The 144,179-nt window shown below is 44.8% G+C and overlaps 3 protein-coding genes across 5 annotated transcripts in view; 1 reads left to right on the top strand and 2 right to left on the bottom strand.

The window, feature by feature from the left end:
• galnt1 (UDP-N-acetyl-alpha-D-galactosamine:polypeptide N-acetylgalactosaminyltransferase 1) overlaps positions 1–26,653 on the top strand; it is a 221,260-nt gene extending 194,607 nt beyond the window's left edge. For both annotated transcript variants that reach the window (XM_084337059.1, XM_084337060.1), the window contains exons 7-15: positions 4,850–4,977; positions 5,071–5,150; positions 7,193–7,363; positions 15,105–15,222; positions 17,076–17,256; positions 17,994–18,133; positions 20,110–20,208; positions 23,563–23,697; positions 26,385–26,653. In XM_084337059.1, coding sequence (XP_084193185.1) covers positions 4,850–4,977; positions 5,071–5,150; positions 7,193–7,363; positions 15,105–15,222; positions 17,076–17,256; positions 17,994–18,133; positions 20,110–20,208; positions 23,563–23,697; positions 26,385–26,531 — 1,199 coding nt within the window. In that variant the 3' untranslated portion in view covers positions 26,532–26,653. The remainder of the gene's footprint in view (positions 1–4,849; positions 4,978–5,070; positions 5,151–7,192; positions 7,364–15,104; positions 15,223–17,075; positions 17,257–17,993; positions 18,134–20,109; positions 20,209–23,562; positions 23,698–26,384) is intronic.
• A 25,772-nt stretch (positions 26,654–52,425) lies between these two features.
• tmem245 (transmembrane protein 245) lies at positions 52,426–108,858 on the bottom strand. Of its 2 annotated transcripts, XM_084336906.1 has the most exons (18): positions 108,220–108,858; positions 106,592–106,709; positions 87,963–88,058; positions 84,721–84,828; positions 84,060–84,269; positions 82,742–82,911; positions 81,146–81,169; positions 76,912–77,016; positions 76,697–76,779; positions 74,395–74,485; positions 73,109–73,207; positions 72,799–72,933; positions 72,602–72,724; positions 71,332–71,477; positions 71,128–71,228; positions 62,581–62,755; positions 59,855–60,049; positions 52,426–54,190 (listed from the first exon to the last, which is right to left on the bottom strand). In XM_084336906.1, the coding sequence occupies exons 1-18, from the start codon at positions 108,820–108,822 to the stop codon at positions 54,142–54,144; spliced, it is 2,631 nt and encodes an 876-aa protein (XP_084193032.1). In that variant the 5' UTR covers positions 108,823–108,858; the 3' UTR covers positions 52,426–54,141. The 2 variants fall into 2 exon arrangements, with proteins under 2 accessions (XP_084193032.1, XP_084193033.1); XM_084336907.1 differs by lacking the exon at positions 81,146–81,169.
• A 13,689-nt stretch (positions 108,859–122,547) lies between these two features.
• Positions 122,548–144,179, bottom strand: part of frrs1l (ferric-chelate reductase 1-like) — a gene marked incomplete at both ends in the record, with an annotated part of 35,910 nt that continues 14,278 nt past the window's right edge. The window contains 2 exons of the mRNA XM_084336148.1: positions 122,548–122,720; positions 137,005–137,251. Coding sequence (XP_084192274.1) covers positions 122,548–122,720; positions 137,005–137,251 — 420 coding nt within the window. The remainder of the gene's footprint in view (positions 122,721–137,004; positions 137,252–144,179) is intronic.

Raw genomic sequence — 144,179 nt, forward strand, 5'->3', positions numbered from 1 at the left:
GACCATCAGTAGGGCAGCATGTGGTAGTCTACACCCTCCCCAGACCGTCAGTAGGGCAGCATGTGGTAGTCTACACCCTCCCCAGACCTTCAGTAGGGCAGCATGTGGTAGTCTACACCCTCCCAAGACCGTCAGTAGGGCAGCATGTGGTAGTCTACACCCTCCCCAGACCGTCAGTAGGGCAGCATGTGGTAGTCTACACCCTCCCCAGACCGACAGTAGGGCAGCATGTGGTCGTCTACACCCTCCCCAGACCGACAGTAGGGCAGCATGTGGTAGTCTCCCTCCCCAGACCGACAGTAGGGCAGCATGTGGTAGTCTACACCCTCCCCAGACCTTCAGTAGGGCAGCATGTGGTAGTCTACACCCTCCCAAGACCGTCAGTAGGGCAGCATGTGGTAGTCTACATCCTCCCCAGACCGTCAGTAGGGCAGCATGTGGTAGTCTACACCCTCCCCAGACCATCAGTAGGGCAGCATGTGGTAGTCTACACCCTCCCCAGACCGTCAGTAGGGCAGCATGTGGTAGTCTACACCCTCCCCAGACCGTCAGTAGGGCAGCATGTGGTAGTCTACACCCTCCCCAGACCATCAGTAGGGCAGCATGTGGTAGTCTACACCCTCCCAAGACCGACAGTAGGGCAGCATGTGGTAGTCTACACCCTCCCAAGACCGACAGTAGGGCAGCATGTGGTAGTCTACACCCTCCCAAGACCGTCAGTAGGGCAGCATGTGGTAGTCTACACCCTCCCAAGACCGACAGTAGGGCAGCATGTGGTAGTCTACACCCTCCCCAGACCGTCAGTAGGGCAGCATGTGGTAGTCTACACCCTCCCCAGACCGTCAGTAGGGCAGCATGTGGTAGTCTACACCCTCCCCAGACCGTCAGTAGGGCAGCATGTGGTAGTCTACACCCTCCCAAGACCGACAGTAGGGTAGGGTGCTGGTGGATGACGCCAGCGAGAGAGGTATCACACACACCGATGACTTGCTCATGGAATACAGTCAGATGTTAAGGAAACTGATTACAGAAACAACGATTCTACAAACTAGCCTCCATGTGTTATAACCATAACCGTATTCATAACCGTATCCTTAACCATGACCATCTCCATAACCTTATCCATATCCATAACTGTAACCTCATCCATAATCATAACCATAACCACATATGCATCTGGCAAAATTCTTGTTAGTTTTGCACAACAAGCCTGATGATTGCATACTCAAAGTAATTGTGTTTTACAAAGGTTTTTGGAATGTGTTTACCTGCGTTAATTCGGCATGATTATCCAAAATGGCCGTCCGCTTCCAATGATTCCGAGGCTCTAATCAAAATAAAGGACTTCCCTGGCTTCTTCTACCCCTTTCTCGTTGCGATCAGCCCCTGCATGGGATAGCGTTGGCTCCAGAATTTTATTGGCTACAAAGCTGGTAAATCTTTTTCGCCATCAGCAGTGACTGGTCCGCTCAGGACCCGACCAAAGCGGACGTGGTCACTTGTTCGAATGGCTTGTCAAATGACGCTCGTCGGATTTTTCGTCTTGTAACTCGAAACTGGAAGCACACAATAGGTTGAGTGGGGTGACGATCGAAAGGCGGAAAATTCAACTTTCCAACAATGTATTGGTTGATCGGCGAAAAAGCAGCGCTAGGCCGACAGGTGAGAGCCGTCGATGCTTAAGTGGTTAACCATAACCTTAACCACAACACACCTTACCCAACACACCTTTTTGCCTCAGTATGAGGGCCGGCCAAAATGTCCTCACAACCCAAAATGTCCTGAAAGGTGTGCTGTCTAGAGTCACTCCTCACAAGTATAGCTGTACATGTACAAACACACATAGTTCCATAAGTGCTTCTGCCTCTTGTGGATAGGGCTTAGCCTATATATATATTTTATTTGTGTGTGTGTGTGTGTGTGTGTGTGTGTGTGTGTGTGTGTGTGTGTGTGTGTGTGTGTGTGTGTGTGTGTGTGTGTGTGTGTGTGTGTGTGTGTGTGTGTGTGTGTGTGTGTGTGTGTGTGTGTGTGTGTGTGTGTGTGTGTGTGTGTGTGTGTGTGTGTGTGTGCGCGTGTGTGTGCGTGCACTAGCGCCCACCAACCAGTGCATAGGCTGTGGCTGCCACTCAGCCCTATGCTGTGCTGTTAATCCCTGTTTGGGAGAGATTAGGTCTTTAATACGCCAGCAGCAGGGATTACACTCTCTTATTACCCTCAATCCCCTCCCAATCCAACCCCCCCCCCCCCCACACACACACACACACACACACACATCCTCCCCTAGGACCCCCAGGATGGATTGACAGGGGGGAAGGAGGGAGGATGTGGGCAAAGAGAATAGATAAGGAGCTGTATTTTTGTTTCCCCCTTCATTTCTGAGTGCCTGCATTCACAAAGGAGCAGGAGGGAAGCCAGATACACACAAACAAACACACACCCCCCCCCCCCACTCCCTGCACGCACGCACACACACACACACACACAAACACACACACACTTATCACGTTAAGTCTCTCTTGGCAAGGTGACGGGTTCTCTCGTTCATACATTCTGGACGTGTCCAAATTTATATAATTATTGGACATCTATATTTGATACTTTTTCTGCAATATTTGGAACCAAAATTGACCCTTCCCCTATAATCGCAATCTTTGGAGTGACACCAGAGGATATACCCATTCACATAAAACACTCGAAAATCATTGCTTTTTCTACCCTAATTGCTAGGCGTTTAATACTTATGATGTGGAAGCAGGAGGCCTCTCCCACACATGTCCAATGGACCAGAGATGTAATGGGGTTCCTGCACTTGGAAAAGATGAGATGCACCTTAGGAGGCACTACGGATAGATTCTATAAGACATGGCAACCTTTTTTGACGTATATGGAGAATGAAAGGTTGGGTACACTCCCATAGTGGAATCTATGAGACTATGTTGGGACCTCGGAGCAAGTTGAAGATGTGAATGTGTTTTTGTTTTTGTTTTGTTATGTTTGTATTTTACTTATTTCTGTTAGTTTAGTGTTTGCCTAATGTGAGTCTGAGTTGAATCTGGGAGGGGGGGGTGGGCTGGTGGGAGGGAACTGGTGGGGGGATGGGCTGGTGGCGTATCTACAATTCGTAGCCGCATTTCTGCAGACCCCTCTCTGATTGGTTGAGGCCATTTCTGCAGACCCCTCTCTGATTGGCCGAGCGCGCGCATGCGCATGAGCCGCGACAAGCTCCTCTAGCCAGGAGTCGAAACTCCGTTAAGCTCCAGAGAGAGAGGCTGAAAACCCACAGTTGTTGCCCGACGGATGGGAGCCGAATCCCGGATCCGAGTTTTCTGATGAATAGCCCCAAAACATGGAGCGGTCGCGAACGCAATTTATACGCATGGAAGTATTGATTCCGCCATAACGAATCATAAAATATACCGTTAACTGGAATATGTTGTGTGTGCCTTTACACATATGTTGGATAGGATTATGTAATTGGTTTGTCATTAAAAACCAATAATAATCGCTCGCCGGCTTCGCTGACCAGAGCTCTCTCAGATTCAAAGTTTTAAGTGCAGCCTGGAACATACATGTTTCGGAACCAATGTGTAACTAGACAGTTACAATATAACATTTATATTAATTAACCCAGTTAATGCCTTAAAGGGGAACTCCACTTTTTTTGGAAATTAGCTTATTTAACATCTTCCCTGGAGTTAGACAAGAAGATGCATACCTTTTTTGTCTCTGTGCGTGCATTTTAGCTTTGGGAATAGATGCTCCGTTAGCATAGCTTAGCTTCATCACTGGAAGTGAGGCAGGACAGTAGCCTTACAGTGCCTTACAGTGTATTGCAAGGTCTGACATTGACCAAACTTGATATGCATGACCTTGGTGGGCTCTAGGTCAACTCCTGAAAAGGGGGTCAATGTCAGACCTTGCAATCAAAAGTTAGGGGGCGCACTGAAATTATGGCAAGGGTTATTAGCCCCCTAACTTTTGATTGCAAAGTCTGACATTGACCCCCTTTTCAGGAGTTGACCTAGAGCCCACCAAGGTCATGCATATCAAGTTTGGTCAATGTCAGACCTTGCAATACACTGTAAGGCACTGTAAGGCTACTGTCCTGCCTCACTTCCAGTGATGAAGCTAAGCTATGCTAACGGAGCGTCTATTCCCAAAGCTAAAATGCACGCACAGAGACAAAAAAGGTATGCATCTTCTTGTCTAACTCCAGGGAAGATGTTAAATAAGCTAATTTCCAAAAAAAGTGGAGTTCCCCTTTAAGAGAAAGAGTCTGGTGGTCAATTGCTACGGAAATGTTGTGTCTTACTAATAATAACTAATTCCTTGGTCAATAGAAGTCTCTGTGATACTTTCTGAATATGATTTGGGAACATCAAATGGGCAGGCCGCGAAATAACAACGTTACAATGTACAGTTTCTGACAGCTGGCTGTGTTGTGAAATGTGCATAACGTTATGAATAAACCGCGAAGTCACGCGAAATAACGTTATACGCGAATCTGGTAGTACATTTCCAATCGGAGAGGGGCTTCGCTCAACCAATCAGAGAGGGGTCTGCAGAAATGGAGCTCAACCAATCAGAGAGGGGTCTGCAGAAATGCGGCTACGAATTGTAGAGACGCGGGCTGGTGGGAGGGATGGGCTGGTGGGAGGGAACTGGTGGGAGGGGGTGGGGGGGGAGAAATAACCAAAATGGATTATTCTCTATTTTGACACTGACCATATCATGTATGTATCCATGCTGGTTGAAAATGAAAATAAAATTATCAAAAAAAGAAAAAAATAATCTCTCTTGGCATAAAAGAAGCCCATGTATAAATCCTCTGTGTGTGTGTGTGTGTCAGAGTTCCTGAAGCGTCCGTTGGAGCAGTATGTGAGGAGGCTGGAGGTGCCAGTCAGAGTGGTGAGGATGGAGCAGAGGTCGGGACTCATCCGCGCTCGTCTCAAGGGAGCATCTCTCTCCACTGGACAGGTGTGTGTGTGTGTTGTGTGTGTGTGTGTGTGTGTTTGTGAATGCTCCATTCAGTGTTTCTTTAGCTAGTCTGGTCTTGCTTCTTGTGTTCAGGTCATCACCTTTCTAGATGCTCACTGTGAATGTACAACAGGATGGCTGGAGCCTCTGCTGGCGCGCATCAGACTGGACAAGTAAGACACACACGCACACACACACGCACGCACACACACACACACACACACACACACACACACACACACCCCTGGAGCCTGTTGCTATAGTGAATGCCAAAGTGCGTATGGGTAGAGGGGAGGGCTAGAAAGGGCTAGATACACATGCACACACACACACACACATAATGGGCAAGTGTGGAAACAAATAAATCAATAAATCTCTGCAGAGCCTGGTGGCGGCTAGGTGGTGTAGTGGGCAAGGCACTCGCCACCAGTGTGGAGACGCTAGGATTCGCGTGTTCGAATCCAGCTCTCCACATTGTTTTCAGTTTAGCTGGTCGTCCGCAGTAATACACATTGGCCGTATTACGGGGAGGGAAAACTGAAGGGTGGGGATCGAACGTTGTGAACAAGCGACTCCTACAAGTCGGTTGGTGCGCCTGCGCAGTAGAATCAGGAAGTGTCGGGGGCAGCGTGAGCCTCCCACGCGTTACTCCTCGACACTGAGAGATCGAGCTGCGCAGGTGAAAAGATGCGACTGCTGTTACCTCAAGTACCGGAGGGGACTTGTGCTATGTATGACTTAGTCCACATTGCAGCCGGCTTGTGGGAGGAAAGAAACAGCGTTCGTGACAGGGGAGGGTTGAATTGGATGATACGAAATTGGGATGGGAGAAAATATAGAAAAAATGGGAGAAAAAGTGGATAAAAAAAAAAAAAATCTCTGCAGAGCCTGCAGGGGGCTTGCCCTTGTGTTTTTATTTGATGCTTAATTACGGCTTCACCGTTTACGATTGCTTGGCACCCGCAGACAGGTACACAGACACACACACACACACACACACACACACACACACACACACACACACACACACACACACACACACACACACACACAGAGGGGGGGGGTAAACTACAGGAGGTCACAAAATGGTCCATTGTTTAAATACACTGGTTACTTTGGACTCTAGCCAGACCTGTCTGGTGGGAGAGAGAGCTTAATACTGATTGATGGGCGTAGCTGGGTAGTGTAGAGGTCTAAGCACTCGCCTACCATCGCAGAGACCCAGGGTTCAATTCCCGGCGGCGCTACCTCCGGATCGGTCAGTCGTCCCTACGAACTCGATCGACAGTGTTCGCGGGTTGGAAGCCGGTGGGGGTACGAGTCCTGGTCGTCGCAACAGCGACTCCTGCTGGTCGGTCGGGGCACCTGTTCAGCAGGGAGGGGATCTGGAGGAGATAGTATGAACCTTTGTGTTACGCTCTCCCAGTGAAACTCCTAGCTATCAGGTGAAAAGAAGTGTCTGGTGGCTCGGAGGAGGAGGAGGCTTGTGATAAGTCTACAGTACACCCTCCCCAGACCGACAGTATGGCAGCATGTGGTATAGTCTACACCCTCCCCAGACCGACAGTATGGCAGCATGTGGTATAGTCTACACCCTCCCCAGACTGACAGTAGGGCAGCATGTGGTATAGTCTACACCCTCCCCAGACCGACAGTATGGCAGCATGTGGTATAGTCTACACCCTCCCCAGACTGACAGTAGGGCAGCATGTGGTATAGTCTACACCCTCCCCAGACTGACAGTAGGGCAGCATGTGGTATAGTCTACACCCTCCCCAGACTGACAGTAGGGCAGCATGTGGTATAGTCTACACCCTCCCCAGACTGACAGTAGGGCAGCATGTGGTATAGTCTACACCCTCCCCAGACTGACAGTAGGGCAGCATGTGGTATAGTCTACACCCTCCCCAGACCGACAGTAGGGCAGCATGTGGTATAGTCTACACCCTCCCCAGACCGACAGTATGGCACCATGTGGTATAGTCTACACCCTCCCCAGACTGACAGTAGGGCAGCATGTGGTATAGTCTACACCCTCCCCAGACTGACAGTAGGGCAGCATGTGGTATAGTCTACACCCTCCCCAGACCGACAGTAGGGCAGCAGGAAGGGAATTGGCAAAACGACAAAATTGAGGGATGGCCACCTGAGTTTATGACCAACACAGAACACACTTACAAGTGTGTGTGTGTGTGTACGTGTGCGTGTCTCACAGGAAGACGGTGGTGTGCCCCATCATCGACGTGATCAGCGACGATACGTTTGAGTACATGGCGGGCTCCGACATGACATATGGTGGCTTCAACTGGAAGCTGAACTTCCGCTGGTACCCTGTCCCACAGAGAGAGATGGACCGACGCAAGGGAGACCGCACACTTCCTGTCAGGTTGGTACACACACACACACACACACACACACACACACACACACACACACAGCTGTGGGGCTTACAGTGATATGCTTGTTATTAATTATCCTTCTTATCGATGTTTTCCCACGCGCTGTAGGCTGTAGTTTGCAGTGAGCTTGTTAACATGCACCCTGCGTGTGGGACAGGACAGTCTCAAGAACTGCAGTCTGCTTCCTGTTTGCAAGTGCATGCCCAGTGTACCAGATAGTATAAGTTATAATAAGTTATGTTTACAATTTCATTAAAAAAAGAAATTAACTATAGGGCAAACAACTGCATTAATTTGCATATTTTGTCTTACATTTTTTCTTTTTTTTTGTCATATATTTTCATCATTCAAATTTTGTAAAAAATTCTGTTATAATATTGAATCGTATTGAGATCATGATCCCAATATCGTGTATCGTAACGTATCATGAGCTAAGTTAATCGTCACACCCCTAGACCGTATATTTCACAGCTTGGTTTGTTTCAGAAACATATTCATTTTATTTCAAAATAAACAATGAAAGTGAGCCTTAACACATTCACGGCCAGGGGTCGCTGCTTACCTTCTGGGTAGAACGCCAGCGCTGTAAGTCAATGGGGCGCTTTGTTCAAGTGCTTAAAATATATTTAATATTATAGCTATGGATCTAATACACCCATCAGTGAGTTGCTTCCAGTCAACATGCACAAAACAGATTGTTTTTTAGGGATGCTCGATATTGGCTTTTTTACCGATACCGATATACCGATATTGTCCAACTCTTAATTTCCAATACCGATATCAACCGATACCGATATATGCAGGGCCCCCCCCCCCCCCCCCCCAGGTAATTAACATTACATATCTCTTGTTGTGGAATTAACACAACATTATGCATACTTTTGACAATAAATTAAATCAGAATTTGTTCTTACTTGCTTGCCTGGGTAAATAAAGGTTATAGAAATGTAAAAAAAAATATTAAAAATTATTTTTTATAATTTTTTTTTGAAAACCGATACCGATATTTTCCGATATCACATTTTAATGCCAATATCGGCCGATAACATCGGTAGGCCGATAATATTGGACATCCCTTTTGTTTTTTCATCCGTACATTTCCGTTTTATACCGTTTTTAATATGAGTATAGTTTGGGTGCTTCCGAGTAATTCCAGGAAAAGACGCGTTGTCATTTTTCGCCTGATTATCTAATCATCCTGAAATTATAGATTATCGTTATTATCCTTCCTCATGCAAGCATGAGATGTGGTTTAGACCGGCGCAGCTGTTCACAGGAGTGGATGTAGGGCCTGCATGTGTAAACAGCAGAGGGAAATGGTAACTTTTGGGGCTTCAGATAGTCTTCCAACAGCCTGATATTCTCATAGACAGTTTGTTTATTAACTTTTTTTTAATATATACTGTTCTCGGGTAAAAATGTCTCCCATCTAAAAAATGTATTTAGGGCGACACTAGCTCAGGAGGTAGAGCGGTCGTCTGGTAATCGGATTGGTTACCAGTTAAATTCCTGCTCCTCCTGGGCAGCGTGTCGAAGTGTCCTTGAGCAAGTCACTTAACCCCTAATTGCTCCCAATGAGCAGGTTGGCACCTTGCATGCCGCCGTCGGTGTGTGAATGTGAGTGAATGGGTTAATGTGAGGAACTAAATTGTAAAGCGCTTTGGATAAAAGCTGCCACTGAATATAAATGCACCATTTACCATTTAAAACTACATAGTGCAGCTTTAACGTTGACATTTCAAGACAAAAGCCCCTTGGTTTGTTTTCGCTTGTCCATCATCTACCCTTCCTGCTCCTGTTTCCCACCAGCCCAAGCAGGATTATCCAAGGTCACACACACACACGCACACGCACACACACACACACACACACACACACACACACACACACACACACACATAAACACACATAATATACGTTACATAATATATTGTGTCCCTGTTTTCTGTTACTACTGGGGGTTGTTTGTCATAGTATGCATGACATTATTTCCCCAAGGGTACGTTGTAAGTGCTGTTAAAAACATGGACCATAACGAAAGGTCAGGGCATAATTAAGAAATAGCTTTCACACCAGTGACATGATGATTTACAACAAATATCCCTGTTATTAAGTAGCTCCAGCTCAGCCAGAATAACGTGAAACTTCATTGCACCAGCCCTGGCGATATGGACAGATTCAAATATCACAATATTTTTTACCACTAAAGATGGGAAAAACTCAGAAAATTACTATTCGATAGTCACTGGGAAATATTTGATTACTAAACAAACCCCCCACGTTAACATATGATTGTTTTTACTTAATAGCTAACGTGACATAATCAAACAAGCGAGCTAGCTGGCTGCTCTCATTGCTAACAGCTAACGCTAGCGGACTAAGCTAGCGTATTTCCGTAAACAAAAGCATTCATTGTGAAAGTTACTTCACTGATGCTTCGCATAAATTAGTGACATTTTAGAATGGGAACATCAGCTAAAATGGTTGCCTATCCCTACCGAATACCGCTATCGAGAGAATATTGTAGGGATGACTATTGGTGCTTTCACAAAATCTTTGACACAATGGGATGTTTGACAAATAATTATTAGTAATGTGGATTTAATGACTATGTGGATAGTAAGGCAAATAATAGAATAGCTAGAACAGTCTGGTGAGTTCAGAAAAATAACACCACTTTACTGTAATGCAGCCTTTAAAAGCAGGAAAAGACAAAGAAGAGGCAGTCTCTTGGTTTCTGCCCGACACAAGTAGTAGACAAGTAGTATTTATAGGAGCACAGGCAGGAACGGCCAAGTTGATAATAGCATGGCTCCCTCTTAGTAGCTTCTTCTAATTAACGCCAATACTGAGTAAGGCCGCGGTCAGACTGGTTTTTGGCCACGCCATGTTTCCTTGCATGCTGTGGCAATAGAAGGCTGTACCGGATAATCACTGCTCATTAGCCCAAATCCTCTCAGCTGCTCCCACACTGGTTGAGCATAGGTGTGAGTTCACAGGTCAAATGTGAACTGATTAGAACTTTGATCAAGCATGCGAGGCAGACTTTCTTGTGACACGATTTTGTCTTTGAAAGATTGTGAATGAGAGACAGGAAAGTATTTGTGCAAATGTGACCGTGTGCTAATTCCCCCTGAAAGTTGAAGGCCTGTACCTCATTGGCCGCCGTGGTTGTCAGTCACACTTGTGTGAGAGACTAGAGCAGAGAAACATAGTGGACGGAAAAAATGCAGCACGGTAACAATTAGATATGAGAACAGTTTTTAAAGTGGCACTTCACTGAAAAAAATACGTTTGTATACATCTACAAACGTAGATTTATTTTGCACATAATCTCACACATATCCCATGGCTCTAAATTTACAGTTACAGTTTTGACGGTTATTGAGAGTCAATGAGTTTGAATATGTTCAACAGTGATGATATCAGAGGACTCTGAATCCTTGTGTTGTGTTTGCTCAATGAAATTATGTAAATGAAAAAAATAGTAATCGCAATCCTTATCTCCATTCTTTCACTTACATCATTTCATTGAACCGTAATTAATACAAGGATTCATTGTCTTCCGATGACGTCACAAATTTTGTGACTACCGTCTGTGGCACAGAAGGACCTGAGTACGGCTCAATACAAAACAACTGCTAAGAGGATGCATACCAGAAAAAGACTTTAGTCTTGTTTACATCGGGGTCCCCCATTTTCAATTCATCAGGACATTTATGACATACAAGACATACAGATATACAGAACTGTGTAGTAAAAAGAGATCATAAAAAATATATACATCCGAAGGGGAAGAAACTGTACATTGGGGGGGAGGAGGATTTGGACATTTACAGGGGCAAGTTTCTAATTGCAGCCACCCGTAGGTGTTCTTTGAGAGTGGTTTTGAAGGAGGGTAGGGATTCACATTCCTTCACGGTTGTGGGTAGGGAGTTCCACATTATTGTGGCATAATTGCAAAACGTGTTTAGTCCCTTGTTTGAGCCGAATCTGGGTTGAACATGATTTGTGGAACTTCCTCTGGTGTTGTGGGCGTGGTATTCACTGACCTTTGGGAAGTATTTCGACATGTACATGGGTAGTGTATCTTGTAGACCAGGCCCATAATCATTGCAAGTTGCTGTACTATGTCGTCTATTCTAAGCCATCCTAGGTTGTCAAAATGTGCAGGGTTAAGGTGGGTTTTAAGGCCAAGTAGTAGTCTGACCAGTTTGTTTTGTGATGTTTGTAGCCTTGTTTTTAGGGCCTTTGAGGTGCTTTGGTACCATGAGGTGCAAGCATAGTCGTAGTACCCTTGTATGAGTCCTCCTGTTAGAGTCTTCAAGGTATTCTTGGTTACCAGAGAGGAGATCCGGTACAAGAATCTTGTTCGTTGGGGCGGCTAGGTGGTGCAGTGGGCAAGGCGCTCACCACCAATGCAGGAGACGCTGGGTTCGAGCCCAGCTCTCCGCATTGCTATCAGCTTGGCTGGTCGTTCATACTAATACTATTGGCAGTATTAGGGCATGGGAAGCTGATGGGTGGGGATCGGGCGTTGTGGACAGCGACTCCTACAGGTCGGTTGGTGCGCCTGCGCAGCAGAATCGGGAAGCGACGGGGGCGGCGTGCCCTCCAAACGCAGACCCCCGACGCTGAGAGATCGCGCTGTGCAGGTGAAAAGATGCGACTGCTGCTTCCTCGAGTACCGGAGGGGACACGTGATGTAAGGCTTAGTCCACATTGCAGCCGGCTTGTGGGAGGCATGGCCTAACAACGTTCGAGACAGGGGAGGGTAGAATTGGATGATACGAAATTGGGATGGGAGAAAAATAGAAAATGGGAGAAAAAAGTAGATACAAAAAAAGAATCTTGTTCGTTGGTTGACTTTTTTTTTATTACATTGGATGCCATTTTGTCACAGGAAATATTTGCCTATAGGATTGAACCCAGGTATGTAATTTCATCTTTCCTTGTTGTAACAATATTGTCACCCACTGTAACAGAGAAGCTGTTGGCCTTGCTGAGTTTGCGATTGGATCCAAAGATAATGGATTCTGTTTTACCCAGGTGTAATGATAGTTTGTTATCAGCGAGCCAGGTGCAGATTCTGCCAAGTTCAGCGCTGAGGGCTTTTTCAACCTGTAACTTGTCCCTGTCAGAGACCAGCAGGGCTGAGTCGTCTGCAAACACGAACAAGTTGCAGTCACAAGCTGATGACATGTCATTTGCATAAATTAGGAACAGTAAAGGTCCTAGTATGCTTCCTTGTGGAACACCACAGCTCCTTGACACACACACACAAAGGAGCAGGAGGGAAGCCAGATACAAACAAACACCCCCCCCCCACTCCCTACACACACACACACACACACACACACACACACACACTGGAGAGAGATAGAGAGCCACACACTGGAGAGAGAGACACACACACTGGAGAGAGAGAGAGAGAGAGAGAGAGACACACACACACACACACACACACACACACACACACGAGAGAGAGAGAGAGAGAGAGAGAGAGAGAGAGACGCACACACTGACTGACTGCTCCGCATTTCAATGAGCACACACACGTGTCTCTCCCTCCCGAACAGAAGGGAACATAAAATACATTCACTTTAAACACTTTTAAAACATTACACTATATTTCTTTACTGTGGTAGTGAAAGGTTAACCTTCTGTATGTAGTGTGGTAGTGAAAGGGTTAACCTTCTGTAGTGTGGTAGTGAAAGGTTAACCTTCTGTATGTAGTGTGGTAGTGAAAGGGTTAACCTTCTGTAGTGTGGTAGTGAAAGGGTTACCCTTCTGTAGTGTGGTAGTGAAAGGGTTACTTTTCTGTAGTGTGGTAGTGAAAGGGTTCATTCGTTTTCTATCAGTTGTTTCTGTCTTAGTTGACAAAGATGTTTTTAGTCAATCATTCAATTGTTTTCATGCCACATGAAACCAAAGCTTCCTGTAAAATGGTAAACACATCATAACAATAATATTTATTAAGCACCAGATCTACAGAGGTCCTTCTGTGTACTTGCTGTCATTTTCAGAAAGGCAATACTGTTTGCCAGTAAGAAGAAGAGTTGTTAGAAAACCCCATGACTGTCGAATAAACATTCTCGAGCACAGATTCTAGTTTCTAAGCCAAGTAATAGGGTGCTTGGGGATGCAATCACACGCGCGCGCACACACACACACACACACACACACACACACACACACACACACACACACACACACACACACACACACACACACACACACACACACACCTACTAGACTGATGGTAGTAATAAGACTCCTTGTTAACTCACGACACCCGTCCCAGGCCCATTAACAGCAGATCTATAGACAACAGAGAGGTGTGATGAAGAGGAAGAGGCCGTTTGAGCTCTCACTCTGAAGCGTAATGAGCATTGGCACCTTAACGGCAGCTCCTTGGATCTGAGTGGGGGGGGGGGGGGGCACAAATTAGTCGCGGTTAAGTAGGGACGCAGCGAACGATTAGCCAAACCACCGGCCACCCAACGACCTGCGTAGTGAAACAACGGATGGACAACACTGTGCCGCAGCCGGACACTCTGCCAGAGGCTGAACCGGTTGAACCGCACAGGGGGTTCTGTTTGTTTTGCAGTGGACATCAGAAGGCCTCGCCGCATCGTCTTGTTGTTGTGCCGGTGTTCTTTAACTTCTTTTCATACATTTTATGTTGAAAATGTAATCCTTTGAATGCTCCACGCGAGTAAATCTATTATTGATATGACTCGACGTCGCTTGTTTTCCCCGTTCCGGTCCCACAGTTGCTGTAATTGTTATATAATGTGTCGTGATGGAACAGCGTCTCTGGTGTGTTATCATGCGGTTACTTAGTCTCGGTCGTTGATGTTTTTCTGTTCTCTCGGGTCACTTGTTTTCCTCCTCTCTCTCGGCAGGACCGCTCGACGCGTGGGCGATTAGCCACTAATGTGTGCAACTCTGATATGTTTTCAAATGATCCCAGCCGTCGTGCGCTCGCGTGCGTTTCGAGGCGCTGCGTCGCCCGTCGCCATGAGGAGTTACGGCGGTCAGAGTCATAAAAACACTGTGGAGGAAAACAAGCTGGATCTGCCCCAGGAGGAAATGTTTCTGTGGGAAAAACACTCTCTCTCTCTGTAGGGGAGAGAGAGGGGGGGGGGGGAGAAGTAGAGAGAGAGAGAAAGAGAGGGGGGGGGAAGGAGAGAGAGAGAGAGGGAGGGAGGGAGGAGAGGAGAGAGAGAGGGGGAGAGAGGGAGAGAGAGAGATCCTCTGGCCATTAAAACACTGGGACTCGCAAAACAACACCAGAGAGAAAGCGAGCGGCGGATAGCTGGTTGGTAAAAACAGAAAAACAGGAAAGAACCAAAAGAGAGAGAGAGAGAGAGATTGATTGATTGATTGATTGATTGATTGAAAACTTTATTAACAGATTGCAGAATGGGTACAATACAGTACAGCTCAATACACACAATTGTTAAGGGGATGCAGACCAGAGAAAGACTTTCGTCTTGACGCTGTGCTGTTCTGAAACTGAAGATTTTTCAAGATAGTGCCTGAGCTATGAAACCAGGACCTTACTGTACTAACTCTCTCTCTCTCTCTCTCTCTCTCTCTCTCTCTCTCTCTCTCTCTCTCTCTCTCTCTCTCTCTCTCTCTCTGTCTCTGTCTCTGTCTCTGTCTCTCTCTCTCTCTCTCTCTCTCTTTGTCTTTATCCCCCTCCCTCTCTCTCTCCCCCAGGACTCCTACCATGGCAGGCGGGTTGTTCTCCATAGACAGAGACTATTTCCAGGAGATCGGCACATATGATGCTGGTATGGACATCTGGGGAGGAGAGAACTTGGAGATTTCCTTCAGAGTGAGTACACGTGCACATGCACACACACGCACATGCACACGCACTCACACACACACACACCCACACACACACACACACATTCACTCAGTGCTATTTCTGGTGTGGGAGCACCTGACAGCTACTGTCTGACATCTGACATAGAGCGTAGTCCACATTTGTCAAACTCAAGGCCCGTGGGCCAAATACGGCCCTGAATTGGCTTATCAATTCATTTTGGCCTCCTGTGGCCTGTGATACAAATCAAACGCACCTCTGTCTCACCGCGTGGCAATACAAAATGTCTCTCCTTTTCAAGCAAACACACAGAGCGCTGTGTGTGTAGAAGTGCACCAACCCTGCTTTTGTGAACCATTGGAGGATTTGATTTACTTTGGCTTTTAAAAGCTCCTCCGTTTTCACTCGACTTAAGCCGTAGTGTTCGGTTGCATCCGATTTCACTTTATCAAGTGAATTACTGCTAATTCATCATCTACCCTGAAATCAAACTGCGGAAATTAGTGAAACCTACGGTAGAAAGAGATGCTGAGGTGAGAGATGTTTTGTGCGTGTGTGTGTGTGTGTTGGGTGAATAATTAATTTAAACCTAATATCCTGATATGTATGATTAGCAACTTCTTCATTATTCTAATTGATTTCACATGCCTACTCTGAAATCAAAGCCGTGGAAATAATTGGTTTTGTGCAAGACCAGTGAAAGCGAAGTGAGAAATGTTTTGTGTGTGTGTGTGTGTGTGTGTGTGTTCTACTTCCTTCTCCAATAGTCCAGTTTAGCCTAGAATTGCTAATCTTACAAACTCTTGTGGGTGAATTATTAATTGAAACATAATATATGTAATTTAATCTATCTATTAATCTATAATAAGCCAATTATCCATAAATGACGCCTCCTTACCCACCTTTTAGACAGCCCTCCTTGTATTCATCGAGGCACCAGAGAATGAACAGAAGTGCATTTACAACAACATATTGTGCTGGTCTGCACAAATCGAAAGGATAAACAAAACAACCAATTAAGCTAGTGAGCTATTATGTGTTCAGCCCGCAAAATGATCTGTATTTTTCATTTTTGGCAGTGACTACATTCATTTGTTTCATCATCTAAAGATACAAAGAAACACTGCACCCCTTCTACCACACACACACACACACACACACACACACACACACACACACACACACACACACACACACACACACACACACACACACACACACACACACAGGATATATTTAGATTCTAATTCTCTATTGCTTATATTTATTCTAAGTTAACGTATAATATAACTGATAGGGCACACAGACCCTCATCTGCACCTTTGATTACACTGTTTACTTTCTCTTATTCTTATATTCAGAGTTAATTAGATTGTTTATGTTTACACTGTTTATTCATACATTTTCCTCATATTTTTTTTAAATGGTAAATGGATGGACTGCATTTATATACCAACTTTTATCCAAAAAGTGTCATCTGGTAATCCGGAGGTTCGATTCCCACTCCTCCCCGGGCCGCATGTTGAATTGTCCTTGAGCAAGACACTTAACCCCTAACTTCTCCCGATATGCAGGTTGGCACCTTGCATGGTTGCCTCTGCTGTCGGTGTGTGAATATGTGAGTGAATGGGTAAAATGTGAGGAATAAATTGTAACGCGCTTTGGATAAAAGCTGCTATATAAATGCACCATTTATCTTACACACACACACACACACACACACACACACACACACACACACACACACACACACACACACACACACACACACACACACACACACAGGGTACCAACTGTTTGCATATAACGATAACGTACCTCTCCAACAGTGCTCAGTGTGTTTGTGTAACACTCTGCAGATCTGGCAGTGTGGAGGGACTCTGGAGATAGTGACGTGTTCTCACGTGGGTCACGTGTTCAGAAAGGCCACGCCCTACACCTTCCCCGGGGGGACAGGGCAGATCATCAACAAGAACAACCGTCGCCTGGCCGAGGTCTGGATGGACGAGTTCAAGAACTTCTTCTACATCATCTCTCCCGGTGAGAGTGTGTGTGTGTGTGTGTGTGTGTGTGTGTGTGTGTGTGTGTGTGTGTGTGTGTGTGTGTGTGTGTGTGTGTGTGTGTGTGTGTGTGTGTGTGTGTGTGTGTGTGTGTGTGTGTGTGTGTGTGTGTGTGTGTGTGTGTGTGTGTGTGTGTGTGTGTGTGTGTGTGTGTGTGTGTGTGTGTGTGTGTGTGTGTGTGTGTGTGTGTGTGTGTGTGTGTGTGTGTGTGTGTGTGTGTGTGTGTGTGTGTGTGTGTGTGTGTGTGTGTGTGTGTGTGTGTGTGTGTGTGTGTGCGTGCGCGCGCGTGCACTGAAACAGAAAGTGAGATAGTGTGTGTGTAGGGGGCCAGGTGCGATCCATCCATTAGCTGTGTAACAGTGTGTTGCCGTGGTGACTGAGCGAACGGCAGGGGGGTGGGGGGTAATTTCATGCTACAAAGCCTCTATTAACCTTGCCATTTCAGCAGAGACACACACACACAGGCTAGAAGAGACATGACTAAGGGCAAACTTTAACCTGTTTATGACTCAAATGAAAGAAGAGTGTTCTTTTATTATGGCAATTATACATGATCAATTATTTTTATGTTTTTGTTTTAACACCCTGACCTGTGTGCGTGTCTGTCTGTGTGTCCGTGTGTGTCCGTGTGTGTGAGTGTGTCTCTGTCTGCCTCTCTGTCTGTCTGTTTGTCTGGCTGCCTGCCTGCCTGTCTGCCTGCCTGTCTGTGTGTTCCAGGTGTGACCAAGGTGGACTACGGTGACATCACGTCTCGTTCCTCTCTGAGACAGAAGCTGCAGTGTAAACCCTTCAGCTGGTACCTGGAGAACGTCTACCCAGACTCCCAGATCCCCAGACACTACTACTCTCTAGGAGAGGTACACACACACACACGCACACACACACGCACACACACACGCACACGCACACACACACAGACTTAAATACTACTCACTGGCAGATGTACAGACAGGTACATCCCAGATTCACAGCTGCAAGGCTCTTACTCTGAAAACTCTTCTCTCTGATTCAGTGTTTGTGGTTTGATTTGGTGATGGTTACTGTGGTTAGGACTAGGGTTGTCAGAAAGAATTTGAATATTCAAATTCCATATTTATTTTCCAAAATATTAAATTTGAATACCAAACTGACAGTTGAATGTAAAACAAACAACTTTTTTTTTTATCTGAAGTGAACTTGAAAACACATCCCCATTTTTTCATGCATTTCCTTGCGGCCCATACAGACGCATTTAGCTAAGGGACGTGTAACGTTATGTTAATGTGAGCATATTATGCAACTAGCACGTTAAAATGCATCAATTGAGAGCCCTAGTAAAAATTAGATCATTCATTTCACCACATAACTTGATAAAAACATTGATTTAATGACATGTCAAAATGGGTTTATAAGGTGATTAAACGTGGAACGTTCATATCTTCAAATTTAATAGGCCATACTCGCTACTGAATGCATATTTGTGTTGCAAAAGTGTTTTCTCAACTTTGGTCAAGTACAAAGGCCAAAATTTTCCCATGTAAGGCTTGTTTGTTCCCACCAGACATGATTCAAATAGCTCCCCTCTGTGAATGAAGATCAAGACCAAAGCCCAAGATGAACTGGCAGTACATGTCCCTCCCTCTCAGAGAGCGCTGTCAACATGCTGTTACCTCTCCTGACCTCCTATGTCAGTTAGCCTTCTCTTAAGTAGAGAGAGAGAGAGAGAGAGAGAGAGAGAGAGAGAGAGAGAGAGAGAGATTGTGGTGATAGATTGTGGAAAGCGTGTTGTGCAAGTCCTGTTCCACACAATATGTCTCTCTCTCTCTGCTCTCAAAAGCAGGTGCAAGTTGTTATTTTTAAATGTTGTCACAGCCTATGCCTGTGTTTTCAACTCTGCTAAATGAGAATTCCATTTTTTAATCCATTAAAAATGTAAAAGGGCCTACCTATTTGTAATATTTAATTGAACGTCTATCTTCTTTTCGTTGAAAATATATTTTAGTTTTAATTGGTGTTTTCTCATTATTTGCTCACAAGGACGAGGTTTTATCAGTTAGTTGAAGGGAATTGAATTCTGAAAATGTTGTTTATCAGTTTATTTAAATACACATTTACAAACAAATAATGTATGGTGTATTGTTTACACCATGTAGCTTAATCTTTGGCGCATTGTAAACAATCTATTGTGTTCTTTGTTCATGGGAAGAGTGTACAGTGGGGGAATTCAGGGGTGCTTTGGTAAAAAAAAAAAAAAAAAAAAAGCTTTGAGAGCCACTGGTCTAAACTTTAGTGCATATTAAACAAAGTGAGATCTTAAGTATTTGAAGGAATATCGTTTGATATCAAACCTTTACATTATCACAAAGTCCATATGCCCCCTCAGGCCATATTCTGACTGCTCTAACTGAGGGCTTCACCCGTTTGATGAGTGTACTTGAGGAACAGGAACAAAGAAAGGTGGTCAGATTAATGCTGTATATAATATATATATTTATTCTTACTGTATCATCTATCCACCTGCCTGTACATACCTGCATATAATCATTTTACATATCTGTAGATACTAGATCTATATCTGTATATATCCTACTCTTCCTAGTTATGCTGCTGGCCAGTATGACTATGACTATACATGTACTGTCTTTATACCTGTATCACTGTACATATTAACACTACAACTCTGTACATACATCTGATTAGCGCTATTACTCAGTACTAATTTACATTGTATATTACTATTGCATCGTTACATTTGCACTCTGGTTGGTTGCCAAACTTATTTTCGTTGTACTGTACTTGTACTTCTGATATCGCTCAGCCTCAACCGTGGTGTCTCTGTGTGTTCCTGTGTCAGATCCGTAATGTGGAGACCAACCAGTGTCTGGACAACATGGCCCGCAAGGAGAACGAGAAGGTCGGCATCTTCAACTGCCATGGCATGGGAGGCAACCAGGTAACGGCCACGAGGAGGGATGAGCAGAGGGAGCATGGGAGGAAGGACTTGTGAGGGAATTTAATAGATTGAGACCGTCAGGCTGGTTCACCCTCGTTAAAACCCAGCGCATGGTCTGTGGCGCTCAAGAAAGTGACACCACCTTTTTGCCAAGAGGTTTTGTAGTGGTCGAAGGGGGCGACAGTGGCTCAGGAGGTAGAATGGTCGTCTGGTAATCGTAAGGTTCCCGGTTCGATTCCCGCTCCTCCCGGGCAGCGTGTCAAAGTGTCCTTGAGGAAGACACGCCCTAACTGCTCCCGATGAGCAGGTTTGCACCTTGCAAGGTTGCCTCCACCATCGGTGTGAGTGAATGGGTCAAATGTGAGGAACAAGTTGTAAAGCGCTTTGGATAAAAGCTGGTATATACAGTATATATATATATATTTTTTTTATCCTCTCTTTCTCAGATTTTTCTCTGTTTTCTCCCCATCCCAATTTAGTCGTTGTGCCAATTCCCCCCCTCCCCTACCTGGTTGTTGTGCGCATGTTCTCCTACTGGTCGGTACAAGGGAACCCTGAAGTCATCTGCACGCTTCCTCCGACACGTGCAGCGACAGCCAGTGACCCTTTTTTCACCTGGCAGCGAGGACTCTCATTGGTGAAGTGTAACGCGTGGGAGGTCACGCTGCCTTCATCAAGTCCTGCCTCCGCTGAGCAAGCGCCCAGACCTGACCTGTAGGCATCGCTGTCCACAACGCCAGTTTCCCACCCATGACTTGCCCTTTCCCTAACCCAGCAGTATATATATATTTTTTAACCTTTATTTAGCCAGATAAAATTAAGAACGGGTTTCTTATTTACAATGTCGATCTGTTCCAAGAGGCCCCAACAGGAGTACAAATATACATATATACATATATACATACATATATATATATATATACACATACACATATACTCCAATAACAAAATAAAAACACAGTGCGTGCGTGCAGTGAAGGAAGAGCTGTACATTTAAGGGTGTTTTGAAAGGCGTTCCAGTCATAAGCTGCTGCAAAGTGAAAGGAGTTTCGGCTGAAGGTGGTCTTGGATCTTGGGATGTTTAATTTGATGAGTTTGCTTGATCTTGTGCCGTAAGTGCTATGAGAAAGGTATAAATGCAGTCCATTTGAAGGAATAATCTACCCTAATATGGAATTCACATAATTATTCATATAATACTATACAGCTAAATTGAATATGATTTTTTTATTTGAATTTTTTACATATATAACAATAGAAAATAAAAATAAAACACAAAAGAAGACATTGAAAGGAGAACAACCCAAAGAAAACAGGCTACTGTATTTGATAGACTATATAAATATAAGCAAACACAAAACATTAAATTAATGTAACTTACTGTACATCTTTAATGGTCACATACAGGAATGTGGGAGATGTAGCTCCTCTCATGTAATCTATAAACGGACTTTGAAATTAATTTCTCAGAGTTTGAGATGTTGCGTCACTTCTCTCAGCCACTGAGTCCGGCTCGGTTGGTTGATTGATGGATTGAAAACTTTATTAACAGATTGCAGAATGGATACAATACAGTACAGCTCAATACACACAATTGTTAAGGGGATGCAGACCAGAGAAAGACTTTCGTCTTGTTTACATCAGCGTCCCCCATTTTCAATTCATCATAACATATATGACATACACGACATACAGATAGACAGTACTGCTACATCTATACATTTATGACATACCAGATTTACAAATACAGTACTGTTTGTGATACAAAAAGTGTCTAAAAAAGAGAGTATATACATTTGACGTAGAAACTAAGGAAATGCATTGAAGCGCGGTTTGCTGGAGTTTCTTTGGATTAGACAGGAGCACTCTAAAACTATACTCATATTCACCACGGTATAAAACGGAAATGTATGTATGAAAAAAGTATCTGTTTTTTGCATCTTGACCCGAAGAAACTCATTGATAATCAACGTGTTTATTAGATCTATAGCTATAATATTTAATATAGTTTTTAGCCCTGCAAACACCGCCATGTATCCCTATTCTTTAAAGCGCTGGCCTTCTTACCACAAGGTAAACGGCGACCTCTAGGCGCTGATTGAGCTAATGGGGATCCTTTAACTCATTCTGCGCCAATCACGGAAAAAGTCGGGTTAACTCGCCAACCGTTCAGCGCCAATCACGAGGAAAGTCAGGTTTTAATTGTTATTTCTTTTATTTGTTATATCCATTCATTTTCATCCATCCAGCCTGATGTTATCAGTGGGAATGGGTCTGAGCTCGCAAAAGGGCAAATACTGCCGCCTACGCCTTCCAGCTGGTATTGCACTCCATTGGGAATGGTGTAGTTTATTTTCTGGGACGATCCGAGCCGTGCGGTTTAAATACTTAGGCGAGGTAGGCCTCAACAACGATGGCATGGAACAGTAACCCTGCCCGCCCGGTCATTACGGTAATGTGAGACGGACCTCCACGAGCAGTATTTGGAATGGCGATCAGATAATTGGATTCTTTCTTTTGCATTACATCAGATACAAGGTAAGAACACTATATAAATGTGATCGTTGATCTGATATTTATTTCTACCCCGATCGATGCTGTCTCTGTGTGTGTGTGTGGCTGTGTGCCGTTGGGTGCAGGGGGGGGGGGGGGGGGGGGCTCTTTTCATTCTTGCACGAGGAAGGATAATAATGATGATCTAGCGTTGATTTCAGGAAGATTCGATAATCAGGCTATTATCGCGTCTTTCTCTGGAATTACTCAGAAGCACCCAAACTATATTCATATTCAAAACGGTATAAAACGGAAATGTACCAATGAAAAAACAATCTGTTTCGTGGATGTTGACTGGAAGCAACTCACTGATAATCGATGGGTGTATAAGACCCATAGCTATAATTTAAGATATATTTTAAGCATTCGCAAATCTCGCAGTCCCCCCATTGATTAAAGCGGTGGCGTTCTAGCGCATTAAGCGATGGCGCAGAATGAGTTAATAAACATAAACAAACAAAGCTGTCATAGGCTCTGGCTGAATTACCATTTTGAAAACATCACACAGTGCTTTGAAGATTGAACTCCAATAAGTGGACAGATTAGGTTAATGTTCCAAAGCGTAATCCCCACATGTGACGGACACAGTCTTTCACCGGCATCTCTAGCACACTCACTTTGTCCTAATTTTTAGAGAGTTTGATTTTTGAAAAATGCAGGAGATTTTCTGAGCCAGAGCTGTAAGCCCTACATTTACCCCACATTCGCTAATTATCATTTTGCTGCTGAACTAATGTCTGTATTATTGACTGTGTGTGTGTGTGTACACGTGTGTGTACACGTGTGTGTACGTGTGTGCAGGTGTTCTCGTACACGGCCAATAAGGAGATCAGGACAGATGACCTCTGTCTAGATGTGTCCAAGCTCAACGGTCCGGTCATGATGCTCAAGTGTCACCACCTGAAGGGCAACCAGCTGTGGGACTACGACCCTGTGGTGAGTAGAGGACTGTATGTACAATATGTTACTAGAGTACGACCCTGTGGTGAATAGAGGACTGTATGTACAATATGTTACTAGAGTACGACCCTGTGGTGAGTAGAGGACTGTATGTACAATATGTTACTAGAGTACGACCCTGTGGTGAGTAGAGGACTGTATGTACAATATGTTACTAGAGTACGACCCTGTGGTGAGTAGAGGACTGTATGTACAATATGTTACTAGAGTACGACCCTGTGGTGAATAGAGGACTGGATGTACAATATGTTACTAGAGTACGACCCTGTGGTGAGTAGAGGACTGTATGTACAATATGTTACTAGAGTACGACCCTGTGGTGAGTAGAGGACTGTATGTACAATATGTTACTAGAGTACGACCCTGTGGTGAGTAGAGGACTGTATGTACAATATGTTACTAGAGTACGACCCTGTGGTGAGTAGAGGACTGTATGTACAATATGTTACTAGAGTACGACCCTGTGGTGAGTAGAGGACTGTATGTACAATATGTTACTAGAGTACGACCCTGTGGTGAGTAGAGGACTGTATGTACAATATGTTACTAGAGTACGACCCTGTGGTGAGTAGAGGACTGTATGTACAATATGTTACTAGAGTACGACCCTGTGGTGAATAGAGGACTGTATGTACAATATGTTACTAGAGTACGACCCTGTGGTGAATAGAGGACTGTATGTACAATATGTTACTAGAGTACGACCCTGTGGTGAGTAGAGGACTGTATGTACAATATGTTACTAGAGTACGACCCTGTGGTGAGTAGAGGACTGTATGTACAATATGTTACTAGAGTACGACCCTGTGGTGAGTAGAGGACTGTATGTACAATATGTTACTAGAGTACGACCCTGTGGTGAATAGAGGACTGTATGTACAATATGTTACTAGAGTACGACCCTGTGGTGAATAGAGGACTGGAATGGAAAGGATGAGGCTGTATGTTTGTTGCTAAACTACATGTTTTTCTGCAATCCAGGCCAGTATGTTTATATACACAGTAGTCGAAGTATTGGGACAGCAAGCTAAAGTTTTTTTTTTTTTTTTTTTTTTTTTACATGGATGTTATTAAAGACCCATAATCTTCTACAGTGTGAAATAGTTTTCACTAGCAATGTTTGGTCAATACTAGTGTGGGAATCTTTAGAAATCTCACAATTTGATTTGATTTGATCCTTGGGGTCACAATTCGATTTTAAATTGATTCTCTATTCATCACGATGGTGTTTGCAATTAGATAGATTAGATTCTAGATTGTTATTGACATTCGCATTACAAAGCTTGTATATTGTTTTTCTGTTGGGCTAATCTTGGCAATCCGTAGGATTTAATCAGCTAACGATTTTTTATTCTAAGGTCATGAGAATGTTGATCATCACAAGACTGAAAACTGGGTGGGAAATATATATATATATCGGTATACATGATACATGTATACGTAATTTATGAATTGATTTCCAATCATACAGGATGGAACTTTTTTCCAGTTACCAGGGTAAAACAGGGTATTGGAGAATTTCACAGAAATCAAAAGCAAAATCAACTTTTAAAATGAAAGCAAAGTGACAGAATAAAAATGGAATATATCCCAATAGTTTTTTCCAATGACCCCAAACTAATGGTTTGCTCTACTGTTCAGTAAAAGTAACGTATTGGATCGGGACTCAGCCGGTACCTAAACAGCCAGTACCGGACTGAGAGCTGGTGTTGGCAGTGAAAAGGTGCTATTAGTTTATCACCACTGTTAAAACACGAGGCAAACGGAACAGGCCGTCTTTATTGGCGTCCATGTTAAAGACCAAGCTCACTCTCTATCGCTTCTTCTACAACCTCCACTGAGAGGAAACGGCTAAACGGATGTGAACCCCCACAGTTTGCGTCGCCGTGGTTCCATGCCAGGCCCTGGCAGGAGGTTGTGTTGTAGCCGTGTGCCAGAGACTGGAATGCTGCTGGTATTTCATCCACCCACCGTCACCGCCAATGTGCCCTTGAGCAAGGCACTGAACCCCCAAAACTGTTTCATAGGTGTAGATGGATATGCTATCTAAAAGGGATATTATATACACACAAAAATACATGTTTCAATTGCCTTGTGTAAATTGAGAATAAAGTCTCAATTCAAGGTCATTCATTTAATATAAATTCTCTGCTCATTTTATGCCTATGTCTATTTTGTGTCTACATCACTGCTGTGAGGCACGTTGGGCTGCAATTCTTGTATAAAAGGTGCTATACAAATAAAGTTTATTATTATTATTATTATTATTATTATTATTATTATTATTATTATTCATTCATTCATACAGTAATCCACTCACCCTTAGCCACTCTTCCCCTACTGGTGGCTCACAGACATGACACCTTGTGTAAGACCAGTTCACTCTATGCGGGAATACTTTGCATTTATGACACCATGTGTCCTTTTTCCTGTGTGTGTGTGTGTGTGTGTGTGTGTGTGTGTGTGTGTGTGTGTGTGTGTGTGTGTGTGTGTGTGTGTGTGTGTGTGTGTGTGTGTGTGTGTGTGTGTGTGTGTGTGTGTGTGTGTGTGTGTGTGTGTGTGTGTGTGTGTGTGTGTGTGTGTGTGTGTGTGTGTGTGTGTGTGTGTGTGTGTGTGTGTGTGTGTGTGTGTGTGTGTGTGTGTGTGCGCGTGCGCATGTGCAGAAGCTGACCCTGATCCACGTCAACAGTAACCAGTGTCTGGACAAGGCCAACGAGGAAGACAGCCAGGTGCCCAGCGTCAGAGACTGCTCACACGCCCGCTCCCAGCAGTGGCTGCTCCGCAACGTCACACTGCCCGAGATCTTCTGACCGCCGTCCGCACGCACACACACACACAACGCACGCACGCACACGCACACACACGGTGGGCCGGCGCGAGCGGCGGAAGGGAGGGAGGGAGGAGGAGAGAGGAACGGACGTCACACGCGGAAGGATGGAGGGATAGGGGAGGAGGAGGAGGAGGAGGAGGAGGACGGTACCGGAAGGCCGAAAGCTCCTGCTCTGCTTTGCTCCGTCCTGCTGGTGTGGATGGAGGAGGAGGAGGAGGAGGAAGAGGAAGAAAGAAAGAAAGAAAGAAAGAGAGAGAGACTCACGCTACAGAGACAGTGACTGTTTTTAAAAAGGAGAGAGACTTGCTCCTGTGTGTGGATGTAAAGACTATCGGTGGCCTAGGTTCTGTGTTCACAGCTTCCCTGGACCCCCCCAACTCATCACTTAAGTTTACTGACTGCCTCTTATGAGAGAATGTGTGTGTGTGAGAGAGAGAGAATGTGTGTGAGAGAGCAGTGTTAATTTTGTCAACAAAAATGTAGACTAAATATGGTCGTCAACAAAGCTTTTCCCCCTAACGACAACGAGACGATGCGTCACGTTAATGGAGATCATGTGACACTAACGTGACGAAATTATTCATGCAATGTCGTTGACTAATAATGACGACACAAAATGTAGTTTGCAAAATAAAATTTTGCTTTATTATTCAACGTCAAGACTGTTTACTTGCTAGCTAACAGGAGCTCGTATTACCTCCGAGAGAATTCTCACATGCAGTCGCCGTGTTTACATTCCACCAAGCATGTGACGTCATCCATTCTACCGTTGCTGGGATACAGACAACACATCCCAATGCATTCATACTCATAAACAGGGATTTTAATCACGTCAACATAACCAGGACCCTTAAAAACTTCACACACTTTGTTTTTAACATGTACTAAATAATTGTATGTTATGTATTAACTGTTTTTAAATTGCTGTTGATGCTGTGATGGACACCTGAATCTCCCCTCTGGGATAAATAAAGGTTTTCAATCAATCAATAAGTCTAACCAGCTAGCACTAACGTTAGCTTTTTTTGTTTAGAAAAAACTCACGCCAACTTATGAAGCTGTAACTGTGAGTGGCAAGACTAAACAATATTTATTTTTTATTTTTTAAGACTAAATCGAGACTAAACAAAGACTAAAATGCTCAGACCTGTCATTGACTAAAACTGACTAAACGAAAATAAATAAAGGTGACTAAATATGATCACAACGAAAAAGGAGCATTTGACACATGACTAAGACTAAAACTAAAATTTAAATAGCTGACAAAATTAACACTGAGAGAGAATGTGTGCGAGAGAGAGAGAGAGAATGTGTGAGAGAATGTGTGTTTGGGCATGTTCTGGGTTAAATGTATGTGAAGGGACAATTCCTTTATGATTTTCTTTTTTTTCTTTAATTTAATTTTGTATTGGATTTTGAAAAATGAACTCATGAAAAGTGAATTCATATGAAGAAGGGTGCGTGTGTGCGAGCACGCGAGCGTGTGTGTGTGTGTGTGTGCCCCTCCTATGGTTTTGAAGCAGCGCATGTCTCCCTCTAGTGTCGCTCCCTGGTATCTCAGCCTCCAGACATGAACACTCTTCAGCCACCAGGACACACAGAGGGGAAGTTAGCCCCTTTCGCGACTGTGATGCACGCCAAGGTTTGGCCAGTGAATCCACAGTCACTTGCTCCTCAATAGGAAACCAAGCTATGTTGACCATGAAGGACTGGTTCTGGCAGAACCGTTCATTATACAAGTATCACAGAGAAATTTCAAAGGTACTCACAGTTGCACAAGGGTTTCGGACAAAAATACGGGATGGTTTGAAAGCTCGCCGTTGCTAATAAACATTTTAAATAATTGTTGTGGCTTTGTGACATGCCGGAGCGCTGTGATTGCTGGGCGCACCAGGCATGCCGCATGTCACAAAGCAGAAGAAGAGAAGAAGCCAATCACAGCGCTCCGGCATGTCACAAAGCGGAACATCTGTGATGTTTACACTTTTATAAAAATTATTTTAAATGTTTATTAGCAACGCCGAGCTTTCAAACCATCCCGTATTTTTGTCCGAAACCCTCGTGCAACTGTGAGTACCTTTGAAATGTCTCTGTGATACTTGTATAACGAACGGTTCGGCCAGAACCAGTCCTTCATGGTCAACATAGCTTGGTTTCCTATTGAGGAGCAAGTGACTGGATTCACTGGCCAAACCTTGTTGGCGCGCATCACAGTCACGAAAGGGGCTAAGGGGAAGTGAAACCGGGACACGTCTGTCCTCAGCGGAGACCGAGACGAGAGACAGAGATATACCCTAACGATATTTGTGATAATCTTGACATTTCTACGTTGGGTTTTTCCTACCTGGCTCTCTTTGTTGCTACACTCCTGTGAGAGTTGCCACAGAGCAGTGACTCTTAGTTTATCTGTCTGTTTCTGTTGTCTTTTAAAAGTGTTGAAGATATAGCTAACACAGATACACACACACACACATCAAACTAATGTAGAACCCTCAACCATGAAGAACTCTTCCGTAAGGCGATCGCGCGCACACACCCACACCCACAGACAAAATGTATACATATAGGAAAGACAGCTGAACTACGCTGTCACTTTAATCCATTTAGTCATATCTTCATCTTGTGTGACCTCTTGACAATGCACTCCAAGGGCTTCTTCCTCCAATGGAGTGTGCGTGTGCATGTGTGCGCGTGCGAGAGAGCGTGAGTGTGTGTGCGCTGACTCCCTGCTGACCCAATAGCAACTCCCCGAGCATAAGGCTCCCTCCACTCTCCTGGCTATTCTTATTCTGTACTGCGGCGAACTAGAATAGACTCCACGCCAGATCGGATGACTTCCACCCAACCCCCCTCCCGTAGTAGCGCAGGCCGGCTGACATCACCACGCAGCCCTCTGGAGACACGTGTATGACCAGACGGATGAGAACGTCGTCGTTGGGTGTATCAAAAGGGACTTTCTGGTTTTAACTGAGGTTGAGGAAGAGACTGGGAGAGATTGTGGGTGTCTGTGTGTTGGGGGGGGGGGGGGGTGGTGATGTGATGTGAGGAAGACGAGCTGAGCAGCAGCAGCAGACGCATCACGACCACATATCGCACTTCATACGCAGACGCGCTGCATTTCGCCTCGTATTCACATCTCAAGAGAGCAGGACGGCAGAACAAGACTCACGGAGCTCCTACGGCATATCATTCTGTCCTTATTCCTCTTTTACACTTTCTTAATCATGTTTTTCTTTATTCTTTTAAACTTTGTATCCATCGCTCATCTCCTTGGTCTGAGTCAGAGCAGGAGGGGTGGTTTCATAAAGGTTTGAACCATGTCGGTCTCCTCCAGTGGAGGGGGGGTTTACACATCGTTCTTCTGACATTTCATCCGTTCATCTTTTCCCGGTGGACATGGTTACAGGAGGAGGTGGTCAACAGATTTCATGTTTGAGTGAATGACTGTGATGAAGGTGTATGTTTCTTGACTGTGAGAGAAAGAGAGAGAGAGAGTGTTTATCATTGGCTCTGTTTGGGGGCGGGATTAGAATGGTTGATTGACATTATGTCCAGGCTTCCATACTGAGCTGATCCAAATGTTGTAGAAAATAAAAAATGAAAACGTTTACAGAATACAACAGTGACAACCTTGACCGTTGCCTTGTTGTTTTGTTTGTACACGCACACAAAGTCCATCGAAAAGGACTTTGCAAACAACTTGAAAGCAACAAGGTCACATCTACATAAAATTTTTATTATTTCATACCTATGGTTAAAGGTGCTGTAAGTGGTATTTTTGTTGGTTAAAATAAGTGTTAAATAGCTCCACATTAGATTAGATTAAAATCTATTGTCATTATACAGCACAAGTACAGTACAATGAAAAGAAGTTTGGCATCCAACCATGAGTGTGAATGTGCCAGTAAAGTACAACAGCAATATACAATGTACAGGTGATTAAACTGGGTACAGAATATACAAATTAGTACAACTGAGTAGTGCTAATCAGATGTATGTACAGAGTTGTAATATAATATGTACAGTGATTCAGGTATAAAGACAGTATGGTAGTAGTCATACTGGCCAGCAGCGTAACTAATAAAGAGTAGGATATGTACAGATATACTGTACAAAATAGCAAAGTACTATGTGCAGGTAAGTACAGACAGGTGTCGATAGGTATGTATGCTGTGAGAATAAATATATATGGTATATACAGCATTATTATACATGCTATCATACAGAGCTATGTGTTATATGCAGTTGTACAAGCAAGTATATAAATGGTGCATTTACAATTTGTTCCTCACATTTTACCCATTCACACCGACGGCGGAGGCAACCATGCAAGGTGTCAACCTGCTCATCGGGAGCAGTTAGGGGTTAATGGTATTGCTCAAGGACACTTCAATATGCTGCCCGGGAGGAGCAGGAATCGAACCGGGAAGGTCTGGATTACCAGACGACTGCTCTACCTCCCTGTCGCCCTATAAGTATATAGAGGGGTTATATGCAGGTATAATCGGACAAATATATATATATATATGGAGTAAATATGTGGTATATACAGCACTGTTGTACATGCTATCATACAGAGTATATAGTTAGACAGTGAAAGTAGTAGGTAGGCATACAGTAGGCAAACAGTTGGAACAGGAGTAAATGACCCCTAATCAAATATGGATGAAGATGATATGGTGAATTTTAGCACATCAAATAGTAAAAGCTGTCTTCAGATGTCTGATAGGAGTTATGGTTCGAGAGGCTATTAGGCCTGTCGTACAGTATCAGTGATTAGAGATGCCACAGTTCACATTGAGGAGAGAGGGGAGTAGCTGAATAACTGCTCAGCAGACCGGGAGGAATGGAACAATTCAATTACACTTACTGTAACTGAGGGGTACAATTCCCTGACTGTATTGATAAGTATGGTATCATTAAACCACTACCGTCTTATGTACTTTAATTACTGGCCATACAGTACATGATATATAAATATGATGAACACTTCCCACAATGAATCGGTTCCACACAAAGTTGTATTTAAGTATTTATTGCAGCAAAAGGTACATAATATACTTCTCTATTTTACTTTGGATGCTCTTATAAGGCAAAGGAATGTGCGTAGGCAAATCAATAATGAATGTCCATTCTCTGGTTACGCAGGAGGTAATTATACAACCTGAATCTTAGGGAATTATATCTATGGTACACTAGTAATATATAGCGGGAGATACTGGAAGGGTCCCCCCGGTTGTAAGCCAGCAGGGGTAGAGGATCTGTCGGTAGTAGAGTCTGGGTCAACGATGATAAGGAGACTCCGAGTACGGGAGACGGTGCAATAAGATCTTGATCCACAGACGAATACAGCTGTTCTCCGTAGCCTGTAGATCCACAGGGAAGAAAGCTAGCCTGCCTCAGGCTCTCTGAGGCGCAGACTTGACGTGGCTCCTCACAGGGTAAATCCCACACACGTGTAGGCGTCGGCGATTCTCCGCTCCATTAATCACAGGACCAAAAGCAAATATAATCCAGCCGCAAAGGGCTATGTAGTCGTCGGGTAGATTAATCCAGTGTACATGTCCACACGGTTCTCGTCTAGGGCTCCTCGGGTGAAAGCGCCATGAAAGCAGCCCAGCCTGGATAAGCTCTCTAGCTGATACGAGGAAGCGTTGGTGATGCTGGTCACTGTAGAACTTTAGCCGCACGATACACTATACACAAATAGACTATTACTGACTTAATAGAAATATGTCGCACTCGACGGTATAGCGCCAAACTCTGACAATTCAGTTATTAATTCGCATGCGGTCTCAATGCTCTTATTTGGGGCCAAACAGGCTATACTTCACCGCACGGAGTATCGTGGGTGAGGCTTCAACTTATTGGGTAACATACTTCTGTATTCACCTGCGCCATATTTATATGCACGGCGAACAATCTAGTGCCAACCTCATTTCTGTCTCGTATTCTTGGGCAAGGCCGGGCATGTACAGACATGTCTTGACGGTGGCTTTGAACCTGACTCTGGAGGCATGGCCTTGGCGCCTGTGGACCGCTGTCCAATAGGAGAATGAAATATTATGGTCTGTACTAGGCTAAAGGGATATTCCGTGTATATGTACAAGGAATATACAAGGGATATCAAACGATATACAAATATTATGCAATATATATCAATCAATAAATATATATATTCGGTTTAATCTGATCCTTTGTAACACTTACAGAGGTGTGTAGTGGGCAGATAGCTCAGATTTTACAATCGCAATTACATTAGTCTTGTATTATAGCTAGGATCCCTATTACTGGTCAGATTATTTTACATTGACTCATTCACTGGTGAGTCATTGACATCTTATCAAAAATATTTTTTACCACCAATTACTTTTATCAACTCTTTAGACTATTGTATTGCATTTCAGAGCTTGCAAATGAGGCAGACTCAAGTCTAATTCCTTATTATTCACCTAGAATAATGCAGTTTTATGACAATACTGAGTCATTCATGTGTGGAAATGATACAATTCTAGATTGTCAGCTCGCGCCCATATCTTACATTGTAACCTCTAGAGCAGTGCAGCAGGGCAGATGTATCTGGGGAGAGGCTCGTCTTTCAGGAAATGTTGACTGCCTCTCAACTCTATCTGTGCATGACAAGGCAGTGTACAGGTAGTAAACAGTACTGTACAGTATGTATATGTCTGGAAAATAAAATGTTACATCCAAGATTAGATTAATCAAGATACAGCATTATCTTACATTTTTTTTTATCTCTGCTTCATTGGGGTGATATTAAAAATAAGAACCAAACTTGAAACTTGTTGAAAATGTTAGCCCTCTGTACAACACCCTTATCTTCCAAAGGAGGACAGTTTCCTTCTGAAGCACAACTTAAGAAATGTCTCATCCTTCCAGTCGGGACCATTTGTCACATTTGTCACATTGTTAAGGGGATGCAGACCAGAGAAAGACTTTCATCTTGTTTACATCAGGGTCCCCCATTTTCAATTCATCATAACATATATGACATACATGACATACAGATAGACAGTACTGCTACATCTATACATTTATGACATATCAGATTTGCAAATACAGTACTGTTTGTGATACAAAAGTGTCCAGAAAAAGAGTGTATATACATTTGGCGTAGAAACTGTATATTGGAGGAGGTTGGGTGGGTGGGGTGGGGTGTACATTGGAGGTGGGGGGGGGGGGGGTTGGGTAGGGGACACACACATTTTACACTGTACATTGGAATACTGACAAAGCCTTACTTGGTCATTTACTGTACAACTAGGTTAGGACATTTGTAGGGGCCAGTTTCGAATTGCAGTCTCACGTAGGTGTTTTTTTAGAGTGTTTTTGAAAGTGGGTAGTGATTCACATTCCTTTACAGCTTTAGGTAGGGCATTCCACATTGATGTGGCATAATTGCGAAATGTGTTTAGTCCCTTGTTTGAGCCGAATCTGGGTTTTACATGATTTGTGGAGCTCCCTCTGGTGTTGTGATCGTGGTATTCACTGACCTTTGGGAAGTATTTTGACATGTACATGGGTACCTTGGTCGCGTAGTGTATCTTGTAGACCAGGCCCATTGCAAGTTGTTGTACTCTGTCGTCTACTCTAAGCCATCCTAGGTTGTCAAAGTGGGCAGGGGTGAGGTGGGTTCTAGGAGTCAGGTCAAGCAGTAGTCTGACTAGCTTGTTTTGAGATGTTTGTAATTTGTTTTTTAGTGCCTTTGAGGTGCTTTGGTACCATGAGGTGCAAGCATAGTCGTAGTACCCTTGAATGAGTGCTCCTGCTAGAGTCTTCAGGGTATTCTTGTTTACCAGAGAGGAGATCCGGTACAAGAATCGCGTTCGTTGGTTGACTTTTTATTACATTGGATGCCATTTTGTCACAGGAAAGATTAGCCTCTAGGATGGAACCCAGGTAGGTAATTTCATCTTTCCTTGTGATAATATTGTCACCCACTGTAACCGAGAAGCCGTCGGTCTTGCTGAGTTTGTTATTTGAACCGAAGAGAATGGACTCTGTTTTGCCCATGTGTAATGATAGTTTGTTGTCGGCGAGCCATATGCAGATTTTGCCTAGTTCCGAGCTGAGGGCTTTTTCAACCTGTAACTTGTTCTTGTCAGAGACCAGCAGGGCTGAGTCGTCCGCAAACAGGAACAAGTTGCAGTCACAAGCTGACGACATGTCATTTGCATAAATTAGGAATAGTAGCGGTCCTAGTATGCTTCCTTGTGGAACACCACAGCTCACTGTGAGGGGGGGGGGATAGGGTACCGTTTACCTCCACCATCTGTTCCCTCCCCTCCAGGTAGGATTGTATCCAGCTCACTGATAAACTATCAAAACCAATTGCTTTTAGCTTGTCAATCAGAATGGTGTGATTGACAGTGTCGAAGGCCTTTTGTAGGTCCAGCATGACCATGCCGCAGTATTTGCCCGCGTCCACCTCTTGTTTGATGTGGTCGTTCAAGTAGAGAAGGCATGTGTCAGTGGAGTGGGATGTTCTGAAGCCAGATTGGAATTCGTAGATTAGATTTTTTTCCGCGAGGTACTTTTCGATCTGTTCGTATACTATTTTTTCCATGACTTTCGAGATGGATGTAATGATAGAAACAGGGCGGTAGTTGTCCGGGTCTAATTTGCTGCCCTTTTTGTGCAGAGGTGTTACTCTCGCAATTTTGAAGTCCTTGGGGACGTGCTCTGTTTTATGGAGAGGTTTATTATGTGTGTGATGACTGGGGTGATGGCTGCTGCTGAGTCTCTGAGGAATTTGGAGGGGATGTTGTCATGGCCAGTGGCCTTGTTTGGTTGGAGGGCGCTCAGTTTTTTGAGTACCTCATCTGTAGTTACCATTTCCAGTTTGAAATCGTCTTTGTGGACGCCTAGGTTCTTGTAGTATGCTACTATGTGTTCTACCCCATACTGCCCTGAGTGGGAGGGTAGTTTGTTTACCAGTGTTGTGGCTATGTTTGTGAAGAAAGTGTTTAAGTAATTGGCTACATCCAGCTTGTCTGTGATGAGCGTCAAGTCAAGTCAAGTCAAGAGTTTTAATTGTCACGGCATACAAGTATACAATGAAATGCGGGTGGTCTTGCGTGTTGTCCGTCTTTAAGTTTATGTTTGAGAACCTGGTTCCCATGAGCACTGCACCACTGAATGTGCCAACCTGCTCACCCGGGGGCAATTAGGGGATAAGTGTTTTGCTCAAGGACACTTCGACACGCTGCCCGGGAGGAGCGGACATTTAACCGGGAACCTTCAAATTACCAGACGTCCGCTCTACCACCTGGGCTACAGGAATGGTGAGTGGGTTTTCACAGCAAGAGAAACACATTAAACCTTTTGTTTGTTTGTTGTTTTGTATATATCTATATAATGTTGTTGTAGTATCATGAAGTAATGTGACCCTGGTTATTTGGACTCATATGATCACAAATTGAGAAGAGAGAACGGAGAACAGCACACTTTATTTCTGACAGAATACGAGAGAGATGGATTCAAATCTAATTTATTTGTAAGGATTCAGAGGCAAGTGGTAAAGAGTACACATTACAGGAGAGTATGTCAGTGTGGTGAGAGTACATGTTACAGGAGAGTATGTCAGTGTGGTAAGAGTACTCGTTACAGGAGAGTATGTCAGTGTGGTAAGAGTACTCGTTACAGGAGAGTATGTCAGTGTGGTGAGAGTACATGTTACAAGAGAGTATGTCAGTGTGGTGAGAGTACATGTTACAGGAGAGTATGTCAGTGTGGTGAGAGTACATGTTACAAGAGAGTATGTCAGTGTGGTGAGAGTACGAGTATACAGTAGAGTATGTCAGTGTGGTGAGAGTACATGTTACAAGAGAGTATGTCAGTGTGGTGAGAGTACATGTTACAGGAGAGTATGTCAGTGTGGTGAGAGTACATGTTACAAGAGAGTATGTCAGTGTGGTGAGAGTACGAGTATACAGTAGAGTATGTCAGTGTGGTGAGAGTACGAGTATACAGTAGAGTATGTCAGTGTGGTGAGAGTACATGTTACAAGAGAGTATGTCAGTGTGGTGAGAGTACATGTTACAGGAGAGTATGTCAGTGTGGTGAGAGTACATGTTACAGGAGAGTATGTCAGTGTGGTGAGAGTACGAGTATACAGTAGAGTATGTCAGTGTGGTGAGAGTACGAGTATACAGGAGAGTATGTCAGTGTAGTGAGAGTATGAGTATACAGGAGAGTATGTCAGTGTGGTGAGAGTACGAGTATACAGGAGAGTATGTCAGTGTGGTGAGAGTATATAGAGTATGTCAGTGTTGGAACAAGAAACAAACAAAAGAAAAGCTCTATAATGTGTGAGGGAATGTGTTTAGGTATCGGTTCAACCCCCATCGCTGTATTCGCTGAGGCAGCAGCACTCGACACAGAGCAGAGATACGCCACAGCGCTCAGACACAGTGCTTTCTGTTTGACTTGAACAGAAGTGTGATTGAAGATCACATTCCTTTCAAATGAATAAGGGTGCCTGTGATTGTACCTGGCTGTGTGTGTGTGTGTGTGTGTGTGTGTGTTCTCACACGTTCAATTTCAGAAATTACATCTCATTTATCTCTACAGTGAGGGGACAATAATCCTGAAAATTAGTACCGGCAAGCAAGAAGGAAGTGGCTGTGTTGCTGCCTCAAGGGAAAGGATCTGAGAGGTAAGTTAGAATGTGTGTGTGTGTGTGTGCGCAATGCATGCGTGTGTGTGTGTGTGTGTGTGTGTGTGTGTGTGTGTGTGTGTGTGTGTGTGTGTGTGTGTGTGTGTGTGTGTGTGTGCATAACAGGAATCTGAAATGTGTTATGTGAATAATATATATATACTTCACTGATTCTTGAGAGTCGGGACAAAACACTTTTTAAATATTATATTTTGAGAATGCACACTATATTAATTAGAGTTATATATTCATGTAGAGAAAGGTCTGAGCTATTTAACCATGTAAAGGTGCGGGCTCTACATAGAAAAACATTTTCAACAAATTCACATGTTTCCCTTTGAAACTTGATTTGGGTTAACTCCGTCAGACACAAAAAAGTATATAATTCTAATTATTCCAGTCCAACAAGAATCTAAAGTTATGAAGTATGTTGTAATAGTGTTTAGTTACTCTGGTATGCAATCAAATATAATATATAAACCTCAGGTGTAATTTCACACTATTCTGAAAACCCAGATTTAGAAATATTTGCATTTTCAAACTTTGTTTTTAATTTTGATATGATAAAAAAAAGATCATTAAGTAAATAAGACAAGAGGATGAAGATCTGATGCTCCCTTATTACCTAAACAACATAAACTGAAGAAGGAATTTGTATTTTCCCCAAAATTAACAAAAACAAACATCTGACGGTGTTGACAAAGATCTGACAGTGTTGACGAGAATTGTATATGCATCTCTGATAAATGAACACATGCATTTTTTAAACAGATGGAAGTGACAATGATAAGAACTAATAACTCCTTGTCTTATACTGAACATTTTGTTAACGCAATTGTAATAACAACAAACTTTACATACACTGTTTCCAACTATTACAAAATGCACTGTTTTCATCTACCTCTTCTACACCACTTCCTGATCTCCACTTTCTCACCCTGCACTTCTCCTCTTCGTTTCCTTCTGCATTTCCGATTAGTTTCACTATGATGTCTTGAACTGGGCAGAAACAGAACATTTTCTGTTGGACCATAGGGATGCAGAAATTCCACTTTAACATCTTGTTGATCAGTATCCACATCGATGATCTTGGCTATCCACCAGTGGTCATCATATTAGGGCGGGCCATACTTTTGTGCAAACATGAATTTTAGAGAAATCTTAACATGGGGGTGTCTAAAATATGCGTTTCTTGTGGGGAATTCAAATATAGGATAATTTTTCGGATATGATAACTCTAACCTACATCATTTTGGATTTCAAAATGGCAGATTTGACCATTTTTCACCCCCTTCGCAGGGCCGGACTGGGGGAATTATTCCGGCCAGGAAATATAGTGCGAAATATAGCCCAAGTCAGGCCACTTTTTAAGCAGGGGGTCCCCCACCAGGAAGATTTTTGTTACAAAGACTTAATTCCCTGCATGCTGGTGCAGGACTTTTAAAATATTTACCCTTTAACACTATGATCGCCGGGAACGAGTTTTCACGTCATTCCGAGCCATGCTCATTCTGCCGAAGACGCCGTAACTCGTCTTTGATGTCAATATTTCAAAAATCTGTCATCGAAATCATATTTCCTTTCCGAAGCCCTGAGACACACTGCTGATCTCCTCTCAACTCTCTAGCGGTTCAAGAGCGCCATCTGGTGGCCGATCGGCAGATCGGCAACCGGATATTAACCTTTGAACTGGTAGTGCTCATCCATATGTGGTCCGGCCACTCGCTATAGCTCCCGCGACTCCATCTTGAAACACTGGATAATAGATTGCTCGCCCTAACTCAATAAACAACGTTATTTGGACGTATATACTATTATACAACCTGGAAATGGATCGGGCATTTCTACATCCCATAATAGAAAAAAATCTGTTCCACGCTCATCTGCCAGCGGCGCGAGGAAGCCACGGTAAGATTCAGCGTTATTTTCTAACGTTTTCTATACTAACTGATCTGATGAACATATGACCCACTCTGGATGAATCATCTAACGCTGCCCACGGAATTATAAACGATCCCCCGCCCATCCGGTCATCATCAGATGATGCGTAGAAACTTCTAGAAGTACGTGCAGTTGAAATGTTTTATCTCGCACAGATTCCTACCAAACTGTATTTGATCATCAATATAATGCATTTGGGGCTATAAATCACGTTCTGAAGAAAGCTGCAGAAAACGATAAAAACATACTTATACTTTAGACCATATTTTAGTATGAATATGTGAATGAAAAAGTTTAACGTTGCTACACCCTGAACAATACATATAGGACATTGAATGGGCCATAATAATGGCAATTTAGCAATAGAATTTAAAAAGTTATAGCCCTGCAAAGAAGGGGAACTTCTCCATAGACAAATAGAGCTGGCGAGGGATGGTAAATTATGAATTTAACCCATGGCGATTAAAGTGTTAAATGCCATTGTTTGTGATGGCATCACAAATTATTGTTAAAAAAACAAACATTTTTATATTTTCAATATATCAAATGCAAAGTGGATTTTTCTGGGGGGGATTATTACAGGCTAATAATTGTTATAATCATCATGTGTCAATGGTTAGCAACAACACTGATTTTGATGGATCTTTACTTAGTTTTTGTAATGTCAGACTTAACAACAACTCTTATCAGAAAAGTGAGAGTATTTCATTTTTAATCTGACATTACAAGAAAAATGAAAAATAAAAATGGTTATGATCAGGACTGAAGTTGAATAAAAGATTTATGGAAAAAAAAGTGACATTGATGATGCATGCTATGTTAGCTATGTTAGCTAGCTAGCATGTTTATTTTTATCACTGACTAACCTGGTGGTCCCGTGGTGCAAGAAAACATTTGGTCAATGTTGCCACATTTAGCGGCATCTCCTGCAAGGGCCTTTCTTTTTTTTCTCTCTCCCTCTCTGCTCCATGCTTCCTCTTTTTTTCACTGTTGAACTGTTGAAACATTTAATTTCCAGTAATTTCCATCTGACTGTTCTGTGAAATACAAGCAGTCAGCAGTATGTATTTTTCTCTCTTTCCCTCTCTGCTCGACCCTTCCTCTTTTTCCACTGTCCATCTTCAAGCGCAGGTTATGCTTGACATTTTTTGTCTTTCGCTCTGTCTCTCCCTGTCATTTTGCAGAAGTGCCATCTGCCATTCCATTCGCCATCTCCACTGTCAAACAGTTGTATGGCCTGGTCCCGCCTCCACCAATCACATGCGGCTCCCTTTGTGTGTGTGTGACAGACAGACAGAGCTCCCGATGGCCTTCGCCATACATGGATGCCAACATGAATCTGAAGGAAATCCTAACATGCAAGGTGTCTAAATTATGTGTTTATTAATGGGGAATTTAAATTAGTACATTTTTGGGATAGGATAACTCTAACCTACATCATTTTGTATTGCAAAATTTCCAAATGTAGGCCTACCCATCCCCTTTCGAAGATTTTAAAAGATATGGGAAATCATTTATAATGACAAAGCCATCATTAGCACTATCCATCACACATCGTCACACGTGCAGAGCAGGAAGAAATCCTGGACAGTCTGTTATATCCTGTATGAATGTTGGCCTTTTCTGAGGATGCTCCCTTTCTCTCATTAACTTATAGGTTAACCCAAAGTCTTTGTTGAAAAAGACGATACATTTTAAGAATCGTGCCTGATGACACACTCAGTGCTGGTTTTTGGCGCCTTTGTTTGTCTTCAGCTCTCTTCTGAGGATGTGGTGGAATAGCAGGGCCTTTTGGATTGTCTGATTCCTTACTTTGCTTCCTGATAGCATATTCTTTGTTTCCGTGCCTGGAGAGTCCAGTGGTGATGTATTTGTAGCCTTTTTTCAGCACATTATTGTTTTTCTCAGGTTGTTTTGTTGCTTTGTTACATTTGTAATCTTCTCTTTCAAAGTTTGTATTTCTCTTGAATGCCTTTTTCGTGTTTTACTTTGTTTCTGTTCCTGTCTGAGAGACTCTCTGCGCTGTCTGGCACCTTTTCTGGAGCTCTCTCCAATATTTTCTCCGATACCTCTGTGCCCTGTCTCCCATCTTGTCTATTTCTATTACTTTTTTGTCTTGAACCCTCTTTTTCCACCTTTGTCTTTCCTGCTCTTGCATGACATGTTTGCTCTCTTCATCACTGTGTAATTTTTCTCTTCTCTTTCATTGGTACTCTATTTCTTCTCCTTTGCTCCTCAACTGACAATTTTTGTCTAGCCATGCTTGCCTATAATACAAAAGTCATGAAAATGTATTAGAATAAGACTATAAAATCAGGTGTCTATTTACTAAACATGATTGATTGATTGACGTTAAATCTTAAAGCTGCAGTGCATAGTTTCTACAACTAGATGTTGCAAACATCTTCACACTGGCTTGTGCAGACAAAATCCATGTTCAGTGGAAGCAGTGGGAGCAAATTCAAGAAGACAGTCATTCCAATATTCCTAGGGTATATTACAACTGATAAGATTGTGACAACTGACTAGCAAAAAAGTATCCTGTTGATCACTCCATACCATAATGTATTACACTATGGATGGAAAGTCAGAGAAAGGATGATGCAGCAATCTAGACATGCATGGACCAGTCCTATATTAAGAATTATTATAAAGATATTAAGATGAAATATCCACAGTTTACACCGTGCACCTTTGCTCTGATGATCTAAGTAAACAGTATAAGAACAAGAATAACTGTTTTCTTCTGTCTTGTATCCCTTCTGGGATATGAAAGGGCAACATGGAACTCCTTCCCTGCTCTATAAGAGGCAAGAGTGTAGATGTTTGGTAGTGAAAACTACACACTGCACCATATTTTACATCAATCAATCAACGTAGACAAGTGATATATTTATATTTATTTATTAACACATGTGCTGGGAAAGTAAGACAATTATTCAATAAGCAGACCACAGCCTGCCCATGCTCTAAAAGTCAGAAGTGTATTGTAATGCATGCTATTATATGCACACTTCTGTGCAGATAAAACTCTGAAATAACATTTAAATCCTTTACCATGTTCAAAAATAGTATAATAATAGCATATTATGAGGTTATTGATGGATTTGTCAACTCCGTCAGCTTACACGTCAACTCCGTCAGACACAAAATCTGATGGAGTTGACATCTGACGGAGTTGACAAAAGGGCACACATTTTCCCTCCAAGCCTGTATTGTGCACTGCAGCTAGCTAGTTTTTTGGCAGTTGCTAGCTGTCTTAATAATCTCACTGAAACACTTGAATTCAATCCACTATTGTTTTTTAAAAGTATAATAACGGAGAGACGGTGTTGACATGTTCCAGCTGTGACCATCGGAATATTGACATTGTTTGTCTAAAATATCAAAAAGTGTAAAACTTACCAGACCATGTGTGGTAGTGTTGCATTCACCACATTGAGGGGAAGGAAAAGGGGTCCTCAGGGATAGAGCTGGCCATGCTATTGCCTGATTTAATTAGGTTTATGAAAAGGTCTGACAGAGTTGACATAAACTGAGGACACAACTTTGATAGGTAGATTTATATGGAAAATATTATTTGAGTTTCACGACATGCATTGTTTTATACATGTATAACCCTTATCTTTGATTTGATTTGATATGTATGTTTCCACAAGTGGAGAGGTCTTTCAAGCTTTTTGGGGCTGGTCAATAATGTGACCCCTTGCTGAGGACAAGATAATTAACATGGGAGCTTCTAACCACATATTATACATTTAAACAAATAATCCCCAAAAAACAAATATATGTGCTAAAACATAACATCAGTATACACAATACCTTTAGATGTAACTTTGTGAGTATGTCAATCATTATGAATTTCTTTCTTTTTTATATAAATTAGACTTTTCTATGTAGGACACGTTTTGTCCCAACTCTCATGAATCAGTGACTTATTATTATGTACATTACAATGTTACTGCTCCTTTGCACTCTGTTTCGTTGTACTCTGTACTTCCAAGTTCAAGTTCTTTATTTCAAGCTCAGACTCAACAGTGCACAATTAAGAAACAAGAATGAATACAAGAATGGTAACAATAAGTAGTAGTAGTAAGATAACATAAAATATAAAATGAGGTAAGATAAAATAGTCAATTATTTGCAGAAAGTGTCTTGCGTATAGTGTATGTGCATGTTAAGGTGCAGTGCAGGGTGCGTGTGTGTGTTTGTGTCTGTGTCCAATAACTTGTACCCTGTGCGATCACAGATGTCTAGGAGTTGTGCTTCTGTTTTGTAGAAGGAAACAGGAGCCTTCCTCGTGGAAGGATCTGAATCTCCTGTACCCAGCTGTGTGAACGGACAGTCAATGGAAAAGCCAGATGAGTTGAAAGAGAGGGCCTCTTCTGAAGGGTAGTACATACTTTTTATAGAACACAATACGTTGTCCCAGAGTGAAGATGAACAGCCACTGTAGGCTTTGAAGTATAAGTATGTTGACTACACTTAAGTATCTTTTAACTACTGACAACTCAATAGAACGGATATCTCCTGTTTGTATTGGAAAAATACAAACAGCTTGTGACAAATAACAGCTCTCAGATTGATGTGTCTGTTTTGTTGAAGATTTATATAACTTGTATTTTAGTTTTGTTGAAGGCAACCTATCCATACAGAGAGATCAGTTTCTCCTGTACCCAGCTGTGTGTCTATGAAGAGCGATGACTCAATGACTAAGCCGATCAATTTTAAAGAGGCAGCATCATCTAATGATGATCGGTAAGATTATTTTATAAGTGAACATAAAGATTATCAAAAGCAAGTTGAATACATATTTGAGTTTTTAGTTTCCTGTGTGCCAACGGAAGCTGAAGTCTAGGCTGAGAAGGATGCTGGAAAATGTATTTGAGGGAATTGGCGTGCAGGGGAACCACATCGCCCTTCACAAGATCTACACGGAGCTGTACATCGTTGAACGCGGAAGTGGAGAGGTCAACCGCGAGCATGAAGTGAAACAGATCAAGACGGCGACCAGAAGGCCAGCGACACAAGAGATACCAAAATCCAGTGCAATGACATCTTCCTGCCTCTGCCTGGGCGCGGCGGATCAAAATGGTGATGACGAAGGACGCGGGCATTGGAAAAACCTTCACGGTGAACAAGTTCACCTTGGACTGGGCCAAAGACAAAACCCACCGGACCATCCAGCTAGTCTTCTCGCTTCCTCTTCGACGGTCTGGATGAGTGCCGGCTTCCTCTGGACTTTCAGAAGAACCAGAGATGCCACGACGTCACGAAACCGGTTCCACTGGATGTGCTCTTGATGAACCTCATCAAGGGGAATCTGCTCCCCTCCGCTCTCATCTGGATAATCATCCCGACCCAGCGGCGGCCGGTCAGATCCCCCCGGAGTACGTCCACTGCATGACGGAGGTCCTTGGCGCCAATGACCCGCAGAAAGAGGAGTACTTCATGAAGAGAATCAGCAACGAGAAACTGGCCGACAGAATCGTCAAACACATGAAGTCAATGAGAAGCCTCTACACATCATATGATGTGCCACATCCCGGTCTTCAGCTGGATATCTGCCACTCTGCTCCAGCGCATCCTGGAGAGGGAGGATAGCGAGGACATGCCCAGGATCTACAACGTGCGGATGAAAAGGAAGTTTGCCATGGAAGAGGGAAAGAAACCTGTAACGGACGCCGGCTTGAAATCGGACAAGGGGATGATTCTGAAGTTGGGGAAGTTGGCCTTTGAGCATCTGTAGAATGGAAACCTGATCTTCTATGAGGAGGACTTAACACAGGCATGCGTTGTTCATGGGACTGGGTAGCACGGTGTGTAACCTCACGCGCTATTTGCATATCAATAGCGCCGGTCGTCAGGTGTGTTAAATACGTTCTCAGACACATTCACACCTAACTTGTTGTGAAGACGTGTTACATTCCATTCGTAGAGGCGAATTAGGCACTGTCTTTAGTCTGTGCCCGAGCGAGGGGACATTAAATGCGCATTCGCGGGAGCGCGCGCACGCGCCGGGAGCGCGCGTGCACGTGGTGCGTGTCACCCCAGATGATTTCAATAACGCACCACTGCTTAACAGCATGTGACATTGATGTCAAAGAGGCCTCTGTGTACTCGGGACTGTGCACCCAGATCTTTAGGAAGGAGCTGGAGCTGCTGAACATTTACTGTTTCATACACCTCAGAATACAGGAGTTCCTCACCGCACTGTATGGCCTGCACATCTTCAACAGCGAAGAAGTCAACCTCCTGGAGGGACAGAGAACCAGAAGACATCAGATGTCAAAAGGCAGAGCAGCAGCAGCTGTCCTCTACAAGAGCGCAGTGGACAGGACCTTGGAATGTCTGAATGGGCATAACCCAAAACTAAAGTTCCGATAATGACAAGTAATGATTTTGTAATAATGAATAGAAACGTGTGCTTTCTCAGGTACTGTAAAGCATGTACCATAATAAGTGCTACCCAGCCGAAGTGCATGAATAATACTTGTTTGGTATAATTCTGTGGTAATTGACCTAATCTATGTGCTCTGTACCTTGGCCTTGGCTCTCGGCTCAAAGTCCTCTAGCCTGATGGAGTTGGACCTGAGCGACAATGACCTGCAGGATACAGGCGTGAAGCAACTGTCCCTGGGTCTTGGCTATCCGGATTGTGAGCTTAGAGTTTCAGTTTAACCTTCATTAATCCCATTGGGGAAATTAATTCTCTGCATTTTGACCCATCCTAAGTATTTTAGGAGCAGTGGGGCAGCCACACAGTGCCGCGCCCCCGGGGTCAAGGGCAATGGCAGGATGTACCTAGCATGCATGTCTTTTTATGGTGGGGGAGGAAACTGGAGTACCCAGAGGAAACCCACAAGAACACGGGGAGAACATGCAAACTCCACACAGAAAGGCCCCCTGCTGGGATTTGAACCCAGGACCTTCTTGTTGTGAGGCAACAGTGTCCCTGATGCAACAGAGCCTTTTGATGTCCCTGTCCTCTGATGCGTTTTTGTTAATTTCTACCATTTAGAATTTGACGTCTTTCTGGGTGAAGTGTTCTTACCTTGTTGTCTTTAGTTTGTCACTCTGCAGAGTCACATGGGAAGGCTATGGTTTCCTGGCCTCGGCTTTGAGCTCAAACCCCTCTCACCTGAGAGAGCTGGACCTGACCTACAATCCCCCGGGGGAGATAGGAAAGAAGCTTCTCTCTGCTGTGCTGAATGACCCACATTGTAAACTCAAAACACTCAGGTAATTCACAAATAACAAGCTTAACAAAGCTGTGAAGCTCATGATATCATGTACTATGGAGATACAGTGCCGTTCATTCCATTCCTGTCTTGTGTTCCTCTTGTTTCGTACAGCTTGGACCCTGACGGAGAGTGCTATCTTAAGTCGGGTCTGAAGAAGTTCCGTACAAAAACCCATAGTGTATTTCCTAAAAGGACAAACACCATTAATAGACTATTGTAAGAAATGAGAGTAATGAGTGACAACCGAGCGTCTCTCCCTCCAGATACCTGTGAGCTCACATGAGCTATGAATACAATCCACCCGATACTCTCCATGACGGAGGGGAACAGAAAGGCAGTGCACCAGCGAGGGGCCGACAGGAACAGCTACCCAGAACACCCCGAGAGATTTAACCACTGGACTCAGGTGGTGTGCAGGGAGCCCCAAGGTGGCCAGTGTTACTGGGAGGCATAGTGGGAGGGCTACGGGGCGTACGTGGGGATGGCCTATAGAGGACTCTGCAGAAAGGGCGGGAACCAAGAGTGTGTGATTGGCTACATGATAAGTCCTGGAGCCTCCACTGCAACAGTGAATCGCTGGGCGCTTATCACAACGTGAAGAGCACCTCGATACCTCTGCCCGTTCCCAATTCCAGAAGGATAGGAGTGTATCTGGACAGGGAGGGTGGCACTCTGTCCTTCTACAGTGTTTCCTCCCACTCGCTGAGCCACCGGCACACGTTCAAAGCCCGCTTTACGGAGCCTCTCTATGCTGTGTTATGGCCTTGGGCTGACCCGGCTATTACCCTGTCAGGTGCAGAGCAGACCCCTCGGAAAGAGGCCACGAGTCCTTAGAAAGTAGACGTGTGGAGGAGGCCACAGAGAGTAGGCATGTGGAGGAGGCCACAGAGGCCACAGAGAGTAGGCACGTGGAGGAGGCCAGAGGCATCAGAGAGTAGACGTGTGGAGGAGGCCACAGAGGCATCAGAGAGTAGGCACGTGGAGGAGGCCAGAGGCATCAGAGAGTAGACGTGTGGAGGAGGCCAGAGGCATCAGAGAGTAGGCACGTGGAGGAGGCCACAGAGGCATCAGAGAGTAGGCACGTGGAGGAGGCCACAGAGAGTAGGCATGTGGAGGAGGCCAGAGGCATCAGAGAGTAGGCACGTGGAGGAGGCCAGAGGCATCAGAGAGTAGGCACGTGGAGGAGGCCAGAGGCATCAGAGAGTAGGCACGTGGAGGAGGCCACAGAGGCATCAGAGAGTAGGCACGTGGAGGAGGCCAGAGGCATCAGAGAGTAGGCACGTGGAGGAGGCCAGAGGCATCAGAGAGTAGGCATGTGGAGGAGGCCAGAGGCATCAGAGAGTAGACGTGTGGAGGAGGCCAGAGGCATCAGAGAGTAGACGTGTGGAGGAGGCCAGAGGCATCAGAGAGTAGGCATGTGGAGGAGGCCAGAGGCATCAGAGAGTAGGCACGTGGAGGAGGCCAGAGGCATCAGAGAGTAGGCATGTGGAGGAGGCCACAGAGGCATCAGAGAGTAGGCACGTGGAGGAGGCCACAGAGGCATCAGAGAGTAGGCACGTGGAGGAGGCCAGAGGCATCAGAGAGTAGGCATGTGGAGGAGGCCAGAGGCATCAGAGAGTAGACGTGTGGAGGAGGCCACAGAGGCATCAGAGAGTAGACGTGTGGAGGAGGCCAGAGGCATCAGAGAGTAGGCACGTGGAGGAGGCCAGAGGCATCAGAGAGTAGGCATGTGGAGGAGGCCAGAGGCATCAGAGAGTAGGCATGTGGAGGAGGCCACAGAGGCATCAGAGAGTAGGCACGTGGAGGAGGCCAGAGGCATCAGAGAGTAGGCACGTGGAGGAGGCCACAGAGGCATCAGAGAGTAGGCACGTGGAGGAGGCCACAGAGGCATCAGAGAGTAGACGTGTGGAGGAGGCCACAGAGGCATCAGAGAGTAGGCACGTGGAGGAGGCCAGAGGCATCAGAGAGTAGGCATGTGGAGGAGGCCACAGAGGCGTCAGAGAGTAGGCACGTGGAGGAGGCCAGAGGCATCAGAGAGTAGGCATGTGGAGGAGGCCACAGAGGCGTCAGAGAGTAGGCACGTGGAGGAGGCCACAGAGGCATCAGAGAGTAGGCACGTGGAGGAGGCCACAGAGGCATCAGAGAGTAGGCACGTGGAGGAGGCCACAGAGGCATCAGAGAGTAGGCATGTGGAGGAGGCCACAGAGGCATCAGAGAGTAGGCATGTGGAGGAGGCCAGAGGCATCAGAGAGTAGGCATGTGGAGGAGGCCAGAGGCATCAGAGAGTAGGCATGTGGAGGAGGCCAGAGGCATCAGAGAGTAGGCATGTGGAGGAGGCCACAGAGGCGTCAGAGAGTAGACGTGTGGAGGAGGCCAGAGGCATCAGAGAGTAGGCATGTGGAGGAGGCCACAGAGGCATCAGAGAGTAGGCATGTGGAGGAGGCCACAGAGGCATCAGAGAGTAGGCATGTGGAGGAGGCCAGAGGCATCAGAGAGTAGGCACGTGGAGGAGGCCACAGAGGCGTCAGAGAGTAGACGTGTGGAGGAGGCCACAGAGGCATCAGAGAGTAGGCACGTGGAGGAGGCCACAGAGGCATCAGAGAGTAGGCATGTGGAGGAGGCCAGAGGCATCAGAGAGTAGGCACGTGGAGGAGGCCAGAGGCATCAGAGAGTAGGCATGTGGAGGAGGCCAGAGGCATCAGAGAGTAGGCATGTGGAGGAGGCCAGAGGCATCAGAGAGTAGGCATGTGGAGGAGGCCAGAGGCATCAGAGAGTAGACGTGTGGAGGAGGCCACAGAGGCATCAGAGAGTAGACGTGTGGAGGAGGCCACAGAGGCATCAGAGAGTAGGCATGTGGAGGAGGCCACAGAGGCATCAGAGAGTAGACGTGTGGAGGAGGCCACAGAGGCATCAGAGAGTAGGCACGTGGAGGAGGCCAGAGGCATCAGAGAGTAGGCATGTGGAGGAGGCCAGAGGCATCAGAGAGTAGGCACGTGGAGGAGGCCACAGAGGCATCAGAGAGTAGGCATGTGGAGGAGGCCAGAGGCATCAGAGAGTAGACGTGTGGAGGAGGCCACAGAGGCATCAGAGAGTAGGCATGTGGAGGAGGCCACAGAGGCATCAGAGAGTAGGCATGTGGAGGAGGCCACAGAGGCATCAGAGAGTAGGCACGTGGAGGAGGCCAGAGGCATCAGAGAGTAGACACGTGGAGGAGGCCACAGAGGCATCAGAGAGTAGACGTGTGGAGGAGGCCACAGAGGCATCAGAGAGTAGGCACGTGGAGGCCACAGAGGCATCAGGAAGTAGGCATGTGGAGGAGGCCAGAGGCATCAGAGAGTAGACGTGTGGAGGCCACAGAGGCATCAGGAAGTAGATATGTGGAGGAGGCCACTGATGTTGCGATACTCCTGTGGGTATAAAGACCCTCATCTGCACCTATGTGTGTATACTGGTTGCTTTTATTCATAGTTTATATTCAGATAGAATTTGTATTGCCTATATACATTTGTATTGCCTATATCTATTGTCTTTCTATTACCCTGCCCATACCTGTACCTCCCCTCCTCTGTGCTGCTGCCTATATTTCCCCAAGGGGATCAATAAAGGAATATCTTATCTTGATACAAAGATGAATCAGACAACAGATAAATCAGATTCTTTCAATTGTATTTGGCGTGTATCTGTGGCTATGTTCTGATCCAAATCTTATCCTATCATTATCCTAGTGATTATTCTGCGGATAAACCAAAGTTCTTTTGAACGGCTCTTGGAAAGGAGCAGGCTAAGTAAACTCCTAATTGTGACGCGTTCAAAAGAAAACCAATGGCGACGTCCAGATGCGTTTATTGATTAAACAAAATACAGTAACAAACAATTATATTTAAATATTCACTGCGTTTAGTGAAGAACACCTCGGCTGCGCCTCGATGTTCCAGAACGCAGTGTCGGTCAATTATTTTGCGACAATGACCAAGTAGCTATACATTATCCCTTACATATCGTATACATAGTTTTATCTTTTCTTATTTAAACACAATTGTTTGTTTTATCTTTTCTTATTTAAATATAATTGTTTGTTACTGTATTTTGTTTATCGTTTAGCGCCATATCGTATACATTATCCCGCTTATTACATGGCTAACTTACTAACAATATACCCAATTCATTTTACACCATCGACAAGACGAGATCAAATGCAGACGCAGTTGTTCTGTGGCTCCTCTGTCATCGCCGGCAGCCGGCAGGTGTGTGGTCTGATTGCACTGATGTAGTGCAGCTGTGCATATGCTGAGCTTAGCTTTCGTGACTGCGATCAAAATGCTTGATTGTGATTGGTCAATAGCGCTATGTTGCCCCTAACAGCGGTCATTATTGCGTGTTGCCCATGACAGCGGTCAATTATCGAGAAATAATTGACCGCAGGGGCAACCGAGCGCTATTGACCAATCACAATCAAGCATTTTGGCAAATGTTAAAACGCCATGTAATAACGACTGATAACATAGATAACTGTCAACAGAAAATAGCCCTCTGTTCCTCCGCTCCGCTGTACAGGTGACCAGGTAAAATAAAGTGACACCACACCCAGGTGGTAATTACCAAAATGCATGCGAGTAATCAAAACAAATAAACACAGACTAAATACATTTTGGCAACAGTGGTTTGGGAAGTAGAGCAGTCGTCTGGTAGTCCGGAGGTTCCCTGTTCGATTCCCGCTCCACCCGGGCAGCGTGTTGAAGTGTCCTTGAGCAAGCCACTTAACCCCTAACTGCTCCCGACCTGGTTGCCTCCGACGTCGGTGTGTGAATGTGTGACTGAGTGAATGGGTAAAAATGTGAGGAACAAGCGCTATATAAAATGCAGCCATTTACAATAATTGTTCTTTGTTGTCTTTGTACAACCCTGGACACTCACATTTAATCTCAACGAGCCTGTTCTGGTTAAATAAAAAAAAAGAACGGGGCGCCCCAGTGGCGAACCACGGCCGACCCAGGTTCGACTCCCGAACCCGTAGTTATTTGCCGAATGTCTTCCCCCCACTCTGTCTCCCATTCCTCCTCTGTCTCTCTCTGCTGGACTGCCCAGTAGCAATAAAGCGATAAAAAGACAAAAAAAATAATCTAAAAAATGTACGCGACTCCCCAGGCTGAGTGTCTCGTTCATCCTCGCCTTCTAAATCATCAGAGAAACTGGCACGGGATGTAATCCATTTTAGTAAAGAGGGCTCGTTAACAGAGAGGTGGAGCACCCATCTCTCGATGAGCGGTCGAGGGCCAATGACGGAGGAGTCAGTCTGGGGGGGTGGAGGTCAGGGGTAGTGATATCCAGCTCTCTGTCTGGGGGGTGGAGGTCAGGGGTAGTGATACCCAGCTCTCTGTCTGGGGGGTGGAGGTCAGGGGTAGTGATATCCAGCTCTCTGTCTGGGGGGTGGAGGTCAGGGGTAGTGATATCCAGCTCTCTGTCTGGGGGGTGGAGGTCAGGGGTAGTGATATCCAGCTCTCTGTCTGGGGGGTGGAGGTCAGGGGTAGTGATACCCAGCTCTGTCTGGGGGGTGGAGGTCAGGGGTAGTGATATCCAGCTCTCTGTCTGGGGGGTGGAGGTCAGGGGTAGTGATACCCAGCTCTCTGTCTGGGGGGTGGAGGTCAGGGGTAGTGATACCCAGCTCTGTCTGGGGGGTGGAGGTCAGGGGTAGTGATATCCAGCTCTCTGTCTGGGGGGTGGAGGTCAGGGGTAGTGATATCCAGCTCTCTGTCTGGGGGGTGGAGGTCAGGGGTAGTGATATCCAGCTCTCTGTCTGGGGGGTGGAGGTCAGGGGTAGTGATATCCAGCTCTGTCTGGGGGGTGAAGGTCAGGGGTAGTGATATCCAGCTCTGTCTGGGGGGTGAAGGTCAGGGGTTAAGCGATATCCAGCTCTTCAGAGTGGAGCCGAGGCCAGTTATAAAAACATCCTTGGGTTGAAAAGCAGATTCATCGTGGGCGAAACACTCAAGGGACGACGTTAACTGTTCAAATGGTCAAGTGTTTTATTAGCTTTCAGTAAAAAAAAAACACAGGAATGGTACATCACAGAGTAAGGGTTATATTAGTGACACGGTGAAATAACTACCAAACCACAGACCTCCCAGCCCAGGATATGTCACGCACTCCCACACAAACACACACATGTAGCTAACGCAGTAGCCATTTAAGATGAACGTGTGTTTACTTATGGATGAATCATCTGTACAGAGTGTCTATTAAAGCTTCAAGCAATGTAAACAGCTTCGTGTTGTCAGCTCTGGAAAGTGCTTCAGCTGACCATCACTTTTGTAGCTCGTGAGTAAATAAAGAAAAATATGAGGGAAGTGAGGCTCGCAGGCGTGTTATGTAGTGGGATTTACTCGCGTGACGAGGGAATGGGGACCTACCGGTGTGTTTGAACGAAAAGAGCTTGTCACACCAAACTGTGTCAAGCGAGCCTCTGAGAATACGAGGGAAGTGCTCATCTACGGGTCTGTGACACACGCAGACGATATGTTGGAACAAATGCAAAAGTTAAAGGTGAAAACTAATAATTTCCTGACGAGTAGGAATTACGCTGGCATTTGTGGGTGGGGCTAAAAAGGTCAAGGGTCACCCGTGGTCCACACGGGTTACCCAATGGCTGCCTCGCTGACACATCATGTGATTATACACATGGGTCATCAACAGAGCATTTCCACCATCTGTCCTGCAGAGCACCTCACGTCTCACGCTAGAAAATAAACGCAGGTAAGCAGGGTGGACCGGCCCTTAGGGTTGGGTTTACCACCTTTGACCCCTGCCCTGTTTTCACCCACAATGCCAGAGCCATTTTCACCATCTTGACTGTATCTCCATAGCAACAGGGATCGCAGGATATGACGGCGCCGCCACACGTCAAAAGCATGTAACCATAATAAACATCGATAATTATAATTAAACCGTTTTCAACCGTCCATATATAAAAGAAGAAAAAAAAAGAGGCAAAGCCTGGTCCATGAAAGCTATGGAGTGGAGGCATTTGAATTGAAAACAGTTCCACAATCGAGATGAATCGGGCGTATTTACGCTAAGACCGAGGAAGAGACCGCCCTTTGTTAACTAGGTCTCGTAAGGTTTGAAGACTCGCGAGAAAGTAGAGTTTTTTTTTGCACGATATAGCAAACTGGAGCCTCCAGTAGAGGAGCACAGATACTGCACTACAACAACCAGGATGTTTATACAGTCAGGCAGGGTGCGCAGGTTAGACATGAGGGGCACTATAGCAAAAAACATATCCTCTTCAAATCCCAGTGGTTCTACTGCTCACCACCAAACCAGGCGGGCAAACACAATAAACATGGTCGTTTGCTAACATCAAAACATTAGTAGAGGCACCGAAATCTGAAAGCAGATATGATTAATTAAGCCGTTCCGAAAAACAACAACTGTAAAGCCCAATATAGCCCTTGGTCCTGCGTGTCATGGAACTGATTGCACGCTCTCTCTGGTTTTGTCCGTCTGGCCAGAGCAGCTTTGCGTCTCGTTGCTGGAGAGCAGACTCTGGCAAACGCTAGGCAAGTCGGCGTGGTGCCAGACCCACTCTGGTTACACAGCCACCTCATGGTCTGGCCAGCCCTGCAGAGGGGGCCGGTATGAAGGAAGGTGCTTCACAGAGGAAATCAGCTGGGGAAATCAGCCGTTGGGCAGCCAGCAAGGCAGGCCATGGAGACCCCCCCCCCTCAGTCTCAATCACTGGTCCTCTTGAGGACAGAAGGAGTAGAGTCCGCGAACATCCTGTGAGAGAGAGACATACAGGATAACATGAGAGAGAGACACAGGATAACATGAGAGAGAGAGCCATACAGGAGAACATGAGAGAGAGAGAGCGACATACAGGAGAACATGAGAGAGAGACATACAGGAGAACATGAGAGAGAGAGACATACAGGAGAACATGAGAGAGAGAGAGAGACATACAGGAGAACATGAGAGAGAGAGAGAGACATACAGGAGAACATGAGAGAGAGACATACAGGAGAACATGAGAGAGAGAGGAGAACATGAGAGAGAGAGACAGGAGAACATGAGAGAGAGAGAGAGACAGGAGAACTCCTTTGTCAACATTGTTTTCGATACATGTAATGAATGTGTTGTGATTGATTGATTGAATTGATTGAAATTGTATTAACAGATTGCAGAATAGGTACAATACAGTACGGCTCAATACACACAATTGTTAAGGGGATGCAGACCAGAGAAAGACTTTCGTCTCGTTTACATCAGGGTCCCCCATTTTCAATTCATCATAACATATATGACACACACGACATACAGATAGACAGTACTGCTACATCTAGACAGTTATGACATAACAGATCTACAAATACAGTAGTCTAAAAAAGAGAGTATATACATTTGAGGGGGAAGAAACTGTAGGAGGAGGTTGGGTAGGTGGGGTGGGGGTTGGGTAGGCGGGGTGGGGGAACTGTACATTAACACGGCTGTGTAAATGCACTTTAAAAATAACTCTCGACTCTCTATGTGTCTGTGTGTCTACATACTGCACTCACCTGCTGGGGGCCAGGGGCCAGGTGGTCTGTGTGTGTCTACATACTGCACTCACCTGCTGGGGGCCAGGTGGTCTGTGTGTGTCTACATACTGCACTCACCTGCTGGGGGCCAGGTGGTCTGTGTGTGTCTACATACTGCACTCACCTGCTGGGGGCCAGGTGGTCTGTGTGTGTCTACATACTGCACTCACCTGCTGGGGGCCAGGGGGTCTGTGTGTGTCTACTACATACTGCACTCACCTGCTGGGGGCCAGGTGGTCTGTGTGTGTCTACTACATACTGCACTCACCTGCTGGGGGCCAGGGGCCAGGTGGTCTGTGTGTGTCTACATACTGCACTCACCTGCTGGGGGCCAGGGGCCAGGTGGTCTGTGTGTGTCTACATACTGCACTCACCTGCTGGGGGCCAGGTGGTCTGTGTGTGTCTACATACTGCACTCACCTGCTGGGGGCCAGGTGGTCTGTGTGTGTCTACATACTGCACTCACCTGCTGGGGGCCAGGTGGTCTGTGTGTGTCTACATACTGCACTCACCTGCTGGGGGCCAGGTGGTCTGTGTGTGTCTACAGACTGCACTCACCTGCTGGGGGCCAGGGTGTCTGTGTGTCTACATACTGCACTCACCTGCTGGGGGCCAGGGGGTCTGTGTGTGTCTACATACTGCACTCACCTGCTGGGGGCCAGGGGGTCTGTGTGTGTCTACATACTGCACTCACCTGCTGGGGGCCAGGGGGTCTGTGTGCGTCTACATACTGCACTCACCTGCTGGGGGCCAGGGGCCAGGTGGTCTGTGTGTGTCTACATACTGCACTCACCTGCTGGGGGCCAGGTGGTCTGTGTGTGTCTACATACTGCACTCACCTGCTGGGGGCCAGGTGGTCTGTGTGTGTCTACATACTGCACTCACCTGCTGGGGGCCAGGTGGTCTGTGTGTGTCTACAGACTGCACTCACCTGCTGGGGGCCAGGGTGTCTGTGTGTCTACATACTGCACTCACCTGCTGGGGGCCAGGGGGTCTGTGTGTGTCTACATACTGCACTCACCTGCTGGGGGCCAGGGGGTCTGTGTGTGTCTACATACTGCACTCACCTGCTGGGGGCCAGGGGCCAGGTGGTCTGTGTGTGTCTACATTAGGGATGTGCATCTCCTCACTGAGGCCGATGCGATGTGCATCTCGATACGGTGCCAACGATACGATACATTAACGATACATTTGAAGCACCGGGCGATGCGATATGATTCACCCCCTGTTGAGATACGATACGATTCGATTCAACATAATGCGATTCGGGGTGATACGATGCGATTCAACACGATGCAAAATAATAATAATAATAAATAATACAATTTTATGGTATGACAGAGGATTTGGTTGTATTCCTTATGCAGCTTATATTATTATTAAAAATAAAATAATCTACTGTAAGACAATTTATATAATTAAAAACTCTTGGGTGCCTAAGAAGACTTTTGCATAAACTGTCTTTTGACAGTGAGAGAGAGTGAGAGTGAGAGTGAGAGTGAGAGTGAGAGTGAGAGTGAGAGTGAGAGTGAGAGTGAGAGTGAGAGTGAGAGTGAGAGAGAGAGAGAGAGAGAGAGAGAGAGAGAGAGAGAGACCCTCCCCGTCTGATGGGGGGGGGGGGTCGGCTGCTGATGGAGGCGCAGTGTTCAGGGTAACAGAGCATGAGGTGAGGCGGACCTTTAAAAAAGTGAATATCAGGAAGGCAGCAGGTCCAGACGGCATCCCCGGCCGCGTCCTAAAAGTCTGTGCCGACCAACTGGCCCCAGTATTCACTGACATATTTAACCTGTCCTTAGAACAGGCTGTCATCCCCACCTGCCTGAAGAAGTCCACTATTATCCCTGTACCCAAAAAATCCAAGCCTGCTTGCCTCAACGACTACCGCCCTGTAGCTCTCACCTCCATAGCCATGAAGTGCTTCGAGAAGCTAGTAAAGGGCTACATCTGCTCCTCCCTCCCCATCAACATGGACCTCCTGCAATTTGCATACCGCCCCAACAGGTCCACGGAGGACGCCATATCCCATGTGCTGCACACAGCAGCATCACACCTGGACAAGAGGCAGGGGAACTATGTGAGAATGCTATTCATCGACTACAGCTCGGCATTCAATACCATAGTCCCCTCCATACTCATAGCCAAGCTCAGGGACCTGGGCTTGGGCTATGACCTCTGCCAGTGGGTCTTGGACTTCCTGACTGGCAGACCCCAGGTGGTGAGAGCAGGCAACTGCACCTCCTCATCCATCACCCTCAACATAGGGGCCCCCCAGGGCTGTGTTCTGAGTCCCCTCCTCTACTCCCTGTACACACACGACTGTGTGGCTCAGCGGAGTAGCAATACAATCGTCAAATTTGCTGACGACACAGTGGTGGTGGGCCTGATCTCTGCCAACGACGAGAGGGCCTACCTGGAAGAGGTCAAGGTCCTGGCGGGATGGTGCCAGGAAAACAGCCTCTCCCTGAACGTCAGCAAAACAAAGGAGATGATTGTGGACTTCAGGAGGTCGGGGGTCAAGGACTACAGCCCCCTCAGCATCGACGGGGCACCGGTTGAGAGAGTCAACAGCTTTAAGTACCTCGGAGCCTACATATCCGAGGACTTGACATGGACCACACACATTAACAGTGTTGTGAAGAAGGCACGACAACGCCTCTACTTCCTCAGGCGCCTAAGGAAGTTCCAAGTCAGCCAGAAGATCCTTAAGAACTTCTACTCATGTACAATAGAGAGCATCTTGACCGGCAACATCACCTCCTGGTTTGGGAATAGCACTGCACAAGACCAAAGCAGACTACAAAGAGTGACACGTTCAGCCGAACGCACAATTGGAGGGGGGCTCCCCACCCTCCAGAACATTTACTACAAGCGTTGCAAGGGCAAGGCTAAGAGAATCATTAAAGACTCCAGTCACCCGAACAACTGCCTCTTTGAACTGCTGCGGTCAGGCAAGCGATACAGGAGTCTCAAGGCGAGCACAGAAAGACTCAGAAGAAGCTTCTATCCCCAGGCCATCAGGCTGCTAAACGAACAATGAATGAACACTACACAACAACAACCACCAAACGCACATAGCACACACATCCACACGCACACACTCACTTTAAACAAACACACTGTAGCACCCACTCCACACACTTATAGCACACACCCACTTTAAACAAACACACTGTAGCACCCACTCCCCACACTTTATATTTATGGATGAAGGATTGCACTACAACTCGTACACCTTACTGTAAATTGTACCTAAAATTGTACCTCATCCCATTTCTGCTTTGCACTAGATAATACTGTACATTAGTACACTGCATAGTATTGTGTATTGTATATTATATGGTAACTCAGAACATTGTACATATGTCTATACCGAACACTGTGACCTCATTTTCTTCTTCTAAATTCATGCTATATTATGTTATTATGTTATTTGATACTATCTTGTCTAGCACAGTCTCTGGAGCGTAACAGTAAGAAGCATTTTGTATGAAAGTATTCTGTACTTCTGTATGACAACTATTAAAGAACTTGAACTTGAGCGGCCGTCGACAGTTGATGATGTCACACACTAGACTAGGTCACTAGGATGCGACCGTAGCATTATGTCAACAACACGGAGGCAGCCGGCTAGCCTGGATGGATTGCATGAAGCGATATAATTAAGAAATGAATAACCAATAAATGTGAAGTTATCTTTGAACCCCTGTTGTCAAGCGTCTTCAATATACCCCCCCCCCCTCCTCACTAATGTTACTGTGTTGCAGAGTCACTTTAGTTAGACACTAGTTTAGCGTTAGCTGAACGGCTAACTGGCGTTAGCCAGAGGCTACTAGCGTTAGCATGTTGAGCAATTCTATTCATGTCTCCTCGACTTCCACTGTTTGTTGATAACTGTGACGCGGCTCTCGCCTTATGTAGTAGCAAAGCAATAGTATCTGCTGTGTGTGTGTGTGTGCAGTCACAGTGCACTGCTGATAAGTGGATGAGAGGAAATTATATCAATGCATCGGTTTTTGACCGATGCAAAGACGCTACAACAAGATGCATCGCGAGTTCAGCCTGACATTTTGCCGACGCGGACTTATTCCACCGGTGCACTTGCATCGTGAACGTGTATGCCGGCGCACCGATGCAAATCGATGAATCGTCACATCACTGGTCTACATACTGCACTCACCTGCTGGGGGCCAGGGGGTCTGTGTGTGTCTACATACTGCACTCACCTGCTGGGGGCCAGGTGGTCTGTGTGTGTCTACATACTGCACTCACCTGCTGGGGGCCAGGGGGTCTGTGTGTGTCTACATACTGCACTCACCTGCTGGGGGCCAGGGGGTCTGTGTGTGTCTACATACTGCACTCACCTGCTGGGGGCCAGGTGGTCTGTGTGTGTCTACATACTGCACTCACCTGCTGGGGGCCAGGTGGTCTGTGTGCGTCTACATACTGCACTCACCTGCTGGGGGCCAGGGGGTCTGTGTGTGTCTACATACTGCACTCACCTGCTGGGGGCCAGGTGGTCTGTGTGTGTCTACATACTGCACTCACCTGCTGGGGGCCAGGTGGTCTGTGTGTGTCTACATACTGCACTCACCTGCTGGGGGCCAGGTGGTCTGTGTGTGTCTACATACTGCACTCACCTGCTGGGGGCCAGGGGGTCTGTGTGTGTCTACATACTGCACTCACCTGCTGGGGGCCAGGTGGTCTGTGTGTGTCTACATACTGCACTCACCTGCTGGGGGCCAGGGGGTCTGTGTGTGTCTACATACTGCACTCACCTGCTGGGGGCCAGGTGGTCTGTGTGCGTCTACATACTGCACTCACCTGCTGGGGGCCAGGTGGTCTGTGTGTGTCTACATACTGCACTCACCTGCTGGGGGTGGTGGGCCAGTTGGCCTGGACAGGTGTGGGCACAGTAGAGCTGGGGCTCATCAGCATGGCACTGTAGATGTTGGCCGCGACCACCAGGATACACAGCAGGATGGGTCCGATGATGGCCCCCTCCAAGCCCAGGTAGTACGCTCCACCTGCCACCGCTAGACCAGTCAGGTAGGGGTGACCACCACTGGGAGGGGGGGCGGGACATAACATATCATTACAGGGTAACTTTACAGAAACAATAAAAACAATCGCACAAAAACATTTTATTTATTTGAATCAGGAACAAGTCTTTCCAATATTTGAACAATTAAGGGTACATAATACAGTAGTGCTATATCCACCACAAGACCAGGCCACCAAGAGAAGCTGCCCAGGAGACAAGACTGACCTCTGCTGTTTAAAAGCTAGATCAGGACATGTGAACATCTTGCACTAAACTGCATTAGCAATTGCCACTATAACAGACGAGATGTTTGAAAAAATAAATAAAAACCACATAAAATAGTTTGCACCTGTGGAAGAGCCAATCCAGAGAGTCAGCTTAGTGAGACAAGTGACCACACCTGGATTCATTTAATTGGTTTTTGTTTCAGTGTGTGAACTGAGCTGGTCGAAGGAGGAAGAACTGGGTCTTGGTTGTGAGTATTTATGTGTGTTTTATGTGTGAGACACACATATCACACACAAGCTGTGAGACACACACAAGCTGTGAGACACACACACATAACACACAAGCTGTTAAACACAACAGTGGCACACATCCTTAACACATTGAGTGCCAGCAGGGGGCGCACGATTTATCGCTTTAATGCCAGCCTTTTGGGACTGATTTTCCGATATTTCATGATTTTCTGAGCTATTTTTATATTCTATATTATGGCTATGTTTCTAATACGCCCGTCGCTTATCAATGACTTGCTTGCAGTCAACATGTACGAAACCGATTGTTTTTTTTCATCTGTACATTTCCATTTTATACCGTTTTGAAAAACGGATGTTTTTGAAAATTTCTAGAAAAAAAATTAAGATTCTGCGGAAATAGCCATTTACTGGAATACACACAACACGTTGTCATTTTCTGGCTGATTTATGAATAGTTTTCAAATAAACGCTAGATTATCAATAGTATATGTGTACTTATGCACGCTAGAGAAGCAGGCTGAAAAATCGATTATCTATGACCTGGTCAGCGCTAACGTCATATACACACATAGGGGCAGTGGTGCAGTCGTAATATGGGAACTGGTAACACGCCACGCCACGTGCACGCGGGTACGTGCATGCGCACAGAACTGATTTATACACACACACACACACACACACACACACACACACACAAGCGCATATACGCAAGTGCAATCTTTCTATCATACAAGCTCTTCTTGCTCTCTATTTGTGTGAATGTGCGCGTGGAAAGCTGGCGCGCAGCACAGACGCTTGATTCAATATCATAAGCAGGTAGACCCCCATCACGAATTCCGAGCCACATTAGTATTCACCTCCACTGCCTGTGTCACACAGAATGAAGGGGGAGATGCATTCAGATAGCCAACACCCAGACACTTAGTCTACCTGCGCTTTTTGTTATGTAAAACGGTGGCCGGGTACTTAGTCACAACGAATGGATACAGAGCATTTTTGTGTGCGCGTACACGCGAGTACACATCCGTGCGCGATCGCGCGTACTTCTGCCTCAGTGATCTGGTAACACGGCGTGTAACCGCGTGTGACCACGACTGCACCACTGCATAGGGGACACGTTGTGGAATATGTGAAAAAAAACATCCGATTACCCCAACACTGGTCAAATAGATTCCTTACCTCACATCAGATGTTCTGCAAAAAGATTATTCCAATTTCTGATCGCCATTCCAAATATCGATCGCGTTTATTGATCCAACGATCCAACCTCGAAACACATATTCCACGCTGCTCTGAGGGTCCCCAATGAATGCAATCGTCTCGGGTTACATGCCTGAGAAGTAAAATGTGGAATCCGGGTTTTTCCCCCCCATGCATTTCCATTGAGTCCAATCCAATGGGTGTATTACCATCTGGGAGACGATAGGGGGCGGTATTTTCCCTTTGAGGTCAGAGCCAGTCCCAATGATAACGTGAGGCTGGATTGATGAAACATTTATGGATATCGCTAAAATAAAAGCAATAACGATTAAATAACGAGATTTCTCATCGTTGGCACTCAAAGTGTTAAGGCTCAAAGCTCCAATTTTCGCGCCGCTCACTTGGTGTCACACAAAAGGCTGCTCGCAGTTTTGGTTGACATCGACCTGCATTTTAACTGAACACTCGCTCCGTGCCAAGAGAGAGTAGGGCAGGATCATGGTTAAATGGGTAGGATTGGTCCGGTAAAACGTTGGCAGGTAGATGATGCAAAATCTTTGTTTTACTATCGCTAATCGTTATCGTTATTTCATCATCTGAAGAAACTTGAGAAGTTTGAATGGCTTTTCCACAAGTGTGTAAAACTGCCTATTTTATTTAGAAATCTTGGAAATGGAGATAACCTAGACTCTTTATTTTGACATCGGATGACAACGCCATGACAGAATTGTAAACAGCGCGAAAGAAAATTGGGAAATGTAGTAAACTGGCGCGAATCGTGTAGGAAATTGGTACGCGGAAGTGCGCTCGACTATGAAGGCTCAAACAACTGCGGACATGCCGCGCGGAGTCCGACTATGTGAGGGCCTTTACCCGGAGATGTCGGAATAGATGGCCGTGTCCACGAAGTAGGTTGGCAGCAGGTGGCAGACCAGCAGCAGCAGAGCCTGGACCCCATCTCCCTGAACCAGCCACAGGTCACACACAGCGGGCACCGCTGCCCAGTACGTCCCTAAGAACGGCACCGCGCCCAGGATGGCAGCCAGCGCTACAGAGGGGGCGAGAGACAATGAGAGAGAGTGAGAGACAAAGAGTGGGAGACAGTGAGAGACAATGAGAGTTAGAGACAGTGAGAGAGCGAGAGAGACAGTGAGAGACAACGATAGAGAGTGAGAGACAGTGAGAGCGAGACAGTGAATGAATGAAAACTTTATTTAACAGATTGCAGAATGGGTACAATACAGTACGGCTCAATACACACAATTGTTAAGGGGATGCAGACCAGAGAAAGACTTTCGTCTTGTTTACATCAGGGTCCCCCATTTTCAATTCATAGTGACATTTATGACAACCACAACATGCATGACATTTATGGCATCAAGTCAAGTCAAGTCAAGAGTTTTATTTGTCACGGCATACGGATATACAATGAAATGCGGGTGGTCTTGCCCGCAACGATGTGCAATTGGTACAACATATAACATATAATAGAATCCAATACAAAAAAAATTTGCAATAAATTTGTGCAATAACAGGTAGTAGGTAACAATACATTTGTGCAATGACAGGTAACAGTTGACAGTTAACAGTAGTAGTAATAGTAGTGCAATACACTGTTACTGTTGCTAATCCTAATTTAAAGTGGCCTTTCCTTTGGCAATAAGTGAGGGTGCGTGCGGCCTGAGTGTGTGCCCGCTCATGCTAAAGTGTTACAGTGGTACTCAATGTTCATTGTTCAGGACTCTGATGGCCTGGGGGAAGAAGCTGAGCCTAAGCCGCTCTGTCCTAGTAGCTGGGGTTCGCAGGCGTCTGCCTGACCTCAGCAGCTGGAACAGGCTGTTATTGGGGTGGTGAGGGTCTTTCATTATCCTGCAGGCTCTGGATTTGCACCTCTTGTTGTATAGAACCTGCAGGGGAGGTAGTGCAATACCCGTGGTACGCTCGGCTGAGCGCACCACTCTCTGTAGGGCCTTCTTGTCTTGTGCCGTGCTGTTTCCATACCAGGCAGTGATGTTTCCGGTCAAGATGCTCTCTACAGCTCCTGAGTAGAAGGACTGGAGTATCTTCCCCGATACTCTGAACTTCCTTAACTGTCTCAGGTGGTAGAGGCGCTGTTTCGCGCTCATAGGGACATACAGGTATTTAGTACTGTTACATTTGTGACTGTGGTGGCAGAATGCCATATATGTATACCAACATATAGGGCGTTTCACATTGATGTGGCATAATTGCTAAACGTGTTTAGTCCCTTGTTTGAGCCGAATCTGGGTTTAACATGATTTGTGGAGCTCCCTCTGGTGTTGTGGTCGTGGTATTTATTCACTGACCTTTGGGAAGTATTTTGACATGTACATGGGTACCTTGGTCGTATAATGTATCTTGTAGACCAGGCCCATTGCAAGTTGCTGTACCCTGTCATCTACTCTAAGCCATCCTAGGTTGTCAAAGTGGGCAGGGGTGAGGTGGGTTCTAGGGGTAAGGTCAAGTAGAAGTCTGACCAGTTTGTTTTGTGATGTTTGTAATCTTGTTTTTAGCGCCTTTGAGGTGCTTTGGTACCATGCAAGCATAGTTGTAGTACCCTTGAATGAGTGCTCCTGCCAGAGTCTTCAGGGTATTCTTGTTTACCAGAGAGGAGATCCGGTACAAGAATCTAGTTTGTTGGTTGACTTTTTTTATTACCTTGGATGCCATTTTGTCACAGGAAAGATTTTCCTCTAGGATGGAACCTAGGTATGTAATTTCATCTTTCCTTGTGACAATATTGTTGCCCACTGTAACTGAGAAGCCATCGGTCTTGCTGAGTTTGTTATTTGATCAGAAGAGAATGGACTCTGTTTTACCCAGGTGTAGTGATAGTTTGTTATCAGCGAGCCAGGTGCAGATTCTGCCGAGTTCAGAGCTGAGGGTTTTTTCAACCTGTAACTTGTTCTTGTCAGAGACCAGCAGGGCTGAGTCGTCCGCGAACAAGAACAGTGAGAGAAACAGTGAGAGAGACACGGTAAGAGAGACAGTGAGAGCGAGAGATAAGACAGTGAGAGCGAGACAGTGAGAGCCAGTGAGAGAGAGACACAGTAAGAGAGACAGTGAGAGAGAGATAGACAGTGAGAGAGAGACAGTGAGAGTAGTTCAGAGAGTGAGGGGGAATAAAGACCATGATGTCATTCCTGGGTCATGTAGTTAATTAATTAAATCTGTATTTAATCTCGAAAGATCATTGAGAGCAAGCTCTCATTTACAACAATGTTGAGAATATAGAGCACATAATAAATACAACTAAAACAAGAACAGTCAATCGATTAAACATAAAGCAACTGCAGACGGGGGTGAAATGGTTGGTAATTAAAGGATTTAAACTGACCAAAGGAGACTAATGTATTAATAATAATAATAATAATGGATTGGATTTATATAGCGCTCTTCTCTGACTCAGAGCACTTCACAGAGTCCATTATTCGTTCATACACAGTCATACCGGTGGTGGTAAGCTACAATTGCAGCCAGAACTGCCCTGAGGCAGACTCACGGAAGCGTGGCGAATAATCATCGCCTACGGCCCCTCCGACCACCACCAACATTCATTCACATGCATACACATTCATACGAGGCAAGTAGGTTAAGTGTCTTGCCCAAGGACACAACGGCAATGGGATGGACATGGGCTTGAGCGGGATTCAACCACCAACCCTTCGATCATTGGACGCCCCGCTCTACCCCTGAGCCAAAGCCGCCCCACAATTTAACGTATTGAGCCTTAAAGTATAGTAACAGCATGGGCTGCGTGGTTGAACACAACACACAGACATAGATCCAGCTTTCCCATGATTAGTAGAAAGTAGGGCTGGGCGATATGGCCTAAAAATAAAACCCCAGATTTGATTTTTTTTTATCCGATTTACTATTTTAATAAAAAAAAATCTCTTGAAAACTAGAAAGGCCAAGGAAATCATTCAAATAACTTTGTTTTTATTTGACACAAAAAATTTATCAAACCAAGATGAATGTCCCTATTGGGACTGAAGAGCGAACCTAACTTTCACCAATCTTCACTTAAACAAAAAAAATATATAATATATATAATATAAAAGGTTACTCTTTATCAAACAAAGATGAATGTCCCTATTGGGATTAATAGTGCAATAACTTGCTTTTTCACCAAACTTCACTTAAAACAAATAAAAGGTGCCTCTTGATCATCAAACAAGAATGAATTTCCCTATTGGGATTAATAAAGTGCAAATCTAACTTTCACCAAACATCACTTTTTGTAAAAGAAGGTGACTTATATATATATATATATATTTTTTTTTTAAATCGTCCTAAATCATTCATTCGAATTAATCGATAATATCGATTAATCGCCCAGCCCTAGTAGAAAGAGGATTGTTGAAGCCATTTTCTTATACATTTTGGACTATGGTGATGTTCAACTCTTAACACATTAATTGCCAAACCCGAGATAAGTCGGGTTAACTCGACATGCGTTGGCTGCCAGACCAGAGATATCTTGGGTTTTGGTTGTTTATTCTTTTATTCGATATTTTTATTAATTATTCATCCAGGGACCTTGGTGTTACCATAGGGAATGAGTCTGAGATCGCCAAAGTGCAATACCGGCCGCATCCAGCTAGATGCGTATCGCATCCAGCTAGATGCGTATCAAGGTATCGAGCACCCTTTGTAACCTTGTATCTTGGCCTGTGTAACGGCCAAATGTCTCCGGGCTCACTTTTCTTTGTCGGGCGAGCGGAGAGGTTATAACGATCTGATTGAGAAGCGTCAAATGCTCCCAATGCATGATGGATTATGTTGGCAACACGATGGACACCAATACTTGGAATCGCGATCAGATAATTGGAATATTCTTTTTGGGGTACATCCTAGTGAAGGTAAAGACTATATGATATCAATCCTGTGTTGATCCAACCATGTCTTCACCTCAATCGCAACGTGTAACGTTACTCCACAACGTATGCCATTGGTGACGATCAAAGCATAAAAAAAAACTACGTTTATAGTAGAATTGACGTATAAGGCTATACGGCTATTACTCAGCCTTTCGGGAATTACCCCAGACCACGCTAAAACTATACTTATATTCACCACGGTATAACACGGGAACGTATGGATGAAAACATTTATTCTTTTTCACATATTGATCGATAGGTGATGGCAAATGGGCCATAGTATTGTATCCATAGCTATAATATAGAATATAGTTATAGCTCTACAAACAAGGTGACGCACTCCTATCTTTTAAAGCGTGGCATTGCTATGACGGGCCCCGTCTAATAGCTGGCAGTCAATGAGTTAAACTCTGGACTCTATCATTCTGACAGATATGATACCCACCAGCGTGTCCTTTATGGAAAGGTTGGATGGCCTTCTCTGGTTGAAAGGTGCAGCTATCATTGGTATTTGTTCATTTTGAAAACTCTTATTGGTAAACCTCCCCCTTACATTTAGTATTTATTGGTTTAAAATACAGAGACAGTGCATATTAAGGAACATTTGACTGTAAATATGCCAGTTTAGCTAGGTTGGCTAATTTTCAACTGTAGTCTCTGGGGCAGGTGACATGAGCACTACAATAATTAAGACATAGTACAATAATTAAAACACAGTAGGAATCAGTATAGGTTACAATACACTAAAATACATACAAATAAATACATTAAAATACATTACAATACATCACAACCCCTTAGTTAAAATGGTTGCACACTTGACCATCTCTCAACCATGATTTTAAGTTAGTTTTAAATGAAATGTAACTTTGATACTCCCTGAGCCGTGTTGGCAGACTGTTCCAGGTGTGGGCTGCTCTCACGGAAAAGGCTGCCTGACTAAAAGCAGACCTCCTGTTTGGGACTCAGTCCCCTCGGACTACAGACCTGGGCCCTCATTCATCAACGTGTTCTACGCACAGATCTGTGCGTAACCCGTGCGTACGATCATTTCTAAGCAAAGAGTGGGATTCATCAATTTGAACTTGAACTTGACTTCGTGCGTACATCTACGCACAGGTCAGACCTGGCGTACCTAGCTCCCAGTGGTAGAATATATTATTACAACAAGGAAATGAGCTTCTGTGCATAATAACACTGGATGTTCTGTATGAACCGTAGTTCATTATAGTTCATTGTAAGATAGCAACAGTAGTGTAATTATGGTCAAAACCCTATAAATAGCATTTGGAATAATAGATTTTTCTATCAGAATGAATGCAGCATGGTTTATATAGCGTTATCGGAATATACGGGGTGTAGGCTACTGACTGACTGCGCTCCGCGTAGCTTGATTGATTGATTGATTGATTGAAAAGTTTATTAACAGATTGCAGAATGGGTACAGTACAGTACAGCTCAGTACATACAATTGTTAATTGGGGATGCAGACCAACTTTCGTCCTGTTTACATCAGGGTCCCCCATTTTCAATTCATCATAAATCATAAAGCTCAACTCGTTATTATTTTGCGCACAGACCGCCGAAACACGGGAACGTTTTGATTATATTTAAAAGGCTTTACGTTAAACGAAACAAGTGGAATTTCGAAGCTGTAAGCAGAATAAGTCATATGAATATAGTGTTCTTCCCCCTTTTTACTGTACAAGAAAGAATAGAAAACGCACTGCAATGACACCATGCAGATAGTGGACAGACTATATGATGGGATTCAAGTTCGCGTTTTTGTTGCTCATAGGCATGCTGTCAGAGTATGATATCTTAATCAAACATTCTAGAACATTTGTCGTCACAGATCATGTCCTAATGGAACATAGGCTATGGCATGGATCGTGATATTGTGTGGACTGTTATTATTACTGTACGGCGGTACCACCCATTGTGACAGCAGCCTTGAGTCCCGCACACAAACATGATGGAATTCAAGTTCATGTATTGAAAGGCAGGATACATCATACATGCAGTGAGATTCATTGTTCTTGTATATGCTCTCGTATTATATTGTTTATATAGGCTACCCAATACTGACATCAAAATAGATTGTAGTATGCCTCTAGAAATCATATGCAGCAGGTAGAAAATTGACGGGAGATCCATCGCGATTTGGAATAGAATTGAGGAGAACTTTAATCCGTGGGTATTAATCAAACAACACGGGAAAATGCAGTCATATTCCAGCGCGGTCTTTATTAGCCGACAACAAAATAGATGCCTCTAAAAATCATATAGCCAATCGAACACAACTAATAAAGGCATTCATATTACAGCACGGTTATAATGACACACAACCAACGCCAAACAGTGGTCAACGAACGGTCTTTATTAGTATTTTGAGCTGTCCAGGCAGAATTGCAGCAATGGTCTTAGGGAGCCGTTGATATCTGACATCACCGTTTACAAGTCCGCCTTTTATTTATCCCATAAATCATAATACGCGATAGTGTCTTCTTGGTTCGACAGCAGTGAATTCTCCGTGGAGTTTCTCGGAGTCCCGCTCGGGTCGGTCCATTATTTCACATCCCATGGGGGGTGTTTCCTCATTTTCATGACCATATATGGATAATCATGCACGAGCATTGACGGTAGAACAAAGTGGTATTCATCAACACGGCAGGGCATAGAGCCTGCGTACGCACGTGTGATGAATGCCGACTTCCCTGTGCGTACGCTAGTTCTACATTCCGTGCTTACGTGTGGAAGTAGGTCAAGTTCTACGTCCACGTTGATGCATGAGGGCCCAGGTATATCTGTCAGCAGATGCTTTCTGTTTTATGAAAGTACAGAGGGGGGGGGGAGGAGCCAAGCCATGTAGGATTTTATAGGTAAGGCAGGAATCTTTGAATTTGACGAGATTGTCCCAGCTCAGTAGGTTCTGGTTTGCTATGCTATGACAATGGTGGTGGCTGTTTGTTTTCCTGTCCAGAACTTTCACAGTCTGATGGTAAACTACCTGTACAGATCGTAGTCGTGTACAGGAGGCTTGTGTCCAGCTAGTCAGACAGTATGTTAAATGTGACATAATAATGGCATTAAAATACAGTGCTGCTGCTTTTGTTGATTTTTGCTGATGTGACGGAAGTTTGATAAGTGAAACTTTGCGTTGTTTACTACCGATTTGATTTGTTTTTTAAATGTAAGATTGGAGTAAATTTGTATCCCAAGGTATCTATATTCGGATACAACTGTCAACCTTTCTCCTCTGACATAGACATCAGGTGAGACAGTATTGATCAGTCTCTTTGTAAAAAAACATGCGAACAGTTTTTTTTGGTGTTTAACACTTTCATTGCCAGCCATGCGGTGCGCCTTACCCCCCTTGAATGCCACCACCCACTTCAATGATAGCGCTCTCATATTTGCAAACGCATAAACTATGTCTTAAATTATGGCTATGTGTCTAATCTGGCCATCGCTTATCAATGACTTGTTTGCAGTCAACATTGTCGAAACGGATTTTTTTTTCTTTTTAATAATCGGTTAATTTTCGTTTTATACCATTTTGAAAAACGCTTGTTTTTTTAGTTTCAGGAAAATATAAAGATTCTGTGATAATCGCCCTTTACTGGAATACACAAAACATTGTCATTTTTCGGCCTATTTTATGAATAGTTTTCAAATCAACGCTAGATTATCGATAGTATGTGTGTACGTATGCCCGCTATAGAAGCGAGCTGAAAAATCGATTCTCTCATTTCCTGATCAGCACACACACACACACACATAGGGCACACGTTGATATCTGTGAAAAAAGGTAAAATAGATTCCTTACCTCAGATCAGATGTTCTCCAAAAAGATTATTCCAATTCCTGATCGCCATTCCAAATATCGATCGCGTTTATTGATCCAACACTGGGTACTGGAAATATGTATTCCACGCTGTTCTGATGGTCCACAATGAATCCGATCCTCTCGGGTGACTTGCCCGAGAAGTAAAATGAGGAAGCAGGATTTTTTCTTTTTACCATGTGTTTCATTCAATCCATTCCAAAGGGGTGCAGTACAACAGGGAGAGACGATAGGGGACGGTATTTTCCCAATGGAGCTCAGAGAGTTTGCAGCACTAACGTGAGACTAGATTGATGAAATATGAATTCAAATTCAAATCGCTAATAAAAAAAAAGCGAGATCTCTCGTCGTTGGCAATGAACGGTCGGCATGAACAAACACGATATCTCGTCGTTGGCATTGAAAGTGTTAAATGCAGACATGAGTTAGTCAACCATTCAGTGACCGATGTCATTACCACTGTTAAACTTGTTTGCAGCTTGGTTTCTGCATGGACATAAATGACTATCATCTGCATACATCTGGATGTCAGACTTATTGCATACAGCTGGAAGATCATTAATGTATAACATCACAACACTGTTGGAGTGGAATCTTGGAACCTATTCTACAACCTGTTCAAATGAAATGAAAACACACACACACACACACACACACACACACACTCACCAGAAGGAATGAAGACGATGTTGATACCAAAAATGGTGTGTGTGAGCCAGGTGTAGAGACCATAGAAGGCAGCCATCTTCAGAGAGGCATCAAACACACCTCTTCAATGGAAACACACACAAAAACATTCTTTTAATCTATAATTCTGTTTGTAATTCTCTTTTGATATGATGAAACTGTGTGTGTGTTTTTGTGTGTGTGTACCTGATGGCCTCCTCTACGGACTGGCCTATGATATTGGAGGAAGGTCCTGGCTGGGAGAGAGGGGTGAGGCTGATGACCCATTTGACGGGTTTGTAATATTCTCCACTGGAGCTCAGCAGGTAGAATAGAGTCGTCAGGAAGATCACCTGCACAGGAGATGACACTAGTATCACCATCAGTAGTAACACCCAAGCACCACTTCTTACTGCATACCTTCTTTACAGCTAAACCCTGGATAGTAGGTCCTTACTACCTCTCCATAGCTCCACCCTGGAGAGTAGGTCCTTACTACCTCTTCATAGCTCCACCCTGGAGTGTAGGTCCTTACTACCTCTTCATAGCTCCACCCTGGATAGTAGGTCCTTACTACCTCTTCATAGCTCCACCCTGGAGAGTAGGTCCTTACTACCTCTTCATAGCTCCACCCTGGATAGTAGGTCCTTACTACCTCTTCATAGCTCCACCCTGGATAGTAGGTCCTTACTACCTCTTCATAGCTCCACCCTGGAGAGTAGGTCCCTACTACTGTACATCTTCATAGCTCCACCCTGGAGTAGGTCCCTACTACTGTACATCTTCATAGCTCCACCCTGGATAGTAGGTCCTTACTACATCTTCATAGCTCCACCCTGGAGAGTAGGTCCTTACTACCTCTTCATAGCTCCACCCTGGATAGTAGGTCCTTACTACCTCTTCATATCTCCACCCTGGATAGTAGGTCCCTACTACATCTTTATAGCTCCACCCTGGAGAGTAGGTCCTTACTACCTCTTCATATCTCCACCCTGGATAGTAGGTCCCTACTACATCTTTATAGCTCCACCCTGGAGAGTAGGTCCTTACTACCTCTTCATAGCTCCACCCTGGATAGTAGGTCCCTACTACATCTTCATAGCTCCACCCTGGAGAGTAGGTCCTTACTACCTTTTCATAGCTCCACCCTGGATAGTAGGTCCTTACTACCTCTCCATAGCTCCACCCTGGATAGTAGGTCCCTACTACCTCTTCATAGCTCCACCCTGGAGAGTAAGTTCTTCAAACAAGTAGGTCCTTCGAAGTTCGAACCAGTGACTCTTCAAATCACAAGCCCAAGTCTCTAACCTTAAGGCCACTGCTGCCATTTTGTTTTGTTGTTTTGTTCTCTTTTTCAACCATCATGAGGCACAAGGAATGGTCTTGCAACCGGTTATTTAGAAAGACATGTTTTCCATTGCAATATACAGACGTTTGAAGCTACTTTACTAATGCAGGACAGACGCAGGTTTCTCACCAGACTCAGGACAAAGTTCAGCAGGGCTGTGCCGCTGTGGAACAACACCGTGACCAGGGTGGTCGTCGTGGAGATTAGCAGGCCAACATTCCGACTCATCACCACCCACAGAGACTCCACAATCTAGAACAAGAACACAAGATAGTCAGATATACAGAAAGTCAACAACAACAACAACACGCCACACACACACTTACCGATATCAGGGTTTCAATGTTCTCCTGTAGGAAGGAAGCAAGGTCCTGCCAGTCCAGGATGTCCCCAAGCCAGCTCTTAGGTCCGTGACCTGGCATCTTATTATGACCTCGGTGGCGCCCAGAGTGAGTCACGTTCTGGAACAGACACACACCACACACGTTATGGACCGTGTTGGTGACTCGGTATGAAAGACCAAGATTGCGTCAAAATGTGTTAACAGCTACTGAGGGGTGACATTGTGAGGACACTAGTCTAGTCCAACACCCCACCCCCCCAGTGGTCTGATGGACTAACCCAACACTGTGTTACCTTGACAAACCAGGAATGGTACATTCTATCCCAGAGTTCCAGGACCTGCTTCTCGATGACGGCTGTGTGGTTCCCCTTGTCTCCCAACATCTTATGTAGCTGCACACACACACACAACCACACACAGTGATGTAAGTGGTGTTTCTTTGTTAAAACAAGTGATCTACAGTACATGTTGAAATAGCTCTACTACATTCTGACAGCCATCACTGACTGAGTGTGTGGTCAATAACATGAGTCTCCCAGTCCCTCCGCAGTAAACACAAAATACATGTTCTGGTATCCTGTTCCCACTTTATCCAATCAGGAGAGAGAACTCCACACAATAGTCAGACAAAGAAAATAATTTAAAACAAGTTTTACACAATATTATGCGCTTGAAACAAGTAAAATTATCTACCAGAGCAGTACGAAAATCTGGCAAGATTTCTTGAAACAAGTAAAAATATATAGGGTTCTGTCCCTCATGTTACCGAGTCTGACCAGACCCTATATCAGTGATGGCTGTCAGAATGTGAGCTATTAAACACTTCACACTAACAAGAAAATCCCACGTACAGCATATTTAATTCCACTCCTAAAGCTCATCTACTGATTTCTGTACACACTTTTCATAACAACATGCGTGGGAGTCGCCTGCTCACCCTGTGTGTTATCCATTCTCGCCCTGTGTGTTATTCAAGATTCAAGATAGTTTAATAAACTGACAGTGTGTTTTATCCATTCTCGCCCTCTTCACCCTGTGTTTTATCCATTCTCGCCCTCTTCACCCTGTATGTTATCCATTCTCGCCCTCACCCTGTGTGTTATCCATTCTCGCCCTCACCCTGTGTGTTATCCATTCTCGCCCTCACCCTGTGTGTTATCCATTCTCGCCCTCATCCTGTGTGTTATCCATTCTGGCTCTCACCCTGTGTGTTATCCATTCTCGCCCTCACCCTGTGTTATCCATTCTCACCCTGTGTTATCCATTCTCGCCCTCACCCTGTGTTATCCATTCTCGCCTTCACCCTGTGTTATCCATTCTCACCCTGTGTTATCCATTCTCGCCCTCACCCTGTGTTATCCATTCTCTCCCTCACCCTGTGTATTATCCATTCTCGCCCTCACCCTGTGTTTTATCCATTCTCAACCTCACCATGTGTGTTATCCATTCTCGCGGTGTGTTATCCATTCTCACCCTGTGTTTTATCCATTCTCGCTGTGTGTTATCCATTCTCGTTGTGTGTTATCCATTCTCGCTGTGTGTTTTATCCATTCTCGCTGTGTGTTTTATCCATTCTCACCTTGTGTGTTATCCATTCTCGACCGTGCTCGTAGACGTTAGTAGCCGCTGAGTTCAGGGCCTTCTGTACCACACGCGCCTCTGGGAGCCAACTGGAGGACGGAGGGAGGGAGGGATGGAGAGAGAGAAAGTGGGGGAGAGGTCCGGTTGTTAACCCTTTGGGTGCCGCTAACGTAGATCTACATTTCTGTGGCCCAGCGCTTGAGTGCCGGCCACGTCACAGAAACGTAGATCTACGTTTTTGCTTCGGTATTTATTTTATTCGCTATTGCCATTCATAATTCAGCGGGGCACCTAGTGCATGCTGTACTGAATGTGTCTGAGCTGGCAGACAGTCTTATACCGCCCTCGGCCGCTATTGCACTCCATTAGAAACTATGTAGTTTGTTTTCTCTACCGAGCTGCGGTGTGGGGGCGGGTCCTAAACACTCCGGCAAAACACACGCTTGTAGGGATGGCTTGGACAACTGACCCCGCCCGCCCGTTCATGTGCAATGCTCAATAACGTCGGAGACAGGATCGCTGTGGATAACTGGAATGGCGATCAGATCATTTATAATTTTTTTTGCATTACATCAGAGACCAGGTAAGGACTCTATATATCCAATCTTGCGTTGATCTAATATTTTGTTCTCCCGCGGTTGAAGCTGTCTGTGTGGCTGTGTACCGTTGGTGGCGGTGGAGGGGGGGGGGGGGGGGGGGGCGCCGCGCTCCAGGGCCCATTTCATGTATGCACGAGGAGACATAATAATGATAATCTAGCGTTGATTTCAGGAAGATTAGATAATCAGGCGAAAAATTACAATGTGTTGATAAGTGGATTTCACTCAAATGCAATTTTCGCATCTTTTCCTGGGATTACTATGAATCACCCAAATTATACTCATATTCAAAACGGTATAAAACGGATGAAAAAACAATGTTTTTTGCATGTTGACCAGAAGCAACTTACTGACAATAGACGGCGTTATTAGATCCATATCATTAGCTATAATATAAAATATAGTTTTTAGCAGTGCAAACACGCAATTCTATCCATTGAATAGAATGCTGGCACTGAAGGCCCACAGTGCCCCCTGCTGCCTGGCAATCAAAGTGTTAAGAGACTTTGAGACATGACAAAGTCCAAACACTGCATATTAGAGAGACAGAACAGGAGAGAGACAGAAATCGGGATAGACAATATATCGATATTTATCATTTATTGCCTATTTTGTGTTATGGTATCATGGGATCTATTTTGATGTTGTGAATCATGATACAAAATGATGTTGTCCATATTATTATAGGAAATATAATACGAATATATATTAGGGATGTCCGATATTATCGGCCTACCGATATTGGCATTAAAATGCGATATCGAAGATTATCTGTATCGAAAAAAAGAAGAAAAAAAAGAATTAAATTTATTTATTTCACCTTTATTTACCCAGGCAAGCAAGTAAGAACAAATTATGATTTTATTTATTGTCAAACGTATGCATAATGTTGTGTTAATTCCATGACAAGATATATGTAATGTTAATTACCTGAAATTATTCCGTTTTTTTGGGGGGGAAACCCTGCATATATCGGTATCGGTTGATATCGGTATCGGAAATTAAGAGTTGGACAATATCGGTATATCGGTAAAAAAGCCAATATCGAGCATCCCTAATATATATATATTATAAGAAGTAACTACTCCGATTTCTCACAAAAATATTTCTGAAATATTACAGAAGCTTTACCGATACTGATACTGTATGACTTCCCACTGCTCTGCAGTCCAGCTTCAACACCAGATGGATTACTACATTAGTCCCCATGAAACAGCTAGCAAGTCATTTGATTCCACATTATTTATGCGTTTCCTGTAAAAACAGGAAGCTAGGGAGGGACTTGTCGTGGATATTGATTGGGATTTGCAGTAGCCAATAGTGCTGAATGTGCATTACGGTCAACCCATAAGCTAGCGAGCTAATGTTAGCAACATAGGCTAACAATGTTACGCAACATTAGTAAGGTTAGCTAGCAAGCTAACATTGAACATTAACATTACATTTGTTAAATTTAGTTAAAGAGGCTGATTGCTAGCTTAGTAACAATGTGCTGTAAATGTCATTCTAGAAAGCATTTCATTGGACGCAAAATTAGTATACGATTACGCCCCTGTGTGCTGGATGACTCATCAACATTTTTTTCATCTATTTGGATTTCATGGGGCCTTTTCCACACCAGAATGGCCCAGTCTGTTCCATTATTGCCCACAAGAGAGACTATGTGTATTTCTCCTTCTGTGAGGGTCTATATCGTCGTACTTAGCCCACTCTGGATGGTTGGACACGGTCTCGTTGATGAGGTTACTGGTGACGTCGATGATGTGAGCGCTCTCATGATGAACCTAAAAACACAGCGGGACAAAAACGTAATTCTGTTAACCCCCGACAAAATCACCCCCGCCGAAACTACAGCGATATTCAGCGCTGCAGGTCCGACCTGACAACTACGGCAGACGCGGAGGGACAAACGGTACCATGACGGTGAGCAGTATAGCCATGAGCAGAGTTCCAGTGACCAGCAGGAAGATGATGAAGATACTGATGAGCTTGTCCAGGGAACGCTCCAACCACACGATCATCTGTGCAGAGACACGGGGAGGAAGAGAGAGGGGAGATGTGGAGTGGGAGGGGGAGAGAAAGAGAGAGGAGAGAGAGATAGTGAGGGAGAGAGAGTCAGAGGGGGGTGGAGAGGGAGAGAGAGAGATGGGGAAGAGAGATGGGAGAGAGAGAGATGGGAGAGAGGGGGGGACAGAGAGAGTGGGAGAGCAGGAGAGAGAGGGAGAGCAGAAGAAAGAGAGAGGGAGAGCAGAAGAAAGAGAGAGGGAGAGCAGGAGAGGAAGAAGGAGGGAAGGGTGCAAAGAGAGAAGCAAGTCAGTGCTATTCAGACAGTGTTGTAGTCATACAGTAGTGGCTGTACACATGGAGAAACCTGTGTCCTTCCATTCTGGAGGCCTGTACGTTAATGCCAAGCAAGCAGTGCAAAAATGCTTCCGCATTCGTCACCGCACGCTAGTGCGGTAAAGCGCCCTTCTTTTCAGACAAATGCTACCGTGCGTGCACCGGCGGCGGCGTGCTCGCTCAGGTGCGTGCGTGCGCCGGCGTGCTCGCGCGAGGTGCCCGCGCATGCGACACGAGCGGAGCTCAATATATATAAGTCACCGCCCCTTATTCAGTATCCAACAAATAGCTCAATTGGCTAGGACACATGGCTGTGGATCCTATGGCTTGTTTGCTGGCGAGTTCGAATCCCATCGAAAATATTTTTTAACGTGATTTTTTTTTAACGTGTATTCTTTCGCCGATTAAGGTTAGGCATTGTTTCGGAGTTGGTTAAGGTTAGAACGGTTAAGTTTAGGCGCTGTTAAGGAGCTGGTTAAGGTTAGAGTTTGTCAAAGAGAATGGCAATATAATTTCTATGGTTAAGGTTAAGGTTAGGCATTGTTTCGGAGTTGGTTAAGGTTAGAACGGTTAAGTTTAGGCGCTGTTAAGGAGCTGGTTAAGGTTAGAGTTTGTCAAAGAGAATGGCAATAGACAGCCTATTTCCGCGAAAATGAAAGGCGCATTACTGCATGCCACTACGGTAAATTTTTGCACTGCTTGCTTGGCATAAAGCTACACGCATTCTGGAGAGGCCAACTGCCATTTTGGATCTAAACCGGAGTCTGTAACCACCATCTATGACCCTGAGGACAAGTACTTTAAGGTATTCTGCCTAATGGAGTAATATCCGTAGTATATGCATACATACCGTATTATACATACATACTGTACACGCACACACACACACACACTAAGCATGAAAATATCAGTGTTTCCCCTAGGATGGCAACATAAACGTGTGAGCCTGCAGGGATGTTGCGATGTGTCTGCCGGCACCAGAAGGGCTCTCAAGGCCAGAGTGCATACAGTACATACAGTACATACAGTATTTGTGCACGGTAATGACTGAGCAGGGGAAATGTCTGTCTAGCTTACGTGTGAGATTTAGGAAAATACACTTTTATTGAACACAAGTATAATCTTTTAAAACAATTATTGAACACTAAAATATATTAGATAACGCAAATACCCTACAACAGTCCAAAAGGTCAGTGCCTCCAATCCATGCAACCCCCCCCCCCCCCCCACAAAGTTGTTGAGATTGACAGCTGTCGCTCATCACGGTAGCCCCGCCTCCAGGAATGAGAGATAAACAAAACATGTGGAATACTTTCCGAGGATACTTTTACCGAAACGTAATGCATAATGTTGTTCATTTCACAGATATGTGTTATATGCATTTTCCTGTAACATGATTGCGTTTGCTGTGACGTTACAGTGCGCTACTGAAGTTGACGAATGATGATCCTGAATCCGTGATCAATACCGCTTGCTTGTTGACATCTCACTTACCCAGGCCGGTGCTTGTGTTGTTAAAATCGTCACGCTGACTTTATCAGGTCAAAGGTTTCTCGTTTATATGCTTTACTCACAAGTGTGTGAACTGACCTGGATATGAAGCGTCCGTACCGCAAAATAATATACTGTAGATCTAAAGAGATAAGATGGAGCATAAAGGACGTTGCTGAAGGTTACGCTTGGTTTAGAACGTTTCGGGTTTATGGCAGCGACGTTTCCATGAAAGAGCTTCACGTTTCACTACGACCAAACGACTCAGCAGCAGCCGTCATACCTCCACCCAGTGTACCTCCGTTGCATCTAGGGGAAACACTGAACATGCATACAGTATCAAACCCAGGGGCTGTGTGTGTGTGTGTGTGGGTGCGTCTGTGTATGTGTGACTGTTCCGTCTACTACAATATCTTTGTCTTTTTGAGTGTCAGTCTTTTAAAGGAACACGCCAACATTTTGGGAAATGTGCTTATCGTCTTCTCCAGAGAGAGAAAAGAAGATATATACCAGTGTCCCCTCTGTGCGTTCAGTAGAAAGCTATCTGGCTGCACGTTAGCTTAGCTTAGCACAATGAATGGAAGCGGACATGGCCGGTTAGCCTAGGCATTGTCCAACTAACACCTCTCCCGAAGGCTAACCAGTACTGTCTGCTTCCATTCATTGTGCTAAGCTAGGCTAACGTGCAGCCAGATAGCTTCCTACTGAACGCACAGAGAGGAAACTGGTATCTATCTTCTTGTCTCTCTCTGGAGAAGACGGTAAGCTAATTTCCCAAAATGTTGGTGTGTTCCTTTAACATTTCAAACTCAGATGTACAACTTCCTCTTACTGTATCGCCATGTGGTGCGAATTCTCAACACAGCACCCAGGTTTCTCAATGTCCCCAAAGCCTTGTTTCAACTGTGGACATTCAACAGCTCCGTCAGTGTTAGGCTTTTTCTGTATGTGTGTGTGTGTGTGTGTGTGTGTGTGTGTGTGCAGGCGCGCGAGCACGCACGCACCTGCGGTGAGGTCACAGAAGCGATGTGTTAAAATCAAGTTACTGGCGTCAATGACGAGGTTCTGTTAAGTAGTTAAACTCTTATATACATGAGGCGGTTTCTTAACGGTTACACACACTGTAGTGATGGAGCCATATAGCAGGAGGCCGTGATATTCATACTGTATCTATGAAACAGGAGAACAATAAGAGTAACAGAATTCAAAACACAAGCAATGGACTGCTGTGTTAAAAGAACACGCCAACATTTTGGGAAACTAGCTTACAGTCTTCTCCAGAGAGAGACAAGAAGGTAGATACCAGTTTCCTCTCTGTGCGTTCAGTAGAAAGATATCTGGCTGCATGTTAGCCTAGCTTAGCACAATGAATGGAAGTGGACATTGTCCAACTAACACCTCTCCCGAAGGCTAACCGGCACTGTCTGCTTCCAAGTCAAATGAATCTACCCAGAATATTACTTCAATTCAAAAGGCTCCTAGTAACCTCTTTAGAAACGTCTCCTCAACTCTCAAGATTAAGGAGTGGGACGACACTTGGCAGGCAGACAGACCCCCCCCCCTTTAGTCCCTCCCATCCCAGGGACATCTTTCAGAATTAGACCAAGACAGTGGTTCCCCTACAACACATCAAGCGGTCACAGCTCAGTGAACTACAAGGCTACAAATCCCTGCGGCTATTAAGACGACGGATAGATCGAAAATCTAAACCTTAATCTCTGTATAAACACGAAGGCAGCAGCAGCGCAGCAGCGCAGCAGCGCAGCAGCGCAGCAGCGCCCCCCCCCCCGCAGCTAGTGATGAATATAAACCGTTGCGCTGGCTCTGGGCCACTACGTCAGTGTAGCATTAAGGGAGGCACTGCAACCCCCCCCCCCCCCCCCCCCCCCGCTAGTCCCCTGCCAAGTCTGCCCCGCCCCCCATCTAACGGCACATCTGCCGTCCTGCGGCATGCAGTTTCAAGCACGCTGAAGCCAAACAGCCACATCAGGTCACAGAGGGCGAAGCTATGGAAGGGGATTAGGAGCCAAGGTGCCAATGAGCCCCCCCCCCCCCGGCGTAGCTTCAGAAATAGAGCAGCAGAAGGAGGAAGTGCGAGGAGGAGGAGGAGGAGGGGAGGGTCAGTGAGAGGACAGACAACGAGACAGGATGGAGGATGATAGTGGATGGATAAAGCGTCAGTCCAAGCTACTAAGTGTGTGCTTACTGCCACACACACACACACACACACACACACACACACACACACACACACACACACACACACTCTCTCTCTCTCTCTTTCAGTCACTCTCTCTCTATTTTGCTCTAGTTCATTACCTGCTTGTTAAGCCAATGCCAGAGCTTTTGGGAGAAGACAAAGAGACATTGGGGACATTATTATTGGACAGATCTGTGCACAAATCATCACATGTACCCAAGCAACAAAGAACAAGACCTCTGATTGGGTACAAGCTGGGAGGGAACCAGGAAGTAGTGCAGTGGGGCAAGCTGAATGCTCTGCATATAGAGTTCTGATTGGTTTGGACAGGGTAGGCTATAGAGTTTGGATTGGATAGGAGACACACAATTTGGATTGGATAGGAGATACACAATTTGGATTGGATAGGATATAGAGTTTGGATTGGATAGGAGATACACAATTTGGATTGGATAGGAGATACACAATTTGGATTGGATAGGATATAGAGTTTGTATTGGATAGGATATAGTTTGCATTGGATAGGATATACAGTATGGATTGGATAGGAGATACACAATTTGTATTGGATAGGATATAGTTTGTATTGGATAGGATATAGAGTTTGGATTGGATAGGATATACAGTATGGATTGGATAGGATATAGAGTTTGGATTTGATATGATAGAGTTTGGATTGGATAGGATATAGTGTTTGGATTGGATAGGATATAGAGTTTGGGTTGGATAGGATATACAGTTTGGATTGGATAGGATAATACAGTTTGGATTGAATAGGATATACAGTTTGGATTGGATAGGAAATACACAATTTGGATTGGATAGGAGATACTGTTTGGATTGGATAGGAGATTGTTTGGATTGGATATGATACAGTTTGGATTTGAGATACAGTTTGGATTGGATATGAGATACAGTTTGGATTGGAGATACAGTTTGGATTGGGTATGATATACAGTTTGGATTGGATATGACATACAGTCTGGATTGGATAGGAGACACAATTTGGATTAGATAGGAGATACACAATTTGGATTGGATATGAGATACAGTTTGGATTGGATATGACCTACAGTTTGGATTGGATAGGAGATACATAATTTGGATTGGATATGATATAGAGTTTGGATTGGATATGAGATAACAGTTTGGATTGGATATGACAGTTTGGATTGGATAGGAGATACACAATTTGGATTGGATATAGAGTTTGGGTTAGATAGGAGATACAGTTTGAATTGGATAGGAGATACACAGGGGGTCAATCGGTGTGGTTATAAATGAGATCTAACACGTGTGCTGGAAGCAGGAGGAACGGTGCCTTCATCTCAAGAACACCACACAGAAACAAAGTCCAAGCGTGTGAGTATGACGGCTGTCGTGCCATTAGTGTTGTCATTAAGTAGAAAAACGTTAAGACTATGAGATAATTCAAACCAAGCCCTCAGATCACTCATGGTGAGGTGACCCCCAAACACACCTCAAGTCCCTCTGGAAAGACCTCACATTCACTGGCCAGAATGTAGAGCAGATTGAGAACCACTTTCAGGGACGTCATAATGAACAGTGAAGAGTGTACCTACAAAGATGTGCCTGTGTTTGAGACAAAGTGTGTGTGTGTGAGTGTGAATGTGAGTGTGAGTGTGTGTAGACATGTTTCAAAGCAAAGAGTGTCTAGATGAGCGTCATGAAGGGGGGCGGGTCTGAGGAATTACCTTGGTATCGATTCGGTGCATGAACTGAACAAGGCCTCTGATTGGTCCAGGTAGCAGGGCCTCCTGTCGCTCGTGCCCAAACCTCTCTAGCACCGCCCACCATGAGGCGATGGTGCGCTCAGCAAAGCCTTTCAGGCCAAAGTGGACTATCAGCTTCTTCAGCGCCCACACTGTGAAGAAATACACACAAGTTAAGTTCTTTTGTGTGTAGAAAAGAGAAGAGAAGAGATTTCTTTATTGATCCCCTTGGGGAAAGTCCAGGAGAGGAGAGAAGAGAAGAGAAGAGAAGAGAAGAGAAGAGAAGAGAAGAGAAGAGAAGATAAAAGAAAAGAATAGAGTGGACCACCATGAGTGGACTTTTACTGTTTGTTTGTGTGTGCAAGTGTGTTAGACTTAGAGCTGACCCGAACTTCTGCAGTTTTTTTTTTAACGGACCTCCGAACCATCTCCTTTAATAATGCAAACCAAAAAAAGAGAGCGAGAGAGAACCACTCACACGAAACCTCACTGATACCAGCTTGGTAACGTTAGTTTAGGTCATCGAACTGTCACATGTGCTCCTAAATAATTTGTCCGGTTCAGTACTGTCGATAGTGTGTTGTGTCTGTGTGTTCGTGCGTGACTTTCGTGACTTTCAAATGATTGTAAACACAACATAGTACTGTGATATTCTGATATATCACATTCTGATATATATTTCTGTGCAAAAAAAAGAAGTGTAAAATTAAAAATGTGTATAAAAAAAGAAGCAGAGGTTCGAACCCATTAATTAAGATTCTAGCTAATGTAACGAACGAAGGTCCGAACCTTAGAACGTTTGGGCTCTAGTGCCCTAGTGTGTGTGTGTGTGTGTGTGTTAGGGGTGTAACAATGCATCGATCCTAAGGTGACGACTGCATCGATTTGAAAATGTTAGAATCAATTAGTTTTTTTGTATTATCTTTTCTAAAAATATATATTTAGGTAGATTTTTTATTGACCTATAGTCCATTCATGCTGAGTGAATCAGTTGCCCCAGCCACATTTGTGTATTCAAAAATTTTGGGGGAATTAACTGATCGCATCAAATCGAATTGTGGTCAAATGAAGAGATTTCATGATGCATTGAATCGTTGCCTGAAGAATCGCAATCGAATCGGAGTGGGGTCAAATATTTACACCCCTAGTGTGTGTGTGTGTGTGTGAGAGTGTGTCTGTGCGAGTGTGTCCGTGTGTGTGTGTATGTGTCTGTGTGCGTGTCTGTGTGCGTGTCTGTGTGAGTGTGTCCGTGTGTGTCTGTGTGTGTGTGTGTCTGTCTGTGTGCGTGTGTGTGTATTACCGGCCACAGGGATAGGCAGAAGTTGCAGGATCCACAGGTTGAGCCACACCTGGACCAGAACTATGGCCCAGGCCAGCAGGACAAAGTAGATGTCGCTGGCCCTCTGTGCTGCCTTCTCCCTCTGGAACAGACCCCCCGGCGTGGAGCGGTAGCCCCGAGAGAAGCCCGGGATGGGGGGGAAAGGCCTTGGGGCCGCTGGCTCCACGCCATCTTGTAAAGAGAGAGAGAGAATCTGAATCAGAAATGTCTTTATTGCCAAGTAGTTTGCACTTGCAAGGAATTTGATTTGGTCGTTTGGTGCGACATTAACAGACAGACACTTAAGGTAGAATAAAATAAAGGGTAGAATAAAATTAAATGGAATATAAACTAAGTTAAAATATAATATAATATGATTATAAAAAAAAATAAAAAAAAAATAGGCCAGGGCTGTACAATTGTGCATGATGTAGTCGGGTATATACACGAATTAGAATCAAAATTAAAATACAGTGGGGTGGAATATTTAACAGGGCTGTGAAATTGAGAAGTAATGTGCAAAAGGTACAGGTGCATGACGGAGCTCGATCCCGGCGGAGCTCGTCGGGTCAATGGTGTTAGTTATAGTCATAGTGTACTCTAGTCTTTTCTGGAGGACAGAAGTCAACAGAAGAAGTCTCACCTCTGGTAGAAGGATTGCCTCCTTCGTTTTTCATGCGCAGGTTGCTACAGGAGATGGCCATGTAGATGGTATTAGCGGCGAACGACAACACCTGCCCCGACAGCTCTCCTTGGGGAGAGAAAGAAGAGAAGATACACCGTATTTGATCTATTTATATACATACAAATTTGCACTACCTCTTCTACCTACCGTAATTTTTGCATTTAGTTTTTTTGCATTTTGTACATTTTTGTTTTGTATATTGTATATTTTGCATAGTGTTTGGTCTTTATTCTTTTACTCTTTTACTGTATGAAACACAATCTCAGGAGGCTCATACAGAACCAAGCATTTCACTTATGTACATGTACCAATATATGTGACAAATAAAACAAAACTTGAACTACACTATCTACACACACTACCTCTCTCTCTCACTCGCTCTCTACACATCGGTACACACATCATGCACACACACACACAGCTGTCTACATCATTATCCACATATCTCTGTAATTCATATTACGTACATCAATGTTCCACTTGTTTTGTTTACTCTCCTGTATAAATACTTTGTTAGCTCACAATTCATTTATTTCGAGATCTATCCTTAACACTTTGAGTGCCAACGACGCTATATGTCGTTAGTTCATGCCGACCGTTGAATGCCAGCCATGACATATAGCGTTTGTCGTTTTTTTTATTAGCGATTTGAATTCATATTTCATCAATCTAGTCTCACGTTAGTGCTGCAACCTCTCTCTGAGCTCCATTGGGAAAATACCGCCCCCTATCGTCTCTCCCTGTTGTACTGCACCCCATTGGATTAGACTGATGGGGGGGGAAATCCAGTTTCCTCATTTTACTTATCCGGCAAGCCATCCGAAGAGATCCAAGTCTTCGCCGACCCTCAGAACAGCGTGGAATCGGTATTTCCAGTACCCAGCGCTGAATCAATAAACGCGATCGATATTTGGAATGGCGATCAGGAATTGGAATAATCTTTTTGGAGAACATCTGATCTGAGGTAAGGAATCTATTTTACCAGTCTTAGGATAATCAGACCTGTTTTCACAGAGATATCAGCGTGTGCCATATGTGTGTGCGCGCACTGATCAGGAAATGAGAATAGATTTTTCAGCTAGCTTCTCTAGCATGCATAAGTACACATATACTATTGATAATCATAGCGTTTATTTGAAAACGATTCATAAATAGGCCGAAAAATGACAACGTTTTTTGTGTATCCCAGAATATTCCAGTAAAAGCCGTTTATCACAGAATCTTTATATTTTCCTGAAACTTAAGAAAACGAGGGTTTTTCAAAATGGTATAAAACGGAAATGAACCGATTAAAAAACAATCCGTTTCGACAATGTTGACTGCAAACAAGTCATTGATAAGCAACGGCCAGATTAGACACATAGCCATAATTTAAGACATAGTTTATGCGTTCACAACGCTATTATTGAAGTGGGTGCTGGCATTCAACCATGTTTTGAGACGGGGACCCGTGGCAACCAAAGTTTAATCAAAGGCTCTGTTGTCCGCCTCTGTGAATAATATCTGGTCGAATTCTTCCACATCACATGGTGCGTGTGCACGCGCTTGTGTTGAGTCACCACACAGTATACATCTGTGACGCCACTCATCATCACACTGACTGAGATTAAGTATTTCCATGCTCCATAATAAAGCCTTCATGCTCCCTGTGGATCCCCTCAAATCTCTCGAATAGTTTTCTAAAATCGGTCAATAAGTATTTTATTTGAATTAATTTCTACCAATGTCCATTGAAAACCTTGAAATACTCTGGATGAAGTTACACCTTTTGAACACATGAGGGCGATACTACACAGGTCCGCTCCTCTGGTGATCAGCTCTCTGGTATGGGTTTACAACATGGAAATGCCAGAGTGAACCTTGTATTGTAGTTGATATACCTATTAGGGATGGGCGTGAGTAATCCATTACTCGTAGCTATGAGAAAAATCGGATTTTTTTCCCCAAAATTGTAGTGATTGTAATGGTACATAATTCACCCACGGAACTATTGTTAGGAACATTCTAGAACATTAGGACCGCCTGAACATTCTGGAACGTTTGTGATGATGTCATGGCAGTACATTCTAGAACCTTAGTTATGCCCGATCATTCTGGAACGTTCTACACTACAAAATTATAAATTTGTATGAAATCTTTTTTTTTCTTCTTTTTTTTTTTAACATCTTTTCACGTGTATGTGTAAGATTATAACCGTTTGTTGGTTTCCTTAAACATATATACGTGAATGAACAAAAATAACGAAACTAATTAAAAAATTCAAATATATATATTTTTTTTAAACTGTTTTTTCCCCTTTTCGAGTAATACACGATCAATCGAGTATAGCATGCGATCAATCGATCTGGATTTTTCTTTAAAATGCCCTTCCCTAATACCTACAGTATGCACTAAAAACTTTAGTTTTTCATCAAATCTCTTAGTTACATCAACATTGTTATGTCAGAACAGTATTTGCAGGTTAAGTATTTAATGTTCACTGTTGCCCATCTTCTCATCGACCAGGAAACGCTGACGTGAAAACTCGTATTGGACACAACCCTGTGAAGTTGAAGGACATGTGCAGAGGAACAGGCTTCGCCCCCCAGTGCACGGGTGTTGGCATCTCTTTGGTGCGGATACACTAGGAAGCAAGCGTTCTGAGAATGTGGTAAACAGGATTAATTGGCAGCAGGCCAGCATGAGTTCCAGGGACACATACATCTAGAGTTGTAGCAGGGCGTGGGCCGGGGCGTAAAGGTTGCGAGTGTCTCGTGATTTCAGCTCTTCTCCCGAAATCTACGTTCTAATTGTGCGAGTTTACCATCAGGAAGTTCCACTCGAACAGCAGACAAAGTGGTAAATACCAGTGGTAAACTAGCCATTGGGAATATGATGTTGACGTGCTGGGGATTCTTAGAAATCACCCAAACCACCTGCACCAAAAAAAGAAAGGATGAATAATCTGGCTGAATCTTGCATCCGATTGTGGTCCCGACTGAACGACCTAACTAGCGCACCCGAACACTATCACCTTGTATATACCATTTGGTCACATAATACATTTCCGACATTACGAGGACCTGGCGAATCCACCTTAACCCCCCCCCCCCCCCCCCCCGACTATGTAGTTGCCGTTGTTGGTATTAAAGGGTTCTTATTGGTTTCTGTGTGTGTGTGTGTGCGTGCGTGCGTGTGTATGCGTGCGTGAGTGTCCTCACCTTTCCCAGGGTCGGGCGGCTTCTCTTTAGAGCCCACGATGAGCAGAGCAACCACCACCACGAATATAGGCACCTTCCACGAGCCAGTCAGGGACACTAGACAGGATGAGAACATTTATGAAGCTCAGTTTCAAGTGGAATATAGCATTTGGCATAGGTGTGCGGATATCTTCTCCTCATGTTACCACCACCATTCTTCGAAGACTTACCACGCCAACCACATGGCACCTTCTACCCGCCCCGCCCGTACCCTTCAGCCCATTCTGGAGGTCTTCCAAGATTCCGATTCACTCTCAGCCTCTCAGTCACATTTAACATTCCAGACTTGAAGGTTAACACCAACTAGTTGCTATAAATACTAGACTTGGCTCATCTGAAAGTACAACTCATCTTAGATACTACGTGTGTCCGTGTGTCAACTAGTGGTGGGGGAAAATATTGATACAGTATAGTATTGCGATACTTTGCGTGGCGATACTGTATCGATACAAGGACGCCAAGTATCGATATTAAAATATATATATATATTTTTTTACAAGTACATGTTGTAGTGCTGAGAGACGGGAGTCTGAGGCGATGTCCTGAAGTCGAAGGTAACTCCTTTAATATTCATCAGCACAACTACAAGATACAATACATTACTAGAAAGCTAAACAGAATGTTCCTGCCACCGCTTAAATAGGAACGCTAGCGGTTCTAGAAGGTTTTACTATGACATCATCACCAACGTTCCAGAATGATCGGGCAGAACTAAGGTTCTAGAATGTTCTGCCATGACATCATCACAAACGTTCCAGAATGTTCCTAACAATAGTTCCGTGGGTGAATTATGTACCATTACAATCACTACACAAGCCCCCCCAGAATTCACCCATAGTCAAAATCCCCCCGGTGGGGGGGGAACAACTGCCCGGCGCATGCGGAAAACCGGGGGGGGGCGGGAAGGGAGGAGCGGCGCAAGTGCTCTCGCCCTCCCCGGGGGCACTGACATCGGTGAGGTCGCCGGTGACTCCGTGCGAGGCAGATCCCGGAGTAACGGAGGACGGCCTCTGCGGGGGGGGTAGGGCCAACTCTACGGTTTGGGAAACGTCCACGTGTGCGGGCTTGATCCTGTCTACTGACACGGTCTCCTTCCTACCGCCCATGTCGATCATCAGGTCCTTGTCACCGTGCTGCAGGACCCTAAATGGGCCATCGTAAGGGGGGCGTAGGTAGGGTTGGGCACCGAAAACCGGTTCTAATGGGAACCGGTTCCTAACTTCCGGTTCTGGAACCGGAAGTAACATATTTGAATTTCGATTCTAAATTTCGATTTTTTTTTTTTTTTACTTTTTTTTTTTTTTTACTTTAATACCCTAGTTACAGTACAGCAACCAAATTAAACTGTATCAAGTCAACTGAAAATGTGAATAGTATGATTTTCTTTTTGAAAAAAAAAATTAAAATAAAAAATCTCCTTCGAAATAAGCTGTGACCTGTTTTGACCTGCACCTCAAAGAATCGGAATCGAGAATCGTTTAGAACAGGAATCGATATGGAGAATCGGAATCGGAACCGGAATCGTTCAAATCCAAACGATGCCCAACCCTAGGCGTAGGGACCCCCGGTGCGCGTCGTGGCAAACAAAAACGTACTCCGCCTTGTGCAGGCCGCACGGCATCCGGGAAACAGGGGTACCATGCTGCGACGTGGGGATCGGGGCGAAGGTCTGCGCGGCTTCCCGCAGGGAGGCGCGTTGGCTGACCACGGACCAGGCGGTCGACGTGTCCGGAATAAAATCCCCTGGGACGCGCAATGTCTGGCCATATACCAGTTCCGCGGAAGAGGACTGCAGGTCTTCCTTGGGGGCACTCCTAAGCCCGAGCATGACCCACGGCAGTTTGTCCACCCAATTGCTGTCCGTCAGGCCTGCGCGCAGCTTCGAATGCCGCCAGCGGGGCCTTAGTATGTCGGTGCACTTTAGCCTGTTGGCAGGCCACACATGCGTCGACCCAGGTCGTCACGTCTTTCTTGAGCCCTCACCACACGAATTTATGTGTTAATTTTTATTTATTTTTTTAAATAAACTTAATTTTTTAGCGTTTATCGCTTTTCTGGTCAAGCATGACCGACAGTTGTAGAGTGAAATGGGAGGGAGAACAGGGGAAGACATTCGGCAAATGACGGCGGGTCCGGGAATCGAACTCGGAGTCAACCAGAACCGTGACGCAGCACGGCTCCTCCCGACGCAGAAATAGCGCCGAGATACGCGGTGAGCTACTGGAGCCCCCCTAATTTCTGTGTTAATTTCAATTTAACAGTCATTTAATTTCAAACCCCCCAGTTGCTGAAGGGCTCTGGGGCTGCGTAACTTAATTTCTTTTTGTATAAGGAAGTTGCATTGTTCATTTCAATACCTGTAATAGTACAGTAGTCCACACACACGTGTGCATTCAGTTAAGTTGGAATATGACTGTAATACAAAAAGTTCAGTTTGTCAGGTACATGCAACACAGATTAGTGTTGACATCTGTCTGCTTGAGAAAATCCCATTTGCTGCAAAATTATTGAAGTGAGATGAACAGACTGAAAACTTTATTTTATTAGATAAAACATGTTGACAGTTTTACTTTGCAGTTGAAAAAAGGTAATAAATCACAATATAGATATCGCAATACTCAGCATATCGCAATATATTTTGAATCGCAATACTATCGTGACTTAAGTATCGTGATAATATCGTATCGTGAGGCCTCTGGTGATTCCCACTAGTGCACTGCAACCTTGCCCAGGCCCGACGGGGCCCTACCCAGCCCGGCGGGTTCGGGCTGGGTAGGGCTTTTTTTTAAATAAATAATTCGGGCTCGGCCGGGCCCGGGCACCGCAGTTTTTTTTTTTAATTTTTTTCATATAACTAGGGTTATAGGATAACCTTCGTTTTCCTTAAGTTTCGTTTTCTCTTTCGCGCAAGCTGTCATCAGAGAAACATTTGGATGTAATTACCGCAGCGCGCAGGGAGAACTCAGGGGACAACTCGATTGGTTGTGTTGGAATATAGCCAGTTGGCGAACTTTTTATTTGTTCTTGGATGTATGTAGCCGGTTGGCGAAGTTTTGTTAACGTTGTTCAACGCGTTGCTGACGTCAACAGCGAAGTGGTGAGTGATGTTTATTATTTGCTGGGTCGCTGCTGCCCTGTTTTGTTGTGCTTTTCATTATGTTGCTCTGCTCGAAATCTGATTTCTGTTTGTTTGTATAGTGACTGAGTAGGCTATTGTGTTGTGTGTGTGTGTGTGTGTGTGTGTCAAAGAAGATTCTATAGCCTTCAATACGTTTTACGAGGCTGCCGTGTGAGTCAGTCTAATAAGCGAGCACTGGGACGGCATTCTAATGAGAGCGAAACAGGCTATGTAAATGCTTCTTAGTTTTCAGCGTGATATGCGTTATTTAGGCAGACCTATTGGACATTTTCGTTTTTGTTTATTTATTAAGTTCATATAAAACAGGGTTTCATTCATATGATCAAAGTATTATACACTGAGCCTTCGGCCATGATCTTAACGGGAAAGTTCTGTTCGCCACTCTTCTCTGTCTCGCGTTCTTCTAGACAGGGTTGTCCTCTTAGTCCCAGACTCTTCGCTTTATCCCTCGAACCCCTAGCTCAATACATAAGACAATCCCAAATTATGTCTCCTATTTCAATTCAGGGCACACATCATCATATTAGCTTATACGCAGATGATGTACTCCTGTTTATGCAAAATCCCTCCATCTCTCTACCTCATCTGCTCGGCGTGATAGATGAATTCGGCAGCCTGTCCGGCTTTAAGATCAACTGGCCAAAATCTGCTTTTCTTCCACTTAATGAGCCTGCGAAGGCTACCATCTTACCGGCAAACATGCTTATGGTGGAGCACTTTAAATGTCTCGGGATTGAAATATTCCCCACTATAGGCCAGACGGTAAGGTATAATTACTCCAGCTTGGGTGACAGGATTACGAATGACTTTAACAGATGGTCCAAATAAAAAAATTCATTACAGGCCCGTGCGTCAATAATTAAAATGAATATTTTACCCAGAATTAACTTTATCAGCTCCATGCTCCCGTTACCTCCTCCTGTTGGTTACTGGCAGAAATTGCACTCTGCCTCGTATAAATTCGTTTGGAACAATAAACGCCCGCGCTTGAAGAGATCAACTGCCCAAAGGAGTAAACTCGATGGGGGCTTAGCATTTCCAGACTTTAAATATTATTTTCAGGCTTTCTCTCTGAGACCTTTGATCACTTGGTTTGATGCTCAAGCAGCTGTATCTTGGCGACCATTGGAGGAGAAGTTGGTGTCCCCATATAGACTTCAGGATATTGTGTATACCAACATATCAATTAAACAATGTAAATTAAGATTTGGCCCTTTAATCACACATGTGATCCAAACTTGGCGTGACACTCAGAAAGTGGGTACAAACCGCCATCAATGGCACACGCATTCCCCTCTATTTAATAACAATCTTCTCCTTATTGAACAACAACCTATTAGGTACCCTAGATGGGAAAAGAAAGGTATCCACACATTGGGGGATATCTTTGATAACTCTGGCCTCCGATCTTTCCAGGATATATCCAACGGATATGATCTCCCCGGAACCTCCTTTTTCTTTTATTTACAAATAAGAGCAGCTCTGAAGGCTCATGGCGTGCCATGGGATGCTCCACTAGTGCATCACCGCTTTCACAAGTTCTTTTATGACAAGGAGACATCGAGAGGCTTTGTCTCTGACTTTTATCGCCATTTACTCATGACCTCGTATAAAGAGCTCCCCCTGGATACGATTTGGAGAAAGGATGTTCTGGAGTTGGATGTAGATTTTGATTGGGATGCAGTCTGGGAAAATGTTCGGTTATCCTCACACAACCCAGATCACCAACAGATTCATCTGAATTTTATTCACAGGACTTATTTAACCCCTAGACGATTGAATTCAATGGGTCTCAGACCTGACTCTCTGTGTACCTTGTGTCCAAGTGGCGCCACAGGTACATTTATGCATATGTACTGGGAATGCCCTCCTGTTGTGATTTTTTGGGAAAATGTTACATATCAGCTCGCAGACATTTTCTCTCTAACCATACCTGTATCTCCTTCTGTACTATTACTGAATGATCTCTCTAAATTACCGACCTCTATACAGGTGAAAAAACTAATTTTGGCCGGCCTCACAGCCGCAAAAAAATTGATTGCCTCACGTTGGTTTCATCCAGATAGACTCTGTCCAAAGGTATGGTTTCTCACCTACCTTGACGTGATCTATTTGGAGATATCCACGGCACGTGTTATAGGGGTTAGGGAATCTGATATCGTAATTTGGTTGGCTACAGTGGCAAAGTTGAGGGAACGCATATAAGTTTGGAAATGTTTGTTTTGATTCTTGTTTTTTTTTTTTTTTTGCTGAGTGATGTATTGTGATGTATTATGAGTGTGACTCATGTTGAGGTCCTGGGGTGAGCGGGGGGGGGGGGGAAGAGAACGAGCGAGTGTCCATGTTAGGATGATCACTGTACAGTTGTATCAGTAGTTGTCTTGTCATGTGGTGTTGAGTAAGTCTTTTTATGTATTGTTGTTGTTGTATTGTGATATGTTTTGTTTCATGTTGGAAAAAAGAAGAAAATAAAAATATTTGATCAAAAAAAAAAAAAAACAGTGTTTCGAATATTTAAAACAAATACAAAAAATATATATTTTAATAATAATAATTTTTTTTCGGGTTTTCACGCGGGCTAGGGCCAGGGGTGCAGTCGTAATATGGGCGAAGGCCAAACGCCTGCGCACACGCATACATGTTCCCTCTGTTGCGCACAAAACAGATGATACACCTTGTCTCATCCTTCCAGTGAAGTCGGGAGATCAAGCAACCCCCCACCACACCTACAGGGCTTGTATTTGGTTGTCGGTATCCTATTATTATGCAAAGTCTAGGTGATAAGTGGCGCGACGAGTAATTTTATCACCTAGACTTTGCATAATAATAGGATGCGCGCACTTCGGCCTCAGTGACGAAGGCCAAACGCCGTTTGACCGCGTTTGCCCAGCACTGCACCCCTGGCTAGGGCTTAAAATATTATTTACAGTCGGGCTTATTTTCGGGCAGGGCCTGAAGTTCACAGGCTCGGGCAGGGCACGGGCTTCATTTCAAGGCCTTTGCAGACCACTAATTCCCACCCCTAGTGTCAACTCTTCCACAAACTGAAACCACAGCAGTGCAACAATTCTATTGACTTTTTCAGAGCAAAGGTCAACAACATTCACTCTGCTCTCCATGTCCCCCTCTGCCTTCCCCACAGCTAGGGCTGTACCGAATGTCATTTTTCTAACATTCGAAGCTTTGATTGAAGTATTCAAACGAAGCTTTGAATGTCTATAAAAAAATAGTACTTCATAATTTTTTTTAAAACTAAATCCTCAATTTGAATAAAGTGATTAATCTGATTAAATTAGTATTTTTCTTTTATTAAATCAACTTTCTTTAATGAATATAACTCATCAGTTTCGTCAACATAAATAATCCAATAAGGGCACGGTTGGTATGAAAGTAATGGTGACGTCTTATAGTATAATATTATAATATTAGTGTAGCCTAATCTTTAACTGCAACTGTGAAGAAAACCCCCATTGGTTTAAACAGATTGAATAGACACATAAAAAATATATAACACTTTTTTTTATTAAAAATTACAAATTCGAATGTTAATTTAGAATTCGAATGTCAACATTATGATCGAAGCTTCGAAGCATTCGGTACAGCCCTACCCACAGCTCTGGTAAAATTGTACATCCCAGCTCTTAGTCCACTTATTACCCGAGTTATAAACCACTCCCTCCAAGCTAGTCATGTTCCACCTGCTCTAGATACTGCCGTCATCAGACCCCTTCTCAAGAAGCTAACTCTGGACCCCAGAGGTTCTAGTGAATTACAGACCCATTTATAACCTTCCATTCCTGTCCAAGGCGGTGGAAAGAAGTGGTTGCTGCTCAGCTCCAGGACCATCTCAAGTACAACAGCCCACAGCACAGAAACAGCCCACAGCACAGAAACAGCCCACAGCACAGAAACAGCCCACAGCACAGAAACAGCCCACAGCACAGAAACACACTGCTCACAAATGACCTACTGATGGCAGCTGTGGAGGAATTTACCATGAGTAAGGATGTACTCAAGTCAAATACAGACTTAGTTAACACTCAAACAGAGTATCAGGTACAAACTAGGTCAAGAGTTATTGCTGGATGACTCCAGGAGTGACACAGGCCTAGTATAAGAGCTTGAATCCAGTAAAACGTAGGTCTTTATAGTAGAGAGGAGAGGGGTTGTCTCCAGGTCAAAGGGGTTGATTGGGTTGGGGAAGTGAAGGAGGGAGCAGGGGTGTGGTCTGGTCTGCCCAGGTGGGAGTGAGAAGGGGGAGGGGTGACGGGATGGTGGGCTAGGAGGGGGTAGACGTGAGGGGGAATGGTAGACAATGGGAAACGTGTATTTAAGGAAAGAGCCGGACGGCCTTCCACCACACGGCCGGTGCTGGCTCCCCCCCTCTCCTGGTCCTCCTTGACCTGAACTAGTGCAGCGTCTGACACCGTCGACCATGACATCCTTCTCGACTGCCTCCACAACATCATAGGACTCTCCAGTTCTGCCCTGAACTGGTTTCAGTCGTATCTGTCTGGTCTCTCTGGGAGATTACAAATCCCAGACACAACTTGTCACCTGTGGTGTCCCTCAAGGGTCAGTTCTCTGCCCCATTCTGTTCACCCTCTACATGCTCCCCCTCAGCCATTTTATCAGCCGGCATGGGAGGTAAAGGTCACCGCTATGCTGACGACACACAACTGTACCTAAAAACCAGACCAACCCCTCTCTGCAGCTTCATCATTATTATCCATCTGCTTTGAAGAGATACGTCAAGAGGGATGGAGAGGAGAGGGGCTGAATATGGGCTGTTTGGTCAGATGCAGGGGACAGTGAGTTATTAATAGTAGTGATTTTGTCTGCAAAGATGTATGGAATGAATTGCATTGTTCAGGTGAAGAGGTGGAGAGGGCATCGGTACAGGGCTTGAGGACGTTGTTCACAGTGGATAAGAGGACATGGGGGTTACGGCTGGAGTCATTGATAATGGTGGAGAAATAGGCAAACGTGACGGCAGTGAGGGGATCTTTTTAAGCGGAGAGGTGGCGTTTGTAGGCTTCTTGGTGGACAGTGAGTGATGTTTTCTTGGTAAGTCGTTCCAGTTGGCGCTCAGTCTGTTTCATTGTACGGAGCACAGGTGTGAACCAGGGTGGAGGGGTGTTGATGGAGACGTTTTATTTTTTATTTTGAGAGGGGCCAGTATGTTGAGGGAGGCAGGCAGGGTAGTGTTGAGCTTGGTGGCGAGATCATCAGGTGAGGTGACGGCTGGTTCCGGGGGGAGAGCATTGGAGAGCAGATTTGGAGAGAGTTGGAGGGGATCGATAAGATGTTGTATTTCAGAATGTTATTTCTCTGAGGAGGTGTGCATGTGGGGTTGAGGATGAAATAGTGAGTGGAATAGAGGAAATGGGGATGAATGGATGTTGAGTACTGGTAAAGCAGACCAGACCAGGTCAGGGATATGACATTTGACATGGGTGAGGGAAAGTGACATGCTGGGTGAGGTTGAAGTTGAGTCAAGTAAAGTGATGAATTCAGAGCATGATATGTTCATTGAGCAACAGGCTTTAAATGCAAGGAATTCAAAAGATAAAGACTGTGGGGAGAGTGAGCCTGAAATTCCTGTTGATTAAATCAACAAGACTGCCTACACCACGAGAAGGACAGGGTTTGGAGCCACAGCCAGGGGGATGCTTGATGTTGTATGGTTGTTGTATAGTATAGTTGTTGTATGGTTGTTGTTGTTGTACAGTTGTTGTGTGGTTATTGTATAGTTGTTGTATGTTTGTTGTATAGTTGTGTGGTTGTTGTATAGTTGTGTGCTTGTTGTACAGCTGTTGTACAGCTGTTGTATGATTGTTGTGTGGTTATTGTATAGTTGTGTGGTTGTTGTTGTATGGTTGTTGTTGTGTGGTTGTTGTATGGTTGTTGTGTTATAGTTGTTGTATGGTTTGGTCTATAGTTGTATAGTTTCCATCCATACGTTCCCGTGTTATACCGCGTTGAATACAAGTATGGTTTTAGAGCAGTCTGGGGTAATTCCTGGGGTTATAGCCTTATACGTCAATTCTACTATAAATGTTGCCGTTTCTTGCCTGTACACGCTACTATTCCCAAATCAAATCTATGTCATAGGTATTATGTTTCATCATGAATGCATGAAAGGGGGGGTCGTTTCTAATTATTTGATAGCCAGTAACGGCATTCGTATTGACCACTAAAAACGCTTATCAGCTCGATCGGTATAAAAGCATTGCACGATCAAGCAAAAATTTACGTCAGATAGTCCTTACCTGTGATCGGGAGTATTCCAAAAATAATATTCCAATTGTTTGATCGCCATCTGGTACATCCGATGTCCATTTGGTCCACGGCATAACCCACCACAACATATGGATCGGGGATATTTGACGCGCTTCAATGGAACCGGGAGAACCGCTCCACTCGCCCAACAAAGAAAAGTGAGCCCGGAGACATTTGGCTGTTACACAGGCCAAGATACAAGGTTACAAAGGGTGCTCGCTACCGCCGTCTAGCTGGATGCGGCCGTAATTGCACTTTGGCGATCTCTATGGTAACACCAAGGTCCCTGGATGAATAAAAATATCGAATAAAGGAATAAACAACCAAAACCCGAGAAATGTCGGGTCTGGCGCCCAACGCATGGACGAGTTAACACGACTTATCTAGGGTTTGGCCTCCATTGAGTTAATGAAAAGGGCATTAGAATATTATTTTATTCTTGAGAGTTCAGGACATTTGGACAGGTTCTTATCTTTAGTCCGGACAGGTTCTTATCCCAATCTACCCTTCAGAATACCACCATAGTTGGCTTCATTCACACTTGGAACATATTGTACAGCTTATGTTATTGGTTTAGACTAGAGGGCTTTTTAAGAGGCCATGTCAGGGTTCTAGACCAGACAAGTAAACCCCTTCATTCCTCCTCCTCCTCTCTCTCTGCATGCTCCCTCCCACCTCAGCAAAGGTGAGAGAAGAACCCAGATCCTTTACTTGAGTAAAAGTAGAAATACTGGTACACTCGTAAAAATTTAAGTTCCCTATTTATTTACCATTATACTCAAATAAAGTATTTAAGTACTTAATGGGGACATTGTTTATCGTTTCAACAATTGTATACAGCTTCCTTGAACTTGTGGAACATTTCAACACTTGTGACGAAGGCCGGGAGGTTGCGACCCCCTCTGCGTGCCCCCCTGTCTCCGGAGGTCTCGTAGTGGTGACCGGAGTGCCGGATGTCCCGCGATGACGTCGGGGAGTTTGCGACCCTCTCTGCGCCGCCCCCTATCTCCCTGTCTCCGGCTGTCCCTGAGCAACGACCGGAGTGTTAAATGTCCCTTGACTAAGACGGGGAGGACGTGACCCTCTTTGCGCCGCCCCTGTGCCTCAAATAGATTCGCCATCAGCTCTATCTTTAATCCTTCAAAATGTTCAGTTGCTATCGCTATTCTCCACTTGCACAAATTGAAAGTAGGCACTTCCGGCTGACTTCCGGTTGCCAATAGTACTTCCTGTCCCATCCAAATACATTGGTTTTAGCTACTTTTCTCCCCTTATTTAAACAACTTTGTCGGCACAGAGAGGCAATGAAACGTTTGTATTATTATAGTATAGAATGTATTTAATAAGCAAACGTTTGTCAGCAGGGTTTTTGGGCTGTATTTCATGTAAAAACGTTTACTGTTAGTTTCCTTGCTCAGCCAGCATTAGCCTTCATTAGCTAACAGAAGCTAGTGGTTAAACAGGCCGGATTAGCTTTGAGCTAACTATCTTTCCCGACCCATGTATTCCCATTCTAAACATAACGTCAGTTTACAAAACATGACCCGTCTATATAACGTTGAGGAACAAATTATAAGTGTGTGGGTGTGTGTTTTGGTGAACATTGGACTGCAAACAGAAAATGCATCACAGTTAGACAGTAGCTACTGTTAGCTGCCCTCCGGATTAGCTTTGAGCTAACTATCTTTCCCGACCCATGTATTCCCATTCTAAACATAACGTCAGTTTACAAAACATGACCTGTCTATATAACGTTGAGGAACGTTATCTCCCGGGACGAGTAGCCACGTTAGTTAGCCAACAACCAGCCAGGCAGCGCCGTTATCTCCCGGGACGAGTAGCCACGTTAGTTAGCCAGCAACCTGCTCTCACCATGTCTCCCTCCCCAGCCCCCTGCTCTCATCCAGTCCCCTGCTCTCACCATGTCTCCCTCCCCAGCCCCCTGCTCTCATCCCGGCCCCTGCTCTCACCATGTCTCCCTCCCCAGTCCCCTGCTCTCATCCCTGCTGGCTAACTAACGTGGCTACTCATCCCGGGAGATAAAGACTGTGGGGAGAGTGAGCCTGAAATTCCTGTTGATTAAATCAACAAGACTGCCTACACCACGAGAAGGACAGGGTTTGGAGCCACAGCCAGGGGGATGCTTGATGTTGTATGGTTGTTGTATAGTATAGTTGTTGTATGGTTGTTGTTGTTGTACAGTTGTTGTGTGGTTATTGTATAGTTGTTGTATGTTTGTTGTATAGTTGTGTGGTTGTTGTATAGTTGTGTGCTTGTTGTACAGCTGTTGTACAGCTGTTGTATGATTGTTGTGTGGTTATTGTATAGTTGTGTGGTTGTTGTTGTATGGTTGTTGTTGTGTGGTTGTTGTATGGTTGTTGTGTTATAGTTGTTGTATGGTTTGGTCTATAGTTGTATAGTTTCCATCCATACGTTCCCGTGTTATACCGCGTTGAATACAAGTATGGTTTTAGAGCAGTCTGGGGTAATTCCTGGGGTTATAGCCTTATACGTCAATTCTACTATAAATGTTGCCGTTTCTTGCCTGTACACGCTACTATTCCCAAATCAAATCTATGTCATAGGTATTATGTTTCATCATGAATGCATGAAAGGGGGGGTCGTTTCTAATTATTTGATCGCCAGTAACGGCATTCGTATTGACCACTAAAAACGCTTATCAGCTCGATCGGTATAAAAGCATTGCACGATCAAGCAAAAATTTACATCAGATAGTCCTTACCTGTGATCGGGAGTATTCCAAAAATAATATTCCAATTGTTTGATCGCCATCTGGTACATCCGATGTCCATTTGGTCCACGGCATAACCCACCACAACATATGGATCGGGGATATTTGACGCGCTTCAATGGAACCGGGAGAACCGCTCCACTCGCCCAACAAAGAAAAGTGAGCCCGGAGACATTTGGCTGTTACACAGGCCAAGATACAAGGTTACAAAGGGTGCTCGCTACCGCCGTCTAGCTGGATGCGGCCGTAATTGCACTTTGGCGATCTCTATGGTAACACCAAGGTCCCTGGATGAATAAAAATATCGAATAAAGGAATAAACAACCAAAACCCGAGAAATGTCGGGTCTGGCGCCCAACGCATGGACGAGTTAACACGACTTATCTAGGGTTTGGCCTCCATTGAGTTAATGAAAAGGGCATTAGAATATTATTTTATTCTTGAGAGTTCAGGACATTTGGACAGGTTCTTATCTTTAGTCCGGACAGGTTCTTATCCCAATCTACCCTTCAGAATACCACCATAGTTGGCTTCATTCACACTTGGAACATATTGTACAGCTTATGTTATTGGTTTAGACTAGAGGGCTTTTTAAGAGGCCATGTCAGGGTTCTAGACCAGACAAGTAAACCCCTTCATTCCTCCTCCTCCTCTCTCTCTGCATGCTCCCTCCCACCTCAGCAAAGGTGAGAGAAGAACCCAGATCCTTTACTTGAGTAAAAGTAGAAATACTGGTACACTCGTAAAAATTTAAGTTCCCTATTTATTTACCATTATACTCAAATAAAGTATTTAAGTACTTAATGGGGACATTGTTTATCGTTTCAACAATTGTATACAGCTTCCTTGAACTTGTGGAACATTTCAACACTTGTGACGAAGGCCGGGAGGTTGCGACCCCCTCTGCGTGCCCCCCTGTCTCCGGAGGTCTCGTAGTGGTGACCGGAGTGCCGGATGTCCCGCGATGACGTCGGGGAGTTTGCGACCCTCTCTGCGCCGCCCCCTATCTCCCTGTCTCCGGCTGTCCCTGAGCAACGACCGGAGTGTTAAATGTCCCTTGACTAAGACGGGGAGGACGTGACCCTCTTTGCGCCGCCCCTGTGCCTCAAATAGATTCGCCATCAGCTCTATCTTTAATCCTTCAAAATGTTCAGTTGCTATCGCTATTCTCCACTTGCACAAATTGAAAGTAGGCACTTCCGGCTGACTTCCGGTTGCCAATAGTACTTCCTGTCCCATCCAAATACATTGGTTTTAGCTACTTTTCTCCCCTTATTTAAACAACTTTGTCGGCACAGAGAGGCAATGAAACGTTTGTATTATTATAGTATAGAATGTATTTAATAAGCAAACGTTTGTCAGCAGGGTTTTTGGGCTGTATTTCATGTAAAAACGTTTACTGTTAGTTTCCTTGCTCAGCCAGCATTAGCCTTCATTAGCTAACAGAAGCTAGTGGTTAAACAGGCCGGATTAGCTTTGAGCTAACTATCTTTCCCGACCCATGTATTCCCATTCTAAACATAACGTCAGTTTACAAAACATGACCTGTCTATATAACGTTGAGGAACAAATTATAAGTGTGTGGGTGTGTGTTTTGGTGAACATTGGACTGCAAACAGAAAATGCATCACAGTTAGACAGTAGCTACTGTTAGCTGCCCTCCGGATTAGCTTTGAGCTAACTATCTTTCCCGACCCATGTATTCCCATTCTAAACATAACGTCAGTTTACAAAACATGACCTGTCTATATAACGTTGAGGAACGTTATCTCCCGGGACGAGTAGCCACGTTAGTTAGCCAACAACCAGCCAGGCAGCGCCGTTATCTCCCGGGACGAGTAGCCACGTTAGTTAGCCAGCAACCTGCTCTCACCATGTCTCCCTCCCCAGCCCCCTGCTCTCATCCAGTCCCCTGCTCTCACCATGTCTCCCTCCCCAGCCCCCTGCTCTCATCCCGGCCCCTGCTCTCACCATGTCTCCCTCCCCAGTCCCCTGCTCTCATCCCTGCTGGCTAACTAACGTGGCTACTCATCCCGGGAGATAACGTTCCTCAACGTTATATAGACAGGTCATGTTTTGTAAACTGACGTTATGTTTAGAATGGGAATACATGGGTCGGGAAAGATAGTTAGCTCAAAGCTAATCCGGAGGGCAGCTAACAGTAGCTACTGTCTAACTGTGATGCATTTTCTGTTTGCAGTCCAATGTTCACCAAAACACACACCCACACACTTATAATTTGTTCCTCAACGTTATATAGACAGGTCATGTTTTGTAAACTGACGTTATGTTTAGAATGGGAATATATGGGTCGGGAAAGATAGTTAGCTCAAAGCTAATCCGGCCTGTTTAACCACTAGCTTCTGTTAGCTAATGAAGGCTAATGCTGGCTGAGCAAGGAAACTAACAGTAAACGTTTTTACATGAAATACAGCCCAAAAACCCTGCTGACAAACGTTTGCTTATTAAATACATTCTATACTATAATAATACAAACGTTTCATTGCCTCTCTGTGCCGACAAAGTTGTTTAAATAAGGGGAGAAAAGTAGCTAAAACCAATGTATTTGGATGGGACAGGAAGTACTATTGGCAACCGGAAGTCAGCCGGAAGTGCCTACTTTCAATTTGTGCAAGTGGAGAATTAGCTCTATCTTTAATTTTTCAAAATGTACAGTTGCTATTGCATGCACTCATCTGTGTTCCACTACACACATGAGTGCATGCTTACTAACTGTCCGTCTGCAACAATCACCAACATCTAAGAAGGGAGATCCCCCCTTGAATGGCCCTTCTAAGGTTTCTCTCCTCCACACTGCCTGTGGAGCTTTTTTTCCCCTATTGTTAGGTTTTAGTGAGTTTTTCCTTACCTTCGCGTGGGGTATGTCTGGGAGTGCTTGCATTCTTTCATTTATTTGTATTCATCTAAAAATGTTTGGACCTTATGGTGTTCTTGTTCTGTTCTTGACTTATTGTTATGTTTTCTTCTTGACTTGTTTAAAGAAGATCTGTACGGCCCATGGGGACATTAACGTGTGTTGTCGGGCCCTATAAATAAATTTGATTTGATTTGACCAAGTCTTCTTTGCAAATAAACTACTATAATAAACTACTTTAAATGTAATTTTAATGATTTGTTTCCAGCATCTCTTTCTTGCCTTGTATTGAACATGTCTTTTTGGGTGGATTTTGTGCTTTTTTACTATTCTATTCTATTCTATTCTATTATTATTATTATTTCATTCCCTGCCTGGCTACCCCACTTTTACAAACTGGCAGTACATTAGGTAGGCAGTGTTGGCTGCTAAAAGCACAGCTACAACTATTCATTGCTTGTATCACCAAGGGCAATAATTGTGAACAGCTTGTTTAGGCTTGTTAACCTGCAGACAGCCCGGTGTAGCCAGATGGCAAGGTATACCCATGTCACCCCCCCCCCGTGCCTAAATAACACTTCAGACTGACAAATCCACATACAAAGACTAGGCAAAACCCATTTTCTATGTTCCTGTTAAGTCAATTTGGAAATACCCCGATAGAATAAATGGTGCATTTATATAGCCATTTTATCCAAAGCGCTTTACAATTTGTTCCTCACGTTTTACCCATTCACTCACACACCGACGGCGGAGGCAACCATAGGCAGCCCGGGAGGAGTGGGAATCGAACCAGGAACCTCCGGAATTACCGACTGTTCTACCTCCCAAGCCACTGTCGCCCCTGTCGAGAGAATAGTACTCACTGGTAAAAGCGAAAAGTCCTCCATTCAAAATTATACTCAAATAAAGTATTTAAGTAGTTAATATTAAATGTACTATGTACTAAAGTATCTTTAAGTATTAAATACAAGTATTTGTTCGACATCATGTCCTCATATTTCTTGTACAAAGAGGCGGTCCGTGTTTGGTAACAGAGGTGAATCCCCTGTTGGTTAAGCTAAGGTGTGTTCGGTTGCCCTGGTGTTTCTCTTAAAGTTGACCGACTAAGTTAAAAAGTACATCATATGTCATTCAAAGTAGTGGACTCTTACAGGTGTACTGTATAATCTAAATATGGTGGAGTAAATAATAGGATTTGAAAAAGTAGTCCCCTAAAACAGACAAGAAAAGTACAAATACATCACAATTATACAATACTTCCAGCCTGTCTCTTGACTGAATCTGAATTAACTGACTGAATCTAAATAAAAATGTCTTCTACTATTATGTACTACTTGTCTATTAGGGGTGGGAATTGCCAGAGACCTCACGATACGATACTAACACGATACTTGCGTCACGATACGATAGTATCGCAATACTAAATATATCGCGATACGCTGAGTATTGCAATTTTTTTTTTTTTTTTTTAACCAAATTTTATTTATTACCTTTTTTCAACTGCAAAGTAAAACTTTGTCAACATGTTTTATCTAATAAAATAAAGTTAAGTCTGTTCATCTCAATTCAATCATTTTTATTGCAGAACATGGTATTTTCTCAAGCAGACAGATGTAAACACTGTAATCTGTGTTGCATGTACCTGACAAACTGAAGTACTGAACTGTTTGTATTACAGTCATATTCCAACTTAACTGAATGCACGTGTGTGTGTGTGGACTACTGTACTATTACAGGTATTGAAATGATCAATGCAACTTCCTTATTTAAAAAAAAAAACAATACAGTATCGCCATGCTAAGTATCGCGATACTACTACTTATCGATTTCCCCCCCCACCCATATTGTCTATACTACTACCTACTATGCTAATATGTTTATACTACTATGCAGATTATACAAAGCACTCAAGTTCGGCACTGCTAGATGAACAATACCACTTAGCCTAAGCCGCCAGAGCAGTGGCGTCGTTTCAGTAAAAGGCAAGGTATGGCGAGGAGGGAGGGGGGGGGGGATTCCCCCCCCCCCCTTTGGTGGATTTTTTTTGTCAAATCAGTTGTGCAATAGTCACCTTTGGTGAGTTGTTTCTATACAATTCAGTTATATGACATTTAGGTATGACACAGGACTACACAAGCATTTTTAGTATAGAAATGTGTCAACAGACTAAAGCAGGGAACCACAATATTTTGCATACGAATTATGCAGAATGTAATATCATAACTGTCTATTACTTTTCTTGCAATTGAGCCAATTTTCCTTGAGTACGGTTTTGAGGTGCGTGTTCAACAGAATGTAGTATCAAAAACACATTCACAAAAACGATGGGTTATTGAATGCTGAACTGCACTGTTATAATCACTAAGCCATTGTAAGACCTTACCTGTGTCCCTGTATCACTTGTTTCTGCTGCCCTTTGATTAAAAAACGTTCCTATGTCCATTTTCCTTTTTTTTGGGCATATTTCAGTTAGTCACAGTAAAAGTCACCTAGTAAAAGTGAGATCATTGACAATATCAAAACATGCTAGGGATGTACCGAATAGTTCGAAGCTTCGTTCATAATGTTGACATTCGAATTCTAAATCAACATAATATATATATATATATAATTAATTTTTAAATCTTTATTTGCCAAGGTACCTTGCCATACCAGAACGACGCCCCTGCGCCAGAGGTGTACCCCTCCTGCTGACTTGTTGTACACAATTTGTAAGTCGTTTTGGATAAAAAAAACATTTGACATTTTGTCATTTAGCTGACACTTTTATCCAAGTTCTGTACAACAAGTCAGCAGGAAGGGTACAACTCTGGCAGCTAAGGGTAAGTAAGATTGTTCGTCAAACAGTGTCAAACTTGAATGCTACAGTCTTGAGTGCATAGTAGTATAGATATAGTAGGTAGTAATATAGGCAAGGTACAGTAGAGCAGAGTGCATAAAAGACAGTATGAAAATGTGTTCTTTTTCTCTCTCTCATCATTTCAGATATTGATCAAGGAAGTGTGTTTTTAGTCGACAATGGAAAATTGGACGGGGTTTCGTCTGTCCTGACCATGGTGGGAAGTTCGTTCCACCATTGTGGAGCGAGGACAGATAATAGCCTGCTTCTCTTTGATGACACCCCGGAGCTCGGATAGGAGTGGGTCTGAGGCGGCAGAGCGTAGGGGTCTTGAGGGAACCGCTCCCGCCTACCTCGGGTCAATGGTCTAACTACACACCCTCAAGACCCCTACGCTCTGCATCTTCTGGCCGTCTCAGACCCACTCCTATCCGAGCTCCAGGAGGGTCATCAAGGAGAAGCCGCCTATTCTCGGTCCTTGCGGAACGAACTACCCACCAGTTAGGACAGCCGAATCCCGTCCAATCTTTCACCGTCGACTAAAGACGCACTTCTTCAACCATTATCTGAAATGAAAAAATTTAAAATAATAATTCTAACCCTAACTAACCTTACTGTCATGCACTTGTCCTAATATACTAACCTACACTGTAGCACTCAACACTTTGATGAACATTGTTACTCAGCTGTCCCTCCTCACCCAGGTAGAAGAGGAAAACAGTCCAGACAGGAACAGACAGGGCCCTCAGGTACTGCTCCGTGCTGGGGCCCCACTTGAAGGCTACTGCCAGCACATAGCCCATCAACACTGTACACACCTGGGGAGAGGGAGGTGCGGAGGAGAGAGAGGGGGGGGAGGGAGTACGGAGAAAGAAGGAAAGCATTAAAAAGAGAGAGAGGGTGGGATTGACAGTGCTCTATTAATTTATGTATTCTTTATTTAAAAGGGTGCTGTGTTTTTTTCTTTGTTCAAATAAGTGGTCTACATGTTAAAATAATAGCTCTACATGCCAATTCCCAATCCCCTTCCTGGTCGTTGCGCACTCTACCCCCTACCGTCGGTCTGGGAGGGAGGAGACTATTACATGCTTCCTCCAACACATGTGTAGCCAGCCCACCGCTTCTTTTCACCTGGCAGCGCGGACTCTCACTGGGAGAGTGTAACATGTGGAAGGTCACACTAACTCTCCTAGATCCTTCCCTTGCTGTGCAGGCGCCCCGACTGAACTGTAGGAGTCGCTGTTTACAACAACCAGGACCCACCCACGACAAAGCCGGAGGCACCACAGCCGGATTCGATGCCACTGGCTCTGTGGTGGTAGACAGACACTTAGTCCGCTGCGCTACCCGGCCGCCCTATATATTTTGTGTTTACTGCAGAGCGGAGGGACTGGGAGATCCGTTACCGACCAGAAACTCTATTATGTGATGGATGTCGGAATGTAGAGCTATTTAACACTTATTTTAACAGAAAATACTACTTACAACACCTTTAAGCCTCAGAGTGACATTGAGATTGTGTTGCGATTATAGTAAATAAGAAAACGAAACAAAACGGCGAGTGAAAGAAATAACAGAAAAGAAAAAAGCTGGATCTGTTACTAGGGCTGAAGGGGGGAGGGTCATACGTTGTCTTACAGACCATTGAAGGCCTAATACATATGAACAGAATATCTGCATCAAGCACAACATAATGCTGCTTGGTGCTAAAGCCAAGGAAATGTGATGCTCTGTCTGGAATCAGCCCCTTTCAGCAGCACGGCCTGCTCCTTACAATGACTTCTATGTAACGTAACACAAGCTCTTCTTCTGTGCTATTCATAGCCATGCGTCACGCTTCGCTGGACTTCTGCATTTATGAGGGAAATGTGATTAGCTGCTACTCGGAGCGTGACACCTAGACCACCTGGGATCCCTGTGGCCGATCGGAATTATGCAGCATTGACATAATATATTATCGAATTTACTGAAGCAGAGGCTGCAGGGAATTAGATCAGCTGATTCACAAACTGAGTAATTATAATAATAATAATAATAATAAGTATTATTATTCGCGGAATGAGGAAAAATCGGATACATATCTCGATTGAGGTAAACAGAATCGTTAAAAAGGCCTTTTGTTTCTGTTAGTCCATTATCTAACAGGCAAGCTCATTTACTGTATGGGTTTCAGGAGGTCATCGGATCAGTTCAATCCTATTAAGGCTGACCCGCCTTAAGTGTTCGCCTGGCCAACCCTGTACCGGGTCAATTGCACAAATAAGCCTTCGTCATCTCATTGTGGCAGCAGGGGGGGGCGTGCCCAGCTGTCACTGTCCTCTCACTCACCCAGACAGTGTGGAAGCAATCCAGCACGCTCCCAATGACGCCACAGATGTAACCCAGTAACACCTGCATGCCGATGACGCTCCAGAACAGGTAGAGAAAGTAGAGCAGAGGCGCCCCTGCCCCGACCACCAGGAGCAACAACAGCCTGTCCAAGACCAGCTTCCCCAGCGCCTCCACCCCGTGGTTCACGCACCACACGGGGACTAGGAGAGTTCCCACAACTATGGGAGTCCCAGTGTCCTGGAGACCGTTGAGCCAAGAGCGGCCGAGGCGGGCTAGGGAGTACTTAAACGGATGCAGGAAAGTGCCGCACAACACAGCCCAAAGCAGCGGGCGGAGGAAGGCCTCCAGGATAAAGTAAACTAAAACAGTTGCGCCGCAACAGATAGCCACAAAGATCATAGCCCCGGTGTTGTAGAAGGCCTGTTTGATGTTCTTGTCAAATTTGAGGGACGAAGGCTGGCTAAGCAGTTGGCTCATCATGCCCACGGCCGGCTGCACGGTCTCGGAGAAGGAGACGTAGTGAGGCCGCGCGGTCGGAGGGCTCTCCGGCGGAGAGGCAGTGGCTTCCTCCACCGGCCCGGAGTCCTCCTCGTCTGCCATCTTCGCCGAATCCGTCTCCGTCCGTCCGGTGTGAGACGATCCCAATACCAGCAGCGCGTGCTGGCTGGAAAATATGTGACGTAACGCCGACAACGCAGTTGCAATGCATGCCGGGTAGTGTAGTTGTTCGTGCGTCATTGCTCGGCCGAGAAAATGCCGATCGATTTGGGATTATTGGTCTCTCCGTGTTCAGGAGACAGGCATAAAAGACTATTAGATCATGTCTCCAGCAGCCCCACAGCCGTAGCTACAACAACCACGTAATTGTCAAGGTTCTCATCCACATTCATTCATTTTCTCCCCCGCTCTCTCCTCCATGTAACGCGGAAGTGCAGTGGTCTAAATGAGCTCAAAATACCGGAAGTGTTGCGGTGGTCTATTATTATTATAAAAAAATGTAATAATTTAATTTACTCTCCAATCGTTTTTTTATCGCTAGTCTTTTTTTCCTCTGCCGAGACGGTACACAAAAACAAACAAGTTAATTATATTAAATACTCATTGTCCTATGGCTGTTTTCAGCTTTTGTTATTCAACTGACAGCGCCATTTGTGATTGATTGATTGATTGATTGATTGAAAACTTTATTAACAGATTGCAGAATTCTCGAAGACATTCTGACGTCACGAGACCGCCGCCATCTTGGTATTGGGGAAACAAACGGATTTCTACCATCAGAGCCTGGGTACACTGCTGTCCCATGTTGGAGGAGACTGGTACACAATGAATGAATGAATGAATGAATGAATGATGAATGAAAACTTTATTTAACAGATTGCAGAATGGGTACAATACAGTACGGCTCAATACATACAATTGTATATGCAGACCTGAGAAAGACGTTTGTCTTGTTTCCATCAGGGTCCCCCATTTTCAATTCATATAGACATTTATGACATACACAACATACATGACATTTATGGCATAGGGACATATAGGTATTTAGTACTGCACACACACACACACACACACACACACACACACACACACACTGAGAAAGACACACCACACACATACTGAGAAAGACACACCAAACACACACACACACACACATACACACACACAAACAAACAAACAAACAAACAAACAAACAAACATACACACACACACACACACACACACTGAGAAAGACACACCACACACACATACACTGAGAAATACACACCACACACACACTAAGAAAGACACACCACACACACACTGAGAAAGACACACCACACACACACACACACACATACTGAGAAAGATACACGCACACACTGAGAAAGACACACACCACACACACACACACACTGAGAAAGAGACACCACATACACACAGAGGCTAATCTTTCCTGTGACAAAATGGCATCCAATGTAATAAAAAAAGTCAACCAACAAACTCGATTCTTGTACCGGATCTCCTCTCTGGTAAGCAAGAATACCCTGAAGACTCTGGCAGGAGCACTCATTCAAGGGTACTACGACTATGCTTGCAAGTTGCACCTCATGGTACCAAAGCACCTCAAAGGCGCTAAAAACAAAATTACAAACATCTCAAAACAAACTGGTCAGGCTACTGCTTGACCTTACTCCTAGAACCCACCTCACCCCTGCCCACTTTGACAACCTAGGATGGCTTAGAGTAGACGACAGAGTACAGCAACTTGCAATGGGCCTGGTCTACAAGATACACTACACGACCAAGGTACCCATGTACATGTCAAAATACTTCCCAAAGGTCAGTGAATACCACGATCACAACACCAGAGGGAGCTCCACAAATCATGTTAAACCCAGATTCGGCTCAAACAAGGGACTAAACACGTTTCGCAATTATGCCACATCAATGTGGAACGCCCTACCCAAAGCTGTAAAGGAATGTGAATCACTACCCACTTTCAAAACCACTCTCAAAGAACACCTACGGGAGACTGCAATTCGAAACTGGCCCCTGTAAATGTCCTAACCCAACCCCCTCCAATGTACAGTAAATGACCAAGTATGGTCTTGTCAATATTCCAAATACCCAATGTACAGTTTTGCTTGTAAAGTTGTACAGTCTTGCAGCACAGCCGTGTACCAGCCTAGTTCAAATATGCCACTGGATTCACTTATGATCAATTCAATAATCTATGTACTGTGTTTAATATACCTAGCAGTGAAACAGCACAGCAAACTACTGTAGCTGGTACTGTAGCTACTACTGTAGCTGGTACTGTAGAGGTACTGTAGCTACTACTTAAGTAAAAGTAGAGAACTATTTGATATTGAATGTACTGTAGTGCTGAGAGGCGGGAGTCTGAGGCGATGTCCTGAAGTCGTTCAAGTCGAAGGTAACTCCTTTAATATTCATCAGCACAACTACAAGATACGAAACAGAATGCTTAAATAGGAATGTTAGAGGTTCTAGAAGGTGCTACTATGACATCATCACCAACGTTACAGAATGATCGGGAAGAACTGAGGTTCTAGAATGTTCTGCCATGACATCATCACACACGTTCCAGAATGTTGTATGCTAAATCTTTTTTGGGGGGAGGCTCAGATAAATGTAGTTGAGTAAAATGTACAATATTTACTTTGAAATGTAGTGGAGTGAAAGTACAAAGTTCCCTATAATGAAAATACTCAAGTAAAGTACAAGATACAAGAACATTTATTTAAGTGCAGCCCTGACAGGAGGCTGAAGTCCTTGCTATCATGGCCGACTTGTGAGGCTAATAGTGTTTGAAGAGTTTCATTCCAAAATAAGGCTTTAAATGAGTAATGCAGTCAGTAGAGTGCAGACTGCATCCAAGGCATAACAATCTCTCCATTTTGCTGTTACTTTCACATTTTACTGGGTAGATGACGGAAACAACAGTTGCTGATATTGCAAATGTCAACAGACCAGGCTATTAATCCATAATGGAGGTACTAGAAGAAAGGTTACAGGGTAACCAAAATCAACATGTTTCTCCTTCCAAGGGTCATCAATAATCACAGCAAATGTTGTGACTATGACTAACGGGTCAGGAGATTGACAATGTAGAGGATGTGCATCCAGCGATAACATTTTAATTCGATTTGTGAACTATGGGTCTGGGGTTTGCACAAAATCAATTTTAAGCCTCATCACAGCATTCATTTGGCTACAAGAATATAATGTTAAATTACCATAGATGTATCACAACAACACATGATATTGTTCGCTATTCCAGCACTGTTTGTATTTTATATCGTACATCCATTTGTGTAACTGTAAATCCATGTATATTTATTGTATATATTAAAAATAGTGGCTATTTATGTACACTTTAGTTGTGGGTTTTCTTTTCTAATCAGAGTGATCTATCTTGAGAATGTGTTGTATATGCATTTATTTATATTTATATTAAATATAACTTATACTTAGTGTTATAAGAAAAGCTATGTCCTGTACCCATATACTGTGATTTACAGGTATTTTGGTAAATGGTAAATGGCTGTATTTATATAGCGCTTTTATCCAAAGCGCTTTACAATTTGTTTCTCACATCTTACTCATTCACTCACACATTCACACACCGACGGTGGAGGCAACCATGCAAGGTGCCAACCTGCTCATCAGTGTCTTGCTCAAGGACACTTCGACACGCTGCCCGGGAGGAGCGAGAATCAAACCGGGAACCTCCGGATTACCAGACGACTGCTCTACTCCCAAGCCACTGTCGCCCCCTATTACTAGGTCTATTTTATTATTAGGTATTTTTACTTTGGTCTCTATCACTATACATTTATAGTTAGTGTAATCAATCATTTGACCTGATGTACACCAGAATGTGCAGCATACCATTCTCCGACGTCTCACCCCTTTATGGAGGAGGATTGTTGGCATATTTACCTGGGTCACAAAAGAACCAACATAGCATGTTTACAAAAGAGGTGGATTATTCTGGTTGCAGAATGACAGCTCTCACTTTTTTCCTCATTCTAGTGACTAGTGACACAACTGTCGGGTCTAGCTCGTATACTGCATTGGACCACTAGCCTAAACTAAATGTATCAGCATTAGTAGTAATCATGGATTATCGTCATAGTTCTTGTAATCTTCAATCAAGTCAACTGTAAGTAATGCTTGAGACGTTATCTATAGCTAATGCTTGCATCACCATGGAGGTCTAAGGTAAATGTGTATCTCATGAATGTACTTTTCCACTGCATATTGTAACCCTCTCTGTCTGCTTCTAGATGAAATATTTGTGTTATCTTTAAAAAACAGGTCTATTACCTGCTGTGGTAAATCTCCCGCGGCCTAGCCCCTTTCGTGACTGTGAAGCAAGGCTTGCATCACAGTCAGGAAAGCCTGCGGCCATCGTCAACAGTCATTCACGGTCGACTTTGTTTGTCCGACTTTTCAAAGGGGGCGTGGCTGAGCGATAGGTCTATTGTTAACACTTTGAATGCCACTCACGGCTTTTCTCGGGTTATTATCCCCCTGGTTGAAGGCCCATCACGAGAATATTCGTTTTATTCGTTTTTTTTTTATTAGCGATCTGAAATCATATTGCATCAAGCGAGCCTACCGTTGGAGTTCCAGGCACCCCCAGCGCTCAGATGTGAAAAAAGCGCCCCCCTATCGTCTCCCAGATGGTAAATCACCCTTTTGGATTGGACTCAATGAAAGTGAATGGGAGAAAGGATTTCTGACTCCACATTTTACTTCCCACGCACGCAGCCGGCATCGACCGGCATCACTCCGGAGCCTGAAGAGCAGCAGGGATTATGTGTTCTACTGTATACACGGTTGATCAATACAATGATCGATTTTTTCGAATGGTGATCGGGAATTGGAATAATCCATTTGGATACCATCTGATCTCAGGTAAGGAATCTATGTTATCAGTCTTAGGATAATCAGACTCGTTTTCACGGATATATAAGCGTTTCCCCTATATGTGATATAGCTGTTTTGACTGTAAAAGCCATCAGGAAATAAGAGCAGCAATTATCAGCGTGCGGCACGAGCATGCGTGCGCACACATATACTATCGATTATCTAGCGTTTATTTGAAAACGATTCATAAATAGGCAGACAAATGACAACGTTCTAGAATATTCCAGTAAACGGCGATTATCATAGAATGGGTTGTTTTTTCCGCGAAAACGAGTGATTTTCAAAATGCTATCAAACGGAAATGAAGCGATAAAAAAACAATCTGCTTTGACAATGTTGACTGGAAAATCAGTCTTTGATAAGCGACGGGCAGATTAGACACATAGCCATAATTTAAAACATAGATTAGGCGATATTAACGTTAACATTGGAGTGGATTTGGGCATTCAAGGGGGTAAAAAGGAAAACACGGACTGGCTTGTTAAGGGGATTCAGACCAGAGAAAGACTTTCGTCTTGTTTACATCAGGGTCCCCCATTTTCAATTCATCATAACGTTAATTACATCATATCAAACCGATAGGAGCTTATCTTATCTAATCTTACATGGTGGTACCACGTGTGCCACTACCCGATCAAACATCCACGTAAGATTAGATAAGATAAACTCCTATCGGTTCGATATGATATAATTAACGTTAGCTTAGCATGTAGCTATTTGTCTAGGTTAACGTAGCTAACGTTAGCTGCCAGCCACTTTTCCCTCCGTGATAGTATAAAACTTGCGATTTGGATTTCTGTTTTTGTTATTAGTACAAAAAGTAACACAGAAGCTCTTTGGCTGCTGTGATGCACTGAAGAAAATTACCCTTGATTGTGTTTAATTTGCCGCTTTTCCGATCCGTTTCTGCACTAAATGAATTGATTGATTGATTGAAAACTTTATTAACAGATTGCAGAATGGGTACAGTACAGTACAGCTCAATACATACAATTGTTAAGGGGATGCAGACCAGAGAAAGACTTTCGTCTTGTTTACATCAGGGTCCCCCATTTTCAATTCATCATAACATATATGACATACATGACATACAGATATACAGTACTGCTACATCTATACATTTATGACATACCAGATTTACAAATACAGTACTGTTTGTGATATGAAAAGAGTCCAGAAAAGAGAGTATATACATTTGATGTAGAAACTGTACATTGGAGGAGGTTAGGTAGGTGGGGGGGTGGTGGGGGGACTGTACATTGGAGGTGGTTGGGTGGGTGGGGGGGGGAGGTTGGGTAGCAGGGGTGGGTGTGGGACACTGTACAACTGTACAAGCAAAACTGTACATTGGAATATTGACAAGACCATATTTGGTCATTTACTATACATTGGAGGGGGTTGTGTTAGGACATTTACAGGGGCCAGTTTCAAATTGCAGTCTCCCGTAGGTGTTTTTTGAGAGTGTTTTTGAAAGTGGGTAGTGATTCACATTCCTTTACAGCTTTGGGTAGGGCCTTCCACATTGATGTGGCATAATTGCGAAACGTGTTTAGTCCCTTGTTTGAGCCGAATCTGGGTTTAACATGATTTGTGGAGCTCCCTCTGGTGTTGTGATCGTGGTATTCACTGACCTTTGGGAAGTATTTTGACATGTACATGGGTACCTTGGTCGTGTAGTGTATCTTGTAGACCAGGCCCATTGCAAGTTGCTGTACTCTGTCCTTCGTCTACTCTAAGCCATCCTAGGTTGTCAAAGTGGGCAGGGGTGAGGTGGGTTCTAGGAGTAAGGTCAAGCAGTAGTCTGACCAGTTTGTTTTGAGATGTTTGTAATTTTGTTTTTAGCGCCTTTGAGGTGCTTTGGTACCATGAGGTGCAAGCATAGTCGTAGTACTCTTGAATGAGTGCTCCTGCCAGAGTCTTCAGGGTATTCTTGTTTACCAGTGAGGAGATCCAGTACAAGAATCGAGTTCGTTGGTAGACTTTCTTTTATTACATTGGATGCCATTTTGTCACCGGAAAGATTTGCCTCTAGGATGGAACCCAGGTAGGTAATTTCTTCTTTCCGTGTGACAATATTGTCACCCACTGTAACTGAGAAGCCGTCGGTCTTGCTGAGTTTGTTATTTGAACCGAAGAGAATGGACTCTGTTTTGCCCATGTTTAATGATAGTTTGTTATTAGCGAGCCATATGCAGATTTTGCCTAGTTCTGAGCTGAGGTTTTTTTTAACCTGTAACTTGTTCTTGTCAGAGACCAGCAGGGCTGAGTCGTCCGCAAACAGGAACAAGTTGCAGTCACAAGCTGACGACATGTCATTTGCATAAATTAGGAACAGTAGTGGACCTAGTATGCTTCCTTGTGGAACACCACAGCTCACTGTGAGGGGGGGGGGGGGATAGGGTACCGTTTACCTCCACCATCTGCTCAATCCCCTCCAGGTAGGATTGCATCCAGCTCACTGATAGACTATCAAAACCAATTGCTTTTAGCTTGTCTTTTGAAGTCCTTAGGGATGTGTCCCTGTTTTATGGAGAGGTTTATTATGTGTGTGATGACTGGGGTGATGGCGGCTGCTGAGTCTCTGAGGAATTTGGAGGGGATGTTGTCATGGCCAGTGGCCTTGTTAGGTTGGAGGGCGCTCAGTTTTTTGAGTACCTCATCTGTTCTTACCATTTCCAGTTTGAAGTCGTCTTTGTGGACCCCTAGGTTCTTGTAGTATGCTACTATGTGTTCTACCCCATAATGCCCTGAGTGGGAGGGTAGTTTGTTTACCAGTGTTGTGGTAACGTGTATTTTCAATGATTCTATGTAGCTAAAGTCTCAAGTTCGTATAGTGGATCGCTACTGTACTCTGCTGGTTGTACTCACACGTTTTTGTAACAAGTTCATTCAAAGGATGGGAGGCGGAGTCAGAGCTACGGGTGAAAACAGTCTGACTGTTGTTTTATTGGAAAAACAACAGCATAAATTATCTGGTTCACAGCTTCAATTATTTCTATCTCTAAGCAGCTTGTCAGGAGAGTTTCCTCGTTATAGCATCTCTTTTCTCGTTCAGTGTTGGAGCTTTCCAGGTTCGAGTCTCAAGCTGTTTCGTCTCCGTCTCCTCTGTCTCGGTTTCGTCTGAGCGCCCTTTCTCCGTTTCTGCATCTCTGGTTATAAAGAGGAGAAAAGACCCTTCCCCCCTTTTTCGAGCCCTTGAGACGTGATGTCACGATCTCGAGGGCTCCGGCGTTTCCCCATTGGCTAACGCCCTGTTCTGCTGTCTGTCCCTCCATGTAAGGAGGTGGTAGACTAGGTTTTTCTGGCCGTCTCTTAATGATACGGATTAAATCGAATTGTTTGATTAAACACTTTTACCAGAACAGCTCAACACACACAACTTTCAAGAAGATGAAGCAATTCATACATAGATATTCAGTACTGCTACATCTATACATTTATGACATGCCCGATTTGCAAATACAGTACTGTTACATCTATACATTTATGACATACCAGCTTTGCAAATACAGTACTGCTGTTGATACAGAATGAGTCAAGAGAAGGGAATACTCATTTAATATACCAACTAATTAAGTAGTTTGTTGAGTTTACTTTGTTTAGATAATATGGTTTAATCTAACTTAGCTTTTTTACCAGTTGTTTTTAACACCCTTTTATGAATCCTTATATAAGTTCACAATGGTACATTTTAGCTTTCTCAGTGGCCAATTTGTCTCATTCATGGTATCAAAATGTTTGCTTCTACTTGCTGCTTCTCCTATACTATCTTTTAATTGATGACTATGTTTGGTTTTGGATTTAGCTTTTGCACAGTTTGGTAATGCATAATCTCTCTTGCCAGCTGCCTTTTTATTTCCTGAAGGGCCCAGTTGGTCTGGCTAAATCAACAGCACTCTGACCTCAACTGTATTTTAAGTTTTATGATGTGAAGATATGTGTCCCTGTTAGTTCCTGTTTCTTTAAAGATCCTATCTCTTCCTGACAGAAGGTTTTTGACAAGGGGGGGGTTTTCTCACAGTGGTCGGTTGCTCTTTTACCCTAAAAATAAACAAAACCTCCTGCCTGATTACCTCAATATAGTCTGGAGGGGTCAGTTTATGACCTTAATTCAATCTACTTTGTTGGGTGAGGGGAGATTGTCAGCTAAATCATCAAAGGGTCTATTCTCAACAGGCTGACCCCTGCCCTTACTTGTAAACCTATTTTTGACGAGCGAGGGTATTCTGCTTAACAGCTGTGACTTATTTTCTTTGAGAACCTGACCTTAAATTCATTATTTAGTACTGGATCATACATTTTGATTCAATTAATTTACGACAGTGGCTATGTTTGTGAAGAAACTGTTTAAGTAATTGGCTACATCCAGCTTGTCTGTGATGAGCGTGTTGTCCGTCTTTATGTTTATGTTTGAGAATCTGGTTTTAAGTTTTTTTCTGCAGCCTAGTTGGTTATTGAGTAATTTCCAAAGTTCACATGGTTTGTTTTTGTTTTCCTCGGTTTTGTCATTGATGATTTTTTTTTTCTGTTTTGATCATGGAGTTTATGTCATTTCTTAGTCTGTTTCTTTCCAGTTTGAGTTCAGTCACGTGGGCTTGGAGTTCACTGCTCGTGCTTTTGGTAAGCTTTGACTGACTTTTACGAAACTCAGAGCATTTTTTGTCTCTGGTTTTCATAGCGGTCAGTATTTCAGTGTGCATCCACGGCTCAGCGCGATCTTTTACCCTGGTGGTTCTTAGGGGGGCCATGTTGTTTAGTATTGTTGAAAATTTGGTTTTGAAACCAAGCCATGTTTCTTCAACCAGTGTACCATTGAGCTCATCTGACCAGTCCAGACTCTCCAGTTCAAGGTTAAAGGCCTCGCTAGAGTAGGTTTTGAGGTCTCTAGATTTGACTGTTTTGTGACAGTCAGTCTTTTGTTTTAGCTTTTTGCGGGTACAGAATATACAAGATACAAGATACAAGATACAAGAGTTTTATTTGTCACGGCATACATGTATACAGTGAAATGCTGGGGGTCTCGCCCGCAACGATGTGCATAGTACAAGTTATAATAATAAGAGTCCAACCAATAGAGCGACATAGTGCAATAAACAAGTAAACAAAGTAGGCATATCGGTATCTGTACATGAGCTATTTACAGAGCATGGTAGGACATGCTAGGTCCTGTGGCAGTGCAGTACACTGTTAGCTACGGATGAGGCATTGGGTCTTTATGTACACTGCTATACAATGCTATATTATACTATCTCAAGCTACACTATTCTTAAAGTGATCTTTCCTTCTGTAAAGTGTCCATAGTGTGAGCGTGTGCAGCATGAGTGAGTGTGTGCTCATGTTAAAGTGGCTGCTAGTGTGTGAGCGTGTACAGTGTGTGTGTTGTGTGTGTGCTTGTGCGTGGAGAGTTCAGTGTTCAAGGCTCTGATCATATAATGATCACCTAACCCGCATGCTATAACCCCTTTATTGGAGATCTTGGACTTGTCAGAGGTCAGAATGAGGTCAATGGTAGTCTGAGTTGACTCACATACACGTGTGGGTTGGGTGATTAGCTGGCTGAGGCCGTGCAGATCACAAAACCTATTGAAGGATTTGAAGACGGGTGCATTTTTTTGTTGCATATCCGTGTTCCAATCTCCAATAAGAATCTTTTCTGCATTCTCAGCTCCAGCTAAGCACGCATCCAACACATCATAAAAGCCATTTTGGTCTGGCGGTCTGTAAATTGTGCCGACTAGAACAGATTTAGCCCTTTCAAATAGAATTTCTACAAATACAGTTTGTATACATTGTATACAATGTATACAATGTATACATTGTATACAAATACATTGTGAAGCATTCACAATGTACCCGGGGGGGGGGGGGCATGTTTCCCCCACGCTGTAGTTGCGTAGCAACAACAGACAGGAAGTTGAGTTCGAGAATGGGTACAATACAGTACGGCTCAATACACACAATTGTTAAGGGGATGCAGACCAGAGAAAGACTTTCGTCTTGTTTACATCAATTCAATTCAATTCATCGTAACATTTATGACATGCACGACATACAGATAAACAGTACGATTACATCCAGACATTTATGACATACAAGATATACAAATATACAGTACTGTTTAAGAGACAGAGTTTCTAAAAGAGAGTATATGCATTTGAGGGGGAAGAAACTGTACATAATAATAATAATAATAATAATAATAATAATAATAATAATAATAATAATAATAATAATAATAATAATAATAATAATAATAATAATAATAATAATAATAATAATAATAATAATAATAATAATAATAATAATAATAATAATAATAATAATAATAATAATTAATAATTAATAATAATAATAATAATAATAATAATAATAATAATAATAATAATAATAATAATAATAATAATAATAATAATAATAATAATAATAATAATAATAATAATAATAATAATAATGCAGGACCTGTTCGGAGGTCTTTAATTGGCATGCAATTATCCTCAACACACACACCGGAACACACACGCACACATTGTCTTTGTAGGATCCGTCTCTGCGATTAACCCATCCCGTCGTCCTTCCCCCCAAGGGCAGCCGGGAGCAGACGGTGAGGGCCGCGCCCGGGGACCAATCCAAGTGCTCCTGCCCGTCTTCGTCAAGGATGCCACAGCGTTAGCGATCTGTTGTTGTGCATGTTTTTCCATTAGGTTTATCTTATCGGGGGGGAAACCCTTGCGAGCACAGGGAGAACATGCAAACTCCACACAGAAAGGCCTGGGAGATACCCCACCTGGTAGTGGGTACCTGGCATCAAGGAAACCTGGTCCCCAAGCGGGAATCGAACCCTGGACCTTCTTGCTGTGAGGCGACAGTGTTAACCCCTGTTGGAGGGGGTTGGATATTTACAGAGGCCAGTTTCTAATTGCAGCCTCCCGTAGGTGCTCTTTGAGAGCGGTTTTGAAGGTGGGTAGGGATTCACCTTTTTTTTTACGGCTGTGGGTAGGGCGTTCCACATTGATGTGGCATAATTGCGAAACGTGTTTAGTCCCTTGTTTGTGCCGAATCTGGGTTGAACATGATTTGTGGAACTCCCTCTGGTGTTGTGGTTGTGGTATTCACTGACCTTTGGGATGTATTTCGACATGTACATGGGTACCTTAGTGGTGTAGTGTATCTTGTAGACCAGGCCCATTGCAAGTTGCTGTACTCTGTTGTCTACTCTAAGCCATCCTAGGTTGTCAAAATGGGCAGGGGTGAGGTGGGTTTTAGGAATAAGGTCAAGCAGTAGTCTGACCAGTTTGTTTTGAGATGTTTGTAATTTTGTTTTTAGCGCCTTTGAGGTGCTTTGGTACCATGAGGTGCAAGCATAGTCGTAGTACCCTTGAGAGGAGATCCGGTACAAGAATCTTGTTTGTTGGTTGACTTTTTTTATTACATTGGTTGCCATTTTGTCACAGGAAAGATTTGCCTCTAGGCTGGAACCCAGTTATGTAATTTCATCTTTCCTTGTGACAATATTGTGAGTTAACTTGTGTGACCATGCATTTTATGGACCCACTAGCCATCTGTGGCTGGCTCTTCATTTCACACAAGACGCACAGTCTTTTTGAACAGTTTAATTTAAAACAAATAATGTTGGAATGGTAAATAAAACAATAAATAACATGTTCAATGGGAAGCATGTTAGCATGAATTCAGAGAGCAAAACAGTATCCGACCACTTTCCCTACGATTCTTTCAGATCAACACCTGCTACAATATAGACCTGGGGAAGAATTTGAATCCATGTTCACACAACATTTACCATATCAGTCCAAATATGCTCCTGTTTTGTGTGTTATTGCTTTAGTGGACAATAAGAATAATTCACACACAGAAGCGTGCACACTCGCATACCGTGCCTAAATATCAATAACATAGTCAATATGGAATGTTGATTAAAGAGACTTCTGTGAAAGTGAAATGTCCTGCTGCCTTCATAAATCTCTCAGTCATAATGGACACTGGACAAACCAAGTTAGCAGGAATCCTCTACTTTACACCGTCTAGGCTTTAGAAAGAATATAGCCAGACAATAAAATATATTTATATTTTCTTTTATGCAAAACATTTTCTTTTATCATTTTGTTTCCAACCCATATTCGAGGAAGATACAGTCCATGAACATGATGACAGAAAGGAAAATAATGGTGAAACTGTGCACAAATGTGAACTACTTAGTTCCCTAGAGCTTGCGGTCCGGTGGGATTTTCACATGTAGGCCTTCTCAGAGCCATACCTCCAAGTGCAGTCCGGTCTAAACCGCTTTCCTTATCACCTTGTCGTTTCAATGTTTGTACGTTCTTCCTGTGTTCACATCCTTTCATAATCATCTACTGAGTGATAACCCCACCTCTGCATGCGTCAGGAGAGCTGTGAGAATCTATTGTTGTCATTATTCATATTTTTTTTTAAACTATAATACTTAACATAAATACACAAAATCAACCTAAAACTATAATGCTACTTTTTTTTCTATTGAAACTCCTATTTGGGTCCGATACTAAAGCTGGACCAAGCTCAACGTTGTTGATGGTACTACAATATTTGTTCATTTATTGGCAAGACCCTCCACATAAGTTCAGTGTAATTAATAGATATGCTCTGAGTCTGTATGTTGTATAATCTATTTAGCCTAGTGTCTGTGCAAAGTGTACCCTTGACCGATGGTGTGACATCAGGCCAAAACCGCAAATAAACTCTTAGAAGTCTTATTGCTGGTTCTCTCTTCTCTTCTCTTCTCTTCTCTTCCATCTCTTCCATCTCTTCCATCTCCTCCTCTCCTCTCCTCTCCTCTCCTCTCCTCTCCTCTCCTCTCCTCTCCTCTCCTCTCCTCTCCTCTTCTTCCGTGCCTGGTTAGGGTGTGCCCATGAGCAGATAGAACGTGAGGGCTACGATGAGGAGCAGGCAGAAGGGAGAGTTGAATGTCTGGTAGGCTGTGGAAGGCATGAAGATGTCCTCGTACTTGTAGATGCTGATCATGTGGTCGCTGACCGGGGGAGCGTCAATGTCGTGTCTTGTGATGGACCCTGTGGGGAAAGGTAGGTCGGCATTAGATGAGAAGGGCAATGACAGAAACAGTAGCCATCATGTGAAAGAAGAAGTAGGACCCCAAATACCCTGTTATGGTTCTAAAGACTTAAATAAATAAATAAATAAATAAATAAATAAATAAATAAATAAATAAATAAATAAATAAATAAATAAATAAATAAATAAATAAATAAATAAATAAATAAATAATGATGAACACAATGTACCCTGGAGTGTATGGGGGCGACAATGCAGGGGGGGGGGACAACAGTGGCTCAGGAGGTAGAGCGGTCATCTGGTAATCGGAAGGTTCCCGGTTCGATTCCCGCTCCTCTCAGGCAGCGCATTGAAGTGTCCTTGAGCAAGACACTTAACCCATAATTGCCCCAGATGAGCAGGTTGGCACCTTGCACGGTCGCCTCTGCCGTCGGTGTGTGAATGTGTGAGTGAATGGGTGAATGTGAGGAACAAAATTGTAAAAGCTGCTATATGAATGCACCATTTACCTTTTTCATTCTGATATAGACCTGTTAGGTCAAAACCTAACCTACATTTACATGTAAATGTAAAACCAATGTTTTTTAGTTTGTTTGTTTATTTTGTACCATGTTGTTTACAATGTGTAAAATAAAGCATTTTTTTACAATTTGACTTTTTTTTGTCTGAATATACCTGCATATAACCCCTCTATATATTCCTATATACACCTGCATATAACCCATAGCTCAGTATGATAGCATGTACAATAATGCTGTACATATCGTATATATATATATTTTTTGATCCACTTTTTCTCCCATTTTCTATATTTTCTCCCATCCCAATTTCGTATCATCCAATTCAACCCTCCCCTGTCATGAACGCTGTTTCTTGCCTCCCACAAGCCAGCTGCAATGTGGACTAAGTCATACATAGCACAAGTCCCCTCCGGTACTTGAGGTAACAGCAGTCGCATCTTTTCACCTGCGCAGCTCGATCTCTCAGTGGCGAGGAGTAACGCGTGGGAGGCTCACGCTGCCCCCGACACTTCCTGATTCTACTGCGCAGGCGCACCAACCGACCTGTAGGAGTCGCTGTCCACAACGCCCGATCCCCACCCATCAGTTTCCCACCCCCTAATACGGCCAATGTGTATTAGTACGGACGACCAGCTAAACTGAAAGCAAATGTGGAGCGCTGGGCTCGAACAGGCAAGCCCAGCGTCTCCAGATTTCGTGGCGAGCGCCTTGCCCACTACGCCACGTAGCCACCCTATATCATATATATATATATACATTTATTCTCACAGTATATATATCTATACACACCTCCTGTCTGTACATAATCCTAGATCTATATCTGTACATATCCTATCCTACTCTTACTTCTTACACTGCTGGCCAGTATGACTACTACCATACTGTCTTTATACCTGTATCACTGTACATATTATACTACAACTCTGTACATACATCTGATTAGCACTACTCAGTAGTACTAATTTGTATATATTTTACCCAGTTTAGTCACATGTACATTGTGCACCTTGCTCTTAGATTTTGCACTCTGGTCGGATGCCAAACTTCATGGTACTGTACTTGTGCTGTATATGACAATAATGTCAATGGTTTGGCCTAGCAATTTTCAGAATTACACAGTGAAACATGACATTTGTCCATAGCTGTAGAACAAGGATAGCCGTATGTGTACATAATCTCCTGGCAATCGGCGGTATAGTGTACGAGTTATGGCTTTTCAAATTGTGAATTTGATTGACTATAGTGCCATTATAGCAACATACCAACTTATGCTTAGGGATGGGTACCTTTCACATTTGAACTGATACCGGTACCGGTACCTGTGAATCGATACCGGTACCCAACGGTACCTTTTTTCGGTACTTTAAAAAAATATATAAAAAAAATAAAAAAAAATATTTTTTATTAATTTTTTTTTTTTTACTTTTTTTTTTTTTTTTTTTTTTACTTTTTTCTTTTCATGTCAACGTTCACACGCACAATATATGCTTACCTAGGATTTGACTTGATTCAACAACAAAGCAGTCGGAGCAATGACAAGCCGAAAACTGTCGAAATTTAATTTACCTACCTCAGTCGTAAAAAAAAATCCAAACTTCAAATAACTACAATTTCGACAGTTTTCGGCTTGTCATTGCTCCAACTGCTTTGTTGTTGAATCAAGTCAAATCCTAGGTAAGCATATATTGTGCGTGTGAACGTTGACATGAAAATAAAAAAGTAAAAAAATAAAAAAATAAAATAAAAAATAAAATTAATAAAAAATATTTTTTTTAAATTTTTTTTATCGGTTTCTCACTTGATTCGATACTCGGTAGTACCGACGTGTTTCGGTTCGGTACCTCAAAAGTACCGAATTCGGTACCCATCCCTACTTATGCTAGCTGCTTGGTCGAAACACATACACACAAACAGAGAGGTGTGGTTTGCGTACTGTTGTTGACTTATTTGAATGTTTAATTTTGGGGACATTGCTTTGATTGACATTCAGTCCCTAGCCTAAACATAACTGTTGTGAAGGGCCAGATTAAAGCTGAGAATCTACATTTATTGTTTTATATACATTGTATATTATTTATATATACACGGTATATCCCTTTAAGCCTGCGTTCGAATCATAGTAATATTCGCTTTCCTTATTGGATAACGCCATCGGCGCCAGACGGCAAGCCCCCAAAGTCAGGTTCAAAGGCGAGTCCGGGCATGTCGTAACATGCCCGGAGACAGCGTATTGATTCGAGACGAGAACTGAGGTTTGGCACTAGATAGCCAATTAAGTATATATGCTGCGGTAGGTGCGAACAGTAGTTGTTCAGCAGTTCGGTAACAGTGAAGTGAGCAGCAGTGCGTCTAACAGAGCGTTGAGAACCATGTGCGAATTGAATAGTAAAAGTGTCAGATTTAATGCAGTAACGTCAAGTTCGACTTAGCTTAATGTGAAGTAAATAGTCGTTAATTTATTGTGTATCGTGCCAACAACAGTTCGTTCGTGTGTAGCATTACCCAGCAGTTCGTTCGTTTAGCTAGTGGACCTTAGCCAGTGCGCGTGGACTAAATACATTTGTACCAGCACACGAGGAGGCCTAGTCGGAGAACCTACTGGACATGTGCACAGGAGAACCGACGGCGGCGATTGCAGAACCAGTATTGGTTGGATTATATTGATTGTGGAACGTATTACCCGGAGAAGAGCATCGTTAATCTCCACTGTCGTTTGGATTTAACCTCGTGAGGATCTACATTCGGGCTGGCCTCATGGACCGAGGCTAGCTGGCTATCATCGTTGCTATCGTGCAATTGGATTACAGTTATTGCTTTTGATGCTGAGCTTTGGATTACAAGGACTGGCTTCTGTACGTGAATCCCCTTCTTCTTCAATTGATCAGACTGAGTATCCGAACATTCCTCTCTCCTCCAGACCTTACAACTCTGGGAGGAACCCATTGTCTCCAAGCGGTACCAGCGTTTCCCTCTATAATTGCCATTATACGCCAGGCGGCGTTAGCCTAGTACCCCATCGTAGGAATCATTCTATTCCCATTGACTTATGCTACTGACCGACTTTATGCCTATTCTTCGCCATACAAGCGCGACCCTAATTCTCATATCTGTAACCAATTATTGCATAATAATAAATACCCTCAAATGATATTTCTTTGTCAGTGCCGTGTTATTATGAGTGTCTACCATATATTAGATGTACTGTCTGGCCAGTAATTAAAGTACATACCTAGCAGTGGTTTAATCTATCACAATCTTTAATACAGTCAGGGTTTTGTAACCCCTCAGTTACAATTGGTCCTTCGAGCCGGAGGGTATCAGTAATCTTTAATATCATATTAATATTGATATGGCCAGCGGTGGACACTCTCCAGACGGCTCTCCCAAACTAGAGCGCCCTCGGCGCAAACGTCAGCCACCTCCATACCTGGAGGACTACGCTTTCGTTTTACCTCCTAGCTTACCTAAAAAGACGTTAAGTACGGATAAAACTGATAGTTTAAGCATGCCCAATCCTATCGACTTGTCGGCCCCACCAGTAGAGACCCCAGTGGGTTCAAACGAAACTGACTTAGCTCACGGGGGGGAACAAGCGGGACATGACGTGACTATACCCCAAGACAGCGCCACCGGGATAGACCCCGGAGCGCCCCAGGATAAAGAAAGCGCCACCGGGATAGACCCCGGAACGCAACCAACCCAAGAGCGCGCACCCGAGACAGACCTCGGCGCGCAACCAAGAGAAGAGTACCGTGCTCAAGAGATGGACCTCGAGGCGCGGCAAGAGAACAGGTCTCCACCAAGCCCTGTCAGCGCCCGATCACCTCCATCAGTGTCATCCCCCAGCGAGGCCGACCAGAGACTAGCGCAAGCCTTAATCGCCACGCTGACAGCTTCAACCGAAAGAGACCGTATCCAGGGTGAGCGCGACCGTCTCCAAGCACAGACACTTAGTGAGCGCGAACACTCTGCAGCGGAACGAGAGCGCCTCCAAGCGCAACAACAGAGTGCACGCGAACAGTCTGCAGTGGAGCGCGAACGTCTCCAAGCACAGACACTTAGTGAGCGCGAACACTCTGCAGCGGAACGAGAGCGCCTCCAAGCGCAACAACAGAACGAAAGAGAACGCATCCGACTGGAAGAGAGTCGCCTCCAGGCTGACGCGGCGATGACCATCAGACTGGAAGAGAGGCGTCTCCAGGCTGAAGAAAACATTCAGCGAGACCGCACCAACGCGCAACGCGATGCCCAGCGCGACGCCGCCAATGCACAGCGCGAAGCGGAGCGAGACCGTCTGCAGGCGCAGATGATAGAACAATTGATCCAGAGGGCGACCCCCCCCCCTCCACACGGAGCTCCCGGAGATCATCACGACACGGGTCTAGGGCACCTTCCCCTACCCGACAAATCTACACGGGACCCGGCCAACAGGAAGAACCTGCCTACGTCGCCGAGCCCCTTCCCCGACCGGTCTATACGGGACCCAGCCAACGGGAAGAACCGGCCTACGTCGTCGAGAGACTAACTAGAAGACTCCAAGACTTAGCGGAGGAAGAGGAGGGACATCAAGCCCACCAGCACGAACCTACTTTGGACCAGGAGGCCCAGTACAGCCCCGACCTCAGCCCTGAGTCACTGCGCTACAAACCCCTGACCCAACTCATGGGTGAGTTTGATGCACAGTCAGCACCGAGGAGCAGCACATGGGGGCCCGGCCTCTGGTACCCACCCAGCACTAACCCACGACCACCCGTACGGGGAGACTCGCCCAGGAGGCCTCTCCCCCTACGCTCATTGGTGTCCCAGCCATCCATGGCGTCTTACCTTGGAACACCGACGTTCCCAGACTTTACGCGCGAGGACAGAGCACAGTACACAGAATTACGCATGTGTTTAGAGACTATAATGTCCGATGTCCACAACGAGTCTTATAAATATGCCATCCTCCTCAAGCATCTCAAGGTGCCCAGAGCGCATAACATAGCGCTGGCATATTCGAACTCAAGAACCCCCTACTCAGATGCTCTGGTGGCCCTCGACGCGCGCTATGGATGCATATGGGATTACGTGATCCAAGAAATACGAGATATCGACCGCCTCCCCCCAGCCAAAGACAATAGAGCACTCGATGACCTCTCTATCAAGGTACAATCCCTTGTGGGGATGCTGGGGTCACAAAGGGAGAAGGGGAGATATGAACTGTATGCAAATTCTAACGTGGAGCGGATACTGGAGAAGCTCCCTCCAGCCCGTCAAGAGCGTTTTCGGCGGCAGAAAGACCACCGTGACCCCAACGGCCCAGAACCATCCCTCCTAGACCTAGCTGATTTCCTCGCCAGGGAGGTCAGCAGTCTACGATTGGACACATTCGTGTGGAGTGGCCCTAGCCCTAGAGATGGACCGCGGAGGTTCAATGACAACCGCCGGTCAGTGACAGTTATGCACCAGGCCGAGTCAGTGCCGCAGCACAAGAACCACAACACCCCCCACGCGAAGGGAAAGTGGAAGATTGCCTGCCAGTACTGTGAAAATGAACATTGGCTGTCTCAATGTGACACCTTCAAGAAGTTGACTGCTGACGAAGTGAGTCAGTGGATCAAAGCGATCCGCCGCTGCTTCCGCTGCGCGCGCAGCCATATGGCAGCTGAGTGCCGCCTGAAGAAAAGATACAGCAAGTGCGATGGCGCCCACCTGGAGATCCTGCACGACAGCAACAAGAGGAGACCCGTACCACAAAGCAGCTCGAGAGTAAATGTCATGTATATAGACCCTGCGAAGAGCGGGAGCTCCCGAGTGCTCTTGAAGGTGGTCCGAGTGCTCCTAAGCTACGAGGACAAGGTCCTGGACACTTACGCCATCCTCGACGATGGGTCGGAAAAGACTCTCCTCCTCGCTTCCGCCGCAGCCCAGTTGGGCCTGCGGGGTACCGAAGAAACAATGACAATCCGTACTATTCGGCGAGACCTAAAGACCATAACGGGTGAAAACGTCTCCTTCACAATAGCAGCGGTCGAGCAGCCCGAGAAGCGGTACAGCATCACTAACGCCTTCACAAACCATGACATAGGTCTGTCACGTTATACCTACCCCATCACACAGCTGACGGAGAAATACGTGCACCTACGTCAACTACCTATACCGCTCATCGACGGCGCCACCCCGACCCTGCTCATAGGATCCGACCACGCAAACCTCATCGTCCCAACGGACCAGGTCCACATCGGGCCCAGAGGCTGCCCAGCAGCGGTCAAGACCCGCCTGGGTTGGACGCTACAAGGCCCCCTCTCCGGGTCTTCCAACCGACCGACAGCCACCCGCTGCCTCTACATGAGGATAAGCGAAGACGACACCACCCTCTTGCAGCACGTCGAGAGACTATGGACATTAGACTCGATGCCCTTTAAGAACGAAAAGAAACTAGTTCGTTCAAAGGAAGACATGTATGCCATAGCTCTCCTCGAGCAGAAGACAAAGAGGGTCGAGGTCGACGGAGTGATGAGATACGCAACTCCACTCTTGAGGCGAGAGGGGATGCCCACCCTCCACGCCTCAAAAGAAGCGACAGAACGCTATCTACTGAACACCGAGCGGCGTCTAGCAAAGGACCCCACTCAAGCCACTGTATACCGCGCTGAGATCGACAAACTGATCACAGCGGGACATATTAAGAAAATTGACAATCAAGAGGCAGACCAGACGACTGAATCCTGGTACGTGCCCCACCACAAGGTCCACCACAACGGCAAGAACTGCATTGTATTCAACTGCAGCTACCAGATCGGACTACAGAACCTGAATAAATTGCTCTTGCCCGGCCCGACACTCGGCCCCTCCCTCCTCGGCGTACTACTACGTTTCCGCCAAGACAAGGTGGCCATCAGCGGCGACATCAAAGGGATGTTCCTGCAGGTGCGACTGATGGAGGAGGACAAGCCCCTGCTGCGGTTCCTGTGGAGAGAGAGGATCAACGATGAACAACCCTCCATCTATCAATGGGAGGTCCTCCCCTTCGGCACCACATGCAGCCCATGCTGTGCTACGTTCGCACTACAAAAGCACGTGAACGAAGACCCTGGAGCTGACGAGGAGGTCAGACAAAGCGTAGAGAGGAGTTTCTACGTGGACAACTGTCTACAAAGCGTATCAACGCCAGAAGAAGCCGAAGCCATCCTACTTAAGCTCCGAGCCTCCCTGATCAAAGGCCTTAGGCAGTGGGCCAGCAGTGACCCTCAAGTACTTCGCAGCCTCTCCCCAGAGACAAAGGCAGCAAGCAGCGAGACCTGGATGGCGACCACCCCAGGTGAAGCACAGGAAATGACATTGGGCCTCGTCTGGCGCTTCAAAACAGACTCGCTCCATTATAAGCACACACCCCTGACCCAGGAGCAGGGAAGGTCGACCCCTCTACCGACCACTCGACGGAGCGTATACAGAACACTCGCAAGCCAATACGACCCGCTGGGGTGTATCCTACCTTACACCACTCGGGCGAAGATGCTCGTGCGAGAACTGTGGGACAAGGAGCAGGGCTGGGACGACCCCATACCCGACCACCTAGCTTCCACCTGGAGAGAGTGGGAGAGAGAACTCAGCTCGCTCCAAAATGTGAACATTCGCCGGAGCTACTTCCCACCCACAGTGCGGCTGGAGACGTGTCAGATGGACCTACACGTCTTCAGTGACGCCTCGGAAGTAGCCTACGGTTCGGTGGCTTACTTGCGAGCCCGAGAGGAGGGAGGAGAAGTACACACAGCTTTCGTCCTGGCTCGCTCAAGAATAGCCCCCCGCAAGCAACAATCTATCCTGCGTCTAGAGCTCTGCGCAGCTCTGGTAGGCGCGCAACTCGCCACGCTGATACAACGTGAACTCACCATAACGGTGCAAAAGACAATCTTGTGGTCAGACTCCATGACTGTACTCACATGGATCCAGTCCGATTCTTGTAGATACAAAGTCTTCGTGGGAGTCAGAGTCACCGAGATTCAAGACTTGGTAGGATCAGCGTGCTGGGGGTACGTTGACACCAAGCAAAACCCAGCAGATGTCATCACACGGGGGATGTCTCTAGACGACCTCACACGTCCCAACATTTACAGTGACGGTTCTGAGTTCCTCAAGCTCCCGGAGGAGGAGTGGCCTACCCCCACACCACGGGAGGCTAGTCAAGAGGAGGCAGAGATCAAGAAGTCTATGTTCTGCGGGCTGACGCACGTCCCAGCCCCCACGGACCCTAACATAGACGACTGTTTAACCTTTGAGAGTGCTCAGATAAAGACATTCTTGTGGCACCACCCTGAGCTCCCCCCACCACCGACATTGACGCATCGAACTACGCAGAGGCAGAACTCCTTCTGCTACAGCGAGCCCAAAGAGACTCATTTCCAGATGAGCTAGACTGCCTGCAGGGAAAAAAGCCAATCCCTTCAGACAGCCGACTGCTCACCTTGGCCCCCGAGCTCGACACCCATGAACTCATCAGGGTGGGTGGTCGTCTGCGACGGGCCCCGGACTTAACGGATGACGTCCTATCGTCCTCAACAGCCGACACAAGGTCACCGAGCTTATCATAAAGAAGTACGACGAGGATGTGCACCACGCTGGGGCAGAGAGAGTCTTCGCTGAGATCCGACGCCGTTACTGGATACTGCAAGGGAGAGAAGCAGTACGTTGCTTCCAACGGACTTGTCTAGACTGTCGCAAGTGGCGAGCACAGCCCAGTATACCTATGATGGCCGACCTGCCTCCCTGCCGCCTCCGACTCGGCGAGAAGCCCTTTCACTCCACGGGCGTGGACTGCTTCGGCCCGCTCTACGTCAAGAAAGGAAGAGGGACAGAGAAGAGGTGGGGCATTGTATACAAGTGTATGACCACACGAGCTGTGCATATAGAACTCCTTCAGACCATAAGTACGGATTCATTCCTCATGTCCTTCCGGAGATTTATATCAAGAAAAGGAAAACCATCTGCGTTGTTGTCTGATCAAGGGACAAACTTCAAAGGCGGAGAAAGAGAGCTGAGAGAGAGTTTCCAGGCCATGGGCCCAGAACTTAAGACCCACCTCGCTCCCTATCAGGTCGAATTCCAGTTCAACCCCCCGAACGCCCCTCATTTCGGGTGAACCTGGGAAAGAGAAGTCCGTTCTATAAAGACAGCTCTGTACGCCGTGCTTGGGGCCCAGACCGTGGCGGAAGAAGTCCTCACGACAGTCCTCACGGAGATCGAGGGCGTATTGAACTCGAAGCCCCTCGGTTACGTCTCAAGTGATGTAGCAGACTTCGACCCAGTCACCCCAAACTCTCTCTTGATGGGGCGGCTGGACCCTGCCCTTCCACAGGCGGTGTACAGACCTGAAGAAGCGAACGGCCGAAGAATGTGGAGATACAGTCAGGTATTGGCTGACCAGTTTTGGAACAGTTTCCTCCTCCACTACCTACCGTCCCTCCAAGCCCGTCAGAAGTGGGTGAAGGACAGGGACAACCTGAAAGTGGACACAGTCGTTATGATCATAGACCAGTCACTACCCCGAGCTATGTGGCCGGCCGGCCGCGTAAGCAAAGTGATCACTGGTGCCGATGGGAAGGTCAGAGCGGCAGAAGTCATAGTCCAAGGGCGGACCTACACCCGACCCGTGGCGAGGCTGATAGAGTTGCCGGAGATCCCTGACTCCCTTGATGACGACCATGACCCACTGACTTTGTAGATTGCCCTACTCCTCACAACAGATATTGAGCAGTTGACTGGACTATTAATCTGTCTCCCTTAACTAATTAGGTGCGGACTAATTAGGAGGCGGCTGTTGTGAAGGGCCAGATTAAAGCTGAGAATCTACATTTATTGTTTTATATACATTGTATATTATTTATATATACACGGTATATCCCTTTAAGCCTGCGTTCGAATCATAGTAATATTCGCTTTCCTTATTGGATAACGCCATCGGCGCCAGACCGCAAGCCCCCAAAGTCAGGTTCAAAGGCGAGTCCGGGCATGTCGTAACATGCCCGGAGACAGCGTATTGATTCGAGACGAGAACTGAGGTTTGGCACTAGATAGCCAATTGCCAATTAAGTATATATGCTGCGGCAGGTGCGAACAGTAGTTGTTCAGCAGTTCGGTAACAGTGAAGTGAGCAGCAGTGCGTCTAACAGAGCGTTAAGAACCATGTGCGAATTGAATAGTAAAAGTGTCAGATTTAATGCAGTAACGTCAAGTTCGACTTAGCTTAATGTGAAGTAAATAGTCATTAATTTATTGTGTATCGTGCCAACAACAGTTCGTTCGTGTGTAGCATTACCCAGCAGTTCGTTCGTTTAGCTAGTGGACCTTAGCCAGTGCGCGTGGACTAAATACATTGGTACCAGCACACGAGGAGGCCTAGTCGGAGAACCTACTGGACATGTGCACAGGAGAACCGACGGCGGCGATTGCAGAACCAGTATTGGTTGGATTATATTGATTGTGGAACGTATTACCCGGAGAAGAGCATCGTTAATCTCCACTGTCGTTTGGATTTAACCTCGTGAGGATCTACATTCGGGCTGGCCTCATGGACCGAGGCTAGCTGGCTATCATCGTTGCTATCGTGCAATTGGATTACAGTTATTGCTTTTGATGCTGAGCTTTGGATTACAAGGACTGGCTTCTGTACGTGAATCCCCTTCTTCTTCAATTGATCAGACTGAGTATCCGAACATTCCTCTCTCCTCCAGACCTTACAACTCTGGGAGGAACCCATTGTCTCCAAGCGGTACCAGCGTTGCCCTCTATAATTGCCATTATACGCCAGGCGGCGTTAGCCTAGTACCCCATCGTAGGAATCATTCTATTCCCATTGACTTATGCTACTGACCGACTTTATGCCTATTCTTCGCCATACAAGCCCTAATTCTCATATCTGTAACCAATTATTGCATAATAATAAATACCCTCAAATGATATTTCTTTGTCAGTGCCGTGTTATTATGAGTGTCTACCATATATTAGATGTACTGTCTGGCCAGTAATTAAAGTACATACCTAGCAGTGGTTTAATCTATCACAATCTTTAATACAGTCAGGGTTTTGTAACCCCTCAGTTACAATAACCATAATACATGCCTAACCCTAGACCTTAACCTTAACCACTGACCCAGCTTCTACAAAATTGAGGACAGTGTTTTTGTCCCCAAATTTGACAAGTTGTCGCCAATCAACTTGGCCGGTAGCAGGGGCGTAATTATGGGGGGGGGGGGGGACATGTCCCCTGCATGTTTTCAGAAGGCAGTTATTGTCCCCGCACTTTTTTACCGTCCAAAACAATGTTACACGATAATAAACGGTGACGCGATGCTGCACTTGGACCACACGGAAAACGGCTGCTTGTTCCATCTCTGAACAAGCGGCACAGTGGTGTAGTGGTTAACACTGTCGCCTTACAGCAAGAAGGTCCAGGGTTCGATTCCCGCTTGGGGACCAGGTTTCCATGATGCCAGGTACTCAGGTGGGGTATCTCCCAGGCCTTTCTGTGTGGAGTTTGCATGTTCTCCCCGTGCTCGCAAGGGTTTCCCCCGATAAGATAAACCCAATGGAAAAACATGCACAACAGATCGCTAACGCTGTGGCGTCCTTGACGAAGACGGACAGGAGCACTTGGATTGGTCCCCGGGGCGCGGCTCACGTTGACGCCCTATCTGCTCCCGGCTGCCCATGGGGGGAAGGACAACGGGATGGGAAAAGTGCAGAGAGAGACATTTCATCGGCGACTCAGTGCATGTGTGTGTGTGTTCCTTTGGGTCGCCCATCTCGCGTGTGTGTGTGTTAAAACTGCATGACAAATAAAGACTTCTAGTCTAACAATTATGAGCTCAGGTCTCTGAGACTCTGAAGACCTGAGCCATTGTCATGCAAAGACAGGTAGCCAGGTGAGCACCCGGCGAGGGACGAGTCGCATTTCTGTGTGCACACGCTAAGTACCGACCACAGCTGTCTTTGCATAACAACAGCCATGTCGTCAGGTGTGCTCAAATACATAGCACCAGGCATGCGTTCTTCATGGGACGGTGCAACCCCAGATAAGTACTCGCTATTTGCATATCAATAGCGCCGGTCGTCAGGTGTGTTAAATACGTTCTCAGATACATTCACACCTAACTTGTTGTGAATGACATGTGTTACATTCCATTCGTAGAGGCAATTAGGCACTGTCTTTAGTCTATGCTCAAGCGAGGGGACATTAAATGCGCATTCGCGGGAGCGCGCGCACGCGCCGGGAGTGCACGTGCACGTGGAACCCCAGATGATTTCAATAACGCACCACTGCATAGCACCCCTCCCCTCAAAGTTTGGTGTGAAACTGTGAACGATGGTCTGTGTGACTGCCATGAAATGCAACAGCATTGCTTGGTGTCTGTGAAATATCTGTCTATGACCTCGTTGTATTTAACACATTGAGTGCCACGCCCCTTCCGAGAAGTGACCACTTCCGTGCCATCCATTAAACCCATGTAAACGTAGTTGTACTTTGTAGACCTAAACCTATATTTTATAGTATAGCTATGGGTCTAATAACGCCATCGAGTCTCATTGAGCTGCTTCTTGTCAACGTGCAAAAAACGGATTCTTTTTTCATCCGAACATTTCCGTTTTATACCGTTTTGAATATGAACATAGTCCGGCCGCTTCTGAGCAATTCCAGGGAAAAGACACGAAAACAGGGTTTTTGTGTAATTCAATAAACATGTTGTAATTTTTCACCTGATTATCGGATCTTCCTGAAATCAACGCTAGATCATCACTATTATCCTTTGTCGTGCACGCATGCAATGTGATTTAGACCGGCGCCCCCCCCCCCCCCCCCTCCTGCAACCCAACGGAAAACAACCAAACAGCTATAACACAGATAGCTTCAATCGCAGTATAAATAAATATCAGATCAACGCAAGCTTTCATATATGGTGTCCTTACCTGGTCTCTGAAGTAATGAAATAAAAATAATACAATAATCTCATCGCCATTCCAGTTATCCACAGCGATCGTGCCTCCGACGTTGAAGGACATTGCTCTTCAACGGGCGGGCGGGGTCAGTAGTCCAAAGCATCCCTACAAGCGTGTGTTTTGCCGGAGTGTTTAGGACCCGCCCCCATGCCGCAGCTTGGTAGAGAAAATAAACCAACCCGTTTTTAACGGGGTGCATTACTGGCCGAAGGCGTTAGAGGGCGGTATAATACCGTCTGCCAGTTCAGACACACTCAGAACAGTATGCACAAGGTGCCCCGCTGAATTATGAATGGCAATAGATAATAAAAGAAATACCGTCGGGCGACAGAAACGTAGGTCTAAGTGAACGGCAGTCAATGTGTTAAAAGCCTCTAGGCTGTTGTTTTATACATTGTAGATAATAAATAGCGCGATATCTTTCTCTCTCTCTCTCTCTCTCTGTGTCTCTCTCTGTGTGTGTGTCTCTCTCTCTCTCTCTCTCTCTCTCTCTCTCTCTCACACACACAACGCAGTATGCACGTTCCGAGACTCGCGCGGCTATTGCTATACTATTGTTCAATTGATATTTCTTTTTAAATCTACGAAGGGGGGGGTGGACGCCCCCTTTACCCCCCCAACCCCTACCCCCCGCAACAGCCACCCTCTGCCACTGTCCACGCCCCCAAATGTGTCCCACCCACCATTGAAAACAAAATTACGCCCTTGGCCGGTAGTCTGAAATGCGTCCCTGGTTTTGGGCTAAGTCAGAAACTCACACACGCACATGTGCACACACACACACGCTCACCTTGTATGGCGGGTCCCCAGGCAAACAGATAGAACCACGACAGATGTAAGTCCACCAGTGTCTCCTCTCTGGGGACATACAGTGGGCGCTTGAAGCGGCACGTCACCCTGTTGTTCTCGAAGACGCCCTCCTCGTCCCTGGCCGGGTTCCTCTTGATCTCCTTGGCCCACTGGCCCACGTTGTAGAAGTGATGGATGCGCACGCGTCCGTTGTCGTCATGGACGCAGCCCATGACATCATCTCCTCCCTGAGGAATGGAGGGGTGAGAAAGGGGTCAAGATACGAGGGGGTTCATTCCAATGGTGGTAAAGTAGTATGTCTTTTTTACTCAAGTACTGTACTAAAGCACAATTTCGGGCTACGTACTTTAATTTTAGGGAACTTTATACTTTTACTCAATATTCAAATAAAATATTGTACTTTTTACTCCACTACATTTATCTGAACCCACTAGTTACTTTGAAGAAAAATATTTAGCATTTCTTGAACATGGCAAGAAATTATGAACATTTGAAGCCTGTCAACTTCAAGAGGACGTAATCAGAGCAGCATAACATACGGTTATCCTATAACCATAGTTATATGAGTATAGCGAGCGCTCTGCGCTCAAGTGGAACATATCCTATATCGTCTAATACTGAATACATTTCTTCACATGTACACACCCATCCGCCTGGCCACACCCCCACCCGCTCCTCTACATAAGCGGGGATGTGGCCATACTAACAGCTCCTTCCCAAGTCTTTCACCACCGTAGGCGAAGACCACGGGGTCCTCAGTGAGTCCAGCGCAGAGCGCTCGCTATACTCATATAATTAAGCATTACATCACACGCAGGAGTGGTTTGTGAACAATAAACCATGCCTAGGGGTGGTCGTTAGACCCCCCTAGGCATGGTTTATTGTTCACAAATCACGACTGCAAGTGGTGTAAAGCTTTTATACAACTGCCACATTCATCCAACCTTATTTCTATACAATAAACACACATTAATCGAAGATTTATTGAAAAAACCATCCGCCAGAAAAAGTAGTTCCCACAACTACAAAAAAGACAATTTGCCTCCATGTGGAAGCAGATCGGAAGTGCATCCAACCAACTAACACATCCAACTGTGTATTATTGGAATGATTGAGAGAAGTTGCCTCATGTGGAAGCAGCTTGAAGTGCATCCAACCAACTAACACATCCAACTGTGTATTATTGGAATGATTGATTGAAAATTGTATTACCAGATGCAGAATGGGTACAATACAGTACGGCTCAATACACACAATTGTTAAGGGAATGCAGACCTACTTTCCATAGAACTTCATTCTTAGATGCTTCTATAGAAAGTAGGTAAAACAAATTAAAACGTTTTCTTTGCCCTATAGGAAAAAAAACGTTTTCTTCGCCCTATTCTTTTATTTATTTTTTTAAACCTACTGTAGAGGGCCTAAACTTAACCAGTTGGAAACCAAGCGTACAGTAATAAAATTAGCAATCAATCAATCAATCAACTCAATAGGCCATGCTCACTTAGAACAGCGCAGCACCCAGCTCTCTCTCAGTCTGACTATCCCCCGCGTTGCAGGCAGAGTGTGTGTGTGTGTGTGTGTGTGCGTGTGTGTGCGTGTGTGTGTGCGTGTGTGTGTGTGTGTGTGGGGGGGTGTGTGGCGGTGGGTGGAGACTAGAGCGAGCGCTGACAGTCGAAAGGAAAAAAAAATTGAAAAAAAAATTGAAAATGAATCAATCAATCAATCCGCGATTTTTCTTTTGTTACAGAATGATTCAAGACCCATCAATTACATCATCCAATATTGTTTAAACGACTAAGACATTCGCTGTGACAGAATCGCTTGATATTTAGTCGTTTAGTCGCTATCAACATATCCATTTGTAAAGATTATTGTCCACCTTCTTGTGATCCGGCGGATTGATGTGATGTGATTCGGTTGTGGGCGGGTCCTGGGCCAGCAAGCGTGGACTGATCGCAATACATACGTGTAAATGGACTGTTTCAGCCAATCAGAATCGAGAAATTTGCATGCCGTTGTATAACTATGGTTATAGGATAACCGTATGTTATATAGCGTATAGCTTACGCTCTGCGCTCAAGTGGAACACAGGAGCTGAGCAGAGCGGAAGCTCGACAAATGTACCCGCTGAGGCACCCCACAACCATCAGAACCGGGGAGGACCCGAGCCCCCGGACCCCCCTAGTGGAGGACGGGAGGGAATCGGATCCGACTGTGCGAAGAGGGTTTAGCAACTCAAACGCACAGGGTGAGCAAATCGTGGAACTTACCTTCCCACAGAAGAACCCACGACTACACAGGCGCGCAACCCACATGCCACTAGGGAAACGAACGGGAAGAGAAAAAAAAACTGTTACAACCCCTAATATCACGGGATCAAGGTCAAGAACCCAACCCTGTGGCAAGGCCGTAGCAGCGGAGCGAGAAGGAGGACCCAGCCCCAGGAAGGGTCAGGACCCCCCGGAAAAAGGGGGCCTGGTGAGGCCAACGACGCCGCAGCATCGAGACCCCACCAGGCGGTCACTAGTGACACCACCCCCCACATCGCCAGCATATCGGACAGGGCCCATCCAAGAGCAGGCCCTTCCCCCCTACAGCACGCCGCCCTGAAGCACTCAAAGAGGCTACACCCCCACAGCGGGACCAGGCAGCGCACCGGGGAGACAACCCCGAAAGAGGTTGATCCCTCAATCCAGGCAACAGGTCAAAAGGACTTACATCAAAATATCAGAATGTTTAATAAAAATGTCCACGGCACTGGCCATCCTCTCAGTCACGAGAGCATGCACTTGCAATTCGCAAATATGCTGCGCATATCACTGTCAAACGGTGCGCGTCTCGTGCCACTGACTGTCGGTCGCTTAGCCTTAATTGACAGACCCGCGAAAATATCAGATGTTTAATAAAAATTCCCACGGTACTGCTACTGGCCATCCTCAGTGCGCGTGGGAGCTTGCGCAAAATCACCCATATGTTTCCACGTCGCGCACGGCACTTCTCGTCTCACCGGCTCACACCAGATTACAATACACTGGTGAACTGCATGCAATGCCAGTCTTCCCACAACAAAGACACCAGATGTTGTCAGTGGCAACATGGCAGTGCCATGGCAAAGTTAAATACAATATTTAAATAATAAATACGATTGGACTGAAACACTGGATTGCATGCTTGGACTGAAACACTGTCTTTAACACATTGACGACCAGCGTGTCGCGCAGATCTATAGGCCAGAGGACAGAGGTTTGTCAACAAACCGATGTACTTTCTAACAGCTATATATATACTTTATAGTATTGCTATCTCCATTCTCATTGTCACTTGAGTGCATAAACCGTGCCTTCATAATGGCTTAAAGAAAATAAAAATCCATCGGTTGGTTGTCATTTTATAGCGCCGTGAATATAAGGTTTATCGCAGTTTTCGCCTAGTCTTTTTTCTGGGGAGCTAGATAATAGGCTAAAGGCTAGTCACGTTATATCAAACGCCATTTCTGCTGTATATATACGAATGAAATAAAACAAACTGCGTAGCATCCGGACTATTACAGAACATCTATGGATGAAATGGGGGCGGCGGGCGACGCCGATCACTATTATTGATTAGCAATACAGTGTGCGTTCAATCAGCCATTTTCACTGATCGATCACGTTAGGTTTTAAAACAATGTCCAATCCAGCTGTAATTTGGGGGAATAGTATCCTACCGTCAGGCCATGTGATCGCCGGCAGCATTTCGTCAGTAGTCATCGGAATCTGGTAGATCGATATGTCCATTGGCTAATCATAAATCCCATTATTCCAGGCTGAAATCTGCGTTCGGTAACGGGATCAAAGGTGGAGGGTGTTCGTTTGGAACCGAGGCTCATATGAAACGCCCACAGACAGTAATTTTTTTTTTTTTACAATCGCCCTCAATGATACTGCAGTGGAGCGATGGCGCCCCTAAGCGGATCTGACCGGTATTGCATGTTTCGAAAATCAAATATGTGGGTAGGTCCTGCAAGTCGATCGCGGACGTTAATAGCGTTATTAATATGGAATAAAACAATAACAACTTGCCACGTGTTAACTCGTGGCTCTGGTCCACAACGCATGGCACCGAAACACGAGTTAACTCGTGGCTGGTCCCTATAGTGTTAAGGTTCGGTCGCTTGATTTCCTCTGGGAAATACTTTTTAAACCGTTCAAGAAGAGCTTGGAGGTGAGTTGTTATAGACATCTTCACTGTGTTCACACTCAGTTCATTTTCCTCCATAAATTAATTAAGCTCTGGAAATCCAGCCCATTTCTACTCCAGCGCCTGAGTTTCCTCGTGAACGCTTGTATTTTATCATTGAGCGACAGGATGGTTGTGTTTTCACCTTGTAGTGACAGATTAAGTCCATTCATTTTAACAAATATGCAAGACAAATATGCTAGCCCTGTTATCCAGTCGGGATCGGAAAGGTGGGCACTGGGCAGCGAGCTGGGACGCATTCTGTCAGAAACAAGCGCACCTCATCCCGCAGCTAAAACAGGTGTTGCGCGCGACTTGCATTATGTAGGACAAAGGAAATCCATAGGCTGAATATGATTTATTATCATCATTTTAGGTCTATTATTTTACATTTTAAAAGCATTTCTTTTATCAGTTTAATGTATTTTAATTGTTTTAACACACACACACACATGCACACACACAGTATTAAAATAAGAAAGGTGTTTCAATATTGTTATTGTTTTGGTTGTTTTGTTGTTACCTGTTGGTCTAATATAGGGAATATCTGTATAAGTGCTATTTGTTTTTCTAAGCAGTTTCAAAGCTTCTTTCTTTCACCATAGGATCGAGGCCTCTGCCAAGAATCTTCGCAAACTGCATGCTACCATGTCCTCCCTCCTCACTCCCCCCCCACCTCCTCCTCCCTCATCTTTTTCTGCCGAAGACTTTGCGATCTTCTTTGAGGAAAAAGTGGAGAACATCCGCAGCTCCTTCTCCCAACCCCCACCCATTCCAAACGCTGAATCGAGAACCTCATCCTTCACTCTGTCATCTTTCTCTCCCATTACAGAAGCCGAGACCCTGACACTGGTAACGTCGAACCGTCCGACTACATGCCAGCTGGACCAGCTACCCTCCCCACTCCTCCAGACCATAGCACCGGACATCCTCCCATTCCTAACTGCAACCATCAACTCCTCACTCAACTCGGGGGTGGTCCCCACCTCCCTAAAACAAGCCAGAGTCACGCCCCTCATAAAAAAACCAACCCTGAACCCCACCGTCATAGCCAACTATCGCCCTGTCTCTCTTCTCTCCTTCCTTTCTAAAACACTTGAACGTGCTGTATCCAACCAACTTACTGCTTATCTCTTACAGAATGACCTCCTAGACCCCAATCAGTCTGGCTTCCGGACTGGCCACTCCACAGAAACGGCCCTCATTGCGGTCACAGAGGCACTTCACTTAGCAAAAGCGAAAGGCCTCTCCTCTGTCCTGATTCTCCTAGATCTATCTGCAGCCTTCGACACAGTCAACCATCAGATCCTCCTCGCGGCCCTCGCAGGAATGGGAGTGGCTGGATCTGCGCTGACATGGCTGACATCATACCTCAATGACCGCTCCTACCAAGTGTCATGGAGAGGGACTCTGTCGGCCACCCGCCCCCTCCGGACGGGTGTCCCCCAGGGCTCGGTCCTAGGACCCCTTCTCTTCTCCCTCTACACTAAATCACTGGGTAACATTATCACATCTCATGGCTTCTCATATCATTGTTATGCCGATGATACTCAACTCTTCCTCTCCTTCCCTCCCTCAGATATCCACGTCTCTGAGCGGATCTCGGCCTGTCTGTCCGACATCTCCGCCTGGATGACGACCAACCACCTCAAACTGAACCTAAGCAAAACAGAATTGCTCCACCTGCCGGCCAAATCCTCCCCCCTGACCGACCTCTCCATCACAGTCGAGAATGCAGCTGTGACCGCGTCGCCGACCGCCAAGAACCTTGGTGTTGTCCTCGACGACCAGTTGAACTTCTCTGCTCACATCGCAGCGACAACCAGAACCTGCAGATTCCTCCTGAGCAACGTCAGAAGGATACGCCCCTTCCTGACAAAAGAAGCCACCCAACTCCTCGTCCAATCAACAGTCATCTCCCGCCTCGACTACTGCAACGCACTGCTAGCTGGCCTCCCGGCCACTGCCACCAAGCCTCTTCAACTCATTCAAAATGCAGCGGCCCGCCTGATCTCAAACCTACCGAAGTCAGCCCATGTCACCCCACTTCTTAGGGACCTGCACTGGCTCCCCATTGCTGCACGTATCCGCTTCAAGGCCCTCGACCTAGCATACCGTGCGGCAAAGGGAACCGCTCCCGCCTACCTCCGGTCAATGGTCTCTAACTACACACCCTCAAGACCCCTACGCTCTGCGTCTTCTGGCCGCCTCAGATCTACTCCTATCCAAGCTCCCGGAGGGTCATCAAAGAGAAGCCGCCTATTCTCAGTCCTTGCCCCACAATGGTGGAATGAACTACCCATCCCAGTTAGGACAGCCGAATCCCGTCCAATCTTTCGCCGTCGACTAAAGACTCACTTCTTCAACCATTATCTGAAATGAAAAAAAAAAAAAAAAAAAAAAAAAAAAACTAACCCCGACTAACCGTAATTGTCATGCACTTGTCCTAATAAACTAACCTACACTGTAACACGCAACACTTTGATGAACATTGTTACTCAGCTGATAGAGTTATACCCTTCTTGCTGTCTTGTCGCACAGAACTTGTAAGTCGCTTTGGATAAAAGCGTCAGCTAAATGACTAAATGTAAATGTAAATGTAAAATTAACATTTGATGCCCTGTTGAAAAACTAAAATTTGAACTGCAATAAAATGATGATGGATCAATATTTTTCTCATTCTTTTCCTCCTTTTTTTAGAACGGGTTATTGTTTAATTTACATGTAAGGGATAATGTATAGCTACGAGGTCATTGTCGCAAAATAATTGACCGACACAGAGTTTAGAATACCGAGGCGCCTCACCGAGGTGTTCTAAACGTCAGTGAAGGTCAATTATTTTGCGACAATGACCGAGTATAGGCTATACATTATCCCGCTTATTACATGGCTAACTTACTAACAATATACCTAATTCATTTTACACCATCGACAAGA

This window comes from Notolepis coatsorum (assembly GCF_963971535.1).
Source record: "Notolepis coatsorum genome assembly, chromosome: 19".
NCBI lineage: Eukaryota > Metazoa > Chordata > Actinopteri > Aulopiformes > Paralepididae > Notolepis > Notolepis coatsorum.

Coding starts and splice junctions, on each gene's coding strand:
- tmem245 (XM_084336906.1), bottom strand. CDS start 108,822: ATGGCAGACGAGGAGGACTCCGGGCCGGTGGAGGAAGCCACTGCCTCT. Junction 72,725..72,798: donor ACATTGAAACCCTGATATCG/GTAAGTGTGTGT, acceptor TTCTTGTTCTAG/ATTGTGGAGTCTCTGTGGGT. Junction 62,756..71,127: donor CATCGTCTTCATTCCTTCTG/GTGAGTGTGTGT, acceptor CCCCCTCTGTAG/CGCTGGCTGCCATCCTGGGC.